Source organism: Callospermophilus lateralis, chromosome 11 (assembly GCF_048772815.1).
Source record: "Callospermophilus lateralis isolate mCalLat2 chromosome 11, mCalLat2.hap1, whole genome shotgun sequence".
Taxonomy (NCBI): Eukaryota; Metazoa; Chordata; class Mammalia; order Rodentia; family Sciuridae; genus Callospermophilus; species Callospermophilus lateralis.
The window spans coordinates 53,040,387-53,172,594 of record NC_135315.1 but is presented as its reverse complement, the minus strand read 5'-3'; the positions used below and the strand labels follow the sequence as shown (position 1 = coordinate 53,172,594).

Below are 132,208 nucleotides of genomic sequence, written 5' to 3'. Positions count from 1 at the left end.
CGCCCCCGCCCCCAGCCTTGTGTCCCCTCCTCCTTCCTCCAAGGACTGGGAAGAACTCCTAATCCTCCTAATCCGCCAGCATCTCAGTCCCCATCTCACAGTGCACAGAGCCCGGACAACCAGGAGGACAGGCACGTCCCACCCACCTGCCCAGCCGGCGCCCACTCTCCCTCACCCATGGGGAACAGCAAGAGCGGGGCCCTGTCCAAGGAGATCCTGGAGGATCTGCAGCTGAACACCAAGTTCACAGAGGAGGAGCTGTGTGCCTGGTACCAGTCCTTCCTGAAGGAGTGCCCCAGCGGCCGCATCTCCAGGAAGGAGTTCGAGAGCATCTATGGCAAATTCTTCCCCGACGCCGACCCCAAGGCCTACGCCCAGCACGTGTTCCGCAGCTTCGACTCCAACAGCGACGGAACCCTGGACTTCAAGGAGTACGTGGTCGCCCTGCACATGACCACTGGGGGCAAGCCCACGCAGAAGCTGGAATGGGCCTTCTCCCTCTACGACGTGGACGGCAATGGGACCATCAGCAAGAGCGAAGTGCTGGAGATTGTCATGGTCGGTCTCTCCCCTTCCCATGGTGGCTGAGTCCCTGTCACAGCTATTGCTGCTGCAGCTGGTGTGGGAGGGGGGGGTCCGATCGGGGAGCAGGGGATCCAGGCCACCTGTTGCAAGAGCAGGGAGGGAAGGGTCTCCACCAGGCTGATGGGAATAGAGGGCCGAACACTTTCCCACAGCTTCAGTTTTCTTTCTAGAAAAATCTGAGCGCTTCCAAGCATTCAAGTTGGAATTCTCCCGCACCCCTCCCCCACTCCAGTATTCCTTCCCTTTTTTCCTCCCCTCCTTCCTTCCTCTCCTCTTCCCTTTTCTTCTTTCCTCCCTCCATCCCTCTCTTTCTTCCCCCACCTCCCCTTTCTTCATTGAATCTCATTCAAAAGTTTCAGCAGTGCACCTTCAGATTCTACAAAGGATCAGATTTAAGCACACACCATGTTTCAAATATGAAGTAAAAACAGGTCCCAGTTGGAGGGCGGGGTTTGAAATCTGGATCCTGCTCCTAGTGTTCGTCCTCCCACCCACCAGAGCCTCTGCAGCCCTGAGCCTCAGCTTCTGTCCTGTCCCGTGTTCTAGACTTACTGTCAGTAAGTACCCTGGGCTCCTCATAGGCTCCTGCCCTCCACAGATTTCTCAGCATGAATTCTCCCTCTGTCCATATCACCCTAGATCAAGTCATGTGCTGTGGATATTATAGGTGTCTTGAAAATATGTTTTTTAATCTAATGTACAAGTAACCCATGAAAGTTAGAAACATATGCAAAAGAAAGTTAAAATTGCTTCTAATCCCAACATCCAGAGAAAACTGCTGTTTAAATGATCACTCTATGCCTTCCTAGTCTTTTATCTGTATCATTTTTGGCTATTTGAGAACTGTAACATATTCACATATGGTTCTTACCGCACGTTTTTGGTTACTCTTTTATCAAGAGCATTTTATGTATCACTACACAGTCTTCAAAAACATCTTTTTTTTTTTTTTACATTCATCTTAGTGTCCTTCTTTTCCTTTTGACTTTTTTTTTTTAATTGGTGCATTCCAGTTTTCTGCATAAAAAGTGGAATTCGTTGTGTCGTGTTCATAGATGCACACGGCAGAGTCTGGTTAATTTCCTTCTGCTCTTCCTCCCTTTCTGCATCCCTCCTCTCACCCTTCCTTCTCCTTCCTCTACCCCACTGTTTTCTCTTCCATTTTCATAAGGCGCCACACCCATACTTCGTAATTTCTAATTTCTCTCTGAAGAGAAAACATTCAACCTTTGACTCTCTGAGTCCATCTTATTTCACTCAGCTCAGTGTTCTCCCGTTCTGTCCCCTTTACCAGCAAATGACATGATTTTGTTCTTCTTCATGACTGAGTAAAACTCCATTGTGTGTGTGTACCACACTTTCTTTCTCCATGTGTCTGTTGATAGATACCTAAGCTGGTTCCTTAACTGGGTTGTTGTAGAGTTATACTGCTATAAACATTGGTATGCATGCATTATTATAATATCCTGATTTTAGTTCTTTCAAAAACATTTTAAAAATTACTTTTAGTTGTGGATGGACACAATACCTTTATTTATGTATTTATTTATTTACTTACTTACTTATTTATTTATGGTGCTGAGGGTCGAATCCAGTGCCTCACACAAGTGAAGTGCGCCACCACTAAGCCCCAACCCTCCAGCCCTCAAAAACATTTTTTAATTGCTGTTGACAATTCCACTTTCTGGTAATGTCTTAAGGTTATTTAAACATTTCCTATATTTTTGAACATTAAAGTGTTTCATTTTTTCCTATGATATCAGTTATAGTTCCCTTCCTTGACTATATTTTTACTTATCCTTTTTTAGTCCCCTGCCCCATGTCACTTACTATATTTCAGGGCATAATTATCACAGGTTTTATGTCTAAATTTTTTGCAAAAAAAAAAAAAGTGGGGTGTGACTATTATATGAATTCCTTTTTAAAATAAATGTGCCAGTATTACTTTAGAATCGTTTATTACTAAACTCTCTTTGGTGCAAGATGAAGATGCACAGAATATTTATGTGTGTGTGTGTGTGTGTGTGTGTGTGTGTGTGTGTGTTAATGTGGTGGTCATGATTATGTGCTGAAATATGGTGCTTTGTTTTTCTAATTCCATTCCTGTGAAAAGGGAGAATATTTTTCATACTTGATATCATTTTTTTTGTGTGCATTTGTAATCAGGCTTTTATTTGCAGAATTTTTTCACCCTTATTAGGAGAAACCATAAATAAAATAGCAAAGCATGCAGCTTTTATTTATGGTCACCCTCCGAGCTCAGCTTGGGTCTCCTGCTAAGGGCAGACGTGCGGCAACTGCACTGTCAGATGAGCAAGGTCCTCTGGGTTGGCCGAGTGGTCTCTGGGTGGTGTGGGATGAGGACCAAGTCTCCAGAGATACCTAAACGATGAGGCCTGGGGAGGAGAGTGAAGGGAGAAAGAGGGGGAAAAAAAAGGAAGAGAGAAGAAGATGGCGTCAAAGACTGACTCTTTGCAGGTGGCATGAGGCCCTCCTCTTCATTAGATCCCCAGATCAGGGTCACCTTAACAAGGTGAGGCAGATCCTTTAGCCCAGAGCTGAGCCTTTCTCTGAATCTCTCTCTGAGGGCGAGAATAAGAGAGGGGCTTCCTGTGCCTTGGGAAGACCTTTGTAAAGGTCATCCCTTCCCCTTCCTCAGCCTCACCTGCCTGTGCTCTCCAGCAACAGGGAAATGAGAAGACTCTGAAGTCACACAAAGTTTGCAAGTTCTAGAACGAAATCGCCTGGGTCAGAATCTCTGTACTCTGGAGGAGACTTTGGACAAGTTGTCTCAGTTTCTTCATCTGCAAAATGAGGCCAATAAGACCTATCTTGTAAGGCTGCTGTGAGGGTTAGGTGTGAAAATGCTCAGGACAGTGGCACATAAGTGATCAACCAGTGTTAGCCATTATTACCATAAGCCAATCCTGCCGGACACGGAGGAAGCCATCTAAAACCTGTTGGCTGTGGGGTCTGTGGTGGTGGCTCCCAAACTCCAACTTCAGTGGTCCTGTGGGATTCTCGCTGCAAAGTTTTTATTTCTCATTTGCATTTTTTTTTTATCAAAATGAAACTAGTGTGGCTATATGACTAGAAAATTCAAACAGAAAGATACAAAAGAAGAAGTAAAAGTCTTTTTCACCCCTTCCCCTTATTTCCTATCCCTTAGGAGAATCTCAAACAATGCAGACGACCCCCACCCTTCCCCAGGAACTTTGCTTCAGTAGATCAGATGGGACCTGGGCCTCTGGGCTGCAATCACTGCCTTACAGCCAATTCCCCTAGGCCACTTGGCACTGAGAAAGGGACATTGTGGTGGAGGTAGTTCAAGGTCCCTAATGTGTTCTCCACCATGGCCGTACCAATCTACGTTCCCACCGACAGTGTACAGGGGTTCCCTTTTCTCCACCCTTGCTAACACTTGTTATTTCTTATCTTTTTTTTATGGTGTCCATCCTGACAGATAGGAAGTGACAGCTCACTGTGGTTTTGATATGAAGTTCCATAATGATTAATGATGTTCCACATCTTTTGGTAAACCTTTTGGCCATTCAATATGTCTTTTTTGGAGAAGTGACTAGGTGGGTTCTTTGTCATTCTTTAAATGGAGTTAACTTGTTCTCTTGCTCTTGCGTTGTTGGGGCTCCTTGTATATCTGGGATATTGACCTCTTGTCAGATATTTGGTTTGCAGATAACTTCTCCTGTTCCATAGGTTACCTTTCCATTTTATTCATTGTCCCTCTGCCGTGCACAAGTTTTTTAAGCTTGATGTGATCCCACTCGTTCAAACATCATTTTCAAGACCAACATCAGGAAGCTTTTCTCCTATGTTCCCCTTATAGGATTTATAGTTAATGGTTTAGTCCATTTTGAGTAGATTCGTGCGCATGGTGTAAGGCATGGGTGTTCCTAGGGTTGCCAGCCCCCGACGGCTTTCCTAACAAGTTCTTTCTCTCCGTCCGGTACAGGCAATTTTCAAAATGATCAGTCCTGAGGATGTAAAGCTCCTTCCAGATGATGAGAACACACCAGAAAAGCGGGCTGAGAAGATCTGGGCGTACTTTGGAAAGAAAGATGATGGTGAATCCCTTTTTTTCTTCATTGCATTTGATTTTACAGTCTCAGGCTTCTTTCGGGGAGACCCCAAGGAGACCCTCTCTTCTGAGTCACAGCACCCAGGGGGATGCTCATGTTGCCAGACATGCACCCAGAGCTGTCTGCAGGCGTCTGAGGGAGGGGGGAATGGCTAGAGGGCTCAGCAGGGACCAGTTCTGCTGCCACCCCAGAGCTGATTTGCCACTTGGGGTTCCACGGGGGAGAAGGAAAGTCCTGAAACACAGAGCACTGTTGAAGAATAACGGGTTTTTCGTTTGTTTGTTCGTTCAATAACAAAGTTAACCTACATTTAAGGAAGAGCAACGCGTGAAGGCAGTAAGCTCATTAGCCGTTGGTATACAAATGGAGCCTGTTTTTAGACACCACAGTTTACTTGTTTTTAAAAAGGCTTTCCGCTGAGTTAGAACAAGGACAAACCACAGCGCAGCCTCGCCCTAAATTAGCCTCAAGTGCCAAGTCAGTGGAATCTACATTGCTCTGAGTTTACTCTGGTAGGTTACTTTGGATGGTTCAAAAAAGCACCACTAACATAGGGTTAGATTGCTGTTAGACTGTCTGGGATGTATTGGGAGGAAGGCCGGAGGAGGCTGGGCAAGCTGCCAGACTGTCGTTGCGGATCGGACCCCTGTCAGGGCGAGAGGAGAAGAAGGAAGGGAGGGTGAGTCTAGTCCTCAACAGCAGGAAGATGTTGACACAGTCAATGGGACATCCCCAATGGGCTGTCTGGTGCCCCTGTCCTGTTCAGTGTTTGACGGGAAGCAGCCCGTGGAAAGTGTGTTGAAGGCAGTGATGGATTCTAGAACTTGGTAACCGGAGCTTTTTGTCCAGGGTGCTCATGGCCTTGACTGGAAGAGCTGGTGTCCGGTGAGGGGCTGCAAACCACAGGGGTCAGAATGATGAAAATGGGCACAGCAACAAACAGCCTCACTAAGTGAGGGGAGCTGGCGGAGAGGTCTGATGGTTTCCAGAACCTTCCTCGTGGGCATAGGGAGCCTACGGGTGTCATGACATCTGATTTGATTTTATTTTCACAGAGAAGCCAACAATCGAGATGCTTAAAATCTGAAGTGTCTCAATGAATAAAACACGGCATGTCTCACACACATCTAAGGGGCTAGCGTTTGGCCCCTTCGGTGACCTCTGGGACATTCTCTAACCAGGGTTCAAGAAGAAAGGCCTGAGCGGGATCTAACCAAGCGCAGGTAGAGATGGTCCAGCCGTACTTACTCAGCTGCAGGCAGAAGATGAAGTCCAAGAGTCACTGGGGTGGCAGCCAGGGTGGGGTCAGCTAGTGCCCAGGCACCCATCTCAGGCGCCCACTCTGTGCTCACAGGACCTGAATGTGAGCACTTCCTTAGATTCTGTTCCCAGACACATCCCTTACCTCACCCCAGTCCAGCCCTAATGGCACCTCGTCTCCCAGCACCTTTATCCCTCCTGTGTTTAAAACTGACCCAACTGAGCACTGCAGAAGCAGGTGCTGTTGCTCCTGTTGGGCCAGGTGGCTGCGTTTTCCCGTGGCCCATCTGGAGACGACTCGCCACCACAGTGCCAGACTCTGAGGGTGAGAGCTTGGGCTGCCGTGTGCGGCTGGAGGGCCAGTTGGGAGTATAAACCCAAACATCACCATCCAGACTCAAGCAGGCTACCATCCTGGATCCTAACCCAAAAGGGCTTAAGGCTGCCCCCCAAGGCCCAGGAATTAAGCCAATGGAAACAGAATTCAGCCTATGAACACTTCGTTGAGCACCTACTATGTGCTAGGCACTATGAGCATACAACCACGAGCGGAAAGGAACATCTGTCTCATTATACAGTTGTTTCTGCATGAGAATGTCTTTCCTGCCAGACTAGGAACTTCCTCGGGAGGTTTTACTTTAGCTATCTTCTCTGCCACACCCCACCTTCTGCCTCCTGCAAAGACCCCAACTCCAAGCACAGGGGTATCTGGTACATAATAAAGAGAAGGGGCTCAGTACCGTGCATGTAGCTGAGTCCAACTGAATTCAGTAGGTATCTAGTAAAAGCACTGGGAAGCTGGGCCAAGCTGGGGGAGCAAGGTTCGCCTGCAGTTCTGATCCCAAACGAGGAGGTAAATCAGGCTGGGGGACATGGGGCTGGATGCATAGGAAGGAATCCCAGCCAGGACTCATGGAATAGCCTGTGCACCATGAGAACCAATGAGACCCTCCACAAGCCAGCCTTTCCCTGGCATGTCATAGTCCCTTTGACTCTCACTCCCTGCTCCCTGAGGAAGTGGTTCCTCCACCAAGACCCTGGGCCTGCCCTCCATGTCATTTGACTTTGCTCAGCTCTGTAGATGTTCTTCCAGAATTTGAGGCATGAGACTTGGGGCAATATTGAACATACACCAATTAACAGTAATAGTTATTATTGATAATTATCTAAATATGTAATAGTCAACAAGGTAGGGGCACTGGCCTCTCAGAAGAGACACATAGCACAAGAGTGGTATCTTGGGGTCCTGTGCAGTGCCAGACACTGATCTTGTCTCTGGTTCATAGTGAAGTCTGAGGATCTTGGAGAGAAGTTGGGTATCTGGGGAGGGGTTGGGGGGACCCTTGGAAACATTGAGTATTCAATATGTTCACAACAAATACACACCGACTAGGCATGCTGACTGGATGTCAGACTCTCTGCAGCTTGAGACAGCCAGTTCTGACTGATACTTTCCCCCCATGAACAGATAAACTTACAGAGCAAGAATTCATTGAGGGAACCATGGCCAACAAGGACATTCTGCGACTGATCCAGTACGAGCCTCAAAAAGTGAAGGAAAAGATAAAGGAGAAGAAACCCTGATGCCAACTGCTACGCTCTTCTCTCCCCACCACCACCCACTTCAACACCTGCAGGTGCACACACACACACACACACACACACACACACACTCATGCACACGCATGCCCAGGGCCAAGAGAGAGGCCTCTGAACCCCAGCACAGCACCCTACAAACCAAAGCATCTTTAGCAACCCACCAGTTAATTCTTCCTCCTGTTTCTAATATCCCTCCCATCACACCCCACTCCCCATCACTTCCCCACCAGTCTGTGGCCCTATGATAATCCCAGGATTAGGCCACAGGAGTCCTAAGCCACAGCCTCACCTAAGCTCCTTTGTGGCTTGCTGAATAAGCAGGTTCAATAAATGCCAGAGGAGCTGAGCACCCAGCTGTCTGGTCTTTCTTGAGTGGGAAAAGGAAATGATTTCTGGCAGCTTCACCGTGGCTGTTCCGCTCTCCCAGAATGTACCGTCCAAAGGGGATGATGGATCTCGAAGATGCCAGGACCAGAGGCCAAGGTTACCATGGAGACACTCAGAGAGAGCACTAGGGGAGGACCGGGGATGACAGGCCCCGTGAACTGTGCTGGGGATGGGCTGGAGGTGGGGGAAGCTCGTTCCTCTCGGGGCGGGAATGGACATCTTTAGTCCCAGGACTGTGATCAGGCTGGGGTGTGGGGAGCTGGAAGGGGGAGGAGAGGGAGGGAGGGAGAATTGGGAGTGGAGCTGGAAAGGTAGAAGGGCCAGACTTGGGAAGGTCCCCTCCAGCCTTTGGCAGGCACCGCGCATCACAGCGGATGGAGTGGTAGCATCGTGGAGTTTAAAGTCAGAGGGACTGACATTGGCAAGAGCAGCCCTCAGCAGGGTAGACGTTAAGGCAAGAAGGGCAAGACTGGGGACAGCAAAGATGGCGATGACACTTTTGGAATCAACCAGTGTCTGGGACCCAGGGGCGGCTTTCAGATGCAGAGGAGAGGATTCTCAGGAACCCATATAGGAGAGAGCATCCTCCTGACGGGCTGCGGTGCAGGAGGAGGAGGGAGCAGGGATGGCGACCAGGTTGTGACTGGAGACTGCGTAAATGTGATGCCACCTGCTGAAATGGGTCACGGGGAGAGTTGCGTATTTCACAGGATAATGAGCAATGAAACTCTGTTTGGTGAGTGGGGAAGGCTGAGCCCTGGACATCCTTGAGGCCTCTCATTTCAGAGGCCAGGAAAGGGAGGCCCAGTGATAGGAGACGCAGCTTGCCCAAGTTCAGCCAGCTGAGAAGTAGAGGCCAGGCCAGGGCTACCCACCAGCCCACATTTCCTCTGTCGAGCTCCCAGATCCTGGGACACAGAGGAACTCTGTGAGCGGATTCTCCAAGATCATGGGATTCACTGTTTTTGAAGACCCATTTCTTCTCCAGCCTTAGGTTCTAAGATAAGGCTGCTGAAATCATGGGCTCCATGCACTCTTGATCAACCGATCTGGAACATCCTGAGGCTGGTTGGTGTCTGCTGGTGCTGGAGGTGATCCCCCCACCTCTCAAGATTTAGCCGCAGCAATGGCCCCCCGTCACCACCCTCAGAGAGAGATCCTCCCGGTAGACAGTACGGAGCCTTTCCTGCGAGACAGGCCTCACGTGAGGATCTCTGAAGGCACGATTTCCCGTGATGCAAGGATCACCCTCTTTATGGTGTAGATGAGGACACTGAGACAGAAAGCCAGAACATGAGTCCCCTTGATGACACCCCATGGTGCCCCTTGGGATTGCACAACATCAGAGAAGGCAGGGGAAGAAGCGTCACACAGCACCTGGTCCAGAGGTGCCGCAATCCGGCTGCAGCAAAATAACCAGGGGGTGTTGAACAACTTGTGTACATTGATACAGCAGGAGTGGGAGCCGTTTACTCCAGGACCGGAGGGGTATTTATACATTCCACACAGCTTATCTTAATTAACATAAACTAGATACAGCAGTCAACCAATAAGGAATCTCCACACTTAATGGCTTGCTGGCGCCACCTCACAAACCACTCCCCCTGGCCAAATGCCAGGCGCCATCCTGACTTGTTTACAGACCCTAACACAGAGGTGCCCAGAGGGGGAGGGCTGTCATGAGAATCACCTATGCCAGACACTCCTCCAGGGTAGACAGAGTGGACCTGCCCGGGGATAGGGAGACCTGGAGTCCAGCCCAGGTGATCTAGGCGTACAACCAGAGACCCTGGTGCCTTCCTCTTGCGCTCTTCCCATCCCCTCCATGAATGAACCTGGTTGGTGGCACAGGAGGCCGGGTACTTGTCACTTCTCTCTGAGGTCAAGGTATCATTGCTATTTGAGTCTAAAAGGACAGGCACTTCATAATAAGGTCCTTGTTGTCCTGTAGTTCAGCAAGAGAAATAAGGTGCCACTTGAGCCCCTACTGGCCAGGGGAGATGCAAAGAGTGATCACTCGATTTAGCACATCTTTTGTTAGGTTAGAGTAAAAGGACTATTTGGACTGAAGCTCTATGAGGATATTCTATGGAAATAAGCATGGAGAACAGGGATCAGTGTAAAGTCCAACTTGGATGAACGGAAGAGAAGGAGGTAGAATTGATGATGAAGTAAGTCATCAAGACTCTTCCAAATGCAAAAGACAGAGGAGCCAGTACAAATTATTGTGGCACAAATAGAACTGTATTAGCTCTTGGAGTGGAAATTCTAGTAGTAGTTCTAACTTCAGGTCTGATTTGATCCAGGAGCTCCTACAATGTCTCAGGTTTCATTTTTCCATCTCTTGGCTTATGTTTTGACGTCACCACCACTCTCAGGCCATTGTCTCCATGCTGGCAAAATGTTTACCAGCAGATCCTGGCCTACTCCCTCATGGTTCCAATTTCAGCAGACAAGAGAACATCTCTTTTTGTTGAGAGCCCCAACCAAAGTCCCAGGATTGCATCACACCGCCTCTGACTGTTTCTCTGCTTGTCTCAGATCCAATACCTGGTGCCTAGAGGGTGGCATTTCCCGCTTGGCCAAGCCTACTTTTGTGTGTACCCCTGGAGCTAAAGATGAAGTCAGAGAACTCCAAATCCATTGGCCAAGAGTGGGAGATGTGTGGTTTCCAAGAGGAAAATTGGGATGTTATAAAAAAAAATTATAGAAGGTTGTAAAAATAGATGTGCACTCTACAGATGTTGGGGAGATCCTGCTTTCTCATATACATGTGAACTGAAGGACGGACATGAATTATTATCTTACTAAGAACAATAATAACTGCCCTGGCCCAGACTCTGGACTCCACCTGCTCACAGGATCCCAGCTCCTTGTGCAGTGCTCCCTTTTTATTTGCTTGTTTGTTTCTGGTACCTGGGATTGAACCCAGGGGTACTTCACCACAGAGCCACATCTCCAGCCCTTTTTATTTTTTACTTTGAGACCGGGTCTTGCTAAGTTGCCTAGGGCCTCCCTAAGTTGCTGAGGCTGGTTTTGAACTTGCAATCCTCCTGCCTCAGCCTCTTGAGCCTCTGGGATTATAGGCGTGCACCACCTTTCACAAAATCCCTTGGATATTTCTTAACATCCCCAGAAGATCTTTACCACAGATTCACCAACAAGTCCCTCGGTGCCAAGTGCCATTGCTTCCCCAGGCACCAGATTTCCCACCACCTGGTGTGCTTAATAGGTGTTCATCTGCCAGGGAGTCTTCTGGGTTACAGTCTGTTGAAAGGTCCCTGTAGAGAACGACATGTGTCATGGAGTGGCTCTGGTCACTAACTCCTAGAAGCAATTATAGATCTGTCTGCAACTTCTTTTCTCTCACCAGGCTCCAGCACTGTTGTAGGAACCAGGAGGTGACAGGTCCCATGCTGCTGCCCACTCCATCCCTGTTTCTGTCCCTTGGTAGTTATGCAAATCTATCCAGATAATCTATCCAGGTAGTTATGCAAATCTATCTCAGGCCCTTAGGTTGTAGCTGGGAGGATGGCCCTTAAAAAAAAAAAAAAAAAAAAAACACAAAATTGGGCCAACCACATCAAAGGTGGCTATCTCTTAGAGTTGTGAGAATCAGCTGAATATGTACTTCCAGAAGAATTTCTGAGTTCTAGATGCAACACAGGTGGGAGACTTGATATGAGTTTGTTTGGACTTGAGCAAGGGATTTTCAGATTCCAGGAAAGACTCTTCCATTCCGCCTCAGCCAGTGTTAACCTTGGTCATGTATAAAAACCACTCAAGTGGCTTTGATACCCAAAGCACAGGCAATGAAAGAAAAAATCATTGATAAACCTCACCAAAATTTAAAGCTTTTGCACATAAAAAAGGACACTCTCAAGAAAGCACAAAGACATCCCACAGGATGAGAAAAATATTTCCAAATAATATATCTGATAAGGGATAATATGCAGAATATTTAAAGAACTTCTACAACTCCACAACAAAAGCAAACCATCCAATTTTTTTATATGTGCAAAAATTAGAGTAAATATTTTTCTAAAGAAGACACAAAATTAACCAATAAGCAATCACATGAAAGATGCTCATCATCATTAATCATCGAGTAAAGGCAAGTCAAAACTGTAATGGGATAACATTTCACAGCCGTTACAGTGGCTACAAGTTTTCAAAAATGGAAAATAAATGTCAGTGGGGATGTGGATTGCTGGTGGGAATGTTAAATGGTGCAAGTGATGTGGAAAATCATTTGGCGGCTTCCCACTCTGTTAACCAGCAGCATCAGCAGCAGATCTAGGAATTCCACCTCTAGGTATACCCCCAAATTTGAAAGCAGGAACTCAGATATACATCTCTATCAAGAGCAGCATTATTCACAATAGCTGGAAGGTGGATACCCAGCATGTGGTATAGCCACACACTGAAACAGTATTCAGCAGTGAAAAGAAACCGCGGCCTGACACACGCTACAGTGTGAATGAATCTTGGAAGCCAATTACAGATTGTTTCATGGTTCCAATTATATGATTTATCTAGACTAGGCAAATACAGACACAGGAAGAAGAAAGTTCTCCAGAAGGAGGGGAAATGGGAAGATATTTTTTTCACGGGGACAGAGTTTCAGATTGTAAAGGTGAAAAGATTCTGGAGATGGAGACTGGGGATGGTTGCCTAACAATGTGAATGTACTGAATACCCTGAGCCCCATGCTTAAAAATGGTTAAAATGACAAATTTTATATTTTATATTATCTATATTTTACCATAATAAAAAATCACTTAGAAATTAGTATATATATAATAATTTCTAAATTATTATATATAATGCATATATAATAATTCTAGATTTGAATTGCAGATGAAGGAGGTCCCAGGGGACTTCCACATGTGTATGCACACACACACACACACACACACACACACATATATATATATGTATATATATATATCTCGCCAAGGTCAATTTGAACCAATTCAGCCCAAATCTCCAGAGCCAGACCTGGCCATTGATCTCTTAAAAGTTTCCCAAAGGGGATTGTCCTGCCAGGACTGGGAGCACTAGACTGGACCTTCCAGTCAACAAGCATACTGAATGACGTTGGGGTGATCTAGAAAGGGGATTTTCCCTTTTGACCTCTAACCTCCACTTCTGACCCCTCCCCCTCTGCCAACCCCTTTGGGTGCTTCAAATAAAGTGCCCTCTGGTCGCCCACTAAATGCCACAGCCTTTCCCCCGCCACTTCTGCTCAGAAACAGGGCACCAGATTCTCCGAGCATTGGGAGAGACTTTCAGCTCCAGTGGGAAACGAATGCAGAAGAGTGGACAAAAATGCAAATCATTTAAATAAACTTGCTTTAATCATTCGCAGAGCAAGAGCAAGCAGTGCGGGTAGACCACGGCATTGTGCAGGGAGGAGCGGAGGACATATTTACAAAGGCTTTGGAAGAAAAATGTTTCTCCTATTGGTGGCAGGATCCTGGATAACTTACTCCTGGAAACATCCAATGCTCCCTGAGGATGTTCCATCCTGTCTCTCTTGACCGATGTGTGTAGAGCACCTGCTCTGAATGCGCTCCAGGCTGGGGACTTGATGGGAATTAAAAGCTGATTGGCTAAGGAGCCCAGGCAGGGACATTTGCAGAGAAGGGAAAACTATGTGTTTTAATAATTGAACTATGGATATTCTGGACACTGGAAAATAAACCTTTGCTTCATTATGCACTTGCCTAATACCTCCATTTCTACTCCCATCCTGGAAGCCAGGAATGAGAGCAGTATAAAATTTAAGGGGGCAGACAAAGTCTCCATAGTTGAGTTAAGTAATACTTCAATGCAATCATTTAAAAATCAAAATTAGTGTTAGAAAGTCCCAGATCAACAAAATGTCAACATTTCAGATAAAGTCAAGGTCAGAACTTACATTCACAGGAGTTGGATTCCCTAGCCTTGCTGGCCCTTGTGCCAATAAAACTTTATTTTAACAAACGCCCCATGGGCTATACTTCCACGTGAAGATGATTTGATTGTCTGAAATTCAAATGTAGTAGTGTATCATGTATTTTTATTTGTTAAACCCGGTAACCCCACTTCAGAAGTCTCACCAGGCACTCCCCATGATGGTGTTCAGTTCCACAGCAACATGCCCCACCCCCACACACATACTTTATACACACCATGTGAGCGACACTTCTGGACATCAGCACAATGTGTCCAGAGACTTTTCCTCACTTGGTCTTCATTCACCATCTGGCCTTGTAGTTTCAGACCACTGAGCCTGAACTCAACTTCCTGTCTCTCCTGGCCCCCATAGATTAGGTTCCCATCAGCAGAACAGGCTCCACAGTGACAGCCAATGCAGAGCCCTGGGCCTCTCAGCTCTCTGTGTCACTCACCACATATCCAAGATTCAACTAGTCCTTTTGCTTTACCTGGGTCCCCTCTGACTTTCAGCATCCATCTGGGGAGGAGAATCCTTATCAGTAGGGACTGGGATCAGGAAGAATAGCAATAAGCCCCCCAGAGCAGGAGGCCTGGCCACTAAGGCATCCATTGGCACAGCAAATATGGAAAGGCATTTCCAGCCCCAATGTAGAGCATGTCAGAAAACCAGGTGGAGCCAGAAAGGATGGAAGAAAACCAGGGGAGATATTCAGAAGGTCCCTGGGAACTGGGATCAATTGTCTTGAGGAGAGCTGGGATTATAACAGCTCAAGTGGAACTTGTGCTGATCACAGAGGGAGAAGTGAGAGAGAAATTGGGAGGCAAGACTCTACAGACGAGAAAGAGGAAAGAATCAAGGAGGAAGTGAAGTCTGGGGGCCAACAGGGGCTCATACCAAGGAGGGCAGGTGCATCCCAGCTGAACTGTGGATGCAGAATGCTTCACTTCACCCTGCTAGAGGCCATGCCTGGGGTCTTCTGGCGCTCTCTCCCCCTGCCCAGTATTTTCCAAGAGTGAACTTGCATCTGAATTACCTGGGATGCTTTGCTAGCTCCATTCCTGACTATCCTCACTCTTTTAGAATCTCAGTGATGAGCCTAGGATTCAGCATTTAAAAAGCTTCCTGGGGGGGCAGGGGTTCCTATGCACCCTAAACCCAATCCCAAGTGCTATGAGGAGAAAAGAAAGAGATACTGACTAGACTCCTTTTTTTTAAAACAAGAGAATTCTCTTCTCTTCATCCTGGGGTTCTTCTGTTCACTTGAATTCTGGGCCAAGCCCCAGGGACTGGTGGTCATTCTGGGAAATACACCAGTGGGGATAACTAGGGTGACAAGGACAGGCAGAAGCTGTGAGCATTACACAGCTTCATGTATGCAAAGTTTGAAGAACCTGAAGACTGACTTCATACTGAGTGGGCATAGTGTACAGGGAAAGAATGATCTGCTCCAAGCAACGTCCATCCTGCATCATCCCCAGCTTTCCTGGGAGTCCCCCAGATTGCAGATCTGGAGTCCACCGTGCTAGATCTCACTCTCTTCCAGAATCTCCTCCATGGTGTTGGCCAGGGTGAAGTCCCCCTCACTGCTCTCCGACAGGCTGCTGCCACGGGGCCAGGCTGTGTGGCCCCGGTGAGGATGGGCACCCAGCTCCCCCCGGCCCCGTGTGGCCAGGTGTGAGCCGTCAGGAGAGGTCTTCAGCTTCCGAAGCGTCTCGCCACCATCTCCATCTGAGAGATTCTTGGGACATTTCCCCAGGAACCGGAAGTTCTTCCCCAGGACCCAGGCTCCACAGCCTGAGTGGTTGTCGAGCAAGAAGCGGGCCCAGAACTTCCGCAGTTCAGCCTTCACCTGTCAGGTGAGACCAAGGTAAGGTTATAGTCTTGGGAGCATTTACTCATGTGTTCATTCAGCAAAAAAAATATTATTGAATGGATACTCCATGCTACCCTTGGGAAATTTACCTTCTACCTGGTGAAGAAACAAGACACATAAGCACAGCAGATGACAAATTCTATGAGACTATAACAGGACAACGTGGTAAGGAGTGTTACATGAAGACGACAGGAGACCATGGTTTTGCACTAAGCTCTTTGCCCTGGACCCCAACAGACTAGACTAAAAATCAAGATGGAGTCATCCCTCCTGAAGTTCCACCTCACCACAAGACTTATGTGCCCTTCAGGGGAGAGAGATTACAGTCCAGCTTTCTAAACAGACCAGGCTCAATGGGTCTGTTTGACAAAGTTCTCTCTGCCTTAACCCTTGCACAAAAAGTCAACCTGAGGTAATCTGATGTTAACCAGTTTTTTTTTTAACCACCCTGTCTACTCCTTATAAGGAAAATAACTTATGAAGACTGCTTTCTTCTGCCTTCCTCCATAAAATTAATGCCCTCTGCTCAGACCATTGACGCACTTATTCTATTTTATTGAATGAAATATTGCCCCCTTTTAGAATTGCAAATTAAGCCAAGTGAGGTCTTTAAACTAAATTGTTGCAATTTTTTGTCATTTGACAGGAGATTAAGAGCTTGAGATGTGGTGTTCAGAAGGGACTCTGTGTGGTGGTGTTTGAGCTGAAACCTGCCTGTTGAACAAGGAGCCCTTGCATGAAGCTATGGAAGCAGCAGCCCTGAGCAACCCAGAGGAGGGCCTCTGCTCTGGACAGCTTACACTCTAGTTGGAGGAGACAGAAACATACATTTAAACCTGCAGTGGAGGGAGGAGGGAAATACAAGGAGGCTTGAAATTTTACCAACTCCAAAAACAAATGAAAACCCCTGTTCTGCCCCTTCGCCCTTCAAGCCTTTCTCCAGGTGCTACGGTTTGATCTTGAATGTTCCCCAAAGGCTCATGTGTGGAAGATTTGGTCTCCAGCTTGTGGTGCTGTTGTGAACATGGTGACAACGTCAAAAGATACGGCCTGGTGGAAGGAAGTTGGTTCACTGGTGGAAGACCCCTGGAGTCTTCCACCAACCTTCCTTTCCCTTGCTCTCTCTCTGCTTCCTGAGCACCATGAAATCAGCAGCTCATTCCACCATGTACTCCTAGTATGATGTGCTGCCTTGTCACAGGCCCAAAGGCAAAGGGACTTGGCAACCTATGGGCTGAAACCTCTGCAACCATGAGCCAAAGTAAACCTTTCCTTATTGTTAAGTTGATCGTCTCAGATATTAGTTTATAGCCAACAGCAAGCTGCCCAGCATCAGGGAAACAGAAAAACTGGTTGGGGTCATGAAATCATATGAATAAAAATTATAGTTCCCAGATATTGAGCCTTTACTATCTGCTCGGCATGCCTGGGACATCACTATAAGGTAAGGACAGTTGTTATTTCCATTTTACACATGAGGAAACTGAGGCTAAGATGCAGTGACCTGTCTAACTCATAGAGCTCCTAAGTGGGTGAACCAAGGCTTGGATCCAGATTTTTGGATTCATGCTTATTTATGCTTATTTTCTTCATCATACTGTCACCCTAGCACAACTCCAGTTCTGAGCTTTCACACACCCATCATGACACCTTTTCCCATTTGTCTAAAGTGTCTTCTGTTCTCTCTCCTGGACGCTCACGGTACATGCTAGTCACTGTTACCCCATCACATACATAGAAACCTCTGAGGACAGTAGGATTCCAGCCCCAGCCTCATCAGATGTTGGGATGGCAACATGGAAAACATACCTCTCCATTGACAAAGCCGTACTGCAAGGCCACAAGGAACCCCTGGAACAAAAGGAAGATGTGTTGTGAACTTTGGGTAGATATGTCTAAAAATTACCAGCAAAGTCCAAGATAACCCCTGGAGAGGCATGCAACTACACTAACTAGAGTTAGTCATACTGGTGATGCTAACTTGGATTCTAAGGCATCTCCTCTAACTTTGGCATCTAACCACCCATACTAGCCTAGCTTTGGTGGTCATGGGTATTCATAGGTCAAAGATGATTAAATCCCCATAAAGCATTCAATTATATGAATACTAGACAGGCCACAATCCCATTTCTACTAGACCACGGTGGTCACTGGCTAATTTATTTTGACTGTCTCGCATTCTTTCCTTTTGGAATCTGACACTTTCCTATTCCTCAGGCCTCTAGCATGACTGTCAATCACATGGTTTCCACATTGTGGAATGGCAGTCATCTCAATAAGTGGCCCAAATTGGCCTGTGACCCAAGCAAGGTCAATCAGAGTTCTTTTCACTGGGAAAGGGGAGAGAGAGTCTAGAACTCTCTTCTCTTCATTTTCCATCTTGATAGACAATGTAAACCCAGAGATACTGTTAGAATCTTCCCAGCTCTGTGGAGAGAGCCCATCTAAGCATGAAACCAAGACAGACAAAAGCAGAGACCAGAGAGATGGTGAGAGTCTTATTTCTGATATTGCTTGGGAAACTGGATCCAGATGTCTGGTCCTAAATTTTTCATTTATCTAACATAACAAATATGCTTTTCTCTCCTCAAAATATTTCTTTCAGCCACATGGGCTTTCTAGATTCTTGGAGCTTGTCAAATTCATATACTAACTATCTATTGCTGTATAACATAGTGGATCAAAACTACAAAGATGTATCATTTCATACACACTCTACAGCCAAGAATCTGGTGGTGGGTTAGCTGAGTGTCCTGGCTCAGGGTCACTCTTAAGTTTCAGTCAAGATGCTGGTTGGAACTACAGTCATTTGAAGACTTGAATGGCTGCCAGAGTGGCTCACATACTGACAAGTTGCTTGCTGCTTTTTTTGATTGTAAAATTGTAGATTGTAATTGCACTCGGGATCATTATTTTTAAAACTGATGCACTTGGGCTGGGGATGTGGCTCAAGCTGTAACGCGCTCACCTGGCATGCACGGTTTGAGCCTCAGCACCACATAAAAATAAAAGATGTGTGTTCACTGAAAACTGAAAAATAAATTTAAAAAAATTCTCTCTCTCTCTTCTCTTTCTCTCTTAAAAAAAAAAGCTGATGCACAAATGTATCAATTAGAAATATTCTCAGTTGCAAGGTTAAACGTAATCATGATCACAGAAACAAAGAGGTAGAGTTTTTTCTCACACATAATAATAATGATTAATTCATTTATTAATATCCAAACAAACTTAAAGAATATGTTCCACTCCTCTGGACTTTGGAATCAGAAATATTTACATTCAGATTCCTATTCCCCACTCAGCTGGATGATGGTGGGTAAGGTGGATGTGCTTGTCAGTAGGAGGCTTCAGTCTCTCTCCACAAAGCTGCTTGAGTATCCTCCTAACATGGCAGCTGCTTGAGTATCCTCCTGACATGGCAGCTGATTGAGTATCCTACTGACATGGCAGCTGCTTGAGTATCCTCCTGACATGGCAGCTGCTTTCTCCCAGAGGGAGTGATCCAAGAGAACAAAGCAGAAACTGCAACCCATTTTATGACCTAATCTTAGAAGTCACACATCATCATGTCCACAATATCCTAATGTCACAGAGGTCAACTCTTTGCAATATGGAAGGAGACTTAAAAAAGGGCATGGAGAGCCATTGAAGGATATTTGGGGGCTGGCTACCACAGTTCACTTCTTCTCAAAGCCCTTCACACTTCCTGTTTTCTGGATGATTCTCCCTCAAACTTCTGCCTAACTAGCTGCTTAAAGTCAGATCTTAGCTCAAATATCACCAAAAAGAGGCCTTTCCAGGTCACCCAAGTCACTATCACAGTGGTCTATTTTATTCATTCTTAATACCAAGATTATATTGTAATTTATCTGATCGGTTATTATCCATCCCTCTCTGCTTCACTTGCAATCAGAGTAGCATCCTTATCTTGGATTTTCACTACCACACCCCAAGCACCTGAAACAATGCCTGGAGTTTAATAGGAACACACACACACACACACACACACACACACACACACACACACAAAATATTTGTTGAATGAAGAGTGAGTGAATGAATGAATGAATGGGTTGAGATCCATGACTCCATTAAGAGTTTTGCCTTGTACAATATCAAACCAATTCTGAAACGTGGAAAGATGGTTTCTTCTTTATTCTCCTCTTAGTTATTTAAAATTGTAGTCCCAAGGATTATAATGAAAAGACTATATATAGATTATCAAGTAATGGTATTTTCATTTACAAAACATTTGTCTTGGGGAAGTTTCAATAAGAGGATAATCTCTTGAATTTGGAAAATATTTCTGGGTTCACCCTATAACTGCCAAAAGTCTGGAATCAAAGATACTTTAGTTAATGTTTATTTCTGTTGATTCTGCAGACTTTGACACTTCCTGATTTTTTGAACAGCCATCTGTGAGAACCTACATACCCTGACTTTTCTTAATTGACATAAAGGCCTGTGGAATTTGGGCTAAGTGCCTGATATATTTAAGCTGGATTTATGTTTGGCACCCAAGTACTTGAATCTTTGTGGGAAGAATCTCACAAAATGCCAGAACTCAGCAGGAAATGACATATCTCCAACTAAAAGGTGAAGGTCTTGAAGACAGGATGATTCCTTTTATATCTCTTGATCATAATTAAGTTATTATCAAGGTTTTTCTGCTCTTCCTTTGGAAGCCTTTTTCAGTACATCCCTTTTGCAACCTGGCCAGGGATCTCCATGTTGGTCTTCACAATATCAGTAAAATGCTCAGATTCTGCCTACCCATGTGGAATTTTCCTTCTCTTATGTCCCTAGATATTTCATGACTATAGCTCCTACAAGGGAACATGGTGGTACTAATTAATCATTTCCACACACACAATCACATCAGAGGTTTACAGACACCCTGCATGGTTGGCAGGACAGGTGATACTCACCTCTGGGCACATGATATAAGAAGAACTAGATTTCAATATGCTAGAATTATTTTTTTTTTGAGGGGAGGGGTGGTTACCAGGGATTAAACTCAAGGCCACTCAACCAATGAGCCACATCCCCAGCCCTAATTTGTATTTTATTTAGAGACAGGGTCTCACTGAGTTGCTTAGCAACTTGCCTTTGGCTGAGGCTGGCTTTGAACTCACCATCCTCCTGTCTCAACCTCCCAAGCTGCTGGGATTACAGGTGTGTGCCATGGTGCCTGGCACCAGAATTCTTATAAACAAGTTGCCTACAACAGGATTCCAGTGACACATGTGTCTTTTCATTTCCTCGGGTTCTTTCTTCACTGTCTTAGGACCATCCTGGAGTATGATTCTCATTCTAGGTAAAGTGACTGCGAAGCCTAGATCACGTGGTTTTTTACTTCGTGTATCACCAGGGCTTGGCCATCTCTCCTTAGGTCCAGTGACAGCACAAGACTGGTGAAACTATTATAGTTTGAATACGAGGTGTCCCCTCAAAAGCTCTTGTGTTAATGCAGGAATGTTCCAAGGTGAAATTATTAGAATATGCAAGTTGCAACCTAATCAGTTCGTCCTGGTTTAAATGGACAGACTGGGGGTAACTGTAGGCAGGTGGGGTGTGGCTGGAGGAGATGAATCACAGGTACATGACTTGGAAGATTGTCTCTTCCCTACAGCCCCTTCCCCTTTCTCCCTCTGCTCCCTGGCTGCCATAAATGGAGTAGGGCTCCTCTATCATGCCCTTCCGCCATGTTGTTCTGCCCTCATCTTGAGCTCAGAGCAATGGAGTCATTTGTCTATGGACAGAGAACCTCTGAAACCCCAAGTAAACTTTTCCTCCTGAGTTGTCAGGTATTTTGATCACAGCGCTGAAAAGCTGACTAAAATATTTCCTTCTTCCGCCATCTTGGATCTGAAAGTCCACCTCTCTAGTGAAATTTCCATGCCAGTCATTGCAGTTTTTAACTCCAGAACTCCAGCAGTAAACCTTTGGAAGAGTGAAGAACCCTCCAAAGCAATAAGAAAAGGAAGCTCTTAGGGCTAATGCCTGTTCTTGCTGATTCCCAGGGTAGAGTCACTAAGATATAACCCACCAAATGGGCCCCCACCTGGATGCCTACCTATGATTTCACTGTACTCCATTGTGGAATGGAGGGGGATAGGGCCAGGGTGTTCAGAAGGTGAGAGACCTTTGCCCACACAGAAGCCCTCAAGGTGTGTTTTCCAGCTCAGTCCTTATACAAAACACCCTGCAGAATCACTCTGATTCCTCAAATTCCACACAATCATTAAAACTATTATTCTTGCTTTAAACCATGCAGTTTGGGGTGGTTCATTACATAGCAACAGATGACCAAACATCCCTTAAATCCAAGGAATGTGATAGGCTAGGTTTCTTTCTTAGAAATCTGTCCCACATAACTCCACATGAATTTTCTGGTCCTCAACTAGCCTTAGATATGTGAGATCATTTGATTAAGGGCTCACATTGATTGATCATGTCCTGGGGCTGGGGCCAGGGAAGGGCAGGGGTGAGAGGCCACCAAATACTACTGATATATAACAGCTGCAGGATTTGCCTCCCCCCCCCCTAATTTGGGATTAACTTTTAAAGAAGATTAAGGCCAAGCAGCACAGGAAACTCAAATTACTAAATCTTAGCTTTTGAAATCCCCCAAAAGATTGAAATAAATTAAACATGTTTTCATAATGAAAAAATAAAAATGTTGCTTAGTCTCAGTTCAAAGCTACAAACAAGAATTCAGCTCCAATGGGAGGGGAGAATAAAAACTTGTCAAACTGCCCAGACCACATCTCAGGCTCTGTCCCTCAGTCTTTGGTGAGCCAAGCACATTTTCTCTGCCCTGTGCATAGAATCTCAGCACCTGACCCTGTCTGGTGGCAAAGGCTTTAGGAATCTGGTCTAAGGAAATTGATGGGTCCTGGTGAGGATCCGCACGGGGCACCTGAGAGGCATTACAGTTTGGTGCTCATAGGCAGCATCTTAATTAACCTCTGGTTAAAATTCTCATCTTTGCCATGTGTTTTCTGAGTCTCAGTTCTTTTTTCTTTAAATGCATATAATAACTTCTTCAAAGATACATTGTGAAGATCAAGATAGAAAGTTTCATATTAAACAGATATTTTGTAACATACAATTTTAATCCCTTGGCTGGTATTTTTACTACATTTTTGGACTATTTTCCTAGTGTTTATTCCAAGGATTATAAAAATGAATTTCAACTGATTACAATCTATTTCACATTAACATTGACTTCATTCTAGTCAAATATAAAAATTTTCTTCAAAGTTGCTCCATTTATTCATTCCTCTCTAGTGTTATCATTCTCATTTTTACTAGATCTTAATGTGTTATCAACTAAATAACATAATTTACATTGTTATTTTATATAATCTTATGTATTTTACATCAGTTAAGAAAAATAACTATAAACTATGTAGTCTTTCATATTTTCATCCTTATTCACCTTTTCCAGTATTTTATTTCTTCATATGGATTTGAGTTAGTATATATTGTTATTTCCTTCCATTTTCAAAGGAAGAACTGCCTTTGAAACTTGTAGTAGTGTTTGCCAATGTTCTCTCAGTCTTTGTTTATCTGGAAATGATTTTATTTCACCTCCATCTTGAAACACAGTCTTGCTGGTCACAGAATTCTTGATTGACAAGTTTTGTTTTCCTTTCAGCATTTTCAGTGTGTCTTTCCACTGCCTTCCTGCCTTATTCTGTTGATGGTTTTGTTGGTTCTATTATGTAATGGGCCATTATTCTCCATCACCTTCAAGATTTTCTCTTTGTGTTTGGGTTTCCATGGTTTGACTGTAACATTTCCAGGTGCAAATCTCTTTGTCTTATGTTAGTTGGAGATCATTGAGCTTCCTGGATGTACAGATTAATATTTTCCATCAAATTTGGGAATTTTTCATCCATTATGTCTCCAATATTTTTTTTACCCCTTTCTATTTTTCTTGTCCTTCTAGAACTCTGATATATATATATATATATATATATATATATATATATATATATATATATATATATATAATGCTTGATCACATTCCATAAGTCTCCAAGGTGGTATTTTTTTTAAATATTTTTTTTAGTTGTAGGTGGACACAATGCTTTTATTTTTGTTTGTTTATTTTTGTGTGGTGCTGAGGATCAAACCCAGTGCCTCACCCACGCTAGGCGAGCGCTCTACCACTGAGCCACAACTCCAGCCCCACAGGTGGTATTTTTCTTCATTATGTTTTCCATCTGTTTGTCAGATTGGATAATCTCAACTGACCTATCTTCAAGTTCTATAATTCCTTCTTCCGCCACCTTGAATCTGAGAGTCCACCTTTCTAGTGAAATTTCCATGCCAGTAATTGCAGTTTTTAACTCCAGAACTTACATTTAGTTCTTATTTATAATTTCTCTCTTTCAGTAGAAATTTCTTTTATGGATAAATTATTGTCATCATACTTTTCCTTTAACACTTTAAACATGATTTCCTTTTACTATTTGAACATATTTGTAATGGCTCCTTTGACATTGTTGTCTGCTAATTCCAACATCTGGATCCCTCAAAGAGTTTCCATTGGCTGCTTTTTGTCCTGAATATGGACATCTCTTTTTTCTTTTGTACATCTCCCATTTCTTGTACATCTTTTTCTTTCTTTCTTTTTTTTTTTTTTTGGCCAAAGCTGGAAATATTTAATTTTTTTTTTTTTTTAGTTGTTGATATACCTTTATTATTTTTTTTTGAATATTTATTTTTTAGTTTTCGGCGGACACAACATTTTTTTTTTTTTTTTTTTAGGGGAGGGAGAGAGAGAGAGAGAGAGAGAGAATTTCCTCAATATTTATTTTTTTTAGTTATCGGCAGGCACAACATCCCTGTTTGTATGTGGTGCGGAGGATCGAACCCGGGCCGCACGCATGCCAGGCAAGAGCGCTACCACTTGAGCCACATCCCCAGCCACGACACAACATTTTTGTTTGTATGAACCTGGGCCGCATGCATGCCAGGCGAGCGCGCTACCGCTTGAGCTACATCCCCAGCCCATACCTCTGTTTTTAATTTATTAATATGTGGTGCTGAGGATCGAACCCAGTGCCTCACACATGCTAGGCAAGTGCTCTGTCACTGAGCCACAACCCCAGCTCCGGAAATTTTAGAAACTAGATTATAGCAATTCAAAATTCTGAGTCCACATGCTCCATCCCTGGTGTGGTTAATCTGTCTCCCCTGTGGCATATAACCACTGATATCTATGTTCATCTTTAAATTATGGGGTGTATGTGTATGGTGTGTGTGTGTGTACACGTGCCCGCGCGCGTGCGTGCGCATTTTATCTGCAGGACTGGTGTCCTGTGCTTGTTTAAAATAAACAGTTGGTTAGCCAATGATTGATCAAAATTATGCTCAACCATCTTGAGCCAGTAAGGCTCCAATAGCCTTTGCCAATGGAACTGCGTATTGCTGGGGGAACACATTCAAAGTTTATGAATGTATGAATTTATAGAATTTATGGCCTTTACTTTCTATCAGGCCCTCTCCTGTCTCCTCTGTGTGTGCAGGAGCTCATATTCAGACAGGGATGTGGGGATATACTTTCCGATCTATCTTGAATATGTGTGCATTCTTGTGCGTCTATACAACATTTAATTCCACCAGGGAGCTATGTGGGAGTTTAACAAGGCCTGCTATGGTGGTCTCATTTCTCAGACTTCCCTGTTAAATTGGTGGCTAGCCCACTAGTCCATTTCTTACCCTAAATAGGATTGTAACAGCAGGCTGTGACATTGTCCTTACCTGGTCCCTTGCCACGGAGATCACCACTGTATTTGGCAATGCCTAGGCCTGTGAGATTTTTCTGCTTTCTGATCCAAATCAAGTCAGCCCCCTTATGCAGTGAAGCTGCTAATTTTCATTAGAACTTCCTAACTGATGGTGCAGGGGGTGGAGAACAAAAGCAGTCACAGCCCCAAATGACTTAGATTCCCACTGTTCTTAGTTCAGTAATCTTTCTTGAATAAAACCTTGTCAATCTTTTCTATGCCTTTGGTTAATTTCTTGTATCCTAAAATGATTGCTATTGACAGTTGTCAACTTTTATTGACAACTGAGAGAATTTGTTAAACTCCTTTCTCCTCCCTTCCAGCAAGTCCTGCTTCTACATGAGCATTTAAAGTTTACTAATTCTAAGTTCATTACTGTTTGGGGGACTTCTGCTCTGTCCATGCTGCTAGTTAGCACTTCCTATTGCATTAGTGGCCTTTACGAAGGAGCCATGTCTCCCCACATTCATGTCCCTGTGCAGTCCCCTCCTCTTCCTCCTAGGCTGGATCTATGACTTGCTTTAAAGAGCAGAATGCAGAAGAAACATCAAGGTGTCAGTTCCAGACACAGGCATTGAAAAACCTAGCAGCTTCAGTTTTTTTGCTCTTGAAGACCCTGAACTGCCACATAAGAAGTTCAGTTACTCTGGAAAGACCACAAGAAGAGTGCAAAGTGAGAGGCCCTAAGACCCTATGGAAATCAGCAAGGTAGTTAGAGGTGGGAAATGAGGCCCCAGAAATTTGACAAATAAGGCCAGCCCCAGTTTGAGCCCCTACCTATGTGTGAACAAACCATCATAGAATCTCCAGCCCCCCACAGGCTCACAGGAGCAAAGGTTAGCCATGCTACCATGTCCCACCTGGATTTTGGACTCCCAGCATCATGAGAGGAAAAACCATGATGGTCATCTTAAGTTACTAAGTCATACATAGTGTAAGTAATGGATGACCAAAATATTCAGATAACTTAATGACAGTCAGCCTCTGGTTTCTCATTTCCTCCCGTACACATCTGTCAGGCTCAAGAACCTTCCAGTGTGTGGACCTATGACTCCTTTACCCAAGTTGTATTATGTCCCAGGTCCCCGTCACCTGAAGCACAGACAAGGATCATTTTGCATGCTGTTCTGCAGAGAACCCAGCAAAAAATAGGCCCTTAATAAAAGGCTTCATGTTGACACACTCAGCTAGTATGATCATGAGTCACACTACCTATTACAGCCAGGAACGAGCCCTGTTCCTTTCTGAGTCTCTGAATCACGCTGTCAGAATCAAGCAACACCTCCCATCTGCACGCCTTTCTCATGCCAAGGGTCCTCACCAATAAAGCCTGCTCGTGCTAGAAATATGTTTTCATCCAGGGATCTCTCTTCATTCTGAGCCCATTTAGATCCCATGCATTTTATTTTCTCCCAAGCCAAGGAATCCTGGTCAGACTCCTACTTACGTGGAAGGAGCTCAATGTCAGTTGAACGAAGAGTCGTATGAGTTTTGAAAATCCTTGGATTTGGTCGTCAGTGATGAAAGAGAAGAGGATCTCGTGGACACCCAATAAAGGAATGAGGACCAGTGTTGATTTTGCCAGTCTGCAAATGACAAGCAAATAACAGTCATGAGGGCCACCCTGGGACTCAACCGCATTTCCTGCTCTTTGGTGTCTGTCTTTATCGTCTTGATGAATAGTTGATTTTCCAGTTGGTCTCTTTGACTACACATTTAATGCTTGAGGGTCTTATTTACTGTTGCATTCCCTTCACCTGGTAGATGCTCAGGAAATATGAATGCAATGAATGCACGATTGGATAACTCCTCCCGTATAGGTTTGTCATATGCATACAGATATTAATGTTTTAACTGAGAGGTAGATAGTCATGCAAGTAGCTGCCATGCCCAGACCCCACACCTCCCAGGTTTGGCAGTTTTCCTATTACATGGCTAACAGATGTGTCTCTCTCTCTTTTTCTACTCAGATCTTTCCATGTCAGGACTTTAAATGGCAGCCTGAGAATGGAGAGAAAATGAGTTGCTCGGGATCACAAAACCTAAATGTCAAATCCCAGCCTGGAAGTGGTGGGGGTCTCTGACTTAACCTCAGGCCCTGCAAATCTGAGCTGCACTTTGCCATCAGCCCTCAGGCAGCCCTCGACCCTGCCAGGACCACAGGAAATGAAAACCTGATCCTCCTCATAAAAAGTGCTGTGTGGAGGTTTGCTGCTGTATACAGTCTACACCAAAAAAAGACAAACATTCCTTTGTACCACCCACGTGTAAAGTGCACAGCTGGGGCCCAAACACGCCAAACTGGTGAGTCCCAAATGTGGCTGACTAGTAAAATTCCTTACAGAGCTTTTAAAATATTTCCAGTGGGCCCTCCAAATAGGCTGGGTTCTGCATTGGTAGATTCAACCAACTGTGGGTGGAAATTTTTCCTTTTTAATTTATCTATACCAAACACAAACATTTTCTTTTTTTCTCTAAACAATTAGTCTCTAAACAATACAGTATTGTAACTATTGATATACCATTGGCATTGTTTTAGGTATCAAAAACAATCTAGAGATGGTTTCAAGTATTTGGGAAGATGGGCGAGTGGCAAATACATCATTCTCATATAAGGAAACTGAGCATCTGTGGATTTAGTATCATGGGGATCCTGGAACCAAACTTGCATGAAGACCAAGGATGCTGTGGTACCCATAAGCTTCCTGGGATTGTGTCAACTCCCTGAATCCAAACCTCTGGAGGTTGGGTCCTGAGACAGTGAATTTTAAAGAAATTCCTATAGGATTCTGATACATAGCTAAGTTTGAGGATGACTGCTTTTTTTTTTTTTTTTTTTTTTTTTTTTTTTTTTTTTTTTTACTATTGAGCTGTTTCCAGATTTGAAACTAACCCCATTAGCAAAGGTGACTCATATTCAGGATACGAACAAAGCTATTGTCTAATTTGCGTTGGGAAAAAAAAAAAGAGAGACCAATTGCAATGTGTTTTTAGCCCAAGTCACTTCTCCACACCCCCGGAGGTAGAGATGTAGACACTCGAGAGTGTCATCAACAGTTTACAAGCAGTTCTTCAGGAAGGCTGAACTCCATCCAAGTTTACTAGAATCCTGTATCTGAGACCCATTCAGTGTCATCAATGAAACAAAAAAACTTTCACTATATGCCCTTAAAGGAGGTAGTGACAGAAGAGGGGAATAGGAGCCACCATGCAGGAGTGACTCCACCCATCCACATGGGCTTTGTGTCCCTGACCCTTGACCTTCAGGGGAGGCCCCTGAGACGGGGATGAGTTGCAGGTCCCGGTCATGCGGTTCTCCCGAGTGGAACTCAGATGTACTCCCATCCCCATTCCCAGCCAGCAAGGAGTCTCTCTGCCAGGCACAGTAACTTGTTCCCAAGGAGAGAATATTTTAAGAGCTTTCCTCCTTTTCCTACTCCTGCTCCTTCTCCTCACTCCTCTTCTCCTTTTCCTTCTTGTGCTGGGGATTGAACCCAGACCTTACGCATTCTAAGCCTGAACTCTATCATTGATCAATATCCACAGAGCCTAAGGGTTTGGGTTTTGTTTTTGTTTTGTCTTATTTTCTTAATTTGCAGGAGTGTTTTAAAAACCCTCTGTGTCAAAGGTTGCAAAATGGTGATTATAGGTTGGAAATGATTTGCAGACAGTTTTGCTTAAATGATTTTTTTTTTCTTTAAAGCTATTGGAAACATCGCTAAGGAGATTGCAAAGTAAAGATGTTCAGATTTTTATCTCAATTGGTTCTGGCTGGTTTGTGGCCCTCCATTTAGAGGGAACCTGTGATCTTCAGCCCCCTCTGAGCCTGGACTGCTCACTTATGACCTTATTTGGCCTTTGCCCGTGTCTGAATCTGTGACCCTTGCTCTGGGCTATCTGGGTTTTAATCACACATACTCACATGCTTCCTGTGGATCATGTCTTACTATGAACTTATTCTGGGGCCATGTTATGGCTTTAGGTGTTTTTCAAAAATAAACTCTATATTTTGAAATAATTTTAGATTTATAGAAAAGTTGCAAACGTAGTACAGAGTTGCCAATACCCTTCCTTCAGTTTCTGTTTCTGTTAAATGATACATGGTCACAACACACCTGTCAAACTCAGGGAGTCAACATGGGAATATCACTAGTAGCTAAATTGCACTTTATTTGGATTCCACTGTTTTTCCACCTAATGTCCTTCTCACCTTCCAGGATCCCACCCTGCAGTTAGCATGGAGTGACTGTTACTGAAGAATCATATTTTGGGGTCATTTGAGTCACTATCACTCCTCTGGATGGAAGCAAGAAGGGATTTTCCACTACTCACGTTCTTCTAACTTCTCCTTAGATGAAAGTACTATTTGTGACCCAGCTCAGATGAAAACCCATAAATAGTCAAAGCAGCGTACCCCTATGGATTGTTGTGTGTACACTTATTTTTCATCCATAACCATTTGTTTATTTAACCAGTACAGTTTATTGTAGTCGTTTAACTATTCAACAAATATTTACTGCATATCGACTCTGGGCACATGAGCGGGTACACTGGGAGTGGAAGAGTTGAAGATGAAGGTGGCAGTGTGCAGGGCCAGCTCTTGGATCTGGGTTCAAATACCCGTGTCATCAATTACTCTCAATGTGCACTTGGGCAAATTATTTCACTTCTCTGTTAGTTTCCTCATCTGTAAAAAGAGGATTTTACTAATAACAGCATCCAACAGGGTCATCATAAGGATTAAGCCAATAACATGGGGTAAACCCCCAGAATAAATAATATCTAATCATAATAAATGATCAATAAATTTTTAAAGAAGGCATCACTGCCTTTAGGTTGCTATAGCTTTGGTGATTTTGATCACTTTTATTTCCATCTGTGATGTGTTTAGTCTGTAGTTGCTGATGGGGCTCAGAACTTGCTTCTTCAAAATACGGTAACTAGACTGTTTTAAGCTGAAAATTTTTGAGAAAATTACAGAAGCAGGAACATCACTCTTCAATCTCTCCTCTACTTCTCCCCTAAAATCAGCTCAAAAACCTACAAAGGGGACCTGGGGTTGTGGCTCAGGGGTAGAGCGCTTGCCTACCATGTGTGAGGTAGTGGGTTTAAATCTCAGCACCACATAAAAATAAATAAATAAAATACCTACAACTGAAAAAAATTAAAAAAAAAAACCCACAAAGAATTTCCTGAACTGCCCCTGATAAAGATTCAAAGGCCCTCCTTTGAGAGATGCCCTCCTTGCACCCCCAGGGAAGGAACATCCTCATCTCTGAAGACTCCGAAGACTCTGAACCCACAAGTCTTGGTTAGTTCCCCCAGGTTAGTGCCATCTGGTCACACCCCTTCTGTCCACTGCTATTTCTCCATAACTCTCCATTCACTATCAGACCTGACCTAAAAATGTGTAACTTCAATCATTTCTTGGGGTCTTCATTTCCTCATGAAAGTTCCTGGGTCACATAAAACTTCGACATAAGTTTGCATGCCCTTGACCCTGTTAATCTTGTCAGTTTGACTTTCAGACCCCCAGCCAGGGACCTCTAAGAAGATGGAGCAAAAAAACCTTTTTCTCCCTCAAATTGCCTACCAGGAAGTCCTTTGGGGAAGCACTCTGGGTCTTAGCATGTTAAAAATGACCCTCTTTTATACATTCATTAGGCATTCGATCCTCCTGCATCCTATGGAAGGTTAGGATTGTTCCTCTGTGAAAAGAGAACCGTCTCCTGGGAACCACGAAGAATAGAGGACTTGGGAAGCTAAGTGTCTGCTGGTCCCTGTCCACATTCCAAGAACATCCTTAGCCTTGCTGCTAGCCCTAAAGTTCCTCCTTCGTGCTTGACTCTCTGCTCTCCTACTCCAAAAACACAAAGTTGGGACGTCTTCTGTTTCCTTTGCTTGATGGTGGAAGCCCAGGTTCAAGGGCTAAGAATACAGAAGATTCTCCAGCTCCTAGCAACCCGCCTTTTTGGCAGGGCCTACATGTGTTTAATTCAAACTTTCCTAAAATATACTCCTGGAGGGGAGCCAGATCTTGAACATTACATTCCAAACGTTTTCAAAATCTCAGAGTTGGAGGGAGCCTGTACCTACCAGAATTTGGATGAAATGCACTGGGCCCATGAGAGGGCTTTCAGGGAATACAAACATGGAAGGGAGACGTGGAAGAGGAGCAAGCTTTCAACACGGGAGAGGGCAGGGGGAGACAGGCAAGCTGACAACTTACGGGGGGTGACAGTAGGCAGCCCCTTCCAGAGCTTGGAAATGAGGAAACTAGCACTATTTCCCGAGAGCAAAGTGACAAATGAGCTCACAGTTTTTTTTTTGCCGTGGGATTCTCTAGCCCAGGGAACAAAAATAGCATGGGTGTGTCCTGACAGATAGGTTCCTAATTTTTTGCTAAAATAAAAGAAGCATAAACGAATCAATTAAATTAGACTCTCCATGAAAAATTAAATAAGTTGTCCACATGGCCATCTCATGTTGCCCTCTTCCTCACTGAAAATGGCAGTAAAAATTACAAAGGAGGATGTTTTGGCTACTCATCCTGCTCTCCTCTGTGGAGGGCACACTGGCTCCCGAGAATGAACCACATTCTCAACAGGTAGATGGTGCAATGAGCCAGGGAGGTTTCTCAGGTGTCCTTCAATCTCTCCGCTTTGACCACACTCTCCCCAAGCAACATTCTGGATTTCTGAGAGACATCGTAAGGCATGTGTGCACTACAAAGGAATGCCCGACCCCATCCCCACCTTCCACAGACATTAAAAATGAATAATAGGTTGGGTGTGGTGGCACAAACATGCCCATAATCCCAGCAACTCTGGAGGCTAAGGAAGGAGGATTGCAAGTTCAAGGCCAGCCTCAGTAACTTAGTGAAACCCTGTCTCAAAACAAAAAACAAAAAGGGCTAGGGATGTAGCTCAGTGGTAGAGTCCCTCCTGGGTTCAATCCCCTGGACAGAGGAGGAGGAGGAAAAGGAGGAGGAGGAGTAGGAGGAGGAGGAGGAGGGAAAGGAGGAGGAGGAGGAGGGGACTACAAGGAACAGAGAAGGAGAACTTGTCACCTAGTTTATGTACATGGACTTCTTGTAAGTTCAGAGGGCATCAGCCAACCATTCAGGAATACAGAGAGGTCCACTGTACGGTCTATGGGTAGTGGCAAGCTCACCAAGGTGAGGCCTCTGATCCTGAAAGGCCTTTGGGTAGATATGTGCCCAGGTTCCCTTTCTCTAGCTTTTTCCTTGAACAAAGATAGGGAGAGGGGGAAAAAAAAGAAATTTCCAGACAGAATGTATATGTCAGACAGGGTTACTCTTTCTACCCTCCAACCATCCATTCTGGATCATTGCTCAGCCATAAAGGTTCCCCAAAGTCTTGATTTATACTTCCCCGGATCAATGGCTACCAAGTGAGTATGCACACCCCAGGCTTATGCAGGCTGACTTCTTTAATACTGGAAGAAAATATAATCATAGAAGATAATAGGAGTTCTTTGTATATTAATATTTATCTATCATTGTGTATTTTCTGTTTTTTATGTATAAGGTATGTATTAGTTCATTAGACTATATATATATATATATATATATATATATATATATATATATATATTATACACACACACACACACACACACACACACACATATATATATGTATATGATGAGGCACATGCTCAAAATTTCTTTACTGATCAAGATGCATGATGCATGATCAAAAAGCTTAGAAACCACTATCTTGGATAACTCTAGAAAAGGGGGACTCTGGAAAAGAAAAAAAACCAGGCTTTATAGAAACACCATTCAGTATACCTAAGCAGAAAATTCCATGTGTTATTTCACTATAGTATCTCATCAGAGGTCCCCTATTCTGGCTGTGTATCTGAATCCCCTGGGGAATCCACAGGAAGTCTATATGGCAGGGTTCTGTCCCATACCCCTTGAGTCAGTACTGGAGCTCATGAGGCTGTGCTTTGAGCTGGCTCTCAGGAAATGCTTAAAAGTAGTCAGAGCAGAAAGATATTGTAGAGGGTCACTGAGGATCTGGAACCTGGGGAAGATCCCAGGGGTGCCTGGTGGACTTTAGGGACACAAAGCAGCAGGGGCTTGGGCTCAGAGTCCTTTGGAATTCACCTGACCCCTGATTCTGCCTCCTGGGAGTATTCACCTCTGCCCAGCTTCTGGGTACCCTGCTTGTCCCTGCATCCAGAAGACTTCTCTGCTTGAGTGGACCAGGAGCTCAATCCTCAGAGTGGTGAGAGGCTGAGCCTTGGGAAAGGGGCCAAGGAGGCTGCTCGGCCACTTGGAGGCCCGACTAGAGGCGCCAAGAGAGACAGTGCAACTCCCCAGGGCCCAGGCCAGGCCAGTTCCCCAGGGTTAAGGGTTTCTGCAAAATATTTGAGTGAAAGCCTCAACCAGCAGCTCTAGTATATATTTGCCCATTCCTAAACTGGGTATGTTTACCCTTCGCGATGTCGTGGAGCAGGGATTGGGGGATGATAGGATGTGAGGTCTGGATCCTGAGCAAATGCTGCTCGCCACCTCTGATTAGGTGAGCCGTCTAACTGAATCACATAGGCTCACGCTCAAAATTTCTTTACTGATCAAGATACATGATCAGAAAGCGTAGACACCCCTGTCTTGGATAACCCTGGAAAAGGGGGACCCGGAAAAGAAAACAAAGAGGCTTTATAAAAGCCTCCTTGAATTGACATAATAGGCAGGAGACGGATCTGCCTCAACACTCCCATTTTATACACCAAAAACAGGCCAAGGGGGGCTGACGCCCTTGCCTAAGGCCAGTCAGTGAGTCTGGGGTTGTGGGCAGCTCTCTATCCCCCACCACCTGTCGCATGCTCCACCCCAAGGCCCCAGTTCTTAATGAAGTAGCACGCAGGCGCCTCAAAGATGGGGTCCACGTTGTATTTACCTCTTGTTCCAGTTGGAGACATTCATTAAATGTTTGTCAGATAAATGGAAAGACCACCTTCTGGCACCTGGCTCAGCCTGAGAAAGAGTGAGGTGCAGGGCTGGGTCCCTCTTCACCCCTCCCACCTCCTCTAGCCTGCTGTGTGGACTGAAGCCCCTACTTCAGAGCCATCACTTGGGTTAGGACACCCCTTCCTTGACAGCCCCAGCTGACATCACTGGCCACATCCAAAGGAAAGGATAACTAGGAAAAGAGCAATGCAGATCTCAGTAATGTGCCATCTAATCTATGACGAACAAGGACAGCTGTTGCAAGAGAAAGCAGGAGAGATACAGTAAAGTCAAGTCACAGAAAAAGCAATTGTACGAGGAACGTATTTCCTTAGACTCTGAAGTTTGTGGTCTTACCTCTCAAGGTCTCAAAAATACTCAAATCTCAGATTCTGAGTTATGAGTGTATCTTCTGTTCTATGGCCTCAAAGCTTCCAAGGAAAGCAACTACCAAAGTTCCCTTTGTACCAGGTTTTTCCTCCTCCATAAGTCACTCAAACTTAGGGACACTTTACAGTCTTGTACTGGGGGGTCAGAAGGTCTTCCTCCTTGCAGGTCCCTCCCACATGCTCTATGACACTATTTTCAGAAGGACTCTCCCTGACTCACCTCAGCAGACAAATATCCTAATGCAACTTTTTCTGACCTTCCCAGGCACATTAGGCAACACCACCTGAAGGATTCAAAATAACCTTGGACTTTTGAACACCGACCGCAGGCCACTCACCTGTATTTATAATCTCTGAAGCACATTTGATGAGCTTTCAGCTTAGAAATGAGAAGCCTGAGAATTTTCAGGAAGATGAAGAAATTAACCTTGAAAAAAAAAAAAACCAGACGTGGGTAAGTAAAGGTGTGCTCCATAATGCTGTGACTATTGAGGACAACTGGACGGGGCCATCCACCCCTCATCCACATAAACCAGGGACAATGTGGCAGTTGGTTGGTTGCAATAATTACTTAATCTCCACTGCTCCAAAGGCCATCTGATCTGAAGGTCTAGAAGGGATTTCAGGAGTATCATTTAATTATTCTTCTGCTTGGTGAGGCCCATAGCTAAAGCCATCCAAGGTGGACATTTTCTTCATTATCATGAGCATCATCATCATCATCAACAACATTTATTGAGTACTTACGAGGCCAGGATTTGGGCTAAGAACTTTCCATGGATTATTTTATTTAATCTTCATAACAACTCCTAAAGTAGCTACAACTATTTTTATCCCCATAATCCAACAAGAAAACAGAGGCACAGAGGAGAGGAGTATAATTTTTAAGGTTGTGCAGCTAGTCAGTGACTGAACTGTTGCTTCAGCTCATATCTATCTGATAATAACCTTCCCTCCATTTAAACAGAATGCCACACTGCTGCTCATCTGTAAGAACCCCAGCCTATCTGGGTATGGTGGCACATGCCTATAATCTCAGCTATTTGGAAGGTTGAGGCAGGAGGATCACAAGTTTGAGGCCAGTCTCAGTACCTTTGTGAGAACCTGTCTCAAAATAATTTTTACTTATTTGTTTACTTATTTACTCATTTATTGTTGTTGTTATACTATACTGGGATTGAACACAGGGGCACTCTACCACTAAGCTACATCCCCAACCTTTTTTATTTATTTTTTTTTTTTGAAGCAGGATCTCACTAAATTGCTCAGACTGGCCTCCAACTTAGGATCCTTCTTCCTCAGCCTCAAGTTGCTGGGATCACAGCTCAAAAATAAATTTTAAAAAGGGTTGGGGATGTAGCTCAGAGGTACAGCACTTGCTTACCATGTGTGAAGCCCTGGATTCAATCCCTAGCTCTGCAAAAACAATAACAGCCACAGAGAAAAACAAAAGCAAAACAAGACTCTAGTCCTGTTGGTGTCTAAGTTGAGGTCCTGCTGCCACATAAGGTTCACCGGTCAGAATATCTTCCCCACTCCATAGAACACTTTTCTTAACTGTCCTAGATGGGACACATCCAGCCCTCTGTTGTCCACCTTGGTAGAAGAGGTAAGATATACCCACAAATTCCTTGACACTTCTCCTTTCAAACGTCCCCTCCTCCATGTGAGCTAAATTTAATGACTTCTGTGTAATGATGCAAGAGGAAGTGATGGTAGGTAACTGTAGGGCCCTCAAAAGAATGGTTTCCCCTGAAACACCTGCTGGGGGAAGCCAGCTACCGGGTTGTGTAGGCCCCAAGACAGCCCATGGAAATGCAGAGAGACCCACACTGGAGAATGGCATCCCTTGGCCACCAACCAGCGCCATTTGTCAGTGGTGTGTGTTCACCTCTTGGAGCCAGTCCTCCACTCCATCCTTAGGACAGCTCATGAGCCTCCTGGAGGTGCAGAAGAGCAAGTGGTTGAGGATGTACTGAGTGTGGGCTTGGACAGCGAAGAGGAGGCTAGAGAGGGAGAGAGGACCAACTGACCGTTGGTCCTGCTAAGGAGTTTGAGCTTTTTTTTTTTTTTTTTTTTTCCTGAAAGCAATGGAGAGCCAGTGATAAATTCAAAGCAGGCAAGTGACCTGGTCAGATTCGTGCTTCGGCATTTCAGAAAGGTCATTTTGGCATCCGTGTGGAGAATGGATTGGATGGGGACAAGATCGGAGGAGGCCACCAGATGGGAGGCAGTTTCAGAGTTCCCGGGAGGGGGAGACGATGGAGAGGTGAACCCTATCTGCTGCCCTGCTATTTCCGTGATGGAGAAGGGTGACTGGTTTGAAATTACTAGGAGGCTTCAGTCAAATGAGCTTCCTAACTGGTTGGATGTGAAGTCAAAGATAACCCCGATGTTTCTGGATCTCCAATGTGTGGTGGTGCCGTTCACCAAGAGAGGGAGCCCGTGAGGGGGCGAAGATCGCAGGTAAGAGGAGGAGTCCAGTCGTTCTGAACATAAGAGATGCCCCCATGCCATTAGATATTTGTTTGCACCTCGGCAGAGAGGTCCCAATCAGGAGGAGAAGAAGGTTTTAAAGGCTACATAGAACTCAGCATCAAGGGTCTCACTAAGAGAAGCAAGGCGGTGATGCTTTTTTTTTTTTTTTAATGAAATGTGGGGAGATCCTGTCAACCCTGTTTAAGAGGCTTGTATGTAGTAGTAGACTCGGGATATGAAATGGAGACCATGTTGTTCCCTGGTATTTTTTTTTTTTTTTTTTTTTTTTGCAGAGATGCAAGAAATTTTTGGTGCAGTTGTTATTTTAAGATTGAAAGATTTAGGGGGCTGGGGTTGTGGCTCAGTGGTAGAGTGCTCGCCTAGCATGCACGAGGCACTGGGTCCGATCCTCAGCACCACATAAGTGTAAAATGAAGATATTGTGTCCACCTAAACCTTAAGAATAAACATTTAAAAAAAAAAAGATTGAAAGATTTAATAGTGTCTCTCCATTGCAATGGAGAAGGAGCCCATGGAAAGGGTGATCAGGTGACAATTCATGGGACAAAGTCTCTACAGACACTGATCCTGCACGGGACTAATGTCCCTGTCAAAAATAAGATCGTTTGACCACACACTGAAACACAGCCTGCAGAACCTAACCTATACCTGCTATCACCTGCTCTACCAGCCTTAGGAGAATTAATGCTTAAAGCTAAAAAGCTCACTCAGGCAAGCAGCTATTTATCTAATCCGTAAGCCAACAGGAATGATGGAATTTCCCAGCCAAAGGATATTTAGTAAAAAGAAAAATTTAAATACAAACTAAACGTAACCAAGTAATTTATCCCCTTTTAATGGGATCTCTGTTTCTCATCATAAAGAGAAAAACCCTGGGTGCCTGGCTAAGGGATTTGTTGAACGCAGACATTTTTCTCACAAAGCAAGCTTCAACAGCCGGGAGACACATCTTTCAACAAATTCGTTTCAGTCAGGACTGTCTCCTTGGAAAGGAAGGGTCGAGTCAAGGACGACATGGATGCTTTGTGCTTGGTGTCTTCCAGAGACCAGACAAGAGAAAGTGAGCATCCACCCACAGGCCGCATGGAGGAAGCACTTCCTTACTGACATGGAGTAAAGCGCCATCTTGGGTTACCATGGAGACTGCTCCTCTAGGCTTCCAAGGAGACAAGAGTCCACCATCCTATTTGGCTGGTGCTAGTCTTCATTTGTGCACAGTGAGAAAGGACCTAAAGGAGGAACTTTCTCAAGAACCAAGCCAACTCCTTTAGGATTCTGTGACCAGGTCAGGGGCACTTAGGACCTCAGAAATACCAGGCTCCCTTCCAGGTCCCCCACAGTACAGCTGTCCTCCCAGATATAACATTCTTGGTGGCAATTTTTGGCAACCCGGAATCTGTGCACAGATCTGTACCTCCAGGTTGGCTGAGGTGATTGCCAGCATAGTAGGAGCTCAGGGGTAGGCCTCGGGTACCCCTAAACCCTCCCACCTCTCCCCAAGCCCCTGTTCCTCTGACTTGCCATGTAGACTAAATGCCTGCTTTTAGAAATGCTCCTTTCGGCCAAAACATATCTTTTCTAAAAGCTTTGCTAAAATGTGCATGTCCCATGGAAGAGAGGGAATGGCTGGGGGAGGAGAGAGGAGATCTTTCTCTCATTCCTTCATTCATTTTTTCCAAAGGGGAAAACTTCAATAAATGCACGGCATGCAGGGAGATCCCCCCCTTCAGAAAAGGAGATGTCTCCGGAAACCTGGGGCAGCTGAAAATCCCAAGTTCCTGGTGGGGCATAGGACCTAAAAAGAGAAAAGGCCAATGAAGACTGTTTTTACCAGTTTCTCAGTTTTCCCAAGTTCTTAGACTATCAGAGGAGATTCAATGAGAGTGAGTGATGGATGGCTTTAACTTCATGAGGTCAACAGAGAGTCCCATTCGATTTGTTGACACACACACACACAAAAAAAGCTATTTAATAGGTGTTCAGTCTGGCCAGTCTCTGAATTCCAAGGATAAGGATATGGGTAGAATGTAATCATTCTATAAGACTATTTTTGGTGTTTTTTAAATATAGATTAAGTATATTTGTTATAGAATAATATTTGTTATATTATTATGCTTATAATCACATAAATATCCAAGTGGAGGACTCCAGTGCATCATCCCCAGACTGATGGGGCCTTGGACCCATGGTTTGGAGAGAACATCTTGTGGATTTGGTTCCATGGAATGTGTAAGATTATCCTTGAAGGACTGAACTAATCAAGGCTGTATCTATGGGGGTAAGGGAGACTAAGACACGAGTCTTAGTCAGTATGACTCAACTCAAAATGTACACTCGGGGATGATCGGTTAAGTAGTGAAGTCTTATACAAAGGGAGAGGTGGGAATTTTCCAATCTGGAGAACGACCACCAAAATACCTGGATTCTTCAGATGTCACATTATGGACATTTTGGAAATATGAGAAATCCTGTACCAACAGAGCAGCAAATGGAGTCTGACAGTGGGTGTGGACATTCAGCTGAGATGCATTCACTTCAACCCAGACACTGATCAGCAAAGGAAGGCTCAGCATGGGGGTGTGGAAGGGGCCCAACTGTGACAACTGGGCATGCTTACCAGGGATCCTGGGAGAGTAGACTCTCCTTGGACCCAATGCTGTGTTCACCATGCAGGACTGAATATTTCCCAGAAACCTCTGCTCTATGCTCCAGAAATTATGGCCCAAGTTCAAATATGGCCAAGATAAAAAAAAAAAAAAGTTAAGATCCTGAAATATAAAATACCAAGTGCTACCAGCTCAGTCTATTATTACATTACTTTTATGGTATTTTGGTTTAAATTGAATATATGTAGAGGTCACAAAATATTTTTTCAACACAATAAAGATATGATGTTTGGCTTATGTCACAATCAAGTGCACTGTGGGGAGCTCTGCTCCATGCAGTCATTCAAGGACCCAATCCTTCCATGTTGTGGTTCAGAGAATTCTCCTTTGGAGTTGGAGTTACACCAATTCGTATTGTTAGAAACTGCAGTGTGTGGTTACATATGACCAAACATGAAGGCAGATATTGGTTCAGTCATTGTCTGATGGAACTTAGGATAATAACTATGAAATTCTGTATCTAGCACCAAGCCAAGCACAGAGAAAGTGCTCAGTGGATGCTCAATGGAAGAGGATAGATAAGTGAGCCTTCAGTACTGAGGAATCTCCATTTAGTCAGAGTTTTGATTACATGGCGGAGTCTAGGCTGGATAATCCGCAAGCCTCCTAGGTTGTTCTATTGTGCAGCCACTGCCACTGGGTTTCTCCACTTCAGCACCCCTGACATTGGGGACAGCAGACTTATTTGTTCTGCATATTATAAGAGGTTGTACAGCATGCCTGGCCTTCACCCACTCCATGTCAGTAGCAAACTGCCCCTGCAACTTGTGACAACTAAAAATGTCTCCAGATAGGGCTACATAGCTCAGTAGAGAAACATTAGTCTAGTCCAATTCTGATTTTATAAATGAAGAAACAGAAGCCCAGAGATGTCAACTCACTTGGCTAAAGGATACATCACGGATTAGTCGTGAAGCCAGGATTCCTTACTCCTAGATCAGCTTCTTCCACTCCACTATAAGGATTTTATTTTCCCTTTCATGTTTGATAGGACGTACAGATTCCACTCTTCTGGAAGCCCTCAAATCAATGCACAAAATCCTAGACTCCTATCGCTATATGGGCTGAGAAAGCATCAGGTTGAGATTCCTACCATTCAGGAAAGACCTTTCTCTAACATTCATGTCAGTGTTTTTCCAGTTCATGATTAAATAAGTACCCTTTCCTTTGACCAAGGGAGAATTTTTTTTCCCATTTCTGTTCAAGCTCATTTTCTCTTGTCCATGCCTCTGTAGACACAGACAGTGATCCTTTACCAGTGTCCTCTCTAAGACGTTCATAGGCCTGAGAATGATTGTGAAATGGTCCTTCCCAGGCATGCCTGTTGACTTTTATTATTTGGGGCAATAGATTAATTAATAGTTTGGTTTCCAAGGAGAAAGAGTTCACTAACTAGGCAGGTGTGAGGACATCAGATGGACATTACAGGAAGAGGAACTATAAAAGCAGGGGAGAAGTGAAATACCGCATTGGATTTGGGGAACTTTGAGTTTCTCCATTTAAAGTAGAGTGCATGGGCTGGGGATGTGGCTCAAGCGGTAGCGCGCTCGCCTGGCATGCGTGCGGCCCGGGTTTGATCCTCAGCACCACGTACCAACAAAGATGTTGTGTCGGCCAAAAACTGAAAAATAAATATTAAAAAAAAATTCTCTCTCTCACTCTCTCTCTCTCTCTCTCTCTCTCACTCTCTCTTTAAAAAAATAAAAATAAAATAGAGTGCAGGGTGCCTGTGGTTGGGGAAGCAGACAGGAATGGCAATGATTACTCTACTAAGGAGTTTGAAACCAAATCGAGGGATATAGTGACCAGTCAAAGAGTCAGAAGTAGAAGAGAGACTCCAAAATTTGACTCCAAAAAGATCACTCTGGCTCCAATATGGAAGATGGATTGCGGGGGGGCAAGAATAGAAGGAAGAGCAACCAAACAGAAAGCTTTTGCAGAGGTCTTCACAAGAAATCCCAGAGGGCTGAATAAAAGCAGTGAAAATGTAATTAAGGAGAAGATGACTTGGAAGGATCTTTAGAAGAAGAATTGACCAGACTTGAAGTCTGAGTAGATGTGGCAGGGAGAAAGAAGGCAAAGCTATGAGAACACAAAAGTTTGTGGCTTGCTTGTCTGGATAGATGAATGGTTTTCCTATGTGGGATGAACAGGAAGAGGAGAAGGTTTAGATGGGAAGATAAGGGTCCACTGTGAACTAAGATGATTGTTGAGAGCCACAGCCGAAGGGGCTCCAGCAAACTTTCAGACTGCCAGCTGATGATTGGCTCACAGCGGCCCCAGCAACACCTAGCTGTTTGGCTCCTCTGTGGAGATGCTCATTGAGCTGTTTCCCTGCCCTTTCAGACTACCAGCTGATGATTGGCTCACAGGGGCCCCAGCAACATCTAGCAACATCTAGCTGATTGGCTCCTCTGCGGTGATGCTCATTGGGCTGTTTCCCTGCCCTTTCAGACCATGGAGCTGCTCATTGGGGGACTTTTTTGGCTCCGCCCATGCGACCAGCCAATTGGCCTCAAGAGCAGGAGGATTGTGGGAGGTGTGGAGGCTGGTGGTTGGAGAGTGTGGCTGGTGGGAAGCCGGTGGTGGCAGATGGGCCCTGAGGGTTTTTTCCTGAGGAGCTGTTTTGTTCCGCGAGTGTGGTTCTAAAAATAAAGTTAGTTTCTTTTGACAAGTGGCTCCTGAATTGTGCCCAGCCAGACTGCGGCAATGATTGTGGGGCCAATCATGACTGGACTTGTAGAAATAACAGCAGGCAAAGCTTATTTTATCCAAGGTGAGAAATAGAGTAGAGTCTCTTGTCCTGCTAGGAGAGAATGTCACTCTAGGAACTAGGAAGCACCAGGAGAAATGAGCATGCTGGACAGCCATGAAAGGCTGAAGGGGCGAGGTCCAGAGCAGTAGTGAGCACTACCTCACCTGCCCCTTGTCTCACTTTTCCACAATCCTTTCTTCTTCAATCTCACGGTGAAGTTGGGGTCCCAGCACCCACCTCTTTCCTAGGTACTTCCACCACTTCCCAGTAGCAAGGTCCGGATCCATCAGAATCATTTGAGAACTTTTGAAACTACAGCTGCCCTGGTGTCCACTCCCAGAATTTCTGACGTGGTTGGTCCGGGCCACTGTGGTGTTTCCAAAGTACAGCCAGTTTTGAGGACCACAGCTCTGGACAAAGAGCTTCCCTAACTGTAGTGTGCATCCAAAACCTGGGGGGTCTGGTTACCATGCAGAGTCTGACCCAATAGGTTGGAGTGGCGACCTGAAAATCTGAAGTTATGACAAACACAGTAGAGTCTGGCACTGGTGCTCCTGGGTCACCCTTTGAAGAGCAAGGGTATAACAAAGTTCTTTTCAACTTGGCTGCACATTAGAATCCCCATTGCTGAGATCAGAGAAACAAAAGTATCTGGAGGAGGGACTCAGGCTAAAGGCATTTTTAGAGACACTCCAGTGATTCTAAGTTGGAGATGTTTTGAGAGGTATTGATATAACTTCTAGAAGACTATGGAGTAAATACTAAGGATACAGCTAGATGGAGCCTGAATTCCATCACAGTGAGGACTACTGGCTTATCTCCTCCTTTATTCTCCTCTTTAGTTACTGGACACATGGCCAAGAGCAAATGTTCCAAAGGAAGTCAACCACACAATCCACTCATGGCACTGTGAGCCCTGCCTCCTCTTTCCCTTGTCCCACTTCTCCACAATCCATTCTTCTGCAGTCACACTGTGAAGTCAGGGTCCCAGCACCCACCTCTTTCCTGTCACTTCCCAGTAACATTTACCAAGTGCCTTCTACGTACCAGCACCCATTCTAAGGACTTCGTGTATTTGAATTAAATCAGTCTTCCCAACTGCCTACGAGGTGGGTGCTGTTATATTTATTGTACTGGTGAGGACACTGGAAAGATGGAGAAGTTCATCCCCAAAGGTCAGACTGGGTGACAGCTGGCACCTGTTACCACAACACTGTACTACTGCCCAAAAAAATGTGTATCGCCTCTAGAGCTGGACCCTGGGTTCTTCACTTTTGAAGACTCTTTCAGACATCACTACCTTGGCTCAAACTCCCCTAGGTTCTAATTCCCTCCCTCTGCCATTTTCTTCATTGGTGACCCATTGCTTATCTTGAGCCAAGTATGAACATCTCTGGGCAGCTGTACTGGTCACTCAGGTAAACACCACCCTTAGTATCCCTCCTGGATCCCATACAGGCTTCTGCATCAGCCCCAGCAAATTTCAGGTTCTTGTTTAGAACTCGTTGGCTGCCACTGTGAGCCAAATGTCCTGTTCTTTCTAGAAGCTAGCCTAAGTGGCAGACACTCAATAAACTTATTCCATGGATATTTGCTGGAGAGAAGATACCAGAAGCACGTGTGCCACCTCATAGGCAAGACATGACGCAGCCCCCTTACAATCTGGGTCTTCTCCTCACCCTTGGTTTTCCTGCCATCTCTATGAATATTATCCTTTCCAGGTCACACACAGGTCTGAGCAGAGAATTGCCATCCATTATTGACAAATGTTGATATTCTTCTATTTAAAAAATAGCTTTTGGGGGGGCTGGGGTTGTGGCTCAGAGGTGGAGCACATGCCTGGCATGCATGAGGCTCTGGGTTCGATCCTCAGCACCACATAAAGTAAAATAAAGACATGGGGCCCACCTATAACTAAAAAAAATAAGTATTAAAAAAATAGAAAATAGCTTTTTTTTTCTTTCATGACGCCACTTAATTAAAATAAAATGGAAAAAAAAAAGGACAATCCAGCAATGAGGTGGAGAGTCAGTAGAGCATAGCTCCCAGCACCCCACAGGCACCCAGAGGCGATGGTGCTATGTCTAGGGTGCAGACCTTCTGTGGCCTTCATGGATCTTGCAGTCTTCCTACAGTTGACTGACTCCCTGCCCTTTCCCTCAAGCTTCATTGACAGATTTTATTTTTGCACACTGTCACTTAAAGGGCTTTGTGACTCCAGGTCAGTCACCTCTTCCCAAGCAAAATATTTTGGACCACAACAGATCAAAGCCTTTTGGCCTCGAGGTCTCAGAGCATCATCTATTTCCTGATTCTACTACCCATGAGAAATTGTGGATAGCTTTCATATGTTTTTTCCCTCTAGAAGTAGTTTCTTTGGTCTCTTCCTCCCTCCTGCTCATGGTGTTAAGATATAGCCAGGCTGTCACTGGGCTCCTTCCTGCTGATGTCCATGTCACAGCCCTTGAGTACAGGATCCTGGAGCTGACTGAGATCTCTTTACATAACTGAAAACACAGAGAAGACTCGCAAGGGAACTCGGAGTCAACGTCTGAACCAGAACAAGTGGAAGTCTCTAACTTCTCGCTCATCAGAAACTGCTCACAGCTCAGCGGTTCCTTCTTCAAGGGCCTGAGAACTGGGGGAATGTAGGAATGGGGGTGTTCCCCACAGCCGCTGAGCTCAGAGGGGGAAGAAGTGGGTAGACTCTTCCTTACCATTACACAAAGCATCATGGGTCCTCGGATGATCCACCAGATTTTCTTATTTCCATTTGTTGCCCAGCATCTAAGGGCAAAGAACAGGCAGGAGAAGACGAAAATGAGACAAGGCTGTATGTTCAGAGGAGGCGCCCCTTCAAGCATTGTCCCAAGAGATGGGACAAGCGGAAAACAGGATCAAAATCCTTTGTATTAGCACTGGTACTGTTGATGGTTCTTATCATGAAATTGCTCTTCCATCTTAACGGCTCAGCACATGGGTTCTTCCTCCTTTCTCCATGTTCATACAGACATAAATCCTTAATTAGAGGTTTCTCATTACTTCACTAAATAGTATATATATAGGTATTACGGCATATACATATAAAATATATATGTGAAATATACGTAAAGCATTATTCACTTATGTGGCATATATATGGCACATATACGTATATGGGATGATATATGGTGTATATAGACATGTATTCAAATATAAATACATATGTATAGATATGTATGTGGTTTGGGTGGTGATTATTTGGAGGAAAAAATGGAATCATATCATATACGTTGTTCAGCAAAGGGCTTAAAATATCCATTGAGATTTAGTCCCTAAGGGGAAGGGGGATAGTAGGGGATAGGAAAGGTAGCAGAATACAACAGTCATTAATATGGTATTATGTAAAAATGTGGATGTGTAACCGATGTGATTCTGCAACTTGTATTTGGGGTAAAAATGGGAGTTCATAACCCACTTGAATCAAATGTATGGAAGATGATATGTCATGAGCTTTGTAATGTTTTGAACAACCAATAATAAAAAAAAAAGAGAGAGAGATTTAGTCCCTAAAAGTCAAAAGATAATACTTAATTTGTTTTGTGTGTTGTATGTCATAATATTGTTTGTGTGTTGTCATAATATTCCACAAAGTAAGTTTGCTACAATTTGTTCAATGATTCTCATTCTAATAGGCATTCGTGAATTTTTGTTGTTTCTGCTTTATTTTTTCTTTCTTTCTAGGAACGAGGCCGTAATATCTATTGCTAGGCTATGTGTTTACCTATCTAACATCATAGCTAACCTGCACAGCATCTTTGTGGTAATTTGCCTGTGTAACTAAATGAATGAACTATTGACTACAAGACCTTTGATTTACGTTATCTACATCCCTCAGTATGCTCTACATGGACAAATTGGGAAGAGTTGGATATTGTCTTTGGGAAAATGATGCAACTCTCTATATTGGGGCATATCTGGGAATTATTAATTCAGGAAAGATTAAAACCAAAGTAAATTTCCTACCCCGTGTTCTCCAGGTGTGCACGGGCGAAACCCCAGGGCACCACAAACAGCACAGGGAAGGCTGTGGAGAAAACACAGAGAAACAGGGTTAGGAGACGGTCGGCCAAACCTGCTTGGCTCCCACCCAGCCTGATGGGACCCAGAACAGCTGGTTAAAACTCAAAAACCCTACCTGGAATCATGGACAGGGAAAATTGGAGTGGCACAGGCCCATGCATTAATTTATAACAAGAAACCAGAACCCAGAGGAGAAGGGATTTGCCACCTGTCACAAAACAGTTTAGAATAAATCCAAGGACATTAATCAAAATCTCCTGAGTCGTGAGTCCAGGTTACTTCCTATGAATCCTGCAGCATCAAATTCTCCAAAGTTTTGTGAAGGTATGGGTTCCACATCTGAATACTCTTGGTCATTGAAATTAAAAAAAAAAAAAAAATATATATATATATATATATATATATATATATATATATGTATATGTACATATGCACACATATATGTATATGCATATACATATATTTAAGTTGTAGATGGACACAATAATTTATTTTATTTGTTTATTTTGTTTGATGCAGGGATCAGACCCCTTGCCTCATGCATGCTAGGCAAGCGCTCTACTACTGAGCCACAACCCCAGTCCTCTTGGTCATATTTTTTAAATTAAAACAAAACACAAAATGTGTCCTTCCAAAATTCATATGTTGAATCCCTCCTGTCAATATGACCATATTTGGAGTTAGGGTCTTTGGAGGTCAATAGGTTTAAATGAGGTTGTGAGGGTGGGGTCCTCATAGCAGATTAGTGTCCTTATAAAAAGAGACTATAGAGTTTGATCTCTCTCTCTCTCTCTCTCTCTCTCGCTCTCTACCATGTGAGGATACATCAGAAGGCAGCAGTCTGCAACTCAGAAAGAGAGCCCTCACCAGAACCCATTGCTATGGGTGAGATCTGACATATTCCCCAAAGGCTCCTGTACTGAAGCTTTGATTCCCCAGTGCAGCACTGTTCAGAGGTGAGGCTCTGGGGGAGTGAGTGGATCATGAAGGCTCTTTCCTCATCAGTGGATTAACCCATGAGTGGATTAAATACTTGGTGGCATAATAGGGTGGTAGTAGAAACTGCAGGAGGTGGGGTCCAGTGGGAGGAGGTAGGTCACTGGGGATGTGCCCTGGAAGGACGTTCCTCGTCCCCTACCCCTTCTTTACTCTCTGTCATTTTTTTTCCTGGCTACCTGAGCTGAGCAGTTTTCATCCACCACACCTTCCACCATGATGTTCTGTCTCATCCCAGGCCAAGAGCAATGGGGCCAGCCAGCCATGAACTGAAGTCTCTGAAACTGTGAACCAAAATTAATTCTTCTTCCTTTCAGTTGTTTTTCTCACATATTTGGTCACAGGGACAGAAAGCCAGCATACTGACCATGCTGGACTCCCCAACCTCCAGAACCACGAGAAATCAACGACTGTTGTTTAAGCCACACAAGTATTTTATTATGGCATCAGAAGCAGAGTAATGCAGTTGAGAACAGCATACGAGGACTATTAATTGTATCATGCCACCAAAGATCTTTCAGATTTTCTAATGTGTCCCTTAGCATATAGGTCCACACAGACCCTTATTTTCATAACCTCTTATCATTGAGAGACCATCTTCCAGCTGGTTTTCTAACTGCAACAAAAGTCTCTATCGGGATCCAGTGTTCTAGTTGGTCCTCAGGAAAAGAGGCTGGAGGTCACGTTACTCACCCCAACCCACCACCAGGTATCTGGGCCACAGCCGCCTTTCAGGAAGCACCGTGGGCTCCAACAGTGCATGGAGGTAAAGACCTTCAACCAGCAGCCATAAGTGGTTGGCACCCACGCAGTAGTGCAGGAAAACCTGGACGGAGCGGCAGGAGGTGGACATCTGCAGAGGGCAGAACACCTGAGGGTGAGTGCTGGCTTTCCCAGCATCTGAACCCCAAGTGAACAGAGAAATGCCTCCCTGGACACAAACCCTCTCCCCTACTCTTCTCTCTCCTGGGCCTTTGCTGATCATCTCAGGGAGACAGCAATAATATAGAATGTGAAGTCTCTAGAAAAAAATTTTAATATGACAAAGGTTTAATGAAAGAACAATTTATAAATTTTTAATCAGGTATAGGTAAACAATTAGAAAATAATGTAGTATTCTAGGCAGAACTAGCCGAGATCATTATCCTCCTTAGGACTACAGGGGTAAAGCAGGGATAATAGAAAAGTCTCTTTCCTAGACTCTCTCTATCTAGAAGAGGCTTTCTATTTATAACCCCAGTCCTATATGTGCATTTTTTGGTCAGACACATTTTTATTTGTTCTAATTAGTTATACATGACAGTAGAATGAATTTTGACACATCATACATAAATGGAGCAAAACTTCTCATTTTTCTGGTTGTGCATGTAGAATCCCACCGGTCATGTAGTCATATATGCACAGAGGGAATAATGTCATTTCATTCCTCTATCCCTCTTACCCCCATGCCCCCTCCCCTCCTTTCACTCCCCTCTGCCTAATACAAAGTACCTCTATTTTTCTCTAGTCTCTCCCCACCTTATCGCCACCTTATCGTAAATTAGCATCTGCATATCAGAAACAAGATTCACCCTTTGGTTTTTGGGGACTGGCTTATTTTGCTATATGTGCTTTTTTATAAAGCATCAGTTTTATCATGGATGAAGTTGTATCCTTATTTTGAAACACCTAGGCTTTTTAAATGTTTTGAGGTGATGGTTTATGATAAATGATAGAACTAGAAAATAGAGCAGCTTATGAATATCCTTTTGTCATATTTAATAGAAAAGAAGCACTTTGCATATGGAACTTTTATTTGTTCTAATTAGTTATACATGATAGTAAAATGTATTTTGACGTATTATACATATATGGGATATAACTTCTCATTCTTCTCGTTGTACATGATGTAGAATTACATTGATCATGTAATCATATATGCACATAGGATAATAATCAAGAATATAAGCAACAATTAATGTTAGTGAAGATGTGGGAAAAAGGCACACTCATACATTGCTGATGGGACTGCAAATTGGTACAATCACTATGGAAAGCAATACGGAGATTCCTCAGAAAACTTAGAAAGGAACCACCATTCGACCAGCTATTCCACTCCTTGGTTTATACCCAAAGGACTTAAAATCAGCATACTCTAGTGACACTGCCACATTAATGTTTATAGCAGCTTAATTCACAAAAGCTAAACTATGGAACCTACCTAGGTGCCCTTCAACAGATGAACAGATAAAGAAAATGTGCTATATATGCACAAGGGAACGTTACTCAGCCATAAGGAAGAATAAAATTATAGCATTTGCCCATAAATGTATGGAGAATATCATGCTAATTGATATAAGCCAATCCCCCAAAATCTGAAGGCTGAATGTTTTCTCTGATATGTGGATGTGAACTCACAATAAGGGGGGTCAGGGAAAAACAGAAGTATTTTGGATTAAACAAAGGGGAATAAAAGGAAGGGAGGGGAGGGGAATAGAAAAGATAGTAGAAAAAGTCTTTACTACTATTGATACCAGAATAGAAAATTTGAACATAGAATTCATAACTAAGCCATAATTTAAAACCTTCCAATTCAGAAAACTCTGGGTCAAAATGGCTTCACTGGTATGATCTATCAAACACTTAAGGAAGAAATAACATAAATCTTAAATAAATTCTTCCAGGGAATAGTAAAATAGGGAACATGTACCCATTTAAAAAGTCCACACAAACTTTATACCCAAACCTGATAAAAACATCATAAGAAAATGACAGTCCAGTCTTTCTCACAAATGTCAATGAAGACATGCTAAACAAAAACAGTATTAGCAAATTGAATCCAGTAATACAGGAGGAAGTTTAATCTATCAAAACTTTATCTGATCTATTCCAGGAATGCAAGGTTAGTTTAACAGGTTACTGCTTTATTAGCATAATAAAAAATGATCTCCATAGATTTTCAATTTTCATAAATTTTCAATAATTATAAAAAATTACAATTATGGATCTAATCCAAAACGAGTAAAGAAAAAGAGTGAAAATACAAAATACCAATATCAAGATTTTGATTACAGATGAAAAATTTTCCCACCTGAGGACACGCAGTAGCCATAGGTGAGCCTGTCTGCCTCTGGATCCCTTCAACTGGCCCACTCTTGAGAGGCTGTTGTGTTTTGAAATCCCAGGCTGCTTCTCTAGCCAGAGAGCCCCACCCATCTGCCCTCTGATTCCCAAGTCTCACCCAGCTGATGGGAGGCTGAATTTGGATGGTGGAGGAGGGAAGGGGATTACCTCTGACAGATAGGACATCCACCCACTCTCATTGTCTGGCCTCTTGGAGTAAGAGTTATAGAAGACAACATCCTTCACCAGCACAGCCAGGGCTTTCAGGATGAATGAAGCAAACAAGTTCATGTGGATGTAGTTGCGTGTACAGTGGAGCTTTCTGTGCAAAGAGGAAAACAAGTGTCACCCTCAGGAAAGAATGGCTGGGGCCAAAAGGTCCATGCCTGACCCACCTGCATATCTACCACTAAAGATAGAGATTCCAGTAAAGGCTCCAGAATTGGACCACTGGGGTATGTGATCTTACTTCTCTGTGCCTCATTTTCTTTATCCATAAGGGTAATGATAGTTATCTTTATATAACATGTTCACTGTGCCAGGCCATTTTCTAAGACATTTACATGTGCGTGAACTTGTGGGTGTCCTTCCTCTTTGGCATCACTGGAAGAGTGGGCAGTCTCATTACCCTGATTTCATAAATGGTGGAAGTGAAGGAGGAAGGCTAAGTTGCCTGTCTAAAGTTCATTAATTAATAGAGCTGAGTTTTAAATCTAGAAACTCTGAGGCCAAAGTATGGCTGTCCAAGGCTCTACTGCCTCTGAGAAGAAGAGCATTGGTCTCAGAGGCGTGGGGGAGAATTAAATCAGTTAATTCATGTAAAGTGCATCTCATAAGTGTCCAGAAAAATATCAGCTCATTTCCTCTCCCTGGAGTCTCCTGTTGGCTCTTTGTCATATAAGCTGATGTGACACAGTGCATTCTCAGTCTCTCTAGCCAAAGGGACTCTTTTCCACCACTACACCTCTGGCGTAGCACATACCCCATCCTACTTTGGTTTAGGGCAATTATTATATTAAAGGAATTAAATTAAGTTATTATATTAAACTATTATATTATATTAAAGGCAGGTCCTTGTATTTAATAATGTATGCATCCTCCTGCATTACCAAACAGCGGGCCGTTCAAGGGCAGGGACTGAGCCTTGCTCCTTCTGGAGTCCGAGGCAAAACAGATCCGTGGTCAACCCAGCTGGCATTACTTCCTGCAGGGCTGAATAGTTATTTTATCCTGGATTGGTTCGGGGACTTTGGGAAGGTGTAGAGGGAGGTCATAGGTAGTCAGTGGGTATATATGAGAATTCTCTCATAGCTCAAGAATTGATCTCTTGGTGGGGTAGATGGTCTGGATGCTGCTTCAAGAACCATGGAGCATTCTGGGGTTAGAGAGTCAGACGGGATTCAGACCTGGGGCTAGCAGAGCCCAGTAGGAGGTACCCTAGAACTAGCACCCACATCATCTCCAGGGTTCCATTCTGTCTCTGGCCACTGGGGTTGAGGGCTCATTCTGCCGTGTAATATTCACTTGTGTTTCTTAGCGGGCTGAGACCACTGGACAGCCTTTGAGGACTCCCCAGTGGGTCTGTAAATATCTTACTTGGGCAGTACCTAATAATGTGATTTAGTAAAATGCATGGAGGCTTTGAATTCCGAAAGACAGTACAAGCAAAAATGCTCAGACCCTGGCTCCATCACCCACGAGCTCTGAGCTTGGACAAGTTACTTTATCTCTCCATATTTCAGTTAACTCACTTATAAAAAGGGAGCAATACTAACACTAACCTCCTAGGAGCAGAATGAATCTTAACTTGAATTGGGAAGAGATTTAAAATACTTGATGCATGTGAAGTGCTGGGAGGAAGCACTTAAGTAATTAATAGCTAAGTGGAATTCAAAGATGCTGGGTTAAAATCCCAGCTCTACCATCCACTTGCCTTGAAGGAAGTTTCTGAATCTCGTCTGTAACTATAATGCCTCTGATAGAGTTGTGGTGAGAAGTGGGTGGGGTAGTGATGAGTGGGATCAGGGATCAGGGTGAGGGCACAGATGGCATCTAATGCAAAGGAGTCCTGGATTCACGGTCTAGCTCTGTGTCAGTCTGGTTTTATGGCCAATCACAGTTCAATGCCTCTCCCTGGGACTTCGATAACTCCTTTCTTCTCCTTCATCTGCAAAATGGGATGGATGCCTTGAAGACTTTTTCAGGTCCCTTCCAACTCTGAGGAACCGTGATATCAGCCAGCCTAATCTTCCCGAGGCAGCCACTGAGCAAACCCCACGGTGCATGCCTGACTGTACATCTGTCCGTCTGCAGGAGTTCTACTCACCGGAGGAATAAAAGGAGGGTGAGAGCCAGGAAGAGGGAGATAAGGGAGAGGGAGTATCCCACCGTGTACATCAGCTGCAGAGTGGACAGCAAGGCGTAATTCTCCACCTGGGGACACAGAGGAAGGACAGATGAGGATCAAGACAGAGCCTACAATCCCCAACCACATACCCAGGGCCACTGTGGGTCTACGCATCGACTGAGATGCATCCAGGCTCCCCAACATGCCTCTACATCTCTCTCCTTTGCTATGCTTGTTGACATCCAGGCAGGGTGGCTTAGACTGCTCTCTGTCACATCTCAGAGCCCACCGAGGGTCTCACCCCATGATGTATGCACCAAGAGTCACCATATCACAACAGAGTTGTGTCTAGGACAAGAGCATGCCTGGGAAATGAGGACAAGCTCTTTGTCCCTGGGAGTGCTATTCTGGGAGTCTCTGAGTCCTCCTCCCTAGAGGATTGGGCCAAATTTCTGTCTGGATGAATAATTTTTCATAGATGATTTTTTTTTTTGGAAGACGGCCCAATAGAACAGAGCCATGTTTTCTCTAAGTCCCAGGATAGCCTGAACGTGAACAGAGACCACTTATTAGAAATTCTGTGTTATTAAGCATGATTTTCCATTGGAGTCCCACCTTCTCCCTCAATCCTTTATGCATATTGCAGTGAAGATTAGGCTTCTCAATGACTTTCTGTGCAAACACCCACAGTAAATACTCAATATCTACCAAATTAGGTATTGAACTTCTTTGCATAATTTGTGATATGTCAGTATGATTTATAAATATGTGTGAACTGTACGTACTTAAAAGCTGATAAGTCTGGACAAATGAGTATATCTTTGATTTTATCACCACAAGAAAAATAATGAACATTCCCATAACCTCCCCCAAAAGTTTCCTCATGACCCTTTGTGATATGTCTCCCCTTGCCCCCATCCCTAGCTCACTGCTATTCACCCCCTGCCCAGGGAAATACTGTTCTGCTTTCTGTCATTAGAGATCAGTTTGTATTTTCTAAAATTTTATATAAACAGACTATTTTGACATGTTACTCTTTTGTCAGGTTTATTGCATCTGGAGTATTTATTTTGAGGTTCCTTCATGCCATACCATGTTTCAATAGTTTGTTCCTTTTTTTATTGCTGAATAGCATTCCAGTGTGAAAAATACCACACTTTATTTATCCTGTTACCTACTGGTGGACGATTGGATTGTTTTCAGTTTGGGCTTTCACAAAGTTTTTAATTAACATTTCTGTGCAAGTTCTTGTGTGGATATAGGTTTTTATTTCTCTCAGATAAATACCTAGAAATATAATGGTGGAAGAGTATGGTGTATAGTTTAACTTCTTAAGAAACTGCCAAACTGTTTTCTAAAGAAGTGGTAGCAACTTACATTTCCATCAGCCTCATATGAGCTCCTTTGCATTCCCCCCAATACATAGTACAATAAGTCTTAAATTTTAACCATTCTAGTGGTATGTAGTAGTATCTCACCATGGTTATACTTTGTACTTTCCTAAAAAATATGATCTTGAGAATCTTTCCATTGCTTATTTGCCATCCGTATATTTTACTGAGTAACGTATTTATTCAAATATTTGTCCATCTTTTATTTTTTTATTTTTTAAATATTTATTTTTTAGTTTTTTGGCAGACACAACATCTTTGTTTGTATGTGGTGCTGAGGATCGAACCCGGGCTGCACGCACGCCAGGCGAGAGTGCTACCGCTTGAGCCACATCCCCAGCCCTCGTCCATCTTTTTTTTTTTTTTTTTTTTAAAGAGAGAGGGGAGAGAGGGGAGAGAGAGAGAGAGAGAATTTTTTAATATTTATTTTTTTCGTTTTTGGCGGACACAACATCTTTGTATGTGGTGCTGAGGATCGAACCCAGGCCGCACGCATGCCAGGCGAGCGTGCTACCACTTGAGCCACATCCCCAGCCCCCTCGTCCATCTTTTAAATCAAGCTGTCTCTCTTCTTATTTTTGAGTTGCAAATGTCCTTTTTATGGTCTAGGTTCAAATCTCTTGTCTTACAAGTATCTTCTTTCATTCTGTGTGTTTCCTTTTAATTTTCTTAGTAGCATGAGTTAGTGTTAGGTCTTCCTACTTTGTTCTCTTTCAAAGTCGTATTGACTCTTACAGATTCATATAAATTCTAGAATCATCTTGTCCATTTTCACCAAAATTATTCTTGGATTTTTATTGGAATTGCATTGAAATCATGGGTCAGTTTGGAAAGATTGACATCTTAATTATTAAGTCCATGACCATGGTCTATCCCCCACTTGAGTTAGGTTTTAAAAATTTTGTTCAGCGAAATCTTCTGTCAAATATATCCTTACTTGTTTCATATTTTAATGCTGTTTTTATTTTCTTAATTTCAATTCTCAATCACTCATTGCTAGTATACGAAAATACAGTTGATTTTTGTATTTGTTCTGTATTTCGAAAACTTGTTAAATTCACTTATTAGGATTAATAGTGTTCAGTGTAGATTCCTTGGGATTTTTTTTTCTATGGATGATCATGCTATATTTGAATAACAACATTTTTATTTCTTCTTTTCCAAATTCTATGTCCTTTGCCTCCTTCTTTGCCTGTTTCTCTCTCTAGGACCTCCAGGACAATGTTGAATAGAAGTAGGAAAAAAATGGAATAACTTCTTTGTGAAAGATATTAGGGGAAAATGGTCACTCACCAATTAATATGATGTGAGCTACAAGGTTTTTAAGGTGCCTTTTATATTGATTTTCTGTGGCTGCTGTAGCATAGTACCACAAAATTGATGACTTAAAATAATATGACTTAATTCCCATAGTTTTGGAGGTCAGAAGTCCAAAATCAGCTTCAGCTCATAACAAACTGTTGGAGGCTGCAGAAAACAATATATATACTTGCCATTTCTATGTCTATAATTATTTTCTCTGGTTCCTCTTTCCCATCTCTTCACTGTCCGCAGTGTAGCATCTTCTCTCCTCTCTGACAGTACTTTGATCCCTAATCCCACTATCCCCTTTCCTTAGGACACTCCTGTTTACCATGGGTCCACCAGGATCATCCCAGATAATCATCCCTATCTCAAGACCCTTAACGTAATCATATCTGAAAAGACCTTTTGTTATATAAAGTAAATGCTCACAGGTTCTGGAGATTGGGACATGGACATCTTTAGGAGGCCATTATTCAACCTACCATGGTTTTATCCAATTGAGAAATCTCCATTCTCTCCCTTAAAGACTGAGAATTTTTATCATGAATGGAGGTTAAGTTTTGTCAAATGCTTTCTTTTTGTCTATTCAAAGAATCACCTAGATCATCTTTTTTAGTCTGTTAATATGATGAACTTCATTGATTAATCTTCAGATGAATCAGACCAACAAGTTGCCTTCTTGGTTTAAGTGCACTTGGTCATGATATATAAGTTTCATATTGTTGGACTCAGTTTGCTAAAAAGGATTTTTTTTAAGAGAGAGTGAGAAAGAGAGAGAGAATTTTAATATTTATTTTTTAGTTTTCGGCGGACACAACATCTTTGTTTGTGTGTGGTGCTGAGGATCGAACCCGGGCCACACGCACGCCAGGCGAGCGCGCTACCGCTTGAGCCACATCCCCAGCCCCTAAAAAGGATTTTTTTGTGAATGCTCCTGAGGGATACCAGTCAGTAATTTTATTTTCTTGTAATGTTTTTTTCTGATCTAATGATGGCCTCATAGACTGAGTTGGGTAGTATTTCTTCCTTTTCAATTTTTTTTGGATAGTTTGTGTGGAACTGGTATCATTATTTTGTCCTCTATTTCTTCCTTAAATTTGATGAGTTTGGACTTCGTGAGATTTAAGAATCTGTTACTAGGTATTAAGATTTAGGACTGATATGTTCCCATGGAGAATTTGTCTACTCGTTATTATAAAGCATCTCTCTATAATCCTAGTAATATACATTACTCTAAGAGCTCTTTTGTCTAATATCAAAATAGCCATCCCTCCTTTCTTCTGATTAGTTTTTTTTGGGGGGGGATGGGATGCCTCTTTTTCATCTTTTAAATTTTAACCATAGTCTGTAAAGTAAATGTTCTCTGGATAGCATATACTTGGGTTTTGCTTTGATTTTTCTTCTTAATACAACCTGATTTAGAACATTTATATTAAAGGTGGTTCTTTATCTAGTTGAGTTTAAAACCATCGGGTTTCTCTCAGTCCCATTTTTTAATTTATTTTTTTCTCCTTTTTCTGGCTTATTTTGTATTAGTTTTTAATTCTATATTTTCTTTTTTGTGACATTAATTAGTGACTTTTTATTCTTTGTGATATATGTGTGTATGTGTGTGTCTTTTATATATATCTTTAATCCAGTAATCCCATTTCTAGTAATCTTCCAAAGGATGTACTGCCACAAATATGAAAAAATGTATACATAAAGGTTATGGCATTATTAAGAATAAAAGATTGGAAATAACCCATATCATCACAGAATAGGGCTGAGAAAACTGTGATAGATACATAATGTGAAGTACATACAAGCAGCTGTGAATACATATTTCTAGAAAATTATATACAATGAATTCCAGGATATGTTGTTAAGTGGAAAAAAAATAAGATAAATAGTAAGGTATGTTGTACAGGATATATATATATATATGGAAAAGGGGGAACAACATGTTTACCTATTTGCTTAGTTTTGCAACAAGAAACAAGATATAATTATAAAAATGATAATAAATGATATGGAAAATAGAGAATAATAAACAAAATAATAATAGGTAATAATAATAATAATATGATACAATGATAAATAAAACAAAGAAAGAATGAGCCAGAAAACAATCAAACTAATTGCTTATAGGGAATAGGTAAGGATAGGGTGGAGGACGTAGTGTCAAGAGTCAGAGATCTTTTTTATGTAGTTTTGGTTTTCAAACCTTGCCAATATTTTATGTATTAAAAATAAAATTAATATACCAACAATGATTCTGCTAAGACAGAAATGGGGAAAACCATCCCATACCACTCACAATAGCTTTTTAAAAATATTAGGAATAAATTTAACCAAAAGATCTCTACAATGAAAACTAGAGAACACTGAAGAAAGAAATTGAAGAAGACCCCAGAAGAAAGAAAGACCATCCATGTTCATGGATAGGAAGAATTAATATAGTTTTAAAAAAGGGCCATTCTACCAAAAGTAACATACAAATTCAATGCAATCCCCATCAAAGTACCAATGACATTCTTCACGGAACTAGAAAAACAGTCCTAAAATTCACTTGAAAGAAATAAAAGATCTGGAATAGCCAAAGCAATTCTAAGCCAAAAAAAAGCAATGCTCTAGGCATCACAATACCTGACTTCAAATTACACTGCAGAGCTATAGTAACAAACGTTGTGTGGTACTGGCATAAAAACAGACACATAGACCAAGGGAACAGATCAGAAGACACAGAGACAAAACCACACATCTACAGTCTTGATCCTTGACAAAAGGTGCCCAAAACATACATTGGAGAAAAGACTACCATTTTAACAAATGGTGCTGGGAAAACTGATTATCCACATGCAGAAGAATGAGACTAGACCCTTATCTCTCACTCTGCACAAAAATCAACTCAAAATGGATCAAAGACCTCAGAATTAGACCAGAAGCTATGCAACTCCTAGAAGAAAACATATAGGCACCGGCAACAAGTTCTCAATAGGACCCCTCAAGCTCAGGAAATAATGTCAGGAGTTAGTAAATGGGATGGAATCAAATTTAAAAGCTTCTGCATGGTCAAGGAAACAATTAGGAATGTAAGAGAGAACCTACAGACTGGGAGAACTAACTACTCTTCTGACAGAAGATTGATATCTAGGATATATAAAGAACTAAAATCTAGAATCTAGACTATATAAAGAACTAAAAAAAAAACCCTAAATAATGCAATTCATAAATGACAAGTGATTTAAACAGACACTTTTCAAAAGAAGAAATACAAATGACTAGGAAATACATAAAAATATTCAACATCTCTAGCAATCAGGGAAATGCAAAACAAAACTACACTGAGATTTCATCTCAGAACGGCAGTCATCAAGAATATAAACAATAATAAATGCTGGAGAGGGTGTGGAGAAAAAGGAACACTTTTACACTGTTGATGGAATTGCAATATATATATATATGTGTGTGTGTGTGTGTGTGTGTGTGTATGTATATATACATACACACCTTGGCTAGTTCCATAGTTTGGCTGTTATGAATTGTGCTGCTGTAAACATGGATCTGCATGTATCACTACAGTATGATACCACTCTTTAATACTTTAAGAGTGGTACAACTGGGTCATCTGGTGGTTCCATGCCTAGTCTTTTGAGAAATCTCCACACTGATTTCCATATAAAGATTAAAGATATATATATATATATATATATATATATATATATATATATATATATATATACACACACACACACACACACACACACACACACACACACATACATAACCACTATGGAAATATAAAGATTTATATTTATATTTTATATTTTTATTTATATTTTTTATGTCAAATATAAAGATGTATATTCCAAATAAAGATAAAAGACATATATATTACCACTATGGAAATCAGTGTGGAGGTTTCTCAAAAGACTAGGCATGGAACCACCAGATGATGAAGCTATACCACTCTTAAAGAATTAAAGAGTGGTATCATACTGTAGTGATCCATGCATATCCATGTTTTCAGCAGCACAATTCATAACAGCCAAACTATGGAACTAGCCAAGGTGTCCATCCACGGATGAACAGATAAAGAAAATGTGGTATTTATATGGAATGGAGTTATAGTCAGATATAAAGAAAAATGAATTTATGGCATTTGCAGGAAAATGAGTGGAACCTGACTCCATTATGTTAAGCAAACTAAGCCAAACTCAGAAGGTCAAAGGTCTTATGTTTTCTCTCATATGTGGAAGCTAGAGAGGAAAAAGGAAAAGAAAGGTGGTGGGGCAGGGATCTAATGAAAATCAAAGGGAGATCAGTAGAGAAAAGGGACCAGGGGCCAGAGAGAGGGAAGGGAGACGGGAAGTATTGGGGAGTGATATGGGCCATATTATATTATTATATTGTGCATGTACAAATATGTAACAGCAAATTATTATGTACAACTATAATGCACCAAAAAATGTAGAAAGAGAAAAAAATAATCAAATCAGAGAAAATGGTGAAAAATCCTTCACACTAATATAAACAAGTGAACATAAGATGACTATGCAGAGAAAATAATTATTTCAAACAATTATGAACACAATATTCCATGCTTAGGATATAGCCTAGGGACCAAAATAACTGCAAAGAAATCTCAGAATGTACCAAGTAGGTTTATATTTTCAGTTACATTTTTATATGTATATTTTTATATTTGTTCTTTTTAGATCTACATGACAGTAAAGTGTATTCTGACATGTTATACATACATGTAGTATAACTTCCCATTCTTGTGGTTGAATGACGTGGAATTACACTGGTTGTGTATTCATATACGAACATAAGAAAGTCATGTCCAATTCATTCTACTGTCTTTCCTATTCCCATCCCTCCACCCTTCCCTCCATTCTCCTTTGTCTAATCCAGTGAACTTCTATTCTTCCCTTCCCCCAACTTATTGTGCGTTAGCATCTACATATCAGAGAGAACATTCAGACTTTGTTTTTCTAGGATTGACTTATTTCACTTAACATGATAGTCTCCAGTTCCATCCTTCTATTGGCAAATGCCATCATTTCATTCTTCTTTATGGCTGAGCAATATTCCATTCAGTGACTATTTTAACATCTTAATATTGAAACTATTTTGTATGCATTATAGGAAAAGACAAATAAATAATTATGATAATGTTATTAGGAAGCAAGACTTCACTGAAAAAGATACATAAATACAAAGTTTTAAAAAATCCTAAATATCATATTTAAACTAGAATTGTCAATATGAATCTTGATTTATTTTTTTTCCCTTAAGTCTATATAACAGATTTAACTCTGCATAGTTGTAATAGTAAAAAGCACAACTTAGCACTTAGGCCTTGAGTTCTAATGCCATTTCTCCACTTAAAAAACTTAAGACCCCTTTAAGAAGCAATAGATTCTAGGCCTAGAGCAGAAAATCCAAATGAGCATAGACCACAATGTGTCAGGAAATAAGCAGGTGCTCAAAGAATTAAAAGGTTATAACCAAAGGGTACAATAGCTAGTTTGAAGGGATTTCACTAACTAAACCTAGAATTTTTTTTTTTTTTTTTTTGTACTGGGGATTGAACCTAAGGGCTCTTAATCACTGAGCTACATCCCCAGCCCTTATTATTTTATTTTTTTATTTTGAGACAGGGCCTCCCTAACTTGAATAGGGGCTTGCTAAGTTGCTGCACCTGGCCTCAAACTTGTGATCCTCCTGCCTCAGCCTCCCAAGTCGCTGGGATTATAGGCACACACCACTGAACCCAGTTAAATCAAGAAAATTTTGAGCATCAAAAAGAATAATGATAGCAAATAAAATAATTTGTAAGTTGAGTCACCAAAAAACAAGTGGTGAATGGGTGAGATCTTTGCAGAAGAAAGGAGGCTAATAAATAGGAATGGTAGGTCTTAATTGATTCCTGCAGGCATCATTGATAAAGGCTGAAACTCTGCTAAAAGTCTGTCAAGGAAAAAGATAAACACGTGGTACAAAAATATAACACCACCAATTACCCAGCAAGTACAAAAGGAGAGACACAGGTCTCTCTACCTGGACCAAGTGATTGAACATCACACCATTCTCGTGCCTCATCTCCCATATTGGTCAGGAGGTGTGATGTCATCCAAGATACATAACACTTGGGAAGATTAACTTGCACGACATCAAACTTATAAACCTAACTTCTGGTTTACAGGAAATACAGAGGAGGGAGGAATAAGTTTAATGACAGCCCCAAAAAACAAACAAATCCAATCCAGAGTATGGGACATTCTTTTTTTTTTTTTTTTTTTTTTTTTTTTAAAAAAAAAAGGTCTCTTCAACAAACCTATGTCATGGGAGAAAAAAAGTAGGGCAGACTGTTCTAGATTAAAAGATACTGCAGTATAGAAAGCTAAATGCAATATTTGAACCTGTATTAGGTCCTGGTCCAGGGCAGAAAAACTAGAAAAAACTGGGGGAAACTTGAAGATGGATATAACAGATGATAGGATGTAATCACTATTCATTTTATTTAGTTAGGATAAATAGAGTTATGTGAAATAATGCTCTCAATTTTAGAAGATAACTGATTAGTATTTAGGGGTGAAATTTCATGATGTCTGCAAACTTCAAATGTTTCAGAAAAAGAGAAAGAAAGCAAAAGCGAATATGGCCAAATGTTTAACCTATTTTGAATCTAGATGGTGCATATCTTATTATTCTTTTAATTTTTCTACACGTTTACATATTGCGAAATAAAATGTTGGAGGTTATATGTAGATATATTAAAATAACCTTAGAAATTAAAATTAATCATTAAAACGATATACTATGTATTAAAATTATATTATATGCATACATATCTATCGATGTATGTGTATAAATTAAATTCTGTATTTAAGAATAGAAAGCACTCTTTATAAGGGCAAAGAAAGCAGCTTGCAGTAAGGCAAAAATAATGATTTACTTCCATACTACTTAACACAATTCCATACTAAGGAATCTAAACATACTGGTTAATGCTTATGCATGTACATACGCACACACAAGATCTTCTCGAGGAGTGCCACTTAACATGCAAAGGACCCCCATTAGCTGGGAGAACATAACATATTTTGCTTGCCAAAACTCTGAAGGAAAAAGATTTACTAACATTAGCCTTTTTTGGGCAAAATTTCAACCCACTATTAGAAATACAGGTAAACATGGCCAGAAGGCTTTTTTTTTTTTTTTTAAGTATTTAAATTCTTGGAAATACAGCCTTTTGCAGAGGGGAGGAGACTATGCCCTTTCCCTCACTTTTCTAAAGAAAGAAATCTTTACTTCCTGTCTTGGAAATGCAGTTTTCAAATATTATCTGGCTGTCCCCAGGTGCTGACTCAGGGATCAAGGAGACCTGAGTAGGGTTCACACCTGCTGATAAACTTGATTCTTAACTTTGGTAGTTGATCTATAAAAATCATCTGGGGAACTTTAGAACCAGTGTGGCAGGTCAATTGAGTCAGAACGTGTGAAACCCTTTGGTCAGCACTAACGGTGTGCCTACTGTATGTAAGGGCTGTTGTGCACCCCAGTATAAAAGGCTAAAGGTATTCAAATCTGACTGTTACTTTCTGATTATTCTCAAGACAGCTTACAATACAAGAAGGAAGATAGGAAACAAACACAATTTGCTTAATTCAAGGCATACAATCAGCAAGACTTTGGTGTTATAACAAAAGCTAAGCAGATTAATTAATAATTAATATAAATAAATTGAATGCAATTCAACAGCAGGTGTCACTTTGATCCCTTTAAGAGGTGTGACCTGTCACGCAGTAAAACTACCTAATGGAACACAAAATTCTGTCAATTCAAACCAGGTAATAAAGTTTAAAAGTGATTTAGAAAGAATTTCCTGAGGACGTGGAAGATATGTTGGAAGGGAGGTGAAAGAGGAAAAGTATCACCTGGTACATGGCTTGGTCCTACTTACTGGCTTGTGAGAGCTGGCAGGTCACTTTTCAGTGAATCAGTGGGAAAACAACATTATTAAAAATTAAACTGTCAATTTGAAGTGAAATAAGTATATTAAAACCAAAAGCTGTAAATACTCAAAATTAGTCACTTGCTAATTATTTTTCTGCATGTCTGCATGTCTGCGTTCAGTGCCATTGGGGTAATGTTGTGGTATCTGCCTGGAGGAAACACTCATGGTGGCTGGTGAGCACCTCTCTCCTTTCTCTGTATCCAGTGGTATCACATTGGCAAGCTGAAGTCAGCCCTGGTGGCGGTATTTACACCCCAGGAACTGGCAAATATGAGACGAGAGCCTTTCTTTTTCCAGGGGTAGAAGCAAGTAACCAACTGTCAAACATTTACTAGCATACCTGCACTACTGGTATGGATAAGCCAAACCAACCAACCTCGGGTCTATAGGCAACCATGTCCCCTGAGGGGGGAACCCCTACTTTCAAAGGTCAGTTTCTTTCTTTATTGTGAAAGTTTTATTCTTTTGTCTTAACCATGGCAATGGTTAACCAAACCATTCCATTTAATACTAGTTTTGTGTTAAATTAAGATATAGGATTTTCCTTAATATGTATTATAAAAGTTTCTGAACATGCAGCAAATTTAAAAGCATTTTATTAAGAGTGCCTGTATACCCACACTCATTTTCTACCATGAAACTTTACCTGACATCATTACATTTCACCTTCTATTCATCCTTCATATACATATTTTTTTAATTACTTGCCAATGTATGGGTATTACTACTTAGAGAACATGGTGTATTAGAGGATCCAATTATTTAGTATTGTTGTTCTGATTTGAAACATCTCAATAAGTACTTGATTTTAGACTTAAGTTGGAAACAATGAAAACTATTGAGATATTTAAGAAAATTTAAGACTCATCATTTAACCTTGGTGTATTCAATGAATTAGAGTTATTTAAGAGTGAAGAAAGATGTGTTTGTTATAATCAATATTTAATATATTTAAAACATTTCAAAGCATTTCATATGTACAAATGCAGTTAAAATTTTAGAGCATTTAAATAACTAGTGTTTAAGTGTCAACAAAAATAAAAGATCTCCTTAAAAGCATTAAAACTTAATTGATTTATAAATGAAATAATAAAGTACATAAGGTGACCTTAATAATGTCACAGACAACTAGGTTTTTGATTTTTGAAAGTCAAATGAAATATTACATTTAAAAAAAAAACAGGCTGGGATTGTGGCTCAGCAGTAGAGCGCTCACCTAGCATGTGCTGAGGCCCTGTGTTCGATCCTCAGCACCACATAAAAATAAATAAATAAAATAAAGATATTGTGTCCAGTTACAACTAAAAAATAAATATTAAAAAACAAACAACCAGAGCAGAGAAGCCACTATAATAGGCAACAAAAACAGAGGTTGACAGACTGTTTAAAGGGTTGGACACCAGTCTGTGGTTTTATTGGGAGGTGGTAGACCTTTAAGAGGTGGGGCCTAGTGGGAGGAAGTTAGGTCACTGAGGCTGTGCCCTTGAAGGGGATACTGGGACCCCAGCCCCCACCCCTGTCCCTCTCTCTTTTCTTCCCCCCTGCCACGAGGTGAGCAGTTTCTTTCACCATGTGCTCCTGGCATTATGTATTGGACCACCATGGGCCAAAACCAATGAGGCCAAGCAACAAATCAAAACAAATCAAAACAAATCTTTCCTTTTCTCAGTCAAAACAAATCTTTCCTCTTTATAAGTTGATTACCTCGGGTGTTTGTTATAGTAACAGAAAGCTGACTTATAGTTTAGATGTGATTTGTCCCCCAAAAGCTCATGTGTGAGACAATGCAAGAAATGATTGGGTTAAGAGATCCTTAACCCAGTCTGAATTAATCCCTTGGTAGGGATTAACTAAGTGGTAATTGAGGGCAGGTACGGTGTAGCTTTCTCTTGTCCTCTCTTTCCTTCCTAGTGTGATTCTTGAGCCACTTTTCTCCACCATACTCTTCCGCCATGATGTTCAACTTCACCTCAAGCCCCAAGGAATGAAACTGGCTATCTATGGACTGAGACCTCTGAAACCATGAGCCCCCAAAATAAGCTTTCCCTCCTCTAAATTTTTTTTGTGTCAGGTCTTTTGTTCACAGCAGTGAAAAATACTGACTAAAATGCTAACACACAAGCCATACAAAGAGGACATTACCAGCTCCGTCTCATTCAAGAGTGGAGAGAGGCTAAGTGGCTCAGGTCCCACAGGTAGTGTTTCTAGAACGGAACCCTTTGCTTTTCCCTGTCCCCAAACTTTAAACTATTAAAATACCTTTAGTGTTTGATGGGAGAACATTTAAATGACTTTTAAAGCCTACAGAATTTCAAAAATCCAATTAAATGATGAAAAAAGCCACAACTTAAGGGACAGGAGAGAAGAGTGCTTTGCAGCTCAAGTTAGGATTAAACAATAAGGTAGGGAAACATCTAGAACCCAGGAGAAATTGAAGGCAAGGCCCCTCTCTTGCTATGCCTTCTGTCTCAATGAGGGGCATTTCAGGGCTGGGGTTGTGGCTCAGAGGTAGAGCGCTCGCCTACCATGTGTGAGGCACTGGGTTTGATCCTCAGCACCACATAAAAATAAAACAAAGATATAGTTCCCACCTATAAATAAAAAGTAAATATTAAAAAAAATTTTTTTAATGAGGGGCATTTCAAATCCCCCCATACATCCAAGTCAGACACCTGAGATCTCAGTGCCCCTGAGGAGAACTGGGGAAGTCATTCCAAGCACAGGGAAGAGCAAATGGAAAGTCGAGGACCAACCCTGGAAGACCCACTTCCCTCAGGATTTCGCATCACACACTGGTAGTGGGAGTCCATCTGCTCTTTGACCCTGGCTATGTTTTTCCTTCTGTCAAGAACGTTCTCGTTCTCATCCTTCCCACAGCCATCTCCTTCCTTCCCACCCTGCAGGGCTCAGGTTGGCCAGCCTTCCTTGTCCCCAGTCTATATCCGTGTCCCCCTCTTCTGTATGCCTGGGCATCCCCTTATTCTGTACCAGATGTTATGGGGCCTCTCTGCCCCCTAAGACTCTCAGCTCTTTGAAGTCAGTATCTGCATTTCAGCCACTGTTTATTCCTAGTGCAAAACCCGAGCACACAGTGGGCCCTCAATTCATGTTTATGTCTGGTCTATTTGAAAGAAACAAGAATGTGGCCCAATCCTCAAGAATATCAGTAATAATTAATGCTGGCAAGGTTGTGGGGGAGAATCCTTTCCTCACTTATACACTGTTGGTAGGACTACAAACTAGGATACCCACTTTGGAAAGCACTAGGGAGATTCCTCAAAAGCCTAGGAACGGAACCACGATAGGCCTCAGCTATTCCACTCTTTGGTATTTCTCCAAAAGAAATGGAATCAGCAGACTATACGACAGTGACACACTCATGCCAATATTTATAGGAGCACAATTCACAATAAACAAGTTATGGAAACAGCCAAGGTGTCTGTCACAGATGAATGGAAAAAAAAAAAAATGTGGCCTGTATACACAATGGAGTTCTACTCAGCCATGGCGAAGAATGAAATCATGTCATTTGCTGGTAAAGGGACGGAACTGGAGAACATCAGGCTAAATGAAATAAGCCAGACCCTGAAAGTCAAGAGTCGAATGTTTTCCCTCATGTGCAGAAGCTAGACAGAAATAAGGAATTTAAAGGGGCGATCTTATGAAAAGAGAAGGGAGAACAGTTGTGCCCAGGAAGGGGACAGAGGGAGAGGGAGGGAAGGAGGGCAGGGGACTGGCCTAATTATGCTAAGTGCACGTGAGAAGATATCACAATGGATCCCACTTTTCTGTGTCAAGTATAAAGCACCAATTTTAGGAAATAAATAAATAGTAGGAAGACCAGTTAAATAGAGAAGGGGGGACAGGAGGGTAAGAGGAAGTACTGCGTATGAAATGGAACAAGTTATGCTATGTGCCTATATGAATATGTCACATGAACCCACTATGATGTATAAATGTAATGCACGGTGGATTTTTAAAAATTGGACCCTAGGCATCCTCCTCCTCTCTTCCATAGTGCTCCCTTGCATTGGGACTTGAAGGAAGGTGGACAGGATTTGGACAAACAGGAGATCTTTAGGGAGAAAGGCAGGAGCCCAAAACAAGAAAGTAGAGAAGAGCTGGGCCTGAGGGGACTCCAGGACAGGATCCCGCAAAGAGAGCACCCAGAGAGACGTCTGAAGCTCGGATTCGTTCGTTCCTCTGGCTTTTACTGAGCTGCCAGGATGATTTGCTGAGCAGTTACCACCCTGGATCCCAGTGATAGGGCAGTAACTCCTACTTAGAGCTTGCTGACTTCATGTCAGATTTACTCCTCTGAAATTGAGGTCTCTTAATGCTCTAAATCCTCACAACCATTGCACGCAGCAAACGCAGTCGCCGTGGGATGGGCAAGGTAGCAGAGGCACAGAAAGGTGAAGTGACTGGTGCCAGGTTTACGGCCTGAAGTGACGCCCAGGAATGAAGTGCCTGGCTATGCCGTTGGGCTGTGTCGGACCCCAGGCCCCACGACTCCTGGATCTGCATCCTGATGAGTGGACTGGATAACAAATAAGCAAACACGGGAGAATTCCAGGGCATGACCAGTGCAATATAGGAATCCCACCAGGGGTGTGGTGGAAATGTGGTTCAGTGGTAGAGCACTTGCCTAGCATGTGGAGGGGGCCTGGGTTCAACCCTCACTGCGTGCACACACACACACACACACACACACACACACACTCACACACACACACACACACACACACACACACATACACACACAAATGGCAGAAAGTGACCATGGAAGGCCTGGATTGGGTAGTCATGGACGACTTTTTTTCCTGAAGGAGAGAACTAAACTAAAATCTGAAGGATGAGAAGGAGCCAAACACGGGAGAGCTGGGGGAGATGATCCAAGCACAGGGAGAGGCAAGTACAAAGGCTCGGACCCGCTTCCCTTGGGATTTCACGTTTCACCTTATTAATGGGAGAAATTCCACGGCCGGTGCTGCTTTGCGGGGTTGAGGACTTTCCCTTGCCAGGTTGGGGTGAGACAACCTGTGGGAAGGTCCTTCCTGTGGCCCCCCACAGCTGAGTGCCCTTGAGGAGGGTGGTTTGGGCCTCGGGCACCTTTATCACCAAGCCGGACAGACTCACGTTTTGTTGGAAGCTGTGGTTCTCGGAGCATTCGGAGTCATCCTGCCAAATATCTGTGGTGTTCCCTAGGGTCTGCCAAGTTCCCCGAGCCAAGCAGTGTCTGTAGGCTCTTCCTGAGCTCTCTGAAAGTAAACAAAGCTCTAGAGGAAAGGTCAGAACACACAGCCCATCCCCTGAGCACGCTGGAAGGCCCTCACCCTGGCCACAGAGCTGTGGAAAATCCCAGGGAAAGGGATTTTTTTTTTTTTTTTTTTTTGGTTTCCCTCTTTGGGGGCTCATTAGCATCCTTACTGTTTATTTGGGATAGAAAGAAAAACATGAAAGGCTCTCGATTTCGTAACCAACCATGATCCACTAATGTCTGCTGTGTTTACCCGAAGTCTCCGGAGTTAGAACAGTCCCTGGTGACTCAGAGAGGTGACAACCCCTGGAAGGTACAGCCCAGCTGGGAGACACTGACCTGGGCTCCTGCACTTGCTCAGTGGTGCATCGCTTCCTGATACCCAATGGGCAGGAGGCGGACAGACTGGGGCTGAAGCCTGATGTGTCACCTAATGAGTGGGCCCAGCCCTCCCTCTCTGTGCCTGCAGGTTTCTTCATCAAGAACTTGAACCATCATGGAGCCACCCTCTGGATTTTGAAGGAGGATTAAATGAGTGTGTGTGTGTGTGTGTGTGTGTGTGTGTGTGTGCGCGCGCAGATGATGGGCAAATTGTTCTGTCCACGCTGAAGTTACTACTACCTGGAGGGCCAGGATCTGGGCTTGCAAAATGAGAAGTGGAAATCTGCTGGAGTTTCCTAGACCAGACCCTGCACATCACAGTCCAGCAGTAGCTATTTTCTGCATTTAATCGTTGGGTACCCACATAGTACGTCCACCTGCCCAGGCGACAGTTTTGCTAGGGTGTCCAAGTGACATCTCAAACAATATGCCCCAAACCAAGTTCTTCATCTTCTCAAAACCTAATCCCCCTACACCCTTTCCCACCTTGCTGGATGGCAAACCCAGCCTGCCCGTCCTCTGGCTCCAAGCCTTGGTGTCAATCTGGCCTTCTCTCTGTTTCCCGTAGCCTTCCCCTGCTCCATTAGCAATCATCTACACTTTCAAATATATCCAGAGTCTGACCACTGGTTTTCACTGTGTCCTTCTCTCCTAAGTGGAACCATCATCTCCCTTGGAAAGATGTCTCCTCTGACAGTTCTGCCCCTCTATATCTATGGATGGCCTAACAATCAACAACCTGGATAAGATGTCCGTGGCATCATGCCAAAATCTACTCACTATCTTCCAAGGACTTGAGAGCACATCAGAATCCTTTCATGGCCCCTACAAAGCCTTGTCAGACCAGACCCCCAAATCTCTCTGCCCTAACTTCTAATTGCTTTTCTTCCCCTTCCACTCAAACCACATTTGTCTCCTTCTCTTTTTGAAACAGACCACCTATGGCTCTCCACCAAGGGCTTTGGCACCTGGAAACACTTCCACCATTGGCTAAAACCTTTACCTCCTTTAAGTCTTCACCGAGACACCAGCTTGTCATTGGAACCTTCCCTGACTCCCCAACTTACAGTCACCACCCACTCCTCCCCTCCTGTGCTCCCTCCTTCCCCCAGGTCTAACTTGTGTAAAATGTATCACATCTATACTTAACAATGATGCTCACAGAGGTGAGGCAAAAAACCTCACCCCCCCACACACTGGCACCAAGGCCAAATTTGGGGACCAACAGAGGTGAGGCAAAGAACCTCACCCCCCCACTGGTGCAAAGGCCAAATTTGGGGGCCAACAGAGGTGAGGCAAAGAACCTCACCCCCCCACACTGGTGCAAAGGCCTATCCACAAGTATGGCTGTATGGACCGGTAGTCAATGACGGGTAAGATCCAATTGCAATGGTACCAACCTAAGACAGGAGGCTGATGCCTTGAGGTCAGCTCATCTGATGACCGGTAAGGACCACATGTAGTATTGGACAACCTAAGACAGGCATGGTCCCTAAGCCACATGCTTGTTGTTTAATTAAACAGAAGGGGGGATTACCAATGATGCTCACTGATTTTTTGTCTGTCTGTCTTGCTAAAACATGAGTCCTACCGGAGAAGAATTTTATTCTGTTTTGATCATTACAATATCCCAGGTGTTTATAAATAATGCCTGGCATACAATAGATGCTAAATAAATATTTGTTGAATGAGTGAATGACAATAGTTTCCCTTGACACTTGTGTTCTTCATGCCAATCATAATGCTCTATGCTGCGCCTGCTAGGATGAACCTGGCAAACTCAAAGTCTAGGCAGGAGATTTCGAATAAAAAGCGCCATACGCCATCATAAATTCTGGCAGAGACGGCACAGGTTAGAGAAGAAGCCTCAGGAAAGCAGAGGGCCATTGCACTGTGGGGAGAATTGCTGGAAGAATTTTCTAGAAGGATGAAAGATTTAATAAGGTGAGAATTAAAGTTGAATTTATTGATGTGGGCAGAACATTTGAGGGGGCATCCTGCGCAGAAGAGTGAACAAAGGCATTGGGTGCCAACCACTGGGAATCGTTTGGCTGGAATGGCAGGAAAATGGCAGGGGAGGGGAGAATGATGGACAGATCAGCAAAGCCAAGCTACAGGTCAGAGATGCCGTTTATAGGTGTTGTAAAGGGAACCAACATAACCTCCTGATTGGCATTTTTAAAAACCTTGTGCAGGGTGGTTGGAAGGGGTCAGATCTGAGGCTAGGGATGAGGAGGTTGGGAAGCCACACAGACAGTGCTGCTGAGCCACCACCAACAGTGGGGCATGGGAGGGAGGGGAGCCAGAGGACCAGCTACCGTGGAGCCCACTCCTGGGTTGGAGAATTATTTTCCTCTTCTCTATTTTCCCACTTCTCTCTCTTCCTTAATTTTTACACCACCTGATAACAAGTCTCAACTATTCTGCCTCCAATATTTTTCTTTGATCTTTCTCCTTCTCCCCCACTTCTCATCTCTGCCTGATCCCTTTGCCTCAACCACTGCAGTAGCTTCCAGATGCACCTCCCTCCCCCCGCCCCCACTCCCCAGCTACATGCTGTCAATGTTGTCCTCCATAACTACCAATCTTTTGTGTCCTTCTTATGCTTTATTACGTTCTGGGGCTCCCCATAATCTTCCCCTACAGAGGAAAGTGGAAAACCCCTGTTGGAACACACTTTTTGTTTCACAATCAGTCCCCAGCCTCACTGATCAGTTGTAGAGGCTAAGAAAACCTGTATTTATTACCTCACTCTCTTCTAACTTGAATCATAAAGCTCATTCCTTTAAAGAATGCTTCTGCATCCCTTTACATTTGTAGAGGTTCTTCTCCAAACCCTTCTATCGTCTTCACTTGCCCGTTTTACTTTAGAAACCCGTGTGGTTTCTAAAGATTTAATGAGAAAAATACTTTAGGAATCGACTTGGATTCCAAAGACCTAATTGAGTGGGAGAGTCACTTCCCATATTTTGCAAATCGCACTGCCTTTAGTACATTCCAGAAGCCCAGAACCTACTTCTTAAAAAGAACCTTTAACTCAATTTTCTTGTAAACGTGGAGTTTGTATTCCTGCTTTATCCTAAAGCTCCTGAGAAAGAACAGATGGTGAAGCTGGGAGGTGGTGGTCATTCTCTGCACCCCTGAGGAATGTGTGGACGTTTGGAAGCTGAAAGACCATGAAGGAATCCAAGGGCCTCCATCCTTGACTCAGCTTTAGCTCCACTTACAGAGCACCTGCTAGATGGCCAATTCTGGGTGTTCCTTCTCATTTGTTCCTCAAAATAATCTTAAAAGTTAGCTATTCCTCTCTTTCCGGACAAGGAAACCACCGTTCAGCGGGCTCTAGGAACTTGTCCAGTCTCAAGAGTATAAAACAGAGGGATTGAGTCTTAACTTCAGGGTCCAACTCTGCATCATTGAGTTCCTTCCACCTCACTAAGCTGTCTCTCATGGGAACTGTTTGCCTAAACCATCCAGACCCCTCTGTCTGTCCAGTTCTCTAGTACCTTCTCTCCCAGCCTCCCTGAAAAGCTCACAGCCTCATGCCTCCTGGACTGATTCCAACTGGATTTCATCAGAGAACAGCTCCATAAAATATGTCACTAACTCTCTCACCCAGAAGTGCATCTTCCTTTTAAGCTGCGTGTGTGTGCACACATGCACACACACGCACGCACAAACATGCATGTGCACTCACTAGAGGCCTCAAAATATTGAAACCAAAGTACCACGGAGGTGATTATCTATTGAACTGACATTTCTCAGAGGCTCACTCTCACCTTCTTTTACCTAGAGCTTCCTAACTGTATATATTACCAGTTTTATCTGTCCTTATATTTGTGCATGGCCTTGGTCATAGGTAACAGAATTCTAACCAGTAATTGCTTCCAGAATAAAACGACCAAGATGTTGGGCTTCTTGGGCAGGGATGGTTTCCTGAGTAATATTTACTTGCTTTAAACAGGATTGGGGTCAGCTAAGTGGTTAAGTGCTCACTCAAATCCCATGGCACTTGAAAGTGCCAATTCAATGGTCCTTCCACTGAAAGCTGATGCAAGGGAAGGTTTAAGTTCTGCCTCTGCCTGCTCTCCATGACACTGACCATTCTTAACCCGGGGTGCAGTCAGATTCTGTGGGAGCCAGGTCTGGACTCTTGTCATCTATGAAGTCAAGAGAGCTGCTGTATAAATGGAACGCCCAAGAATAGTAGAATTTTAGCAAACAAGAGGAGAAGAAGAATGGTATATTACCAAAAGCTTAGAAGAACACCTTTGGGGCGTGGGGAAAGGACTTAGGAAAAGCAGTTGGCTGGAGCCTTCTCTCTAATTAGCATCTGACGAGTTTATCCAGGAGGGACCAGCCTTGAAAGAAATTGTCAGAAATTAGTAAGTCAGGCTTATTACCTTCATTCCACCAAGGTAGGTATGATGGGCAGGGAACGGAGACATTCCCAGGAGAAGAATGAGGCCAGCACACATACTGATCAAAGGTTCCATTACAAAATATGCCTAGGGAGAGAAGAACGAACATCAATATTTGAGCACAGGGCCTCTTACAGAAGCAGAAGGGGCCTGGATCCTAAAGCCCACCTTGCTACTGAAAGAAGCTATGTGGGCCTCCCTCTCTAGATATGTAAAAGATGAAGAATGATTTGGGCAGCAGAGGAATGCAGCTCCAAACGTGGTGCCTTTATCTACTCAGTTTAACCCTTAGTCAGTTAATGTAATGTCCATGTCATGCTGATTTTGCTTTATGTGAACCAAAGTCTCGCAGAAACTCTGGGTCAGAAGGACACTTGGAGATCCAGCCAAAAAGCCTTCTGTTCCATAATTAATTTGATTACATAATTGTCAAACCTTCACCAATTAGATCCCAGAACATACCTACGATGAAATGTACAAAATAACAAGCTGATTTAAGGACATCTGTGGGATCTAGGTTCACGGTCACATATTCATAAAAATGACACAAATTTAATCTACAACAATTCAGTTGACAAATTACTCATGATTGAAGACTAGGCAGTGAGTGTGGCAGATAGCTTTCATCAAAGAGGGCTGCATCCATACACATCCCATGTCATGTTATTTTACAGTGAGAAGTGGGTTTATGGTCACTCTCCTTGAGCCTGGGGACAACTTTGTAACTGTCTCATCCAACTGAGCTTGGCAGAAGCAATGTTGTGTGACTTCTGAAGCCAGGTCATACAAAGTGATATGGGCTGTCATCAGGCTAGCCCTTAGGAACTCAGCCATCTGCTGTAAGGAATCCCAATCCATGTGGACAGGCCATGCATATGGGCTACCAGTTGCCACTTGACTTTCAGCTGAGAACCAGCATCAGCCAGTGGACATGGGAGGAGGCTTTGGGTGATTCCAGCTCCCGAGTTTTGAGTCTCTCAGCTGAACCCCAGACGTGGCTGAGCAGAAACCTGTCAGGCCCACTGTGTCCTGTCTGCATTCCTGATCCACAGGAACATTGAGAGACACATGATTATTACTATTTTAAGCCACTAAGCTTTGGGGCAACTTGTTACACAGCCACAGATAACTAATACATGCGCTTACCAGAAGGTTTCTTAAGTAAGTCTTTTAGACACTTCTCTTTGTACTGAGCCCACTTCCGAGTTGTCTCCTCAAGGAGAGATCCTGTGGCCTGAGCAGACAAAAACAAGGTCACTCCCAGTTAGCTGCAAGCTCATATGTAGCCCTATTATCTCATACCACAATTCTCAAATTCTCTTCCCACTGGCGAAATGCCCAAAAGATGGTGTCGTAAGGAGACTTGGAGTGGAGGTCCAAACAGATATCTCACCTGGGACCTGGACACGACATGGAACCACGTTCTGGGGACAGGCAGGACGAAGCCAACCAAAGGGTTTGTTGTTGCTTGAGGCCAAACAGCAACCAACCTAAGTCAGCCCAGGCCACACACAGTGACAACTAATTCCAAAAACCATGGTAACCGCTCCCTGGAGCACAGACTGGACAGCACCAAAACATGGACATATGTCACTGGGCGTGGCAAAGGTTCAACCAGAACTGCTAGTAACTGGACATGCGAAACACACAGGACCTCAGGCAAAACTTTGGACTGTGGAGAACCCAGAAGAGTTCTCCAGCCACGTGGCCAGGACAAAATGGTGGAGGAATCCCACTTCCCACATTTTTTGCGGGCTTCCTATTGGTCCTTTCATTGTCACTCAAACAGGGCTTTTGGTCCTGCCTCCCAGCCACTAACCTGTACTTCCTGCTACAGGTCTACTACCAGAGCTACCCAGAGCCTACATTTTACTTAAGAATGCCCACCTGTAAATACTAAGGAAAGATATCTTTTTCAGGCAAAATCTGATTCCACAGGCGTCTACATTCTATTTTACACTAAGCCTGACTTGCCCTCAAAGCTAAATAACTTGATTTTTTTTTTTTATTCCTTAACAGCTTCCTTTAAAATCCTTCCTTTTTGAAGTCACAAATTGGGTGTCAACCTACTTTATATACAAACAGAGATATGAAAAATTGTGGTATATATGTGTAATAAGAATTGTAATGCAAAAAAAAACAAGTACATGTATAAAGACATGAATTGGCATGAACATACTTTATACAAAGATATGAAAAATTTGCTCTATATGTGTAATAAGAATTGTAATACATTCTGCTGTCGTGTATTTTTAAAAAATAAAATCAATTAAAATAAATAAATAAATAAATAAAACCCTTCCTTTTCCTCTCTATGGTTGTTGGTAAATAATGTTACATTGATGAGAGATCATGTATATGCTTCTTGTATTTTCCTTTTAATTTTGGAGATTATGAGGATGCATTTTGCTTGCCACAGGTACAAAAGCCAGCAATTATGAGACCTTTTCTCACAATGTTCCTATAACAACCAAGAAATCCTCATTCTTCTCATTCCTGACTATCTAATTACAAAAAATAAGTAAATGTATACAAAAGGATTTTATTTAACCACATCATGTGATGTCACTAATATAAAGTGCACTACTAGTCCAAGGTAAAAATAAATGGATCCAAATACTTTAAGAGCCACATGGTTTGATGGGGCTTATTTTAAAATTCCAAGATTATATAATAGTAACTTATACCTTTATTCTTAATACATATCTTTCCAGTTATTTGGATAATCTATAGTCCTTAATTCATAGAATAGTTAACATACATGTCTATTTGTTTGATTAATACATATCAATTTGTTTATAATTGTTTTCCTTCAGCAGAAAACACATAATTTATATTTCTTATACATGCATTTATCTGATGTTTTGCCTTTTATAGTTACAGATATTTAAGATAAATATATTTTAGTATAAAATACCTATTTCAAGAGATTATACAGCCATCAAGTAATCTCTAATTCTCAAATTATTGTACAAACTTTTATAAGATGGTAAACAGAAATTATTCTGTCAATAAAAATGTCTAAGGGCTTTAACTATATTTTCACTGAGATATTTCTTCTTATCAAGGTATAATAATTTGCTTAGATTCTAAGATTTATATAAGTTGTTCCAAAGTATAACCAAGAAAAATTCTAAAAGGAGAAGAATATACTTCCACAGAGAGGAATCACACATTGGAGTCCTAAGAAGAAGAAAGAAATCATCTTTGGGTAAAATAAGGCTTTTATATTCTAGATTTTAATGATAATAAAAATTCCCAAATAAGGAAATCCTTATATCATTATCTTGACAGATGATATAGAAAGTTAAAACAATTGAAAAACAGATTTATGTATAACTGGACTGACTATAATAATTTGAACTGATTAATTCTAAGATATTTCAGACTTTCCCCCTGACTTTATTATACTAATATGAACCAAGATTTTGTCCATATTTTGACATGATAAAGACCTATTAAAATATTAAGTTTATTTCCATTAAGTCTTTATTTGCCTAGTGATTCTTGTTACAACAACTAATTTTAGTGAATAAATTCACATCCTTGATTAAACAATAAATATTTTACAATGATGGCTTAAACTCCAATTTTGACATTTCCCTTGGAGGCTAAAATTGATAGATTCAAAGACATCATTGGATGTTTATGGGATTTAGGAGAACATTTTATGAGGATTGGTGTTCTCCAAATTAAAATCATACATTAGTTTTGAACAATAAAAGTTGTAAACTTTGTTGGAAATTCATTTGTAGTATATATAAATTCTCTAACTGGGCCTAAAATCCAGATGGCACCCAAAAGGATGTTTTGATGTTTGACATCTGCCTTCTGAATTGTTACATTATTGACAGACCTTAAATGTGAGAGTTAAGAGAAAAGATGATTAAATATCCTATAACCTATATAAGACTTGTATAAAGCTCCCTACACTGGGAAGTAACCTTAATCATATTTTCTAGAAGACAATTAAGAGACACCTATTTAAAGGATAATATTCTGAAAAAATAGAGATATTTTGAGACCTTCTCTCAGGAAGAAATGAGGTTGCTTTTAAATTGTTCACTTACACGTAATATCAAAATGAACCAAGTAGTCTATATACTAAAAAATTACAATGGTTAATAAAAGATGTATCATTTTCATATCTAGTCATAATTACCACTAACAGAGAAGGCCTTAAAAATTACTTACTAGGAAAAAAGATCAAAGGGGATCTCTCAAACTTAACATAGACCAGAACAAATTCAGGGAGATTATCAAGAGAGCCAAGTTATGTATTGAAATATTTCAAAATTTATGCCAGATACCTAACCCTATCTACAGAGATATTATGCTATTACTTATCTAAACTTTAAAATAGAGGACCATCTTAAAAACAGTTTTAAAGGAGATTTATCTTAACCATGTCCCAATAACACAGAATAGGAACAAGACTAATAGTCTGGAAACAGACAACTCCCCAAAATTTATTAATATCCAACAGGTAAACAGAATACCTAAAAAATAATTTTAGAAAGCCTTTAGAAAAATCCTACTATTTTTATAGAGAGACTTAAAGAGACAATACAGCACCTTAAACTTATAGAGAGCCACCCATTTTCAAAAGATGAGTTCATCTTTTGAAAATGATAAACATCCAGTTAGCCCTCATCATTCCAAGGGATCCACAGAGGTTAGTTAACATAGTCAAGTTTGGATGTTATACCATAGTTGAATGGAGACCAATGAAGGAAAGGAAAAGTAAACATACAGACAGAAAAAAAAATTAAAATGCTAATCTTACCCCAAGACAAATAAACCTTCTGGTTAAAAATTTTACTCATTTTCTAAGTTATAAACAGATTTTTGGAAGCCTCTAAACATGGAAACAGGGTCTTAACTTTGAGCCCCTGTCAACAGTCTGTCATTGAGGAAAATAACCCTAAAAATAGTTACCCCTAAAATATTAGACAGACAGCCATAAATAAATCAACTCAACAGCCGATAGCTTATTTTAATAAGAAATTTAACATGATAGAGCTTTTCTCAACTTAAATAATATCAGATGATGCCCTATATACATTGATATTTTTGAAATTGGTAAGACCATAAATTATACATAATTATTAGAGCTAATTTTACTACATTAAATAAAGTTATTAAGGATGCTCATAAAAATGTTTCTTTATACACAAAAAATATTTTGACATAAGATCCCTAAAAATGTTATTACTAGCTCAATGTTATATGAAATTCTAAATTAGATCACTGTTTTAAACAATACTGTTGACTTGTTTTTACCCATTAATATTTGGGATACTAACTCCCCATACTTAGGTCAACACTAAGTTTGATAAAAAAATAAAATCTTCTCTAGGCTTATTTCATATATGTACCTATTTTAGATAGATGCCCATATTTTTCTCATGCCCACCACTCCCAAGTTATAAACTCTGTCTCACTTCATTCCAAATTAAAATAGCCAATTGGAGTTCATCTGAAGCTAATTTCAAAACATAAATTTTTATTATATTCTTCATTTTTAGTGATTTTATTAAAGTCAAAAATTAAATCATACATTAATAAAACTTAGGTTTCTAGTCACCATAGTCCCTCTCCAACTCAGCTGATGTTGGACTTAACATAGCTAGTTTTGACTTTTGTCAAAATTCAGAACAAACTAAGTATGGTAAATCTTTTCTTATTATGCAAATATTGTACTATTATCTATAACTTTAATGACTTATGCCAGACCTTTGCTCAATTTTATTAATTTTTTTAAAAAGTGGGGGAAATAGGACCCTGCACACACATAACAGATCTTACATAGTATTTTTTAAATTTTTCTTAATTGTGATACTGAGAGTCTTACTGCTGCTGAACATGATTTAGTAAGTTAAATCAAATTTCAGAAGTTAGGGTTTAAACTGGTCATCATGGAAAGGTTGAAAATCCTGACATAGGAAGGTAAATCTCCCAGCTGCAAAGTTTACAGCCATGCAGCTTCACGAGCTTGTCAGGTATGTAAAAATTATGAACAAACTTCTATGGACCCATTTCTCAGGTCCATTTTTTAATGTGCAAAGTGGACTGAAAAGTCCACCCATGTAACTAGATTAATTGTACTGACTCTAATGGTCTGTTATACCCATATGTTCATCCTATGGTAAACAGGCTGTCTGAGAGTATCTTTTGAGAAAAAGATAACATATAAGAAACCTAAACCAGCTGATTATGCTGGTCCTTAGAAATTAAGACTATATATATGTGGACAATTGTCAAAATAGAATTTTCCTATACAGGCCAGTTATTTTCATAGAATATCCACCAGTGTATTATTGCCCTAATCCTTCTACAATAGAAACTGACGCCTTTTCTAAGTGAATGGATTGTGCATGTCTCGCTTGTACAACATGAGCTGTCTGGAAATAATGGATATATTTTAGGCTGGTCTCCTAAAATTACATGAGGATCCTAGAAACCTTAATCCTCAGTGAGATGGCACCCAAAGGATGTTTTGATGTTTGACTTCTGCCTTCAGAATTGTTACATTATTGACAGACTTTAAATGTGAGAATTAAGAGAAAAGATGATTAAATATCCTATAACCTATAAAAGGTACAACTTGCCTAAGTTTATCACTAGTTATACTACAGGAAAAGGACATTGATCCTTCATGCCAGCTAGCATGCTGAGGTCAACATTCAGGCCTTGATACAGGTGCATGCCATACCAGACCTAGGCAAGCTCTTGATCTCATGATCCTTGAAGGGACTACTTAAAATATTATTCATTGTTCCTACATTACAGCCTTTTTGTCTATGTTTTAAAATGCACAAATGTGAATTTTCTTAATAATTTGACTTACATTACTTCCAAGATCCTTCATAGTCAGATAAGTGCTGATGGAAGGATTGAAACTAAATTAGAATGCTCTAGAAACCACTATAAGGAATAGAGCGAATGAGCCCTCTGCTCTATGGTTTGTGGAAAGGCTTAAATCATTCCAAATAAAAATATCAGTGTTACTATAGCCAAACACTATGCTTCCTGATAAAATTGGAAAAAGATTAAGAATCTTCTGACGAGTGTTTGGCAGAGTAATAACAATAACCTGGATCTTCCAACATTAATTGAATGACCTTAATCCTAAATATTCTGAAAGAGTCTACATGGTTTGTTATTGAAATGATAAGTTTTCTACTAATTCCTTTTGTGTTTCAATAGTAGATCATGACAACCTCGGACCAAAAATCCAGTGACTTCAAGATAAAATTCACCAATTGCCTTTAGATATTACAAAGCGGAAATATGTTGGGAGCTGTCACTCTCAGGAACCGAGCGCCCAGTATTTCTCTGTCTGTATGTCATTATTTTGTGCCAGCCCGGTTCACCTGCAGTGACCCTCACTGGTTTAGTCGTGTGTTCCAACACTTAGAGTAATGATATCCATCTCATTCCACCACCCTTTTTACCCCCATGGCCCCTCCCTTTCCCTCCACCCCTCTGCCCTACCTAGAGTTTGTCTAATCCTCCCAACTCCACTGTGAATCAACCTTCTTATATCAGAGAAAATATTCAGCATTTGTTTTTTTGAGATTGGCTTACTTCACTTAGCATTAAATTTTCCAGTTCCATCCATTTACCTACAAATGCCATGATTTTATTCTCTTTTATTGATGAGTAATATTCCATTGGGTATATATGCCACATTTTCTTTATCCACTCATCTACTGAAGGGTATCTAGGTTGGCTCCACAGTTTAGCTATTCTGAATTGTGCTGCTATAAACATTGATGTGGCTGTGTCCCTGTAGAATGCTGTTTTAAAGTCCTTTGGGTGTAGACCAATGAGTGGGATAGCTGGGTCAAATGATGGTTCAAATCCCAGTTTTCCAAGGAATCTCCATACTGCTTTCCATATTGGCTGCACCATTTTGCAGTCCCACCAGTAATGTATGAGCATGCCTTTTTTCCCCACATCCTCGCCAACAATTATTGTTGTTTTTATTCTTAATAGCTGCCATTCTGACTAGAGTGAGATGAAATCCTAGAGTACTTTTGATTTGCATTTCTCTAATTTCTAGAGAGTTTGAACATTTTTCATATATTTATTGATTGGTTGTATATCATCTTCTGAGAAGTGTCCTGTTCCTTGGCCCATTTATTGATTGGGCTATTTTTTTGTATGCTTGCTGTTGTTGTTTTGGTGTTTAGCGTTTTGAGTTATTTATATACTCTAGAGATTAGTGGTCTATCTGATGTGTGAGTGACTACATCTTACTCCCAAGATGTAGGCTCTCCATTCGCCTCACTGATTGTTTCTTTTGCCAAGAAGCTTTTTAGTTTGAATCCAACCCATTTATTGATTCTTGATTTTAATTCTTGTGCTATAGGAGTCTTATTAAGGAAGTTGGAGCCTAATCTGACATGATTGAAATTTGGGCCTACTTTTTCTTCTAATAGGCACAGTGACTCTGGTTTAATTCCTAGGTCTTTGATCCACTTTGAGTCAATTTTTGTGCATGGTGAGAGATAGGGGTTTAATTTCATTTTGTTGCATATGGATTTCCAATTTTCCCAGCACCATTTGTTGAAGAGGCTGTCTTTCTACAATGCATGTTTTTGGCACCCTTGTCTAATATAAGATAACTGTAATTATGTGGGTTAGTCTCTGTGTCTTCTATTCTGTACCATTGGTCTACCAGTCTATTTTGGTGCCAATACCATGCTGGTTTTATTACTGTTTCTCTGAAGTACAGTTTAAGGTCTGGTATAGTGATGCCACCTGCTTCACTCTACTCGCTAAGCATTGCTTTAGCTATTCTGGATCTCCTATTTTTCCAGATGAATTTCATGACTGCTTTTTCTATTTCTATGAGGAATGTCATTAGGATTTTGTTTGGAATTTTGTTAAATTTGAATAGAGCTTTTGGTAGTATGGTCATTTTGACAATATTAATTCTGCCTATACAAGAACAAGAGAGATCATTCTATCTTCTAAGGTCTTCTTTGATTTCTCTTTAGTGTTCTGTAGTTTTCATTATATAGGTCTTTCACCTCTTTTGTTAGGTTGATTCCCAAGTATTTAATTTTTTTTGAGGCTATTGTAAATGAGGTAGTTTTCCTCGTTTCACTTTCTGAAGATTTGTCACTGATATACAGAAATGCCTTTGATTTTTGTGTGTTGATTTGTATCCTGCTACTTTGCTGAATCCATTTACTAGTTCTAGAAGTTTTCTGGTGGAATTTTTTGGGTCGTCTAGGTATAGAATCGTATCGCCAGCAAATATTGATAATTTGAGTTCTACTTTTCCTATTCATTGTCCCTTTTTATTTATTTTGTCTGCCTAATGACTCTGGCCAGTGTTTCAAGAACTATGTTAAATAGAAGTGGTGAAAGAGGCATTCCTGTCTTGTTCCAGTTTTTAGAGGGAATGCTTTCAATTTTTCTCCATTTAGAATGATGTTGGCCTGGGGCTTAGCATAGATAGCTTTTATGATGTTGAGATATGTTCCTTTTATCCCTATTTTTCTAGTGTTTTGAACATGTATGGATGCTGTATTTTGTTGAATGCTTTTTCTGCATCAATTGAGATGATCATATGATTCTTATCTTTAAGTCTATTGATGTGATACATTACGCTTATTGATTTCTGTATGTTGAACCAACCTTGCATCCCTGGGATGAACGCCACTTGATCATGGTGCACTATCTTTTTGATATGTTTTTGTATTTGACTTGGCAGAAATTTATTGAGAATTTTTACATCTATGTTCATTAGTGATATTGGTCTGAAGTTTTCTTTCTTTGATGTGTCTTTACCTGGTTTTGGAATCAGGGTAATATTGGCCTCATAAAATGAGTTTGGAAGTGTTCTCTCTTTTTCTATTTCATAAAATAATTTGTAGAGTATAGGTATTAGTTCTTCTTTATAGGTCTTATAGAACTCAGCTGTGTATCCATCTGGTCCTGGGCTTTTCTTGTTGGTAGGCTTATGATGGTGCCTTCTATTTCCTTGTTTGAAACTGATATGTTTAAATTGTGTATATCATCCTGATTCAATTTGGGCAACTCATTGCCTCTAGAAATTTGTTGATGCCTTCAATATTCTCATTTTATTAGAGTACAAGTTTTCAAAATAATTTCTAATTATCTTCTGTATTTCTGTAGTGTCTGTTGTGTTATTTCCTTTTTCATCACATATGTTAGTGATTTGAGGTTTTTTTTCTCTCCTTCTCTTTGTTAGCATGGCTAAGGGCTTGTCAATTTTATTTATTTATTTTTTTGAAGAACCAACTTTTTGTTTTGTCAGTTTTTTCAACTGTTTCTTTTGTTTCAATTCCATTGATTTCAGCTCTGATTTTAATTATTTCCTGTCTTCTACTGCTTTTGGTATTGATTTGTTCTTCTTCTTCTTCTAGGGCTGTGAGATGTAGTGTTAGGTCATTTATCTGTTGGCTTTTTCTTCTTTGAAGAAATGAACTCCATGAAATGTACTTTCCCCTTAGTGCTGCCTTCATAGTGTCCCGGAGATTTTGATATGTTGTATCAGTGTTCCCATTTACCTCTAAGAATTTTATAATCTCCTCCTTGATGTCTTTTACAACCCATTGTTCATTTTACTAAATGAATATTATTTACTCTCCAGGTGTTGGAGTAGTTTTTATTTTTTATTTTATCATTGATTCCTAATTCCATTCCTTGGTGTTCTGGTAGAATGCAGGGTAGCATCTCTACTTTTTTGTATTTGCTAAGAGTTGCTTTGTGACATAATATATGGTCTATTTTAAAAGAAGGATCTGTGTACTGCTGAGAAGAAAGTACATTCACTTGTTGAAGAATAAAATATTCTACATATGTCAGTTAAGTCTAAGTTATTGATTGTATTATTGAGTTCTATAGTTTCTTTGTCCAATTTTTTATTTGAAAGATCTATCCAGTGATGAAAGAGCTGTGTTAAAGTCACCCAGAATTATTATGTTGTAGTCAACTTGACTCTTGAACTTGAGAAGAGTTTGTTTGATGAACATAGATGCTCCATTGTTTGGGGCATATATATTTTGTAATTGTTATGTCTTGTTGGTGTATGGTTCCCTTGAGCAGTATGAAATGTCCTTCTTTGTCCCTTTTAATTAACTTTAGCTTAATGTCTATTTTATTTGTTACGAGGATGGAAGCCCCTGTTTGCTTCTGCAGTTCATGTGAGTGGTATGATTTTTCCCAACCTTTCACCTTCAGTCTGTGTATGTCTTTTCCTATGAGATGAGTCTCTTGAAAGCAGCATATTGTTGGGTATTTATTTTTATCCAACCAGCTAGCTTATGTCTTTTGATTAATGAATTTAGGCCATTAACATTCAGGTTATTGAGACCATGATTTCTATTCCCAGCCGTTTTTTTAAAATTTTTGTATTTAACTTGACTTGGTTTTTCCTTTGATTAGCTTTTCCTTTTTGTAATAGGTCCCTCTGCTGATTTTCATTGTTGTTTTTCGTTTCATCTTCATAGAATATTTTGCCAAGGATGTTCTGTAGTGCAGGTTTTCTAGCTGTGAATTCTTTTAACTTTTGTTTTTCGCGCAAGGTTTTTATTTCATCATCAAGTCTAAAGCTTAATTTGCTGGATACAAAATTCTTGGTTGGCACCCATTTTTTTTCAGAGCTTGATATATGTTATTCCCGGATCTTCTGGCTTTCAGGGTCTTTTTGAAAAATCTGCCATTATCCTAATTGGTTTCCCCCATCAAATGTAATCTGATTCCTTTCTCTTGTGGCTTTTAATATTCTCTGCTTATTCTGTATGTTAGTCATTTTTGTTATAATGTGCCTTGGTGTGGATTTGTTGTGATTTTGTACATTTGGTGTCCTTTAAGCCTCTTAATTTAGTTTTCCAATTCATTCTTCATGTTTGGAAATTTTTCTGATATTATTTAGTTGAATATATTATTCATTCCTTTGGTTTAAAACTCTATGCCTTCCTCTACCCCAATAGCTCTTAAATTTGGTCTTTTTATACCATCCCATATTTCTTGAATGTTCTGCTCATGGTTTCTTACCATTTTCACTGTATGATCTATATTCATTTCAAGATTATATATTTTGTCTTCATTGTCTGAGGTCCTGTCTTCCAAGTAGTCTATCTAATCTGTTGGTGATACATTCAATTGAGCTTTTAATTTGGTTTATTTTTTTTCTTTAATTTCAAGGATTTCTGGGGTTTTTTTTCAGAACCCCCATCTCCTTATTGCAGTAATCTTTTGCTTCCTGTATTTGCTTATGTAGCTCTTTGTCAAAATGATCTTTTGCTGTCTGTATTTTCTCCCTTATATCATAGTTTAACTCAAAGAATTTTTAATTATGTACATCCTGAACTCCTTCTCTGTAATTTCATCTGCTGGGCTGGCCATGGATTCTAATAATGTGGTATCTTGATTTGTTTGGAGCACTTTCTTCCCTTATCTTTCATACTGCTTGTGTGTCTTCCTTTCTAGCTCTGTGGATCTGAGGCATCACCCTTTTTACCCTATAGGCTTATAGTGCCCCTGTAGGGTCCCAATACCTCTCCTTTTAGGGGAATGACAATGTTAACAGATCCCAATATAAAGAAAATACCACCTAAAAACAGTTAGTTGTTATTAAGATGTTTACAGTTTGGTCACAATGTACAGAAATGGTGAATTCTATTATTATCTACAATATACTCAGTAGGTTTGTAAAAGGGTTTACAGTTTCTGATGGACAAAGAACAGGGGGTGAGCTATAGGAAGATATGCTGAGGGAGATGTTGGAGGTGAGGATACAAGTTATTATATCTTAGGAAGGGTGAAATAGAAGTCTAAAGAAGAAGGTTAGTAGCAGGAGAATACAGCAATAGTAATTTGGGGGTAGATGGGTAGAAGGGAAGACAGAGAGTATATAAGACAAACACACATATATATTAAGAAAAATAAAAAATGTTAACAGTAAAAATTGGAGAGAAATAAAAGAAAAAATAATATACAACACAACTGTAATATACTATTCAGTCGTCTCAGTCCTCAATATCCTAATTCATGAAAAGTGCTTGGTTTCACATATTTTGGGGATGTGAGGGTGGGAGAATAAAGAGGGAGAAGAGATAAAGAAAGAAATATCTCGAAGGAAGAATCAAGGATTGTTTCGGTTGGAGATGAGTATCTTTCTTGCTTCCCTTCTCATCCAATGGGTGAGGTTGTCTGTTTTTAATTGGTATCTCCACCCTCAGGATGGTGGGGGTTACCAGGGTGTGAGGGTTGGTCTTGGGTGCAAGGCACCTGGAAGTGGGGTATGGCACACGCTGGTCCATTGGGAGACTGCACCTCAAGGATCTCCTTTGGGGTCTGCTCCTGTGCTATGGGCACCAGGTCTTATCTCCTCATCTCACCTGTAGACCTCACAGTTCCTGGTCTCTAAATTTGTCTCTAACATATATCTCCCTCACCCTCTCCCTTTCTACTTCCTAATCAGGAACCTTTCCCTCCGGGGGTCTTGTGTGTTGCACTGTGGTGGCTGCGCACCTGTCGCGGAGGGCTGCTTTGAATTGGGCAGTCACTGTGCCGAGTTAGTGGCTGCTGGGGATTGGGGGGAATTAGAAAACTATGGGTACCTGTCTATCCCGTGTTCCAAACTGGTAGTGGCCCCAAGTAAAGATGATGATGGAGGTGACCCAAGATGGAGGCAGCTGCTTTCAGTGACAGGGGGTCGGGTCAGGTGGGGGGAGCCAGGCAATGGCATTGTGCGAGGCGTTCAGAGATGATCTCTGTGGGGTGCAGAGCTTTCTTCAGAGCCTGTGACGTCCCCAGGTGCAGGCAGACTACCAGAAGTAGGGGACCATGGTGGTAGCTGCCCAGTTCCAAGATGAAGGTGACTGGAGAGCCCCATGTTAGTAGATGGGGGTCCACACAGGAGTGGCGGCCGGCGTTCCTGCACATGGCTAGGGGCTGAGTGTCCTGCGTGGGAGTGGCATCTGGGAATTCTGCGCAGGGGCTGATGCTGGTGGTAACCACTAAGGCACCCGGGAGACCTGTGTGGGCGAGCAGCAGGGAGTCCTACTCTAATGCTGAGGCCTGGGTCCCCGCAGGGCACGGTGGCCCTGATTCCTGCACGGGATCAGCAGCAGAGGAGTCCTCTATCACTCTCAGCAAAGCAGTACTCCCACTAGTTGAGACCCAGGTCTCGGAGCTGCCTCCCTCTGGCCTGCCATCTTGGATCCAAACTGAAGATTTTTTTCTGTACAACTTCTCTTGGTTTTAAAAAGGGCCCTTCTCTCCCACCCTTCATTCAACTGCATCTTTCCAGAGCCCCATTGTGCGCAGGGCCTTACGTGAAGGAGGAATTGAAGGGGTGCAAAGGTAAGCGTGTCCCTTGCCCTGAAAAGCACTTACAAGCTGCCAAGGATAAAGCCCCTAGGTAACGAGCTAGCGTAGGAAGTCCAGTGCCATTCTACCCCACATCCCCACAGTTCCTTCCCCACACAGCTTTATCCTTAGCTTTGAGCTCTGTCTCCTCTCACAAGGGGCAATGGACTCAAAGGCTTTCTTGAGCCAGGTAGACTGAGGTAGAACTGGGCAGCAATAGGGGGTGGAGGAAACTGGGGAGCTGCTCTGCCTTGAAGGTATTCAAACATAGTTAAACACATGCAAGCACAGTCAGCCCCTGTACCCCCAAATCAATCCATCTGTGAGCCCAACGGATGGCCTGGTTCTGCCTCCTGAGTGACCAGTCCAACCCACCCTCTCCCTCCACTGTCCAGCATGGCCTCCTGACCCCATGGCATTTGGGATGGGATCTGTGGGGTTGTTCCTTTGCAACTTTTCCCAGAGAATCATGCAGCCTGCTTTATGAAGAAGAGCTCGTGCGGTCATCCTTAGATCATGGTTCATGGATAACTCAGCACCTGGTTCCCTCACTGTCTCAGTAATTTTTCCAAAGTGCTCCTAGACCAGAAGATAGACCTAAGAAGTCCGATTTGCTAAGTCAATCCATCCAAACCATTCATAAGTGTTTATTTCTTAACATCTTAGTGCCTGCCGGGCACTGATCGGACACCACCACCACCTACCTTTCCTTTCCCACCCTGATTTTTATTCTGTTCCATGCTTGCTTTCTGCCCCAGCACCTGAGGAAAACCGGGTTTCTCAAAGACACCAGGTCATCGAAAGGATGAAACCGTGATCTAATGTCAAAGCCATGAATACCTCGCGCTAGTAGTTTCACTACTACTGACAAGTGACAGGTATGATTGTGCTTTCCTCAAAAACTAAAACAGTTCCCTGTGAATTCACAGTGGTGCCCTGAGGCACCGTTAGCACACAGTTTGAGAACCATGATATTCCTCAATAAGTGGTAACAATGATGATGCAATAATTGGCATTTATCCCTCCGTTTCAGTTTGAAATGAGCTTTGACTCTTTACTAATAACCAATCTATCTCTCTCTCTTTCTCTCTTTCTCTTTCTCTCTCTCCATCTCTAAGTTCTGGCCCAAGAGGTGACAAGTAAGTTTATTAACATACTATTTAAAGAAATAAACATCCAAAGGGGACCAAAACTGACTCCTATAATTTTTTTAAACAAATTCATCAGATGAATTAATAACAAAACAATAACTCCTAGAATTTGCAAAGTCATCAGCCTGAGACCCTTTCCTGTACAAAGCACTACTTATAGGTCCTCAGAAACCTCACCGAGACCTCTTTAAGGAAGAGGCAATAAAGCCAGTCCCTGAACTAACATTCCCCTGTCCTCCTGCTCTTTGCCAAAAGCAGAAAAATAAACTAACGCTAGAAACTACTGAATTTGGTCAGTTAGGGAAGCTGGACAGACTCAGGCTGTCTTCCCAGGTACTTGTCCTAAAGACATCCAAAACAAAGGAGGCACATCCAAGTTCAAAAATTCCACAAATAATAAGGAAAGGAGACATATGGGTGGGACTTTTTTTTTTTTTCCTCATTGGAAAGTCCAGCTTGACTTTGCTGCTCTTTCCCATGCACAGGTGACCAGCATCCATGACTAACTTGGCTGAGAAGGGAATAAGAAAGGGGGTGGGGAGGGGGCAGATCCTTGCCTATTGACTGTTTAAATAAATCTATTTTCCTTTGTTAGAGAAGGAATACGATTCACTGTAGATAGAGACGAAATCACAGATAACCAAAGAGAAGAAGGTGAAATCAAAATGAACTCAGAAATCACCATCGACTTCCACACCCTTCTCTGCCCGAGCGTGTATTTTATTTTCTTGTTTTCCTGTTTTATTCTAACCAAAAAGGAAATCATATTGTTCTGTGGCCTTTTTATTTTTCCCTTAGAAGACATACTTCGAATAGATCTTCATTCCAAGAAACACATCATAACCAAAATACCCTTTAATAGTGACACATTATCCCATGAATGAATGTGATATAACTCAGTTTTCAAATCCTCCAGCACTGAACATCGAAGTTGTTTTCAGATGTTTGCTAATATAAAGGAGGATGAGATAAACATCCTCATGGCTAGACATTTTGAGCGTACATCTTTATTTTCATAGAAGTTCTTTGAATTGGAATGTATGGGTCATCGAGCACATACATTTTTAAGTTTTGGGTAACATACTATTGAACTGTTTATTCTCATCCAGAAGTGATTTTTTTTTTCAATTTAAAACTCTGCATACTGGCCATGTATAAAATATAAAATCCACTTCTCCAAGAGTCTTCCTCCATAGTTTATGTTTTTCCATGCCAAAACAACTCCGAAATACCATAAATGAGTGAGTGGGTGTGTGCGGAGCTAGCACTATTTCCTTGCTTGTGTTTAGAAACTAAACTATCCCTCCGAGTTTCTCATTAACTGAATTTTATGAAGACTTCCTGCCAACAAACAGGCAAGGGCCATTTATATTCCAGGCAGGGGAAAGCGTCTATGACCAAACTCCATCATGAACTAACGTCTACGCAAAGCCTTGTAAAATAAACATCTGGAGCAAGAGTACAAGGTGGGAGATGGAGAACCAAGAGGAGGCTCGTCAGAATCACAGATACATGCTGGAGGACAGACCAGTGCCAAGAGCTCTGCACACACAGGCTGGGCATTGGGGGGGGGCGAGGGGACCCCATCATCAGGCACATTATTGGTTATGGAAATACCAGAGCTAAAGGGCTAAGGTGTGACTTTGTCAGCACTTTAAGTCAGCCTGAGGCACTGCAGATTCTGCTGTTGTTATATATAAATAGTCATATGTCAACATCTCCCAGGAGGGCTAGAGGAGACAGAACACAGGGCTTCAACCCGCAGCCCCCACCCCCCCACACACACCCAGGGAGACCAACGTCTCCCCTGCTCATGAGCTACGTGCCGGGAAGCAATGTTGGAGTTCCTCTGAGACTTATTCTCTCCATCTGTAAAATGGGTTCAGGAATACCACCCTTCCTGGCTGTGGGCATTCAGCAAGATGATGCGTGGGGATCGCTGCATGACAGTAAGTGGGATGTTGTAGCGGCACTTGGCATGTGGATAGAAGGTGAACAGAACAAGGGAATTAACTGGATGTGTTCAGTTTTCAAAGGAAATAAACTGAGAATGGAAACAAGGTCCAGAAGTCAGCATCACCTCTCCCAAAAAAGGGCCCCACCGCTAACAATGGAAGCCCTGGAGCCACAGGCAGACTAGGGCCACTTGGCCCTTAGGGATGTTCTGGAGGCTTCATAGGAGTCTGCCAGCCATAGCAAGAATCCCACGAGACTAGGGGCTGGGCTCCCATTTGTAAGGCAGGAGAGCTGGAGGGGAGCCTATGGGAGAGTCTGCATGCAGGAGACTTGACAGGAGATTTCTGCCTCTCTAGTCCCGGGTCAGCACCACGGAAAAGCTGAGCAAGAGAACCTGAGATTCAGCCCCCCAGCCCTTGCCCTCTGGGGGAAGGGGAAACTTCACATTCAGGGGCTAACCCTGTGAAAGGAACCCGAGGAGGAAGACCATCATTGCTTAGGCTGCCTAGGCTGCTTTCTTACTGTGGAATTGGGAGTTTCTTCCCATCATAGTCTGGTATTTTAAAAAAAAGGTGGGGGGACCTTGGAAAGCGAGGGGGCAAAAGTCTAATCTCCCCAGGCAAGAAGAAGTCAAGCTACCAGGAAACCCAAATACAGAGGGCAGTTACGTACATCATGTAGATCCTGAAAGCCTGCGACTATCCTGCTGGGGATCTACATTTTATTGACAGGTGATGTTGCTTCATCTCCCAGGATTCGATTTCCCAACATCTTTAAAATGGGATTAACAAGAGCACTCCACTCTCCGTGTTGCTGAGAACATGAAATGAGATAAGGAGTTGGGGAGGTGTGCCTGGCACGGGACCTGATGCCAATTAGGTATCTGTGCATTCATATTATTCGTGCTGTTTGTTATTAAAAACAGATTACAAAATAATACTTCTAGTAGGACCCTATGTTTACTGTTCTAAATCGTATGTAAATGAATGGTAGAAAAATATCCGGCAGGATAAGTTTCCCAAATGTAAACAAGGGTGATCTCTGGCTGGTGGAATTTCAGTGATTTGTGGTTTATATTCTAGATAGTTTAGGTCTTTTTTTTTTAACATCCTATATTTTTATATTTTCACATTCTATATTTTATAAACAGAATGAAAGCAAGAAAGGAAAGGAAGCAGGGAGAGGAAAGAAAAGAAAAAAAGAAGAAAGGGAAGAATAGAAAACCATCCATTCCATATACACACTGAGAGTGCTAATGAAATCAATGAGGATATAGGCAGCAATTTCAAATGCTGGTTGCAGACTTTATGCAACATGGGAAAATGCTTGTAATATGTTGTAAATGGAAAGCCAGGATACAAAATATTTTATGTTTCATCATTTCAGCTGTATAAAAAAAAATGCATAGAAAAGGGATTTAAGGAAAAGATTCCAACATATGAACAGTGATTATCTCTGAATGCTAGGATTCTGGTTGATCATTATTTTCTTAATACTGTTTTCTATTTTCTGAATTCTGTATAAGGGGACTAAATTACTTTGACAATTACAAAATAAGCATAAATAACATATTAATACAGAATAAAGAACTTCTCTTACTTGCTTGATGAAAACCAGCAACACCAGGGTGAGGAAGGGCCTCCCAGGGGCCCAGAGCAAGTGCTTTCCATGGGAAAGGAGGGAGCCGGTGCCCCCCGCAGCAGAGATGCTCATAGGCAGGACCCGGACCCCAGGCAGGGACCCCGGGCTGCCTCTCCCCAGCCCTGCCCGGCTCAGCTGGGGCCTCATCCTCCTGGCACCCTTTCACAAGTGCGGACACATCCCTCCAGCAGTCCAAGATGTACCACAGGCAGCCTCCTCCTGCATTCCTCCTTGTCCAGAGAGGAAGTGTTTGCACAAATCCTCTGCACGCCGCCGCTGCGTGCGGAGAGTGTCTGAACGGATCCAGAGTGATCTACCGAATCTCCAAGTTCCTCATCCCCCTCCAGTGCCCCCCCAAAGGCAGGGAGACTTTTCCCAGACCTTCCCCAAGTTGGCTGTGCTCCGGGCAACTTCCTCAGCAGGCCCAGAAGAAACAGCAAGCGCTCGCTGGACTCCACCCCGAGGCTTCTGATCCATGCATCGGGCCAGGAAGAGACAGGCTGGGGTTCAAGTGGCCAAGGAGCAGCTGGTGAGACAGGGCGACCTCCAGACACCTGGGAGACTGGTGTCTTTTTCAGGGAAGGGGGACTTGCTTGATCAACTCAGAAGCAGGGCCATCTCTGGCTCCTGATTATGCCAGGAGAACAGGCAAGACAGTGACCCAGGCCAAAATACATCATCTCCTGACCCAGGGACTGAAGCAAAAAAAAAAAAAAAAAAAAAAACACAATCAGTGACTCAGGTTGTCGACACAATAGCAAAGCATGGCGTGGAACAATCCAAACTTCACTCCTCTTGAATGCCCACTTGTTGTGAACACAGCATTTTGTTCTTCTGAACACAATGTCGCTCAGCCCACCTAGCAGATCCTTTTATGGAATGCGTGCTCATCACTTACTAACCAACACGTCTGCACCTTCTCACCCCAATTCACATTTGCAGTCTTTTTATCCACTATTCTACTTCATTCATCCCCACAAGAACCACCTATAGGTAAAAGGTTCAGAGAGGTTAGAGTGCCTGCCCAAGGCCACACAGCAAGTAAAAGGCAGAATCAGGTCTTCTGATCATAGTCACCTGACCATAGCTACTCGGGAAGGTATCATTCCCCACCCCCACCTTCTCAGGGTGATCCCTTATTCTTTAGCAGGCTCAGCATGTCTTTAAAAAGGTCTACCTGGGCCCAGCACAATGGCACACACTTATTCTCCCAGCAGCTCAGCAGGCTGAGGCAGGAGGATTATAAGTTCAAAGCCGGCCTCAGCAATTTAGGGAGGCCCTAAGCAACCTAGTGAGATCCTGTCTCTAAATAAAATATTAAAAGGGCTGGGGATGTGGCTCAGTGGTTAAGCCCCCCTGGGTTCAATCCCTGGTAGGTACCAAAAAAAAGTGGGGGATTTTCTTGGCCCTTCTCATTCCCCCCCTTTCTCCCAGCATATCTTTCCAATTTTTTCCATCCTCCCAAACAGGAGACCCAGATGGGTCAGCAAAATGTTTCCATTTAGTTGTCCATCCGTCCTTCCTTCCTTCCTCCCTCCCTCCCTCCCTCGTCTCCATTTAAGTCAACCCATCTTGACCACCTTCACTCTGAATTCTGAAACTTGGGGGGAAAACAGGTGACTGCTACTTAACAGAAACCTGTGGAACCCCACGTGGAAAGATTTTAAACCTTAGTAGTAAAATGTTCGATCCTAACAAAGAGCCCCAGTGTGGACTCTAAGGATGGCACAGAGCTCTGGAATCCATGCGGTCCTCTCTTGTGTATAGCAGAGAGCAGGAGGAAGTGACAGAGGAGGAGGAAAGTCCCCAAGGGATGGGCTCAGACACGTTGGCTATAGTTGGAAAGCTATAACTGTGATTGCACAGTAAGGACGATCCTCCAAGTCCCCTGCTGGTAAGGAAAGTGCCTGCTTTGTGGGAATCTCCTATCTCCCTTCTTTGAACTTTTTTCTCTAAAACATTCTTTTCCCAAAGGAACAGGTGTCAGGTCCACACTCGATTTCCCCTCCCGTTGGATGGATGCCATCTAGCGGCAAAATGCTGTAAAGCTTCTTGCCAAGAGAGGGCAGCCACCAGCATACACAGGCGCTCATAGTTTGCAGGGCTTCCAAGAGCCCTGGACGCAGTTTCTCAGGCTTTCCAGAGGTAAAGTGGGAGGAACGCACACGTCTCTCCTACCTGCTCAGGCAGGTAGATCCTTGGTTATATCTGGGGGTCTTCAGGATCTAACACGTAATCAAGAACCTGCGTGTTTTGGATGCCACACAGAATATTCTGCCCCCACCCCCTCCATTGCTTCCTCATCTCAGGCTTCTTACCGTTCTTGTAGAGCTTTTTTACTTTTCCTAGAGCTTGTAATTGCCTTTCGTTTGCCATTCCCATAGAATTTTTTTTTTTTAATTCCCGAGGCTTTAAGTAAATGGCAACAGATGCTCTGTAGGCTCTGAGATGCTCCGTACCTCACCCCAATCCCATCCCAGAGGAGGGCACTCAGGGAGGATGCCCAGCCTCCCAGCATACCTGCACTGAGAGAGTTCCTGAAGGACCTTCAGCATCACTGCATCTGACAGTGACACCTTCAAGGGGACATTAGTGATGGCGCTGAGGGTTCTGTCAGTATCTAAGGCTCCAGGATGGTGAATTCTGGCCAGCCTCCCCATTCTGCACAGCCTGCCTGTACCTCCCATCTCAGAGTCCCTGCACAAGGCAGCTGTCCTCTGCATTCTCTCTATATATAGGCTGGTAAGAAGCAAGCCCATGGAGTCCTCAGAATGTCCTGTACTGTAATCTAATAGTGAGGACCCTGTTCCATGCAAAAGGCAAGGTGTGGAAGACCCACCCAGACACTCATCCAAATGGACCCTGGCCTTGAGTCAAAACCAACACTCTCAGCTGCACCCAGTGGCACACACTTGTCATCCCAGCCCCTCAGGAGGCTGAGACAGGGGGATCACAAGTTTGAGGACCACCTGGGCCACTTAGTCTCATAATAAAATTGGGGAAAGGCTGCTAATGTAACTCAGTGGTGGAGTGCCTGCCTAGCATGCACCTGGATTCCAGCCACAACATCACAAAACAAACAAACAAAAAAAAAAAATAGTGCTCTCCACAATAACCGGCAGAAGCAATCCAAGTGTCCATCAATGGAGAAACAGATTTTTTTTTAAATGTGATATAATCAATAAATGGAATATTGTTTTGCTGAAAAAGTTTCTGACCCGGAAACTTCAGAGTTCATCACAACATGATGAACCCTGATGACATTGCGCATTATACTACCTTGAAATAAGTTGCACACAAAAGGACAAATACTGTGTGACTCATCTCACTGAGGTCCCGAAAGTAGTCAAATTTATAAAGACAGAAAGGAGAGTGGCCGGTTCAAAGGCCTGCGAAGTAGGGGAAGCAGGAAGTCCTGGTGAGTGAGTGCCACATTTCAGTTTTGCAAGAGTTCCGGAGGTGGATGGTAGTGTGGTTGCCCAATAGCGTGTGTGTGTGGTGTGTGTGTGGTCTGTGTGGTGTGTGTGTGTGTGTGTGTGTGTATTCAATGTCACTGAATTGCACCCTCCAAATGGTCAAGATGGCAAATTTTATGTTATGTCTATTTGACCACAAGTTTTTAAAATCAAGCACTGTCCTCCTGCACATCTCCATCCCGGGGAGGGCTGAAGGTCCAACCCTGTGTCCCAGTTCTGTGTTCATTCGAGTGTAGCCCTCTCCCGCCACCATGCTCACGCGGACGCAGCACAGGAGGGCACTCAGATTCCCCAGGGGACCTGAGGGGACTGTCAGGACGCCAGATGGCAGGGCTGAGGAGTGGGGACCACGATGAAGAGGGGAGGAACTGGCCCCACGGCTCAGCCTGCAGCCGAGCAGCTCATTCAGTCATGGACAGGGCCAGGCGGCAGCAGGCACTGACCCTCCTCGCCATCTGCCTGGCCTTCGCCCTCTCCCTCACCGCGGTGAGCAGCAGCTACTGGTGTGAAGGGGCGCGGAAGGTCACGAAGCCCCTGTGCCTCGACCAGCTGCACGGGAAGAATTGCATTCACTTCAGACGGTCCAACAGCAGCTATGGCAGCAGGGACGAGAGCCAGGTGGTCCTGTACATTTGGGAAATAGGGGACGACAAATTCATCCAGCGCCGGCTCCACGTGGGGCTCTGGGAATCCTGCGAGGAGAACCTCAACAGCACAGGTGAGCTCGGTCCGCAGGGTCCCAGGGGCACAGGTGCAGGATGGTGGCCACAACGGGGTGCTCTGGGGCCAGGTCACCTGGGTTTGCATCTTGGCTGTGCCACAGACTGTCAATGCTTTCTTAAACAATGTCCTCTGATCCTCAGCTTTCCCATCTGTAACATGAAAATGGTGGCAGTTTATCTCGGTAGAGTTATTGAAAAGCTTGAATGACGAGATTCCCATATAGTACTTGCAACAGTGCCTGACACCTTTAAAGTGATTATTGAACATTAGCTTTTACCCTTTGTCGTTGTCATCCAATCCCTAGAGGATCAAAGATGGCCTCACCCATCCCTAAACTACATCCCTGATATTTCTCCTGTACTTTTAAGGGGTCTTGGAACAGAAGGTTCTCTCCACAAACAGACTTATACATCCAGACGCAGTGGTGTGTGCCTATAATCCCAATGACCCTGGAGGCTGAGGCAGGAGGATCTCAACTTCAAGGCCAGCCTGAGCAATTGAGCGAGACTCTCAGCAACTTAGCTAGATGCTGTCTCAAAATAAAAAGCAAAAAAGGACTGGGGATGTAGCTCAGGGGTAAAGTGACTGGGATTCAGTCCTGAGTACTATTAAAAAACAAAACAGACTTTTACAATCATGGGAGTATCTCCCACATCATCTACCAAAGCATGACCCTTAACCAATTAGACACTTATCTCGGGTACTCCTTGAAATAACCCTGCTAGGTATATATTATTCTTCAGTTCATAAACAAGGAAACGGAAGCTTAGAGAATTTCAACTCTCACAGTTGTTAAGACTACTCGCTCAGCTATTAAGATTACTGGGGCGGGGGGGGGGGGGGTGTCTCCCAACTCCTTTCTTTATGGGAAGGGCTATCTTTCTATAAGGGCATAAAGTTCTTAGCTCAGTGATCAATTTCCTTGATGCTCCAATGATGGTAAAAGTCTGGGGAGGTTTGGGTTTTATTTTATTTTATTTTAGAGATTTAAAGGTTTGGGGGGTTTTTTGGTATTGTGGATTGAACCCCCAGGGGCACCTCACCATAAAGGTCTTATAGAAGGACAGCACTACCTTTATGGTCAAATGCAGGAGGTCTGTGACCCTACATTCATAGCTATATGTAAAAGGGCACACCCATTATCAAATGTTGGTGTGAACCAGAATCACCCAGGTACCAAGCCCTGGAGGTTCTAATTCAGTAGGTTTAGGGTGATTCCAGAAACATGCATTCTTCTTTTTTTTTTTTTTTTCAAAGAGCGAGAGAGAGAATTTTAATATTTATTTTTTAGTTTTTTCGGCGGACACAACATCTTTGTTTGTATGTGGTGCTGAGGATCGAACCCGGGCCGCATGCATGCCAGGCGAGCGCGCTACCGCTTGAGCCACACCCCCAGCCCCTGCATTCTTCTTTTTTTAAAACAGTTTTAACCAAAATGACATTTTCTCATAGATAAGAGATCAATTCATTTTGAAAGGCTTATAAGAAAAACCTTCAGTCCCTGATCCTTCCTCAGAACTTAGTCCTACCCTTCAGGAGAAGCCACCTTTCACTTGATTGTTTCATTTTAGACATTATTTATTGACTTTCTGTTATTAAAAAAAAAAAAAACCTTAATTCTCTCATACCACAACATCCCACATGCCTCTGCCATCTTCCTTCATGAAATCATATTACTTTTCTATTTAAATTGGTAAAGCAATAATTCATTTTTGGCTGTACAGATATATATATATATGTATATATTTCATTCTACAATCCTGGATGGAGTTTTGATTACAGTAATTGTTGACTTTGGCTTTTCCTGGGGTTTCTGATTGCCTTTTCTTTTCCCATTCTCATAGCATTGGCATTTTTATTCTACTCAATTCTCTCTTTTATCTAGTGGTATTAGTCTAATAAGCTTCCCTGGTGATTTTGACACACACTCAAATGAGGGAAGCAAGTTCCAAGGCACAGAAAAGTTCACTGGCAAGAGGGGTCTTGGCGCAGCGTGGAGGAACTTCATTACCAATCATTTAGGCATTGGCAAAGGGGTAGGTAAGTGGGGGTTACAGAGGTAAGGGAGTTGAGAGCTCAGGACCCAGTGGGAGAGAGCTAAGATCCGAGTGAAACAAGGAAGAACATGGATGGTTATGAAGAAGGCTCACCTGTGCTAGGGAAATGGGAAGGAGGGAGAGCTTATTTACAGCTGTGGAAATGGGGAAGGCTTTGTAAAGGAGATGGCCTCCGAGCCTCGTCCGTGAGTGTGATTTGAACAGATGGAGATTGGAGGTGAGGTCATTCCAAGAAGACAGCGACCCAAGGTCAGAAGCAGCAGAGCTTAGGTACTGCACCAGAACAGGAGTGTTGCAGGGTTAAGAAGGAAGCCTCCCGAGGAACAGGAGGAAGAACAGGACTGGCGTGGCTCTTCCATGTCTCCTGAGGCAGCATCTGCTCCCTGCAACACAAGATCACTGTCACTCTAGTGCAGGCAACTCAACAGGACAATGTTCCTTAGAAGAAGTCTAACTAGAGAGGCTCTGGGTGTCGAGTCCCATGACTAAACAACACTCAGGGTCACTCCAGGTGAACTGGGCTGCACGAAATCATCACCCAGAGACAGAGAAATGCCTTTTTCTTTGGGTCCTGTGATGACTCCTCTGACCTTAGGGGTCCATGGAAAGAGAGAGCGAGGAGCACATGCTGAACCCTTTTATTGGGGAGAAGCCATTCAAATGAGGCAAGGGATACAGTTTCAGGGGGTTGAGTCCAGCTTCGTGATGTCTACTGTCAGCAGACTGACATCTGGGGAGGCCATGCCCATTTCATGTGCTGAGTGGGAATCAAAGGCAGAGCAAGAGAAGGGGACACACAAAGAGAGTGTCCATGGAACATTCTATCCCAAACAGGGCAAAGGGGTAGGACAAAGGAACAGGTGGGTGTAGCTCAACCCCTGTGGGTGACACCTACACCTGGAGCCACACCTTGCTATCCGAGCTGGGGTAATGCCCAAGTTACTGTGAGACCTGGCATTATTGTGCCAGACTGAAGGCAATAATTGGTCAGTGCCCCTGGGCATCAGGACTTGAAGGTCTGCATCCAGGGCAGCTCCCAACAGCTGGGGCTATCGCTCAGTTGGTAGAGTGCTGGCCTTGCATGCACACGGCCCTGGATTCAATTCTGCATGGAGCTAGACCCTTGGGGAGGACTGGAAGCAGCTATGTCATCTGGCCTCCTGCATATCATAAGGCACGTACCTCCCACTGTCACAGAAGTGCTGAGCAGGTGGAGGGTCAGGTGGAGGGTGTAAACTGTCCCAAGATTTCTGATAAAAAAAATTAAACAACATGTGTGTAGGGTAGTGACTCCTCTCAGGCTGAAACAAGAGCTAAAAGTATAGTTCAGAGGCTGTGTGAGGATCTTTGATGCTCCTTCCTCTAGAGGAAGCCCCATGGCACTTCTGCCAACCCACAGAGAGTGCACACCTTCACCTGGATCACACCACTGAGGGTTCTTCCTATATCATCAGAGACACCCACTGAATTCCAAGGAGGGCTGCTGTTCTCACTGGTTCATGCACAACACCAAGTAGTAATAAGGATGTATCTCTTGTTCCCTTTTTGATCGATGTGTGACTATATGTTTGGATGTCACGACAGAAAAAGATCTAAACAAATGCCTCACTGGACACTGCTAAAGATTTCCCTGCAGAGTGCTGGGGGTGTACCTCAGTGGCAGAGTGCTTGCTGACCTAATGTATGCGAGACCCTAGGTTTGATCCCCAGCACTGGGGGGGAAAGAAAAAAAAGTTTACATCACCGAGAGGCCTCTTGAGATGCTCTTTATTTTAAAAAAGTAGAATTTGTTAGACATATTTGGAAAATATTGCATTTTATATTTTCTTCTAGAAAATGCACAACATCCATTAGCATACCAAAATCTCTGAGAGAAAACTGATTAATATGACGTACCCCAGGGTTTGCCAATATATCATCTTTATTTTATATGTATTTTATATGTATGTGCATATCTGTGTGTGTGTGTGTGTGTGTTAATTAACATTTAGCAAGACTGGTGGAGCACACTTTGAAAAAAGCTGGCCTATGACAACAGAGTCATTATACAAATGGGAAAACTGAGTCCTGGAGGTACAAGAGACCCATTGAAGAGACTGACAGAGCTGGATGTGGAACTCGTTGTCCTGACTTTTCCTGCCCGCCCCCCACCCTACACAAAACTACACAAAACTCAGCTGAAGGGCAGCAGCTCTAATAAGTCTCAATGAGTCATGTTGTGCCCACCAACCTAAAAATCCTCTGCTGACATTTGACTTATTTCTGAGTCTAAGAAGGTCATCAAGGTCTCTAAGTATTGCCCTCACTTTATCAAGAAGGGTGAAAGAACGATATCTTCCCCAGAACACTTTTCACATCATTCCCCGAAGACATATCGTTACCTCTAGGTTGTCCCTAAAGCAAGAAGTTTAGAATTGATTTTTAACTTAATAGAAAATAAACGGATATCAAACATATTAGAGGATAAATAAAAAGCTATATATCAAAAGGTGCAGACTCAAACACTTGTCTGTAGGAGGAGGTGATAAAAATGGGCAAAAAAATCTGGGATTGCCAATACCCTGGAAATTTCCGGCTTCTGGTACTTGTGAACCCCATGCAGTCAGATCCTCTAATTTTTCAAATGAAATAAAATATTTGACCTTTTTTTAATAAAATGTCCCAATTTGAAAATCTCTTTGGAATATTGCATGAGCCCAACAAAATATGTTTGTAACAGAGTGTAACCTGGAGTCCCCGCCGGAAAATACACTTTCCAAATATCTGCTATTTTATTGAGTTTGTCACAGGGTCTGGGAGATTTGGGGCATAAGGAAAAAAAAAAAAAAGGGCGGGGGAGGTTAGGTCTGGAGGTAAATGAAAAGGAACCCAATAGTGTTTTGGAGAGAAGGGCCACAGTTGCTCAGTGGAAGGGCAGCAGCTCTAATAAGTCTCAGTGAGTCATGTTGTGCCCATCAACTTAAAAATCCTCTGCTGACATTTGACCCATTTCTGAGTCTAAGAAGGTCATCAAGGTCTCTAAATATTGCCCTCAATTTATCAAGAAGGAAGAAAGAACGATATCTTCCTATCTGTGAGGATCCCGCCAGGGAAAGAGGCTCCTCAGCCCTGAACAAATCCAGGGTATCCCAGCACCCCCAGTTCTGCTGTCCCATGGGGTCGCCCTGGGTGTCTTCCTTCCAAAACAGCCCCACCTATCTAAAAATTGAGTCTCCCAGGGTTATGGTTTAGGTGTGAGGTGTCCCCCAAAAGCTCAGGTGTGACACAATGCAAAAAGGTTTGGAGGTGAAACGATTGGGTTATGAGAACCCTAATCCAATCAGTGCGTTAATCCACTGATAGGGATTAACTGGGTGGTGACCGTAGGCAGGTGGGGTGTGGCTGGGGGAGGTGGGTCATTGGAGGTGTGCCTTCAGGATGTATATTTTGTGAGCTGAGCCTGGACTCTCTTTGCTTCCTGGTGCGATGTTCTGAACGACTTTCCTCCACCACTCTCTTCCGCCATGATGTTCTGCCTCCCCTAGAGCCCCAAGGAATGAAGCCAGCCTTCTATGGACTAAGACCTCTGAATCTGTGAGCCCCCCCAATAAACTTTTCCTCCTCTAGTTGTTCCTGTGAGGCCTCTTGGTCACACCAGTGAAGAAGCTGACTGAAGTACCCAGGAAACCCTGACCTGGAGCGCTATTTCAGGACTTCCACTGTACAAGCCACCTTCGGAAGTTCTGCCTTTTCTCCCCCCAGACCTTTCAAGGAAGACCATTTCTTTGTTCCCACTTTCTAAAACAAGGATGTGAAATGAAAATTCCAGGTCGAGGCACTGCTTAGACGTTCTTGTCCTTAGGCCAGTCCTTGAACCAAGAAAATATATTGATTTTTAGATCCTATGCTGTTATCTACCAATCTCCAAAAGTTCAAGGAGAGGGGGACCTATGCACTTCCCAAATGGGAAGGCCGAGCTGACTGAGGATGGCAGCGTCCAGCTCCGAGGACTTGGGCACCATCTCCTAGGGCTGGCTTGCTGTGCTGCTTGGCCACCAAGCGCCGCCAAGCTATGTAACACCCGTCTCTCTGGCTTCGTGGGATTTATAAAGATTTTTTCTTTTAATCCTGCTGGCTTTATTCAAAAGGAACACCATTTCTGAGGATTCGAGTTAATCAAGGGGTCACTGTGGTCTGACCCTTTGGGCCCAAGCTACACTCACCCTTCTAAGCTATTGTGAATTCCCTTAATCTGCGCGGCTGGCCTCCACCCGCCCTGTGCCCTGCCCCTGGCTCTGTTCCTGGCCTCTTTACACTTTTGAAAAGGCAGCTCTCCTCAGAAGACAAGAGAGACCCTTACTTCTTGCTATGCTTTGGGCATGGTTTGAGTGTCCCTCAAAGTATGGAAGAATGTATTAGTCTGTTTCCTGTTGCTATAACAAAACACCTAAGGTATTTTGTACTGGAAGCAAAACACACTAAGGACAGAAGTTTAGTCCTCAGTGTGATGGTGTTGAGGCAGGGGAATCGTTATGTGGTGGGGCCTGACAAAGGGTCATAGGTCATTGGGGAAGCCACCCTTAGAACAGATTAATGTATTATTCTTTGTGGGGCCCTGGGTAGTTCCTGAGAGATCAGGTTGTTATAAAAAGAACCAACCTTGCCTGAAATTCCTTGTGCTTCCCGTCTTGCCATGTGTTTATTCTCTCCCTCTTTTACATACACTTCCACCGTCTGCCATACTGTGATGTAGACAGAAAGCTCTCTCTAGAGCTAAGCAGAAACTGCCATGATGCTCTCTAAACTGCAAAATTGAAAACCAAATAAACCTCTTTTTAAATAATGTACCCAACCTTAGGTATTTTGTGATAGCAACAGAAAACAGACTAATGCATTCCTCTGTGCATTAGAGTGAGAGAGTGTGTTATACGGATACGGAGACCTTCAAATAACTCTCAGACCACACAGTGCCATTCCAATTAAGCCTGCTCTCCAAAGAATAAGATAGAGTGATGTGCCTGCCTTCAGTTGGCCTCATATTTAAGCCAAAAAAAATACAAAAGGGACATTTGGGGATTTAGCCAATGTAAGCAAGCAAGTACAGAAGCTGAATTCGGCGGTTAACGAGACAATGCAGTGAGTTCATTGGTATTTCCCACAGGGCTTTCCAGGTTGACATAGCAGCAAGCAAGCAGAAAGGAAGTGGGTCGAAATGACCCTAATTGAGTACAAGTTAGAGAATGGTTACTAACGTCTAGACAATCAATCTCTGACAAGGTACATTGCCCAAGAAAAAGAACAAAGAGAATGATTTTACGTTGTATAAGAATTGCTATGCTAGGTGACTATTAATGGGTACAGAGGTGGGGCTTTCCCATGGGAGAAGCATTTCTTACGTGATATGGAATCTCAGTGCAAAATGAAGTCTATTTGGTCATTGCCCATATAGCCCAGCCCATAACAATAGCAGCTAGTGATCAGTGATGTAGAAAAAGGTACTGAGTCTCAAGTGGGAGAACCCTATTTTCTTTTTTGGGGGGAGGGGGTGCAGTACCGGGTATTGAACTCAGGAGCACTTGTCCACTGAGCCACATCCCCAGCCCTATTTTCTATTTTATTTAGAGACAAGGTCTCCCTGAGTTGCTTAGCACCTCGCTGTTGCTGAGGCTGGCTTTGAACTCATGATCCTCCTGTCTCAGCCTCCCAAGCCACTGGGATTCTAGGCGTGTGTCACTATGTCTACCAGGGAGACCCCATTTTCAATTCCTGACTCTACCAACCTGTTTGAGTCTGACCTCCAAATCTGTAAAACAGAGGTACTTCTATTTGCCTTTGTCAATAATTAAACAAACAAGAATGTGTACGGTGATTTATAAAAATACTTTCACAACTTTCTAATTGGAGAACTTTTATTGTCAGCAATTTTGCAGATGAAGAAAGCAAGGCTCAGAGAGGTCAGGAAACTTCCTATGATTCCTGACTGTGGTAGAACTAGGCACAGAGGCCAGGCCTCTTAGATTTAAATGCCACATGTTATCCACAGTCTCTAGGCTGCTCCTGCTGCTGGCTGTACTCACGGGGCTGTGGTTAGGACCTGATGAGGTGACATGTGGTGACATGAACAAAGAGTACTATATCAGCTCTGAAGAGCTCTGCCAGAGAGCAGAGCGTGAGTGTTGAGATGTCCCCAGTGCCTTGGGGACCTCCCTAGTCTCACTGAGGGGACTCAGATGACTTTTTGCCACTGTGACCACGATACTTCAGGGGCTGCTGCCAACATTAGAGAATCAGCAAGGGAAAGTGTCCGATTGCTACACAGTCAAAAGTATTTCAGCAGAGAAGCTCAACCAAATGGTTGTCAGCGTAAATGGCTTTTGTTTCTGTTCTTCCTGGAGCTTTGCAGAGGAGCCATGCTGAGGTGGAAGGGCGGAGGCCCGTGGACGCTTGGGTTTCGTCGGAATGAATGGGATAAACCTTAAGGTTCATGACCTTTAAACATGTACCTGCTCTTTCCCATGCACTGTGGACTCAATGGTGCTGTCCTCCCAAATTTTTATGTTGAAATCTTCATCCCAAGGCCATGGTATTGGATGGAGGGCCTGTAGGTGGTAATTTGGTCGTGAGGGTGGGGTTCTCGTGAATGGGATTAGTGGCCTTATGCGAACAGTTCAGATAACTGGCCAGTTGTTTCTGCCATGTGAGGATACGGACAAGAATACAGCCTGAAAGACAGGCTTCACCAGATCCTGACCAAGCTGCAGGCATCCTGATCTCAGACTTCCAGCCCCCAGAATGGAGAAGTCAATTTCTGTCATTGCTAAGCCACCCAGTGTTAACCCACCCATTGCTAACACACCCATGTGTTACAGCATCCCAGACCGACAAAGTCACCAGGTGACACTGATGAGGTACAGGTGAAAACTGGGTTATGCTAAGAAAGAAAAAAAAAAATGAGCTCTGTGGGAAGTCAGGTTGATTGAGTCAGGACACAAAAGCCCATGGAAGAAATGTCAGCCCTGTGCCAGAGGAAATAGCGAGCTATTGTGAGTTCTGGAACAGGAATGTTAAGTTCCAGGATTTTCTCCTTATAAAAGAAAAATGATTTTTCTGAGATCTAAAAACAATCCTCAAACTTCCCTTTGTTCCTGGAAGCTTCCAGCAAAGATAGTGGACATGATCCCTGCACTCAGAATACTCAGAGTCCAGGAATTAGCAATGATAACTACTAACCACAATTAAAAAAAAAAAAAAAAAAATATATATATATATATATATATATATATATATATATATATATATATATATATGACTCATTTTGTTCCAATAAGGTTTCAGTGTATAGTAATTGTGATAGAAACTTCCCTGTATCTCATTTAATGTTCAAAGCAAGGTGACTATGGGGTACGGGGAGTATTAAATCTATTTTAGAGATAAGAAAGTCATTCTTTTGAAGAGTCATGATTTATGCCCCTTTACTTTCTTGGTTTACTCTACTTTAGGTCAAACTGAAGCAGATCCCTGTGTCCCGGGCACCTTTCTTACAGCCCTGGGTTTGCATGAAGTTGGGGATGTAGTGGGACAGCTAGGGTCCTCTGCACACCTGGGTGTGATACTGATACTGCCTCTTCCTGTGTTGTCCTGTGCAACCATTTTTCCTCAGGTCCTCTCCCTCAGACCAGAATTTGGCTTCATCTGCACACCAAGTAGATATCTGTGGATTTGGTGTTTTCAAGGGGACTACCTGTCTAAAGCAGCCACTCAAGCTTTTCCATCCAACATAGACAACATGGCGGCTGACACTCATGCAGAGCACACCCCCTGCACCCCATCCTGCCCAGAGTATATGAATGAGTCTGGCAGTAGGTCTGAGGATACCTAGCACACACACACACGATAACTCCTGCCTTTCTTTTACAGTTGAGAAAGCATGATGGCATTCAAGCCTGGGTCACTTACTTATTAAAAGTCTTAGATGGTTCCAGATCTGCTCAATTTCACTTTTAAGAAATCATTAAAATGTTCATACTTTAACCAGAAAAAAAATGACTTGAGATTCATATCACAGTGGATGATGGGTCCTAACGTCAGAGCCCTTGTTCTTGTTTGCAGGATCAGTCTGGATTGGCTAAGCTATGCTGCAATAACAACAACAAAAAAAATCCCTTAAAATGACAGTGATTTAAATCAACACATTTATTTCTTGCTCACTCTATCTTTATTTTTCAGGTCAATATGGTATCTCCTCACTGTAGCCGTTCAGGGACCCTGGCTGATAGAGATGTCATCTTGACCTCTGCGTCTGTGATCACAGAGACAAAGGAACGAGAACCAGTGAACAATTCATTGGCTTTTAAAACTTCAGACCCCTCATTTCTGTTCACAGTTCATTGTCCAGAGAAGGTCACATTGTCCAACCTGTGTTCAATAGGACAACGTTATCATTACATGTTTATGAGCATAAAAGTTGTCTTCCATACCACCTCTTTCTCATTCAAAATGAACCAAGGAGCTATAAGCGCTCTTTGCCCCTAAGTGTCTCCTTCAACCCTACTGATGACTGCCTTCCCTTTATCTTATAGGTGAACGGTGTAGGAGTTTCCGGAGTGTAGTACCAACTGAAGAACAAGGTACTCATGTTCTGCCCACGAGCACTCCTCATAATTTGAACAATGTTTTATTGTTCTATTGGATCTGGGGGAAAAGATGAGACAGTCATTTATAGTTTTCCCTCAAGTTTGCCTGTCTTCAAAAACGAAGAGGTAGTGTCTTCTGTTGAAATCAAACCAATGTGTGAAGTTTGGATCTGGGGAGTGGGGATCCCAGTTATCTCTCGTGTCCTGCCCTGGGGTTTTGCTTAGTATTTTCCCCTTCCAACTATGGTCAGTCTTTAGAAATATCTCCTCCGGGTCCTAGGAGCCCCCCTTTATTTGCCAACTCTCCGAGGATCTGTGACTTTGACTCCAAGGAGTTGTGGTTTGTTTCAAAAGTCACTGTGGTCTGGAAATGGCTTGAGTAGGTCCACCAGAAATTCTTGTTTTAGAAGCTGGGCCTCTAGTGCGGTGATCCTTAGAGGTGGTGAAGGTCCTGTAAGAGGTGGGGGTGAGTGGGAGGTATTAAGGTCATTGGGGCACTGCCTACACAAGAAAATTAATGCAGTTCTTGTTTGACCCTAAGTTTGTTCTCATAAGACAGTTGTAATGAAAGAGATCGCTTGGTCCCTCCCCACCTCTCTTGCCATGTGATCTCTTCCTCTAGTACCTAGATCCACCATGATGCTATCCACCATGATATAGTATAGCCCAGGGGCCTTTGCAAGATCCAGCCTCTTACATCATCCAAAACTGTGAGCTAAATAAACCTTTTTATTTATTATTTTTTTTTTGGAGGGAGGTGGAGTAACCAGGGATTGAACTCAGGGGCACTCGACCGACCACTGAGCCACATCCCCAGCCCTGTTTTGTATTTTATTTAGAGACAGGGTCTCATTGAGTTGCTTAGCCCCTTGACTTTGCTGAGGCTGGCTTTGAACTCTCTATCCTCCTGCCTCAGCCTCCCAAGCCACTGGGATTACAGGTATGTGCCACTGCACCAGGCCTAAATCTTTTTCTTGATAAAGCAACCAACCTCAGGTATTTCATTACGGCAACAGAAAATAAGCTAATACAGAAGTGAACTAAATCCAAGGTTTGAACCTTTCAGTACTTACCAGTTCTAAATGCCCAGCACTTCTGTCCTCCTTTCATTTTGCAGGTGTTTTATGGCTCTGCATTGGAGCCGAGGTCCTGGTTGTCTTTCTGATCCTGACAAGTGCCATCCTCCTGGGCTCCAGAATGAGCTGTTACAGCTGTGGGTTCAACTGGCTCAAGGTGGATGCCTCAATAGCCATTCTCATGGTATTCGCAGGTACTCTCCAGCAGCATCAGTAAAGCAGGCAGATTCCCCTCAGCCTGCCCCAGGGGAAACACAATACTTCAGGCTGGGTGTACCCATTGCCAATAATAAGCTGATCCTTCCTGTCCATGGCCAGTTCAGCAGAACGACCGGTCCCCTGAGTAAACCACTGAATTAATTCCATTGGGTAGAAGCATTGTTGCCTTGTGGCTGATGAACAGAAAGGGGATAGGCAAAGACGGAGATGAGGATTTATCAGTATATCTTTGTCATAACCAGAGAAGAGGGTGCACTGGCTGTGAGAACAGAAATCATCTCATTTAGTATGGTGGTCAGGCCTCAACCTGTGGAAGAATCCTGCCAGGTTCAAATCTTTACTCCTTAAGGGGCTGTGTTATTTAACCTCTATAAGTTAGCTATCACAGCTAGATTATATGGATTATAGTGATGACCAAATAAGAGAGCATCTGGACGTGGTGGCACATGCCTGTAATCCCAGAGACTCAGGAGGCTGAGGCAGAAGGGTTGCAAGTTCAAAGTCAGCCTCAGCAACTTAGTGAGACCCTAAGCAACTCAGTGAGATTCTGTCTCTAACAATTTTTTTTTTTTTTCTCAAAAAAAGGCTTAGGGATGTGGCTCAGTGGTTAAGCAACTCTGGGTTTAATCCCTGGTACGCGCGCGCGCGCACGAGAGAGAGAGAGAGAGAGAGAGAGAGAGAGAGAGAGAGAGCGCTTCTAGTATATAGTAAGTGCAGAATAAATTGGAAGCTTTTAAAAAATTATTATCCAAATTTGGTGTCAATGTTTCATAAAAGTAAAGAACTAGTTATTTTTTTTTTTTTTTGGTTCTACTTCTATTTTCTCTAAACAACTTTTAAAGCAACTTAATTTGGTTTCCTATGTGAGTCTATCCTCCAAAAAAGAACCCAGAACAAATTACTCCTTCCAATTCTCCAGGTGGATCAAGTCTGTTTATAGTGTATCCATCCAATTTGCATGTGGCTTTTGTGCTTCATGAGTGTAGCATTTTCTTTCCTGAGTCTTATCACCAGAGGATACAGTGATAAAAATTCAACTTCTGAATCTTCATAGCAAAGAGCCAGGGCACAGACACTTGGAGACTCCTGCCCAGGTCCTGGCGTCCACTGAGGTCCTGCTTGATTGTGATTCAGCCTCTTTCTGGATGTCTCTTCAGTTGCAACTGTAGAAATCAGATGCCACATGGAACGTAAAAGGATGTTTAAGCACAGATACATCATGAAGAACTTTGTGGGCACTAGAGAACTCCTAACTTCCCACTCATGCAAGGTAGAGAGCTCTTCCACCATGTTGCTTTCTTACGCATGGCTCACAAAGCTTTCCTTGTGCAGGGCTCCTGGGCATGGTGTCCCACATGATGTACACGACTATTTTTCAAATCACTGTGAACCTTGGGCCAGAAGATTGGAGGCCTCAGACATGGGACTATGGCTGGTCATATTGGTAAGTTGTTCTGTCCTGGTGCTCAACCCTGGTGGATCAGCAAGCGGTACACACGAGTCTTATAGGACAACTGACATGGGTCATGGTGCTGACACCTGCTACTCCTGTGACTTTGAGTTGGTTTTGTGACCTTTCTGTAGCCCAGTTTCCTTACCTGTAAAATGAGGCTATCTGTCTTACGTAGTTTTATAGGGATTTGAAGAGGTAATGTTTGCAAAAATGCTTGGCACATGGCAAAGTCCCCAAGAAATGGAGACATTGTCTTTTAATTATTTAAACACAGATTAGCAGAGAGTGCCCAGAGCTAGAAGTCCTCTTTAATGAGAGGAGACCCAGCCCCTGTGCCTAATATAAAGATAAGGCTATGGCTTCGAAGTTCTGACTCTAGCAGAAAGGCTTGGCCATGACCTAAAAGACCACAGGGGTTCTTGTTAACATAGATCTCCAAAGCATATTATACTCTAAAAACAGAGGTACATAGACCTACATTTTCATCCTACATGGTAACCTCTTGGGTTAGGTAAAAGTTGTCGGATTAAAAATGGCGTTGTGGGGTTGGGGTTGTGGCTCAGTGGTTAAGCACTTGCCTTGCATGAGTGAGGCACTGGATTCAATCCTCAGCACCACATAAATTAATTAATTAAATAAAGATATAGTTTCCATCTACAACTAAAAAAATATTTTTAAAAAATGGCATTGTTCATGTTAGATCCTGTCAGGGAGACCCTGGGTGGGGGGAGAGCTCTTATGCATGATTTGCCTAATAATAGGAAAATTTTGCAAACTGTAGTTCACTGTGAGTCACACAGGGACAGCAATGGGCAAGGACAGTGAGCCATTTAACCATGGACACCTGCTAGATACACTGTCTCAGAAGCTTAATCCAAAGCCACAAGGGCCTAACTGGAACCCCAAGATTACAAATAATCTTACCTAGCAACAGCAACACCAGCCAACCACGGCTTGCCACTCTCAAAAGATACCACTAGCATCAACAGATTTATTTTTGAACCCAGGGGCACTCTATCATTGGGCTACATCACAAGCCAGTTTTATTTTATTTTGGGACAAGGTTTTCTAAATTGCTGAGATTGGCCTTAAACTTGCCATCCTCCTGCCTCAACCTCCCCAGAGTTAGAGGTGCGCGCCACTCTGCCCGGCAACAATAGAATTTCTTTCAAAACAACTTAAACAGCTCTTTTCTTTTTCAATAAAATCACAACCATTTACTTTGTTCTTTGGATAGGCCAGAAGCTACCCTGGTCTGTGCACATGTTCTTCCAATCCTATTCTTTGTTTATTCCCCAAAAAAACATTTTGCTTGGAGATCTGTCTTAACATTTGCATGTGATGGTGATTTTCCTCTTTGCAAAACACATAACACTTTCAGGTTTCCCTCCCTCGTCCTACTGTCCTAGAGTTTGGAGAACATGCCTGTGTTGCTATGATCCTTATGCTGCATAACTTACCAGGTTTAAAGCTCTTCTTTGTCTTTATCTTTATCCCAGTCTGAAGATGTTAAGCTTTATGAATGCTTTTCTGTACACCTCCACCTGTTTATCACTTTAGGGCTTCTCTCTGTACTACAGCCACTGATCCTTAGGGGTTAGCACCAGCCCTGGGCACAGTGAAGCAAAGATGAATTTCAGGTGGGTTCTTATCTATAACCAATTTGTATTGAGCTCCTGTTGCTGTAGATAAAAGCAAATCCCAAACCACATAGGAATTTTAAGAATGTGGTTTATTTTCAGCATCATTTGGTTTTGGTTTTGTTCCTATTACTTATAATTACTTAATTTTTAATAAAAGATACATATGCAAATACTTTTCAGAATCAAATAATATGAAGCACAACCATCTATCAATTCCACCACCCCCCCTCCAGTTCCCCCAAAGCCCCCCATATTCCTGCTCTCTTCTGAACTCGGTGCTGTTTGAGACTTTCCTTTGTCATGAAACTGCCCTTTGCCACTCATTTATATGTTGCAGTGCTATTTCCTAGGTCCCATAGTATTACCTTATTTAGTTTATGTTCATGTTTTGTGGGAGTACATCCTTAAGTAATTTCCTAAGAAAGGATTCAATGAGAGATCATTTTTTTCCTTGCATATCTGGAAATGTATTTATTCAATGCTCTAGACTTGATTGTTTGGTGAAGTACAGAATTCTTACTCAATAATCATTTTTTTCTTAGAATTTTGGAGACAATGATTTGTCATCTTCTAGCATTATTGTTACTGTCCGGCATTCAATACCATTCTAATTAGTGTGTTTTTGTAGGTAACCTGTTGGTTTCTTCTGAAATGTTCCTTGGTGGGATTTCTTTCCATCACATTCATTCTTCTTTCCTGTGCATGGTGGGCCCTTTAATCTGAACATTCATGTCCTAGAATTCTAGGAATATTTCTTGTATTACTTCTTTGATTATGTCTTCCCCACAGGTTTCTGTTTTCTTAGAACTCTTGTTAAGTAGTAACCTAACAAGGTCTCTTGAGTTAATTATCTCAATGTCTTATTGCTTTCCTTATATTTCCTTATATCTCTTTCTCTTTTTGTTATACTTTTTTGAAAAATTTTCCCTTGCACGTCCTGTAACATTTCTATTGAATTCTTATTTGGAATCATTTTAATTACCAAGAACTCATCTTGGTTTTCTAGTTGTTCCTTTTTTCCTAGTATCCTGATATAGCTTTAGAGATGTAAAATCTTTTTTATCCCTCTGAAGATAACAACCAAAGGGTCATCTTTTGGCTTGCTGTTTCCTAGTATCTTGCATTATCTCTTTCCTTTAGAATTCTTATTGATTGATTGATTGATTGATTGATATTTTCCCCCCTGTTCATTGGTGGGTCTTTCCCTCAGATTTTGGCATCCTTGACTGTCAAGTCATTTTTAGGGATAATTGAAGCTCTCGAGCAGAACTGGAACTGATCTGCGGGTGGGCCCTTTTTGTATGTGATTGAGTATGAAGCCATTTTTTTTTTCCTGGAAATTCCACCTCATAAAAACACACGTGCTTGTTGGTTTGTAGAGGTTCTTTCTCTGCAACCACTTTGGAGGGGAACCACCCAACACCTAAAAGAAGAGGAATGAGTCTTCATGGCGGCTGATTTCTGCAGTTAGATATGAGAAAGGGACTGGAGAGCTTCCTTCTCCACATGCAAATTTCCATGCAACCCCCTGTCTTCAGACCGCGACTGTCCCCCGCCTTCTACTGAATCTGCTGTCTCTGAATCTAGAATCTTTCTTCCTTTCACTTTGTCCAAACAATAAAACTGAGCTCTCCCAGGGGCAGGGGGGAGAATGTGATACGGAGGAGAACCAAGGGTCAACCATCCCAGTGTCAGTACCCTGACATTTTTTTGTTCTATATTTGTACCTGAAAGAGCTTATCTCTCAAGGATTCGGTGGGGCTAATCCAGCAGACTTCCTGCCTTGTTGGAGTTATCCCTCCTCCAGGTGCCTTCCATCTCTCCCGCCTCCTCTCCAATTCCCTTTGCCCTGTGTGTCCACCCTAGTGCATTAGCCTTCTCAATTCACTGGGTGTGGAGGGGAGCGCTGGGTCCTTGAAGTCAGTCTCCCATTGAAACACAGAAATCCCTCTCCCTGCCCTGTTTGCAGGATCGGCAGCATTTTCTCACATTTTGGGGTCACTGCAGCAGCAAATTTCCTAGTGTGATCATGAGACACGTTGTGAAATCCCCCTCCTCTTTTCCTAAATTGTACCTAGTAGCACCGGACACACAGCCTTCCCCATAAATAATTGGAATTTATTTTTTCCCAAATAATATTTCCCCACTCTCGGAATTTATCTTCAGCTACGTTCATAATCCTGCCCCATTTAAATCAGAATAATGGAAATCCACTAGTGGAAACCTTTGATAAAGCCAGGCCCTACACAAGCCCTGAGGAATATCCCTGGTTAGCCAAGTGCTTAGCACGAGCGGGCAGCCGAGCCCAGTGAATTGGTCGCTGTCTCTTGGGTCACAGGGTCTGGAGCCAAATCCAGGATGGCCCATGAAGGGGCGACTATAGACAAGTTACTTACTCTGTGTCTCGGCTTTCTCATCTGTCACATGGAGATCTTCATTGTGCCCCCTTTGTGGGGGCTGCTGTGAGGTTACATTAGGTAACGCAGGGTTCACCATGGCATCTAGCATACAACGATAATATTAATTATTATTATCCACCCAGAAGCATGTCTGCTTAGCTCTGCATATCTGTGGTCTTCCCCAAATTGGTCCCTTCTCTGTCACACTGCAGATGCTAATCATCATCTCACTCATTGAATGCCTCAAAAGAACACTGTGTGACAGCATGAGTATTGGTCCAATTTTGCAGATAAGGAAACTTACACAAAGCAACCAGCTTAAGGTCACAGAGACAGTAAGAGGCGGGGCCTTCTGGTGTAAACCCAGCAGGATGATTCCAGAATCAGTTCTGTCAATCCCTGGGCTCAAAAGCATATTTTCTGGTCTCTGGAATTTGTGATTTACAAAAACAAACAAACAAACAACAACAAAAAAAAAAAAACAATGCAGGTCCAAATGGGGTAGAAGCAGGAGATGGCTTTTCCACCAGGCTGACCCGCAGCAAGAGGCCCTGGAATCACAACCCCGTGCCCCTTCCTGACTCTGCCTTTTGTTGACAGTTTGGCCTGGGGTTCTTTTGCCCTGTGCATGGCTGTGTCGGTCACGGTCATGAGCAGATACACCACAGCCCGCCTGGAATGCTCAGAGAGGCAAAGGGTACAGAAGAGCCCACAGCACCCTCAGTATGGCTTCCCAGAACCTGAGACGTCACAGCGTGTTTGGGAAACAGGAGCTGCTCCCAGCCCTGCAGGGCACGCCTTCCTGAATGTCCCAGGCAAGGTGTCCAGGTGCTAGCCAGTGGCCTGTGGTGGCCAGATCTGCACATGGAGATAAGCCAGGTATTGTACCCTAAATGAACATCTCCCGGGTGGACTTCAGAAGACTAAGGTCCAGGTAACCCTCCATTTCCCATCCAGTGCTTCACTGAACACCTTTGGCTCCAGCCTCTCGTTCATGTTAAAATTCCAGTATCTTTAAGCGAAACAATTCTTACAGAAGAGATCAACCATTGACACTCTAGTATGAAGGAGCTCCTTCAGCTTTCCTGACAGTGAGTTTAATAAAGGTACCAAGGAAAGAGGGAACACGCAACCACTAGGAGGAAGAGAAGACAAAGAGTGAGAATGGCAAGTCTTTACAATGCATGCAAAATTTGTAGCCCACACAGATTTATTGACAGAAAAGCCCAGAATGTTTTTTTCCCCCTTAATTGGCAGAGAAAATAAAACGTGTGGCTATCACAGACTGTCTTTTTTTGTTCTCATCAAGAAGGTAGAAATTTAAAAATAAGTTTATGATCGTTAAAAAAAGTGTGTTTTTCTTTTGAAACTTGACACTATCTAACTTTAGACTAGCTGCCTATTTTCTACTAAAATCGGTTGGGAAAGATAGCCCAATGATAGAAAGAACTGAAAACACGGTCAAAAGGGGTGGTATCTTATCTCCGTTAAGTGGAACAAATGTTTGAATTGTCCTGCTTAAATTAAATAGCCAGGAATTTTTTCTTCTAAAAATAAACATTGCCAAGTATGCAAGTCTCATCTCAGGCACTAGTGTCCGGTGACTTTCCTAATGTGTCAGTCACAGTCTTCTATCAATTTATCTTGTATTTTAAGTCATCATGTGATTGAAGCCACAGGTTGTCAGACACATAATTTGAGTGGGGGGTAGGGAAGATGGAACACTGAATTCTAATAGCTCAGATTGTTTTGTTTAATCATACTTATGTAAGTTTAGCAAATTTTCATTCTGATAACAGTCATACTGTTACACAAAGGAAAAAATCCAACTTCTTTTTTAATTATTTTTTAGACATTGGTGGACTTTTATTTTATTCATATATTTGTATGTGGTGCTGAGAATTGAACCCAGTGCCTCACACATGCTAGGCAAGTTCTCTACCACTGAGCCACAACCCCAGCCCGCCCCCCCCCCCAACTTAACTTCTTCATGTTTGGAATTCGTGTTGAGCACCTGCCTAACAAATGCTGGTCCTGTGGAATTTTGTGCTTTGTTGCCACCAAACACATTTTAAAGAGATAGAAGGTGGATTTTTTTTTTTTTTTTTTGAGTGTGACCAAATCAAAGAATGTGTGTTGGGGTTCCTGAAGCTGTTTGATTACCTAGAACAAAAGGGTTGGTGCCCAATAGCCTCTGCCCTTTGTGGTCTGGAGGTCCTTTTAAATGATATCACTGTGAGTAGTTGTGTCTGTAGATCCTGTGAGACGGTCCTAATATCCAGTCAGATGGGATCCTGGGAGGAAATCCTCTGTGAACATTACCAAAGAGACACTTAATTCTCTCTTGGTGGGGGACATATCTTGGGATGCAGCTGAAGATGCCAAGGAAGAGATGAATTTTCTAAAGACACATGAGAGAAGCAGCATCACTGGTTAGAGAAAGGATCCAGTGGTCAGTTTAGACTTCAGGGCAAGGCAGGGCAGAAGGTAATCGCTCACTAAGTCAAAATTGATTCCCTGCTGTGTCCTCTGAGCTTCCCAAGGCACCACGCTTTCTTTTAATAATTTCATTTTGTGGTGGTGCTGGGGATTAAACCCAGGGCCTAGCATGTGCTAGGCAAGTGCTCTACCCCTGAGTTACAGCCCTGGCCATTTTCATTTTCTTTGGAGAGGATGGCTGGTCTCACTAAATTACCCAGGCTGGCCTCGAACTTAACGATCCTCCTGCTACAGCCTTGCAAGTCTCTGGTATGACAAGTGGGTGCCTCTGCATCCTGCCCTTTTTAATGTTTAAAATGTCGTCAGTAGTTAAGTATAACACAAAGACAAAATGCGCACTCTCCCATGTACCCAGCCTGCAGCTGAAGATGCAGATCCAAGGTGTCTCATTTTCTCTCTCTTTGCTCTAAGATGGCTGAATTTTAATTCTTCAGTGTGTTGAAATGATCTCTTTATTTCCGTTCCCTCTTCTAGATTATAAATTCCTCTATGGAAGAACTGTTCTTTGTAGGCATCCCAGTATCTGCAATAATGTTTGGCAAATTTTTAGATGGGTCTATAAATTTATAGACACATCAAACGTGTGTGTACATGGATATGTGTACTCGTGTGTGGGAATGTTACATATATGTGTGCATGCGTGTCCACTCTATTAAATAGCCTATTTAAAGCATTTCGTAGGAAGTAATAGAGCTGATGATCAGAGCATGAACTCCGAAGCCTGTAAATCCTGGACCCTCACCTTGACCTTGCACAAGTCACTTCAACTCTTTCTGCCTCGGTTTTCTCATCTGGAAAACGAGAGCAGTCGTCCTGCCTATTTTGAAGATCACGAGGACTCCTTGCACTAGTAAGTGTGAAGAGCAGTGTCTGGCACTCAGGAAGCACCACACAGAAGATCTGGCAGGTCATGGCACTGTGCTTGGGCATCCAAGGAAGGACAAGGACCTGAGCCCTTGCCAGTGAGTTGGGGAAGCGATAGTGAAAATCTCAGTGACCGTGTCCCAGAGAGACAGGAATCCTTGGGTGCAAACCCACCAACCATTTTTTAGCCTGGAAGCCATCAACTCTCAATTAACCAGTCAGTGGATTTTATCAGGTCTCTCCAGTGTCCCAGGCACCCCGCCATCTCTCCTGGATGAAAGAAGTTACAATTTCTTTTCTAGTGTGAACAAATGTCTGTTGGGGGTCAATCGTTGAAGAATTGGTCCATGACTTGCGGTCCACTTATTTCAACAGCGGACAAAGCAGAGGCCTTGGGAGAAATGGGAAAATAGCCCAGTTTTCTGAAGCTTTGAAGACATTCCACGTAGATGGCGGACCAACAATGTGATTCTCTTTTGTTAACTGCACTGCATTGCTTCAGAAAGAGGGAGTACAAAGGCCAGGCAGGAAGAACTAGGTTTTTTGGCTTCTTTTGAGTTGTCACATGAAGCAAGAGAGAGACATCTTCTGCACCACAGAGATATGGAAGAAAAGAAAAAGAGCAACTTGAAAACAAGAGAACTTGGAAGGTCAGAGAGAGAGAGAGATAAGAATGCCAGTCAGAACCCATCTGGTCCCTTTCTCTCTCTGATTATTTTATTTTCCCTTTTCAATGATGCAGTATTTCAATATACCTAAAGTAATGGAACAGGCATCCACGTACCCACCACTGAGATTTAAGAGAAGTGTTTTGTCATAGCTATCCTAAGTCTCTTTTTTAAAAAGAAAATTAGCTGGGCACGGTGGTGCACGCCTGTAATCCCAGTGGCTGAAGAGGCTGAGGCAGGAGGATCTCAAATTCAAAGCCAGCCTCAGCAACAGCGAGGCAACTCAGTGAGACCCTGTCTCTAAATAAAATACAAAATAGGGCTGGGGATGTTGCTCAGTGGTTGAGTGCCCCTGAGTCTAATCCCTAGTATTCAAAAAAGAAAAGAAAAGAAAAATAAGAGGATGTTTAAAATACAACTAACACCTCACTTCCCCCAGACACTCTCCCACTCTCACCCAAGAATGAACCACCATTGAGGTTATAAATTAGTATAATCATTATGGAAATTAGTATGGAGTTCCTCAAAAGACTGGGCCCAGAACCACCACATGACCTAGCTATTCCACTTCTTGGTATTTATCTGAATTAAAGTCAGCAGGCATGTGATCCATGCATTCCCACGTTTATAGCAACACAATTCACAATAGCCAAACTATGGAACCAGCCTAGGTGTCCATCAACAGATGAACAGATAAAGCGTCTGTGATATATATATACACAATACAGCCAGAAAGAAAAGTGGAATTATATCATCTGCAGAAAAGTGAATGGAACTTGAGAACCTAACGCTAAGTGAAATAAGCCAAACTCAGAAGGTTGAGTGTAGTATGTTTTCTTTCCTATATGGACGCTAGAGAGGAAAAAGGGAAAGAAAGGTAGGGAGGGATCTTATGAAAATTGAAGAGATATCAGTAGAATAGAGGAAAGGGACCAGAGGTAAGGAGGAGGAAAGGGGAAGAGAAAATATACTGGAGACTATATCTATCCCTGGCCACTTCCTGTTTCTCTCTCTTACACTACACTGCGGAACAATCTTGACCAAGTTATATTGTTAGATCATGTTTATGTACAAATGTGTAACAACAAACCCCACCATTATGTATAACTATAATGCACCAAGAAAAAAATGTAGGGGAAAAAAGGAATAAACCACAATCTGGAAGTTGTGTCTATTATTTCTGTGCACATTGGCTACTTATAAATGTACCCATAAACTACATATAAAAATGTCTTGTGTGGCTTTAAATTTTGTATGAATGATATGGCCTTACACTGTGCTTATCTCTTCAAAGGAGGTCAGACCACTTCTTCCCAAATATTTTATAGTTGTTAACTACACATAACATAAAATTTGCCATCTTAACCACTTTGAAATGTACAGTTCAGTGGCATCGATTAGGTTCATCTTGCTGTGCAACCCTCACCACCGTCCATGGCTGCAGGACTCTTCTCATCTTCTCTAATGGAAATTCTGCACCCATTCATCACCAACCCTCACTGTCCCCTTCCGCAGCCCCTGACAACCACCATTCCACTTTCTTCCCTTTGTAAAGGATAATTTCTGTGTTCAGAAAACTCAACATTGGTGATCTGTGTTCATCAGCTTTTTTATCACTGTCACCAGAAGACCTCACAAGAACAACTTAGAAGAGGAAATGTCTATTTTGACTCATAATTTCAGGAGCCTCAGTCCTGAGTCAAGCCCAAGGAGAGGCAGATCATCATGGTGGAAGGTTGTAGTGTAGGAGAGAGAAACAGAAAGTGGCCAGGGATAGATATAGTCCCCAAGGCCACACTCCCAGTGACCTACTTCCTCCATCAGTAGCTCACCTGCCTGCAGTTCTTGATCAGTAATCATTTCAAATTATTAACCCACCAAATGGATTGATCCACTGATGAGGTTACAGCCCTCATCATCCCATCTTTTCACCTCTGAACCTTGCCGCTTTGCCTGATGCGTGAGTTTCATGGGGGACATTCCAGATCTAACCCATGTTAGTCAGCTTTTTAGTTGTCATGACCAAAAGACATGACAAGAACAATTTTAGGGGGGGGGGAGTTTATTTGAGGGCTCATGATTTCAAAGGTCTCGGTTTTTAAATAGCTGTGTCCATTGTTCTGGGCCCCCCGGTGAGGCAGTTAATCCCTATCAGATGATTAATGCACTGATGAGGTTAAAACTGTCATAATCCAGTCATTTCACCTTTCAACCTTCCTGCATTGAAGGAAGCTTTTGGGGAATCCCTCATTCCCAAACCTTAGCATAAACCAAAACATGGTGCAAGGCCTGGCTGAAGTGGTGAATCCCAGCAGGCACTGCCAGACCACTTATAGGTCACTACTGCAGTTGGATGTAACAGGATCATTTGACAAAGTGAGTGAGCTCCCTTTGGGGCTGGATGTGCTGTGTGCGATGCTGAAATTCTGAGACCTTTTCCCAGAGGACTTACCACCTTCTTGGCCTCCTGCTGCTTTATGACAGCAAGGGCCAGGGCCATCTTCTTCCCCTGGGCCTTCTTTCCCCTCGGCATCTTGGGCATCTGGAAGAGATGGAGAGAGCTACTTTCTGTCCCTATGAATTTCACCACTCTAGGGACCTTGTATAAGTGGAACCATACAGTATTTGTCTGAGAGGCTTGTTTTACTTGGCATAATGCCCCTGAGTTTCATTCATATTTTTGCACGTGTCAGAACTTCCTCCTTAAAGATGATATGTCATGAGCTTTGTAATGTTTTGAACAACCAATTAAAAAAAAAAAAAAAGAACTTCCTCCTTTATGAAGACTGAATCACATTTCAGAAAATTAAATCTGCAAGATGCCCAGCTGGTCCAACAACCTACCCTCCCATCTCATCCTTGTTCCCCGCTCTACTCCAGCCCGGCCATCACGGATGGGGCAAACCCACCCCACCAAAGGGAGATCAGGAGTAGAAACAGCTTCATGAAACAGAAGAGGTACTGGTGTTGGTTGGGAAAAAAAGATGCCAAGCCAACCACCCCTGTGTGTCAGCCTCGGATATATACAGGGAGGGTAGAGGAGCAAAGAGAAGAGATTGACCCAATGACTGTTTAGAAAGTATGCACACATACATTGCCTCATTTAGCCCTGGTAGCCTTCACCTCTGAGCTCCATGACCATTTCCACACCCCCAAAGACCTGCAGAAGATGAGAGTTTCTCTATTGATAAGTGCAGCCCCTCAAACTGTTGACCAATCCTTCTGCCAACCAAGCCTGGTGGGTGTCCTCAGGAATGGGCCCTGGATGATGATGAGAACCAACACGGACTAGAAAAAAATCTGGCAGAAGAAGAAGACAGAAACCGTCAGCCCAGCAATGGGCCAGACCCTTTCAAGAAGTGGTAGACATGTCACCATTCTAACTCCATACACTGAGACAACGAGGAAGGTCACAGGATGAACATCGCTTGTCTGAACTGCTGGAGGCCACAGTGTTTCAGATTGGGGATTTTAAAAATATGTACTTAGACATATTGAGATATCCTGGGGATGGGTTCCAAATCTAAATACAAAATCCATTTACGTGTCATATACATACACCTTATACACATGGCCTGAAGGTCATTTTATATGATATTTTTAATAATTTTGTGCATGACACAAAGTTTCCTGATGTGAATTTTTTTTTGCCTGTTGTGTCCTATCAGTACTTAAAAGGTTTGGGGTCTTGGAACATTTAAGATCTCAGATTAGGGATGCTCAACCTGTATTAGTATTCCCATTGCTAAATGGAGAATATGAGATTCAGAAGGTTTAAGCATGTGCCTGAGACCAAACGTGAGTCAGAGGCCACACTGATTGAAATTCAGGGCCATCCCCTCTATAACCAGCACACTGCCTTCCTGAGGGATAGAGCAGGGGGCCAAGGCTCTCCTTCCCGCTTCCCTTCCTAAGGAAGGCTGTCTTAGGGCAGGACCCCAGGGCATTTTACGGGGAGCAGTAAAGCTGGAGAAGGGCATAAGGGATATTATTTTTTGGTCCAAAAATGGATTGTGTTAAAGTTTCTAGATCTAGGGCTGGGGACATAGCTCTTGGTAGAGGGCTTGCCTCACATAAACAAGGCCCTGGGTTCAATCCCCAGCACCACCCAAGTCGGGGGAAAAAGTTTCTAGATCTATAATTTGAAGCTGATTGTGACTTCTGCTTGGGACCAAGGACACTCTAGAGTATGCAGAGGAGATGAAAGGCTGAGACCAGCTCTGATCCAGACTGTCTGATGTCCCAGGTTTTCCAGAATGGTCCCTAACTTATATGTATCCATACTAGTTACTTTCAGTTCTTGATCCTTGAACTCAAAAAACACTATCATTTCAGATGGCTTCAAGCTTCTCCCCTAAGGAGGGCAACAAAGCAGACAGATACGTGCTGCAAAAATCTCTTAGTAGACTTCAATGTGTGCTTCTGTTTGGGATATTCCTTGTTGACCCCTGCGGCAAGGAAGTTGAAAGAGAAGCAAACCCTCACAGCCTTTAACGGATCACAGTTTTCACCAGCAAAAGTAAAATTCTTTTGGCAACTTTGTCCAAGTCCAAATATAATTCCACCCCAAGGAACCCGCTCTCCTGTCCTCCTTCTTCCCCATCACCAGGGTCAGGAAGCAAAATTAAAGGGGCCCAATATTATTCACCTGCCACAATTTGGATGTGAGGGACTCCCCCAAAGTTCCTGCATTTCTACAGGAATATTCAGAGGTACAATGATTGGATTAGGAGAGTTTATCAGTTCATCTTAGTTTGAATGGACTAAAGGGGGCGTGGCCTAGGGTCCTTAGGGGTGTGCCCTGAAAGTGTGCATCTTCCTTGTAGGCCCCATCCTCCTCTCCCCCTCCCCCCCCCCTCTCTCTCTCCTTCCTGACCCACTAGGAGGTGAGCTGCTTTCCCTGGACCCTGCCCCCATCTTAGGACCAGAGCAATGGAATCAGAGTCTATGGACTGAGACCTCGGAAACTGTGAGCTCAACACAAACTTTTCCTCCTCTTAAGTTATTCTTATTGGATGTTTTGGTCCCAGTGATGAAAAAGCTGACTAAAACATCAACTGTTGTCTGAAGAACTTGTAGGCTGGTGGCTCCCACAGTCTTTCAGACTTGCAGGATCCATCACCCAAAAGCAAGGTCAGTGGAAGACTTCTTTCAAAGCCTAAAGTCTAGGGAGTGCGGGTGGATCACAAACCACCTTGCAGGGCTGGCTCAATATAGAACCACCGATGGTAGATCTTCAGGAGAGGTGAAAACACAAAGTAACCTTTACTCTGGAGGCTCCTGTCCCTGAGTCCACTCACCACTTATCAGACTGTATCTTCTTTCAACCCATCAGCAGCAAGGAACACCAATAAAAAAAACCTCAATAAGTTAACCTGAACAGGGTTATTCAAGCAAAGAATAATTCATGAATCAGGAGGGCTCAGAATTCAGAGCGCTCGGCCAGCCGAGTGAGCAGCAGGCTTTTACAGGTGAACCTGGAAGTCAAATCCAGAAATTCCGCTCCCTGGTTGCAGGCAACCACCTCCCGGGTGCCTTCTGTGGGCGTGGTCTGATCCAGGTGCCTTCTGTGGGCGTGGTCTGATCCGTTGGCTGCTGCAATTGGCTGACGTTTGGCTGTGTATGATTGGCTGGGACCCAGCTCTCTGTTACAAAAAAAAAATAATAGTCTGAAGTTAATTTTCTGTTGTTTTCTTAGAAATGCCCGATATGGAGACAACCTCAGGCCGATGACTTCCTCCTTACTTAATGTAACACATCTCCCAAGGCTGTCTCACCTGCTCCTATAACATTCCTCTCCACAGTCACCCTGCCCCCATATGGCCACTCCTCTGCAGTCTTCTTTTCCTAATTCCTCTTCAAGTCCCCAAACTCTAACCGGTGGAGCTCCCAGGCGCTTGGCCCTCAAACATGACCCTGTCTATACTCACCTTCTAAAGGACACCATCAGAGTGCATGGTCGTAAATACCACCTACACATGTTAGCTCCCCAACGTGTATCACTAGCCTAGACCTTTTCCCCAGACCTCCTCCGGATCAGTAGAATCAAGTCTCGGCTGCACACCTCCACTGGGAATTTTCAGGGACTTCAAAATTAACATACATCAAACTGAGCCCCTAATTCACCCATTCACCACCAACATCTTTGCCTCCTGAAGCCTCCTCCATCTCAAAAAAAAAAAGGGGGGTGGGGGTGGGGGTGGGGGAGACTCTGATCATATTAGTTGCTCAAGTCAAGTTCTTGGTAACCTTCGACTTCTCTCTTGATTTACTCCCCTCTATCCAATCCATCAGCAAATCCTGTCTGCTTTACCTTCAAAATATGTCTGAATTAAGGCAGGTCTCACCACCTTGGCTACCATCATCTCAAAGCCACCACCGCTGCTTGCCTGGTTACTTTTGCAAGTTCCCAACTGGTTTCTCTTCTTCCATCTTTGTCCCCTTACAATCTGTTTCCAATAAATGAAAGTCAAATCATGTCTCTTTTATCCTCTGAACCCTACAGGGATTACTACCTCCTTTAGACTAAAAGCCAAAGGTCTATTCATATCCTACATGATATAAAGCCTCTCAACTACCTCTCTAACCTCGTCTATTACTCACCTCGACACTTGCCACTCTGCTGCATCACACTGGCTTCTTTGCTGCTCCTGGAGAATACCAAGCACACACTGCCCCAGGGCCTCTGCATATGCCTGCTCTCAGAAGAATAAATTAAAAATGTGAGGTATATTTACACAATGAATAATCTCCAACTTCACACAACAATATGGATGTATCTCACAAATGTAGAGCTAAGTATAAGAGTAACAACTTTGTGAATCTATTTAAATGAAGTTTTAAAAAAAAAGAAAATACAGAGAAAGGCAAAACTAATACATGCATTTTGGACAGTGGGGATTTTTCTTTATTTTCCTGGTTATTCCTCATTTCCAAGGGGGAAAATGCCATTTCCCTCATCCCCACCCCTGCACAACATTGCTGTTTGCCTGCTTCCTGGTCAACCTCATAGTATTCACTGTTGGATTAGAACATTGTTGCAACTGTCTTCTGGGTTTTCATGGCTTGAGAGCTTGAACTGAAAACTGGTTTCTCCATTGCTCACTGTACTGAGTCCCCTTGTTCAATTGAAATATTTAACATGGGAGATAAATTCTTAGTATTTTTAATGATAACAGATAACAAGAGTCATCTCCTGTGGGGGAGTCTATTCCAGATGCACAATTTGCAGTATCTTGTCTTCCCCACATTCCTGCAAGAAAAGACTATTATTTCCCATTTTGCAGATGAGAAAACCAAGGCTCCGAGAGCTACAAAATACTCCCCAGACAGTGTTCTTTCCGGTATTTTGTGTCACACCTCCAAATGGTTCCATCTGCACCAGGCTTTGTTCTATTTAATAATTTTTTTTCCTGTGGTTTTCATTCCCAATCAGAAAGGGAATAACAAATAGCCCTGCTACCACCTCAGTCTGAACTACTGGAAGCTCCCTGATACGGGAAGTGTGGCCGAGGCATTTTGGGCAGAGAATCCCAGGTCTAGATCCCTAAAGCTCAGCCCCCAAGTTGCAGAGGAAATCTCTCCAACTCAGGAGAGCTCTAACAGTTCTGGCAAGGGACTCTGAAATCAGAGCCGGCCAGCATGTGTCCCTGAATATCAGAATAGACACTATATTTACCCTGAAAAGCCCTTTAGTGCAAATGAGAGCTATAAATAACCATTAGGGCCCAAGCAAGTGGCCTTCACCCATGGATTTCCTTCCCAACATGCAGACCCATTTTAATTAAATTTGTCATTAACCTTTGGGGAGGGCAGGTGCCCTGGATCCAGCTTGCTTTCAGAGACACCGTGAGTAATTCCCTATTTCTTGGACATTTGGGGTTGAGCATGCTCACCAGGTGGTCACTTCCCGGGAGCTTGCACAGAGCTGAGTTTCCAGGAGAAGAGGCTCTAGGATTGGAGTGACTGTCCCCTGCAGACCTGGGCATCACAATCAGTTTCTCTGCAAAGCCAATCCTTCTCTGACCCTCTTTTCCCCCAGAGCAAGATGGGGGTCATGGCCATGCTGATGTTGCCCTTGCTGCTCCTGGGAATCAGCGGCCTCCTCTTCATTTATCAGGAGGTATCCAGGCTGTGGTCAAAGTCAGCGGTGCAGAACAAAGTGGTGGTGATCACGGATGCCATCTCAGGACTGGGCAAAGGTGAGTGGGCTCATCTCTAGCCTGGTGGGCTCATCTCTAGCCTGCCAGGAGGGGAGGGGTCAATTCTGTGTTCTCGCGATATTGCTTTCAAGGGTTTCCAGAAATTTTGAAATGCAAGGCCCTTAGCTGGGGTTGCATCTGGGTTTTGAACCCAGACAAGGGTACTGGGTTCAATGCTTGGTTCCAGCACTTGGTCATTTTGTTGCGGGGAACAGACTGACCGAGATGCAGCAGGCAGCACTCAGAGAGAAGAACTCCAAACTTTATTTTGTGTGAGTGGGCCCAGAGGAAAACAAAACTCCAAACTCTGAGCCCCGATCCACAGTTTCTCACAATCTTTATAGGCTATCTAGTGTCATAGATTTCCTAGTCTATCCGATGGACAGTTGTGCCCGGGGTTTCTAGAGGGGAAGCATGTTTTCGGAAGTTAAGTGTGATAAGGGGAAGAACTGGTTCCTCTTACAAGGAAGGCCTTGGAGAAATCTCTGGCTTTGGGCCCAGAAGCCTCCACTTCCTGGAGAAAGGAACCGACCCCTTCCCCAGGCATTGGTTTCTTACCATAACATTTTTTATAATTTCATTTCACAACCAGGTCTGGTTTTGCCATCACAATTTCACTTCTCTGCCTTCAATTTCTCATCTGCAACGGAGCTAGCAGCCTCTACCCCATACTGTCTTTGTGAGGAATCAATGAATTCACACAGGGGTAGCACTTAGAAGAGCACCTGGGGCTATCATGGGAGCCTCTCACTATTTATAATAAGGATGCTGATGTACAAATTTAGGCAGAGCAGGCCCATTTCCCTGTGCCACACTCCCCACCACTCCCTATTGTATTATTCTTGGCCTGATTCTTTCAACCACCCCACCACCCAGTCTTGAAGGCATTTACATTTGCAACTCCTGAATTAGATAGTGGGGGGGGGGGGGCTCTTCTGCTGGTAGCATTTGTGACCTGAGGGGTTCTGAATGTCCTTTGGTTTTGCAAGATTCTGACCCCATCTGTTATATCAGTTAGGGGTGATTTCTGCTATTGTTTTTGTTAATCAAGCCTGGAACCCACAGAGCCAAGCATCCATCAGTCACTCAACAAGTGACTGTTGGTCCCCTGTGTTCTGAGAAATAATTCCTTCCAGAGAGTCTCTACTGGGGGGGTGGGCACTTCCTCCCATGGTGCCACCATCATGAGAACACTTGTAGCCGCCTCTCTGAGAATTCCCTCAGTGCCTTCTGCTTGTTCTTGTGGACACCCCAATGGCAGTCCATCTGCATGCTTTGAGAATGGATTAGATTTCAGTGAGTGATCCACTTGGGTCAACCACGGTCAGGATAGAGCAGAGCATGAGGTGCTTAGACTTGGGTCTCTAGATGGCCCATTCACGAAGCAATTCCCAAAGGGGATATCCTGCCTCATTAGAATGAGAACTCAGAAGGGAGCAGGACACAAACCCCAACCGAACACACATTTGCCTATCAGATGAGACATCAGGTGACAGTTTTACCCTGAAAAATTGGAGCCCTTCAAAGTCAAAGACTCTGGGAAATATTGTTCTCCAAATAGAAGATGTCTGTCTAGAATCTGGCCCGCCTGCTAACGCACCCCTCCACCCTGGCACCCTCCTGCCAATTGCCCCTGGCTGTTGGCCCCTGAGGAACTGCCCTCTTAGATCCTGGGATCCTTTGTTTCCCCACACCATCTTTAGCTTACTCCTTGGGCTGAGCCCTGACTGTGTGTCTCTTGAGTTGGTCCCCTAGACTAAGCTTCCTGATGGTGGAGCCTGACTTTTGTTCACCCTGGTATCCCTAGCGCCTAACTCCATACTTGGCATCCAGTAAATTCTCAGCATGTGTTTATGTGATGAACGGCCTCTAACAGAGACCACGAGTTCAGGGAGGTCACTCATTTAATAAGCATGTTCTTGTATGTTTGCTTTATTGGTTTCCAATATGGTCCAGGAATATGCTCTGTGTGATTTCAATTCTTTTGAATTGTCGATGCAGGCTTTATGGCCTGGATATATGGTCCACAGTGGTGTAGGTTCCTGAGAGCTTGGTGTTTGAGGAGGTTACTCAGTTCTTCTATGTCCTTGCTCATTTGCTTACTAGATAGCACTACTAGTCTCCCTACTGCTGAGAGCTGTGCGTTTGTTTTAATTGTTTTTAAAATCTCATTTGGTTAGGACCCTAGGAAATACATCTCAGGAGCAAAATGGCATGGGACGGGTGGAATGTGACCTACTCTATCCTGACCGTGTTCTTTCTTACTGCATCTCATTGACCCACCCTGGAAAGAAATGCAAAGCAGAAAGAAATAAGGCCCAAGTATTTAGAAGTAACTCGAGAAGCTGGGCTTGTGTGACCTTAAACAAATGCCTGGCCTTAGCGTGCCACTGATTCCAGGTTCCAACTGCTCCATGTCTCAAGCCCTAGGAAAGGAGGAATCGAGAGACAGGGAGAGGATGAAGTGGGTTCTGTGCAGCCCACAGCAAGCACACCCTGGATCCATGGAACCCGAGAGAACCCCCCAGGAAGCACCAGGTGGTACACTAGGAAAGTCAAACCAACAGATCATGGTTAGGACATCCAACCCTCACCCCAACTCCCCACAATTCAGACAAGTCAGACATCATGCCATCCTACACCTGGCACGTCTGTGGTAAGAGTGACAATTAAAATACTTCAACCACTTCAAATGTACCAACCAAATATCTCCCCTGCCCATGCTTTTTATCACTTCTAAAATGCACAATTTTCCCTCTTTAAACATTACTGAACTCACACTAGGTGCAGTGATCCATGCTGGTCATCCCAGCACCTGGGGAGGCTGAGGCAGGAGGATCGAAAGTTCAAGACCAGCCTGGAGAACTTAGTGAGAACTTGAGAGCCTGTCTCAAAATTAAAAAAAAATAAAAATAAAAAGGGCTGAGGATGGAGCTCAATAATACAGCACCCCTGGGTTCCATCCCCAGGTCCAAAAAAGAAAAAAAAAAAAATGCTGAGATCAGGTATCTTTCAGGGCATCTTACAATCCGTAGAAAGCTGTCTTTTCTCATTCTATGTCCTCTGAAGCCAGGAAGCATCTTATAGTCAATGGCATCTGAGATTTCTTTGTGTGAATTGGCCAGTGTCCTGGTGTTTCACACAGATAAATGCTGAGCCCAGCTGATAAAGAGTAAAAATAACACCCGGTACAGCAGGAGCCTGGCCTCAGCAGAAATGATTTATTTGGGACACTGGTGCCTCTGGGCTTGCAGTGGGCTACAGCCTCTAGGACCCGCCTGGGAAAGCAAGGTGTCAGCAGAGAGGTCCTGGAACATCAGGTGCCTCTCCTAAGGAGGCCAGGGCTGCAGGTTTGGTCTGGCTCCTGGCCACAGGTCCTCTCCTCCCCCCAGTACCCAGCTTAAGAGGGAGGGAGAAAATGGGTGGGGGACAGTGTATCCCTTCCCAGCCGTGGTGGGACTGGCCAAGAGGCATCCTAGTGTGGAGAGAACAAGTGACCTCCAACTTGGACGTCCGACTTCAGATCCCTTGGCTTTACACCCTGGCCTCACCCCTTACAAGCTGTGGGACTCCAGGAAATTCAGACCAACTCAAGGAACCTCATGTCCCGATTTGTAAAAATGTGACCGGGGTGGCTGCTTGACACCCAGCATGGCTGCTATAATGCTAACGGTTTGAATCTAGAATGTCCCATTAGAAAGACGGAGGTGCCACAAGAAGCCAAACACCTGCTCTGAGCCGGTGGGCCAGGCAAACTTTACTTCTGCCAGAGGGCAAGCTACAGAACCTGGCCAGCAAGGGCACCAGGGCTGCCAGTCCTCCTGCTCTGGTCCCTAACTCAGCGCTGCCCTTCACCCTGATAGGAGGAGCAGGGTCACCATGCACGCGATTGGCTCATTTTTTTTAAGTTGGGGCGGGAAAAGGAAAGGATGGTGGTGAAAATGGCTACGATTGGGATCTTACATCCCCATTAAGGCTAAATACTCTATTCTGAAAATGGACCGTCCGCCAAATGTTGGCAGCCTCCTCCCCACTGAAGCAAGGTTCCGAAGTGGAAATTGTAGGGGATTTTATGCAATGATCAGATGGTGAGCGCTGTAACCTCAGAGGCTGGTGAATCCATGTGATGGGTGAATAATCTGAATGAATTACTGGGTGGTAACTGTAGGCAGGTGGAGCGTGGCTGGGGGAAGTAGGTTCCTGGGAGCTTGGCCTTGGGGACTGTATCTATTCCTGGCCCCTCCCCCCTTCCCATCTGCCCTAAGTGAGTGGCATTCCTCTGCTGCGCCCCTCTCCCTTGCTGTTCCCATAAAGGAGTCTGTCGACTGTGGTCTGTGAGTCAAAATAAATCTCTCCTCTTCTAAGTTGCTTTTTTTTTTTTTTCCAGGTATTTTGGTCACAGCAACAAAAAGCTAACACATATAGATAGCCCCTCAGCATTACAGCCAAAACTGAATGTCCCTCCAAATGAAATGTCTTCATGAATTCTGTTGTCATCTAGGCCACAATTTTTTTTAAATGATTAAGTTAAAAAAATAAACAAACAAACAAACAACACCTAGAACCGCCCCCCCCCCACTGGGGAAAGTGCCTTCTATTTTCCTTCCCCTTCCCCAGTTATGATGCTCCTAAATATGATCATTTGTGAATGAATGAGACTCATCAAGAGGGATACAAATTGTGTCAGCCTTTTTCAAATTTATTCAAGGCGAGGTGGGGGGACTCCTTTCTCTGCAGTTTAAGGGGAAAGAAGAAAGAAACATCAGACACCCCGTGGCTTTCTGGTTACTCTAGATTATGTAAAATCCTTTGGTCACCATAGGCCCCAAAGCATAGCACTGATTCAAAAATTGGGATGCGTAGCCCAATGTATAATCAACATGTCCATTTTCCTTAAAGTTGAACTTTCTTTCCCCATCCTGCTCCCCACCCACAGCTAGAGCAAGTACTGTAATGCCAGATTTGTGGGACCCCAATAGACCTCCAGGAGCTGAATCCAATGCAATCACACAAGAGTCTTTATTGCAAGCTCGAGCCTGGACTCACAACCGTTTCCAACTCAGCAGTTCCAAGGAGTGAGCCCGGGTCCTTTGTTCAGTG

At 42.9% G+C, this 132,208-nt stretch overlaps 4 protein-coding genes across 5 annotated transcripts in view; 3 read left to right on the top strand and 1 right to left on the bottom strand.

Moving 5' to 3' along the window:
• Nucleotides 1–177: 177 nt before the first annotated feature.
• On the top strand, nt 178–7,526 carry Rcvrn (recoverin). The gene is made up of 3 exons (XM_076871518.1): nt 178–558; nt 4,556–4,667; nt 7,411–7,526. The coding sequence occupies exons 1-3, from the start codon at nt 178–180 to the stop codon at nt 7,524–7,526; spliced, it is 609 nt and encodes a 202-aa protein (XP_076727633.1).
• A 7,868-nt stretch (nt 7,527–15,394) lies between these two features.
• Nucleotides 15,395–93,365, bottom strand: Glp2r (glucagon like peptide 2 receptor). The gene is made up of 13 exons (XM_076870967.1): nt 93,177–93,365; nt 75,259–75,346; nt 74,095–74,199; nt 69,190–69,311; nt 53,326–53,432; nt 51,168–51,321; nt 48,591–48,750; nt 46,845–46,905; nt 45,557–45,626; nt 35,258–35,346; nt 26,996–27,134; nt 17,555–17,596; nt 15,395–15,721 (listed from the first exon to the last, which is right to left on the bottom strand). The coding sequence occupies exons 1-13, from the start codon at nt 93,363–93,365 to the stop codon at nt 15,395–15,397; spliced, it is 1,653 nt and encodes a 550-aa protein (XP_076727082.1).
• Nucleotides 93,366–97,105: 3,740 nt separating this feature from the next.
• Nucleotides 97,106–115,711, top strand: Gsg1l2 (GSG1 like 2). Its single transcript, XM_076871405.1, has 5 exons — nt 97,106–97,412; nt 108,033–108,080; nt 109,204–109,356; nt 110,714–110,825; nt 115,477–115,711. The coding sequence occupies exons 1-5, from the start codon at nt 97,106–97,108 to the stop codon at nt 115,709–115,711; spliced, it is 855 nt and encodes a 284-aa protein (XP_076727520.1).
• Nucleotides 115,712–126,671: 10,960 nt separating this feature from the next.
• Nucleotides 126,672–132,208, top strand: part of Dhrs7c (dehydrogenase/reductase 7C) — an 18,907-nt gene continuing 13,370 nt past the window's right edge. For both annotated transcript variants that reach the window (XM_076870061.1, XM_076870060.1), the window contains exons 1-2: nt 126,672–126,755; nt 126,949–127,108. In XM_076870061.1, the coding sequence (XP_076726176.1) occupies nt 126,955–127,108 (154 nt within the window). In that variant the 5' untranslated portion in view covers nt 126,672–126,755; nt 126,949–126,954. The remainder of the gene's footprint in view (nt 126,756–126,948; nt 127,109–132,208) is intronic.

Bases quoted from the DNA above. Each gene is read 5' to 3' on its own strand.
- Rcvrn (XM_076871518.1), top strand. From the start codon at position 178: ATGGGGAACAGCAAGAGCGGGGCCCTGTCCAAGGAGATCCTGGAGGAT. The intron at 559-4,555 runs GTCGGTCTCTCC...CGTCCGGTACAG, and splicing joins AAGTGCTGGAGATTGTCATG to GCAATTTTCAAAATGATCAG. The intron at 4,668-7,410 runs GTGAATCCCTTT...CCCCATGAACAG, and splicing joins CTTTGGAAAGAAAGATGATG to ATAAACTTACAGAGCAAGAA.
- Glp2r (XM_076870967.1), bottom strand. From the start codon at position 93,365: ATGAGGCCCCAGCTGAGCCGGGCAGGGCTGGGGAGAGGCAGCCCGGGG. The intron at 75,347-93,176 runs GTAAGAGAAGTT...TTGTCTGCTCAG, and splicing joins TGCTGGTTTTCATCAAGCAA to GCCACAGGATCTCTCCTTGA. The intron at 48,751-51,167 runs GTAATCCCCTTC...TGCCCTCTGCAG, and splicing joins GGATGTCCTATCTGTCAGAG to ATGTCCACCTCCTGCCGCTC.
- Gsg1l2 (XM_076871405.1), top strand. From the start codon at position 97,106: ATGGACAGGGCCAGGCGGCAGCAGGCACTGACCCTCCTCGCCATCTGC. The intron at 97,413-108,032 runs GTGAGCTCGGTC...TTTATCTTATAG, and splicing joins GGAGAACCTCAACAGCACAG to GTGAACGGTGTAGGAGTTTC. The intron at 108,081-109,203 runs GTACTCATGTTC...TTCATTTTGCAG, and splicing joins AGTACCAACTGAAGAACAAG to GTGTTTTATGGCTCTGCATT.